General features: G+C 41.8%; 2 protein-coding genes across 4 annotated transcripts; one reads left to right on the top strand and one right to left on the bottom strand.

The window, feature by feature from the left end:
* The first annotated feature begins 57,281 nt into the window (after window positions 1-57,281).
* On the top strand, window positions 57,282-97,505 carry grin3a (glutamate receptor, ionotropic, N-methyl-D-aspartate 3A). Its single transcript, XM_068574871.1, has 10 exons — window positions 57,282-58,093; window positions 65,933-66,663; window positions 77,007-77,676; window positions 78,739-79,122; window positions 79,624-79,769; window positions 82,914-83,029; window positions 84,285-84,436; window positions 88,434-88,595; window positions 88,931-89,001; window positions 95,546-97,505. Exons 1-10 carry the CDS (start codon window positions 57,335-57,337, stop codon window positions 96,081-96,083), a joined length of 3,729 nt encoding a protein of 1,242 aa, XP_068430972.1. The 5' UTR covers window positions 57,282-57,334; the 3' UTR covers window positions 96,084-97,505.
* A 1,591-nt stretch (window positions 97,506-99,096) lies between these two features.
* On the bottom strand, window positions 99,097-143,520 carry plppr1 (phospholipid phosphatase related 1). Of its 3 annotated transcripts, XM_068574345.1 has the most exons (9): window positions 143,234-143,520; window positions 136,255-136,344; window positions 127,823-127,932; window positions 116,119-116,307; window positions 109,323-109,455; window positions 106,712-106,962; window positions 105,520-105,696; window positions 101,048-101,179; window positions 99,097-100,547 (listed from the first exon to the last, which is right to left on the bottom strand). In XM_068574345.1, the coding sequence occupies exons 3-9, from the start codon at window positions 127,880-127,882 to the stop codon at window positions 100,515-100,517; spliced, it is 975 nt and encodes a 324-aa protein (XP_068430446.1). In that variant the 5' UTR covers window positions 127,883-127,932; window positions 136,255-136,344; window positions 143,234-143,520; the 3' UTR covers window positions 99,097-100,514. The 3 variants fall into 3 exon arrangements, with proteins under 3 accessions (XP_068430446.1, XP_068430445.1, XP_068430447.1); XM_068574344.1 differs by lacking the exon at window positions 136,255-136,344; XM_068574346.1 differs by lacking the exons at window positions 99,097-100,547; window positions 136,255-136,344 and adding an exon at window positions 100,554-100,782.
* Window positions 143,521-144,179: the final 659 nt, after the last annotated feature.

The following is a 144,179-nucleotide window of genomic DNA, read 5'->3' as shown; positions in this document are numbered from 1 at the left end:
ATACTAGAATGAATCGACATTGTCTTCATAATAAAGACATATTTTCTGCAGGTAATCTCTAACACAAGAACATACATGATGTGTTTGTCCTTGCAGCATGTTATCTGCAACATTGTGATGAGACTAGTTCAGTTATGAGTCCCGGGGGGACCACTTTGGGCAATTATTGCCTCTTTTTCTCATTTTTTGAAGATAAAGGACAAGCTGTAACTTTATCACACACTGCCAAAAGCTTTATTTGAGCTGCACGTCGAAAAAACATTCATATTTTATCTTACCGAAGGAGCACTTCCTCAAAACATCTGCTGAGTCCTGAACAAACAGTCCAACTCTCACTCTGATGCCAAACAAAGCAGAATTTGATTTTAGTGTCAAACTTTACTCACTCACTCTCTCTCTCACACACACGCACACACACACACACACACACACACACACACACACACACACACACACACACACACACACACACACACACACACACACACATGCCTATAACAGCTGCTAGTGCTAAGACTGCAGTAGTAAATTGCCACATCATAAATCTGTTGTTTCTACTAGTGGGCTCCATGCTCTGCAGCTCACATCTATCACTACAGTCATCTAACACATACACACACACACACACACACAACAAAAAACAACACAAAACCCAAACATGCAGGCAAACCGAACCAGACTGCAAATGAAATAACGTGTGCGTTTGCATCACACTTACAGTGCAGACAGTACCATAGATGTGTGTCCCTGCATGTTGAGCTGTGTGCTGCACAGACCAACCGTTCACGCTGTAATAAACTAAATGTCAACATTTTAACTGGTCACTATCAAGCATCACTGGCTTTATCGATGATGCTGCTGATATCCATAAATTTAAGGAAAGGCTTTTCCCTAATGTGAATGTTTAGTCTGTTTCACGAGCCACTTTAAGGCTCCATTATGCATTTTTTTTAATATCAACACTAAATCAATTGCCTTTCTGTAATTAGACAGAGATGTGATCCACCACTCTTGGCCTCTTTGCAGCTTTCAGCAGTTTTCAGCATCTCTTTGGTTTTACACTTGGGATTACATGCACACTGGTTCCCTTTGGCACGGCTTTACCACTGGGCATCCCATTGCTTCCACGATGTGGTTGATGTTGGGACTAAAAAAAAACAATAATGGAACAAACTTGCCTTGCTTACGCAACCAAAACACTTAGCTAGGGTTGGTAAATACATTATGGTTGCACTTAAAATCAGGACTCACGCATAGGCTAACGGGTGCATTGTGCGTCAGTGTCAGAGACTTAAGAGAGAGAAGGGCTGGCTTAGCTGCTGGCAAAACAACAAGACTGTCAAAGGCAATTGTTTGCTTCCAGAGTAATATGTAATGCTTAAGTCCTGCTCTGTCTTGCACGTTAAACCCATGGATTCTCGCTAACAGTGTTTCTCTTGCTCTGCGAAAATTTATATTCACTGCAATTTCTGACATTTCTAAGGATCGCCAATTACTATGGAAGTAGAGATGCACTGGGATTGAGGTACAGAAGCACACTTACACTAGTAGTTTACATTCCAATTAAACAATGATTAGGAATTTAATCTCTTCAGTATTTCCCTGCAAACTAGCAATCTTGATGTGCTTTGTGCCAGATAAACAAGCCAGTTGGCTCACTGGATGAGTCCAGTTACAAGCTATCACAGTCATTAAAGGGGTTGAATGGGAAGTTCAGAGTTACTCATCAATACACATTTTCTGCATCCATTGTGTTAAACAAACCCGACATCTATTGTTGTTTTCACCCAGTTTGCATCTTCTCCATCCCTGTCTTTTGCTGGAGCATCACAATATACAGTTTATTCGCGTATTATTATTGATTTGAGGAATAGTGTGAAGCCATTGGCAGGAATGTGAATCAAGTCACCAATGTGAACTCAAAACCTCATGTGCGTACACAAGATAAACAAAACTGGAACACCTTCATAGAAAAACAACTCCATAGCACTTTAAAATACTGCCTGTTTATTTTGAATTAAATCTGGATCCTGCTGCATATCATTTCAAAAACTAGAAGTCTTAATATTGGACTCAACTCAGGATGTAAAGTTATATTTTACAGAAGCTTGTGCTGCTAAATGTATCTTTTCAAAAATAAATATCCAAATGTAACACAGATGAACAGTAATGCTCCACCAGTCTATTGCATGTGTGTGCTTCTGTGCACGTTTATGTGGTTACCGATTGCCCTATTGATTAGTTTACAAAAGCTGCATGCTCAGGGATTGTGGTTTATTTGCGCATAAGTCTTCCCTCCCGTACCGTTTCTCTCACTTAGAATATGGATCGGGAGGAGGAAAAGAGAGACTGCAAGAGAGAATGGTAGTGAAAGGAGATGGAAAAGAGAAATAGGAAATACAAAAAAAAAAAAAAAAAAAATGTCGCTCCTGAACAAGGGCCAGATGTAGAATTAAAATTCCCAGTTTTCTAGTTTGGTATGCTGAACGCATCGTGGATCACTCATCACTATCCAAATGTCTTGGCACTAGGGCAGCGCTCTCTCCCTCTCGCTCCCGCCCGTCTTTGATGCCAGCTGAGCTGGAGAAAAGGATGGGACCTGGGGAGGGGGTTGGAGGGGGAACCGCACAGTGCAGATGTTGAAAGTGTGAAGTAGAGCTGACATGCCGGGCGCAAAAACATTTCACAGGTTTAACCCTGTGGGCTCGCGTGGAGGAGGAGATTGTTGTGCGAAAGCTTGCACAACAGGAATTGGCGCATTACTCTGCAGATGAGCGGTGAGACACACGCAGACTCATCAGTCAAAAGCTTTCAAGCTTGTGAGGTGATTTGGGCTTTCGGCTTATATCAACTTGAAAGCCTACAGAGACAGAACAGGCATATTGGAGTGGGACATGCTGGCACAACACATAGATCACCTGCTTATTTCTTATTTTCATTGAACTGTCACTTTAAAAAATATATATATATACTTTATTTAAAAAATTGAATGAAGATACATTTCAGGGGCTTTATAACAAAACAACTTCATACTGAAATCCTATATTATCTCCGTTAAGGGTGCCATTTAGGATGTGTGGAAATAAAGCCACAAGTTTCCCAACTGCATTCCGGGGAAAAATATCCTGAGGACTATTTTAGCGATTTCCCAAGTTAAGAATCCTAAATTAGGATGGCATAGAGCTTGTCCTGGATTCTAAATACCAGCCAGAAATGGCAGCAGCGCTGTTAATAGGTCTCTATTGCAATGACGTGCAAAACCTAAGATGAAAGGCTACTCAAACTGCATGATAATGCTTTAAATGTCCTGGAGCATTTATTAATAGGTAAATATAAACAGTCAAGGGGATTTAATTCTGAATTTGATCGGCACGCTACATCCACATAAGGGAGAAGCTTACAAAGTGGCATGGGACTCAGCCAGAATCTTAAAATTAAGTTAAGATAAAATCAAGTTTGGATTCTGTTCTGTAATGAGGCCCCAACACAACATATTTAGTACAGAAACATGACAAATGTGTGTTAATATGTGCATGGACAGTCTGTGAGAGCGAGTACACTGCATGGTGCGCATCACTCGAATGTCTGTGTTAATCATGTGGGTTCTAAGCAGCATCTAATTCATGCTCCGAGGCACTCAAATCTCTTAAAGTCACCATAGACGACATGACCGCAGTTGTCATGACACACTGTGCTACTTAGACAATGAATTGATAAGGAAAATGCATCTATTTGCACAGTAAATATTCCATTATTAACAGACTTCCTACATTGTGGCAGTTTGTGTAGTTTGTCAAATTACATCGCTGCACAATAACCCTGTATTTAAATATTGAGGCTATGTTTTGAATGCTGATCCATTCCTGCGTCATGTGTATTGTCAGTTATTAGTTTAAATTGTATTCTGCATGAGCCCGATGGCTTTTAAAAAACGAGCGCAGCTATTATTTTTCCACATGTACCCAACAAAGCTTGGACTCCAAATAAATCCACAGAAAAACCTGAGCACACACACACACACACACACACACACACACACACACACACACACACACACACACACACACACACACACACACACACACACACTGTAAATGTGTGTGTTGCTTTAGTTTATCTTGAGCCACTGGTGCTTTGAGGGCAGGAAAGATGTTCAATTTGCTCAACTACAGCCTGAGAATAACACAGCACATTGTGAGCAAGGCATATCACTGAACACATTTCCTAATCAGTGTAAGAATAAAAAAAAAAATACAAACTCACAAAAGGAGTGAATGGTTTACAATGGGTTTAGTTTTCCAGAGGAATCGTTCAACAGCTCGGCGGAGCTCAACGGTGCTAATCGGCATGACAAGAGACAAGATAAGATGGCATCTCCTGCTTGCCTGACAGCTATATTATAACCCTGTTAGAGAAAGCTAGTGTTGTGGCACTCACAACCCGGCAGAGTCCAGAAGATGATGATGTTCTGTGTGTGTGTGTGTGTGTGTGTGTGTGTGTGTGTGCCCGTATGCGTTTGGGCATGTTTTAAATAAGTCAGGCAGAGATAACACGACGACAAGGACATTTAAAGAAAGAATTAGAGAGAAGGGGAGAGGTATTTATCAAAGGACACATACACCTGTTCATGTTCAGTCTACCACAGTTGATTTTTCTGACAGGCAGGAATTTCAATTAGCACACAGGGGAATGCAACTATTGGTAAAACAATCCAATTATTGTTTGGAGCAGATGTTCCTTCTAGAAAACAATACGCAGTCAGAGATTGTTTAGTCATTAGCGATGTGGCCTCTGGAGCAACAACAATGTGCGGTTAAAGTGAATGTCCCTAAATCCCTGCACACTTCCAGCCCAAGTTTCTCATTTCTGACTGCTGGTCTATGTGTCATACTTTATTTATTTTTTTCTCTTTTGGGTTTGTGTCTGTAAAAAAAATAAAAATAAATACAATATGATGCTGAAATATGAGTCACCACTGGTGTATCATGCCATACGTCCACCTCTGAAACCTTATGTACAGACTCGTGCATTTCATTAATATGGATTCATTCCAACATGCTCTCTCGCCAATGTCTATTTATATTCTATAATATTAAAAATATGTTTTGCACAAAATAAAAGTTGGACGTGTCGGATTTAAAACCTTTTTTTTTAATACATACTTGTTTCTATTTTATTATTATTATTATTATTTGGATAACGCAAGGGCTCAAAAGTGCTTTCCAGTCAGGAGACAATTGTTTTGTTTTCACTGAGAAATGCATTAACATTGTGTTTTTGTTAGCTCTTTCTTTTTTAACCTTGCCAGTCAGTCGCAACTTCTGTTTTCATTCCATTTAAATCATTTCAGTTCAGACAGAAGCTGCGGTAGTGGTTCCTAAAAGTGGCTCACTATGATCAAAGAAAGATGTCAACTTAATAATTGCTATTTCTGTCGGTCGATAAGCAACCTCGACAGCTGTGTTTATCTCATTCCACAGGTTTTGCTGTTTGATCAAAAGGAACAACTCAGAGGTCTAGAACCGAGCTCGAGACTAAAATGACAAGATAATGTTCGTGGAAGTGAAATGTGATCTGAATGCCTTTACAATTAGGGCATTTCATTTTTACATACCCCAAAAATGTTCTGTTTTGTGGAGTTTTCTAGGATCATTTCGCAGTGTTCAGAGAGTTGAGATTGGACGGCACATATAAATGCATGATATGCTGAACCCTGAGGGTGAACACCCAAAGTCTGAGGACAAAAAAGTCTACGACTGTGAGAATATGAGTATTTTTCAGAAAGTTAAAATGGCTGGTTGAGGCTCAACTAGTCTGAAGAAGGGTTCGGTTATCAATCCGTGATGAATGTGTGTTAATGACTGCGCCGTCTGTATTTGACCTGCCTGTCTCTTGTCAGACACACACACACAAACAAACAACAGTGCACCCAGAGACAATCACACACACACACACTACCATGGTCACAGCGAGAAACAATCTATCTCCACCCCTCTCGGATGTTCTGAGGAAGTGATCAGGAACCCATTTGTCCACCTTGGTTCCCTTCGGGCCTTCTAATTGCTTGACGTGGATTTCAACAGGATTCCCCTCATGGAGCAACTCCGACTCTGATTGGTTCGAGGGTCCTGGAGGGCGCGCTGGAACGTAGGGGGTTCAGGTGTCATCATTATCGGGAAGAGAAAAAGGGGACGGGAGCCAGAGCTGGTTTCCACTCACGCACGGAGACTGATGGCTCTCATGGGATCACATTACACAGAGGGAAGCAGAGAAGCAGCGTGTGATGTCACGCTGCAGGAGAAACGGCCATTAGTGATGAGACAAGTTATGCTCGTTTCCGTTTGTCCGTATGCACTGAATTGTTCCTTCTTCCTCTTTTTCCACTGTTGAACTGCAGCCTTTTGTGAGGACTGAGCTTTTTTTTTTTTTAAATGAAGGCATTTTGCCACATCTTCTTGAGGGTCAACACCTAAAGTTAACTAGGGTTAAGGTTGGAAATGGAGATGAGGTTCGGCAAATAATGAGATTGTCAATGTCAGGGAAAGCTGCTCAGGAATGTGTCGTGTCACTTAAAAAAATTCTGAAAATGTGTGTTTGCCTGCGCGCATGTACAATATGAGCGTGATTGTGATCACCAATCTCAGAATCCATCCGCTATCTGCCTGTTGACAGATACGTCTCTTGGGGTCAAAGAAGCAATGTCTCTGGGGCTCTGCTTTAGTCTGTGAATATCTTTGCCAGGACTTAATTTCCATTGTCCAGCTCATTGTTTTAGACTCCGATTGACAACTTGAGATGTGGGACTGGAGTTGGAGGCGACGTGTCCGACCAGATTGTATCACACAAAGCCAGTTTACAAGCTAATTTTAAGCCAATTAATAACTAAATTGCTGTCGGAGGACAGCCTGTGGCTTCTGAGATAGTATTTCGGCCAATGATTAGTCAACACCACTCGAACTACAAACGGAAACCAGAACATTTCAGATACCAAAATCTTGTCCATTGCATCCAATTCTGTTTATAGAAATGAGTAAATACTGCATTCGTGTGTATAGTTCTGCAACTTCCGGTTCATGTGTGTTTCCACAAAGTGTGTGTGTGTGTGTGTGTTTTTACCGCTGACTTTTCTGTGTGTTATGGCGGCTGCACAGAAGACTATTTAAAGGAACAGTGTGCAGCCTTTAGATTAATCCATTGACAGCAATGAAATATTATATGAAGAGGAATGTTTTCTTCGGTGTATGATCACCTGCGAATAATAGTTGCTGTGTGTCAATGCGTCACTGCTCATGTGTTTATGATATGAAAACCTGTGCATGTGTAGACGTCTGCATCTGTCTCTGCGTTTACAAATGTGTCCTCACACTGCGGTGTATATGTGTCTTTGCGAGTGTGAATGTCTGCATGTTTATTTTAGTTTGTAGGCATGTCCGTGTGTGTGTGTGTGTGTGTGTGTGTGTGTGTGTGTGCGCGCATCTCAGGACCCCAAGTGGCAGGTCCGCTGTCACAGTGATACAAGTTGACAGCAGGGTCTTCTTCAGTCAGCTCACTGGAGCTCAGCCAAAAATCTGCGCTCTTCCTCAGTGCTTCTTCCTCCATGCTCTCTCTATCTCTTTATCTCTCTCTCTCTCCCGTATGACCCTCCTGTAAACCTCTCTCTTCCTCCTGTGGCTCAATCTCTTCCCCTCTCATTTGAATGGACTTTCTTCCACCCTTTGCTCGCTCCCTCTTTTAACCTTTCATTTACCTTTTGGAAAGGTATTCTATTCGATAATGAGAGTCTAAACGCAGGAGGAAGAACAGTGTTTTGTTTCAGTTTTCTACCTCCGCCACATATAGTGTCAAGACATCAAAAGGCAGTTTCATCAAAGCTGATACTTGAAAGCGCCTAAACTCGGGAATATCGCAACAAGTCTTTGGAAACACAGTCAAATGGCACAAAAATTCTGGAGATCAATCCTGCCAAATGCTGCATGAGTAAATATGGGATGGACGGTTCAGACAGTTCAGTTTTGTCGGGTGAATGCAATTATAAAATACATCGTGGTAATATACGCTATAAGAATAAACTAAAATAGAATGGACAGATATGTTATGTGTGATTGTCATTTGTGCAACCATGCTCCCCCTCCACTACTTTATTTGGACAATAAAACCAAAGTGAGCATATGCATAATGTTGCTTATAATCCCTCATGGCTCTCTGTCTGCAAAATACAACACAAGCCGCAGTAGATCAAAGCTCAAGTCAGGCTGCACACTGTGATGGATTTTTGCCTTAATTTTGATTTATGAATACATTTGACCAACCTGGGGGTTATTATTATAAAAATAATCCGTATATAATCCACGGTCTGACCACTCTTGCTCATTGGACCTATTTACAGCCATGTGGCAGCTCATCTCATCAGAGCGTTGTGTCTTCTGTGACAAAATATGACGCTTTCCCTGTGGTTAGTCCCAATAGAAGGCTCAATGTTTTCTACATTGGCAAAGCTTGTAATATGAAACACAAACTTTGAATTGTCATTTACCTGCCATGAGCTAAGGAGAGAGATTTACTTGTTTGAAAATTGCCAAATCAGCTTGTGATTCACTTTGACCTCCACACACATTGACATTGCGATTGACATGTTTATAATCACATCCTCTAAGGACATTTAGACATGTGTTTTTTTTTTCCAGCGCGTGTCAGGTAATTGTGTTAGATTCATATTCCCGTGGGATGTGGGTGGTAAAATATGAGCCATGTCCCACTGTAACAGTCACTCTTCCTGAGGGTATTCAAGTCATGCAGCCTCAAATTGCATGGCATGGGAATAGACGGCTCATTCCCAGGACACTCCGTTGGATGGTCATGTGACTCACACCGCCAGAAGGCCGGGTAATTACGTGTATGCATGTGGACTCAGACAGCCAATAGCCTTGACAGAATAACCTGTAGCTGACATTGCAACAACACATTTGATGAGCTTGCAGGGTCCCAATCGGGTAATGACGTTTCTTTTGAGCTCCTTTATATGTGTTCACAGGACTGTATGTCACCGGAGATGAGTTTATATCCATCAGAGCAGCACATTTCCAGTACATCTAAAATGGCAACGTGTCATGTGAATGGTATTACGGTTGTCACAGAAATAATCAATCAAATCTCTTTTTATTTTGTCCAACGTAAATCTGACCTTCTGATGGAGCCCCTGTAAATGTATTTATAAACAAGTTATTTATCGCACCTGGCTGTCATTTTTGATATCACATATCATATATGTATAGCAAATATCACAAGCCAATAAAAATATACAAATATATTGGCATTCATGTCACTGTCGGCCTGTGCGCAGCAACAGAATAGGATTCCACGCTGCCTCTTTCATTTTGTTCATTTAGAGTTTGGGGCACTTGTGCTGAGGCAGTGAACTTCGGTAATGCAACCTACCGCTTTGTTGTGCAACCCCACTTCCTGATATTGATTGGTCCAATCAAAATGATTAACTAAGAGATGGAGATGGCGTGTGCGAGGAGTGAGGGATGATCGGGAGGGCAAACAAAAGCAAATTAAGGAAGGGAAGATGGTGATGGATGAGGAGAATCAAAGGAGGAGAAAAGGAGTGGTGATCGGAGAGGAGGAAGATGTCGATGCAAGGGAAGGACGGGAGGATGGATGTCAAATGGGACATTATGGGACTGAGAGGAGAGTGAATCAGACTTAATTTAAGCTAGACTGAAGAGAAGAGAGAACGAAAACACAGGATTCTTCTGAATCATCATTTGTTATCCTCCTCTCAGCTTAATGGCTCTATTTCTGTCAGTTTGTGTGGGAAAAATGCCCAAAATTAACACTTTGAAGCAAACATTTGAATAATAACCAATAGTATTTATAGTGTCAGGGGGTTGCTATAGTAGCTAGAGTTTAAGTGCATAGCTTTTGAGTCTATGATGTTCAATACAAATAAAGGGATTTTCTTAAGACTCAAGGATGAACTATTTTGATTTTGAAGGTCACTATGACCTCACAAGACAGTTGTGGCCATAACCCAAGCATCATTGCACGAATAATGACAAGTTCCCATAAATGCTAACATGCTAATGTATACGATTTACTACGTTTATCATCTTCGTGCAAACATAACACTAAACTGTCGGACTGCTGGAACTAATTTGATTAGTTTTGCAGGTAACCAAAGGATTAGTCAATCAACCCGATGACGCTGCTCGAGGAAAGGTTTAGGGCAGACTTAAGTCATTAATTCAATTCAGTTTATTTTGTATAGCGCAAAATCACTAATATAAATCCGTCTCGGGGGGCTTTACAATCTGTACACATACAACATCTCTGTCCCGGGACCTCACACCGGATCAGGAAAAACTCCCCAAAAAAACAGAAAAAAAAACGTTTCATAGGAAAAAACAAAAAAGGGAAGAAACCTTCGGGAGACATTACAAGTCATCCTGAGGGGAACATGATCATGCTAACTGCCAAATAGTCGTCAAGATATTTAACTCGACACCACAAGTGTAAACGTCATGTTGGAGCTAAGTCAAAGGTCACGGCATCAACAAATTGAAGTTGTCATGTGAAGACCATAATTCTCTGTAATGAAAATAAATAAAAAAATGCTGTTCAATCGCTAAATTAGATGTTGTGGTATTTCAGTAGTTAAGGGGAATTTTGACCTGGTCAAAAGTCAGAAAGATGCACAAGCACATAAGGATTCATCCTTTGGGGAACACGATTGTCTGCACAACATGTAAGTTGCAGTCCATTCGATATTTGTTGAGATATTTCAGTCTGAACCGACCAATCCAACAACATCTCCATTCTTAGAGCCATGCTGCTAGCATAGCTAACCGTATATTGTGTATGTATTTTAAGGTGTTGTTTTTTTTCACACTCATTCAAATATAGGGAACACATGTTTCCACATGCCATTTTTACTCATAATGAAAAATGCCAGAAATCCCCCACCAGGTAAGACTCTTTGTTCTGCATATTGGGTCTAAATCCATTGTGTGTGGGTCTGTGTGTGTGTGTGTGTGTGTGTGTGTGTGTGTCAGTGATTTACCTCGGGGCAGTAAATCAACCTGCATATGTCTGCCGTTATGACAGAAGTTTATCAGTTGACAGCAGATACAGGGAGAGACAGAATGACAGATACAGAACTGTGGGTGACGGAGTGTGTGTGTACACTTCTCTAAAAACTTCAGTTTCTGACACGCATGTATTTATACAGTGAAGAGGAGTCACAGACAAGCACACCAAAAACACAATTTGTAAATATACACCATTTCAGTTCCCAGTTGTGCCCCAAAGGGTGTACGTCCATGGGATTTGAGGTGCAATGCAATGATGATGCATTTGCTTTGCAATTATATTCTATTAACTACAACTTAGAATAACACAATTGCTGAGTTATTCCCCGAGCTACGCTATGCTACATGTTTTAATATCTCAGCTAATATGCACTGCACCTTCTTTTGAAGTTATTAAAGTGGCCTCTTTATTCTTATTCAAATGTCCCCGTGGCTGCATGACACATCACACAATAGACATATTAGCAGCCAGTTGCAGTAAATGGAAGAAAAAAACAAACATGTAAACGCATTGCCTGCTCCCAGCTGAAGAACACCTTGTAAAACAGTATGTAATAGTGATTAAGTGTAGCTAAAAAGAACAAAATCCAGTGTGTAAACATCAAGTCAAGCATTTAATGCAATGCGCGATTAAATCGAAGCCAAGTGTACTCTGATGCCGCCTGCTGAAGTGGCAGAAAGGAGATTAAGTGTCGAGAACTTAAATGCATGCACAGTCACAAACGCACACAAGCTCCGGCACTGTTTCTTGTGGGTACAATTTTTCCGATGAGCCAAAATGCTCAATAAATATAGCTGACGAGAATTCCGGACCTGATAACCCCTCACCTCTCGAGGTGAGTAATATGAATATGAGTGCATACAAAGAGCTTGTATTTTTTTAGATACATTATTCATCACAAACAGTGTCATACTCTGGGAAATTCTGGGTGAGGCATTGATTATTTATATTGAAAGTGATGACTCGCACACATACACTGGACCCCAACAGGGGATTATGGAAATCCTGAAAATTGCCGTTTTTTTTCCTCAAAATGTTCTGATTAGTCTTTAAAAACGTGGCTATGTCGAGAATGCATATCTAGAAGAGTCATTTATTAAATGTGAGTCTTACGAGATGAAATAGAAAAAAATAAAAGTGAATTGGTTGATATATGGAAGTCACCATCCCAGACAAAGCACTTACTGGGAGAGCATAAAGCTGTCTCTGTGAACTGAAAAATGTGTTTTTTAAACAGTTTGCCTCTTGGTTCATGAAACTAAGAATTGCAAAATCAGAATGTTGATTCATCAGTAAAAGAGCCGCCTCGCCATGCCAGAGCATTGTGGTGACGAGAACGTAATAGCCGGACAAATGTCCCGTTGGACCAAAAGCTCATTGGTTTGACAGCCTGTTGTCCCAAAAAACAAACGCCCATAATAATCAGAACGTACAGATGATGCATTCTGCATCATAATTATCCACATGCTTCTGTTTGTTGGAGGGAGAGCTTGTATGTTTAGAGCTATAGCCCGTTTGTCTTCAGGGTAAAAAGAGAAAGCCCATTTGTTTCGGTCCAAACTGAAATGTTTCAGACTATTGGAGTAATGGACCTTTGGAACAACATGTAGTCCCTTGCTTTACTTAGCACACTGGTTATTCTATGTCTGAGGCGCGTGTGTGTGTGTGTGTGTGTGTGTGTGTGTGTGTGTGTGTTCGTTTAGGGCAGTGAACTCCATTACTTTTCTCCTGCTGTGAACCACATGGGCCTGATGTGTCATACCTCGCCTGTGCTTGACGAGCGGGCTGCCTCTCTCTGACACTGTCTGATGGTCAGTTTGACAACACACACATGAAAGCACACACTTACACACACACACACACACACACACACGCACACACACGATAAAAACATAAATATCCCGATAAAAACACTCACAAATGAAATGTAAGAAGAAAAGGACCTACAAGGGATTTCTGTAAACACGCACACATGGTACAGTATATATTGTACAGCTTACTTGGTGCACAGCATGGCATGTGGTTAAGACAAACAACTCTCTGAAGTTTAAACTATTTCCTAAAACGAGACGGAAATAAAGACACCCACGCAGAGCACACCGAAGCCTTTACCAGCAGAAAGGCTGTTATGTCAATCACATGAACTCTGTCTATCTACATGATGTGTGTGTCATCTTTTTCACCCTCAGGGACAAACAAAGGATTCTGTCATTAATCCCACAAATACTGCATTACGTGAAGTTACATTAAATAATAAAAATAATTGCAACAATAGATGTTGAGAGCAAGAGGAGAGAAGACAAAAATTGCAATTGAGAGAAGAAAAAAAAAAAAGTGTAAAAAAAAATCTTGCAGTTGTAGCACTTAGGCAGACAGAAACTCTCACAGAATTCTAAATTTTTTTTGCTTCAGGCAACTCACAAAACTCCCTCCATGCTCCCTCCTCACGGCAATGACGACAGGATTTTCCTGGAGTGGATAAAAGGAAGGCTGACTGTCTCGTTGGCATGAATCATCCAGTGCATCCCAACCTGATACTTCACTCCATCGGCCAACTTCCATCCCACAGGTCACAGGTGCGGCAGTGTTTGCACGTTGCGTGTTTGCGCCCCGATTCTCGATGAAGTTGTGAATTCATGCCCATGTGTTTGTTTTCATTTTAATCTCTTATCATCAACTAATAGCGGCGACAGTTTGGAAAACGACGCCGTCTGCGTTGCAGGGAAAACACTTTGAGGCTTTATTTTTTTTTCTCCACTAAATTGAAACGTGGCCCAGAATACCGTTTTGTGTTGTCGACAAATATTGGCTCGGTCTGCGTGCCGCCACGCCAAGATTGTGACAAATGTGTCAGATGAAGAGGGAGATTAGGTGGCCTAGAGGGAATGCCTGAGGGTCATGTTTTATACATCGTGTCTATTCTGTCCAGATGAGAGCAGGAGCAACAAAGTACATGTTGGAAAAGATGTCGTTTTGAGTACACCTGCGAGTCAACGGAGCATTCCCCGATCAACAAATATGAATTTAAAAAAGGATCTGAAGCGCCAGGATGGAGTCACACACTTTTTTTTTCTTCTTTTTGTGTTAGGGTCGGCACCTACCCTAAAAAAAAATGTTTCTCTCAGTTATATCAAATATTACCCCTCAGGTAACACAACAATCTTTTATTCATATAAATCTCTTGAGGTTCATTTTAACATTTTTTTTCATCCACACAAAAAATATAAAACATACAACAATATTTTCATAGATAAGGAAGCCTAACAATGTAACCAAGACATTAGAAACAAATTGGATCATAGATAACTGTTTGTGTGTTTTAGATAATTTAGTGTATCATAGATACTTGTTTGTAGTGGGTTTCACAGCTGATTTAAGACATGGGTCAAAACCGACGCGTTAACACAAGAGATGCTAACAGAAAGCTAACACAAGAGGGAGGTCCATTTCAGCAGGGTCAAACACAACATGTGAACATACGTCTCTGAATGTTCCCACTGATGGTAAAACATCCATCGCTGCACAACACACACACACACACACAGAGACAGGCAAGCTCTGTTGAAAGTCTGCGTTCCACCTGCAGCGTCCGCAGCTTAAATATGTTAGCGCGCTCTGACTGTAGAGAGCACCGCGTAGCAAGCACAAGTCCCATGGGTCAGACAGGAAGGTTAAACAGGCCGAGAGGAAGAGGAAAGGACGGAGGTCACCGCAGCTTATCTTCTTTTCTGTAATTCTGTCTGCTGCCCTCGGGCTTAATAAGAGAGCACACACACACACACACCTGCACATACATGTGCACACACTCCAGGCCATGATGATCACCCGTGAGGACACTCTGTAAATTGGCGTGAGGAACTTATCTCGTAGCTGCGTTCCCCCAAAAACCAGCAGGAGCGGATGTTCCTCTATACGATTAGAAAACCTATTCTGCATGTTTCTCTTCCCGCTTTCATTGGTTCCCCGCGTGTCCGTCGTGTCTGTGAGCTGCTGCAAATCCACCCTCTGCCTCTTCGTATCTCACTCAATTTACATGGTGCTTACAGAAGTCGGACGTGTGGGAAACTGTGTAGGTCATCGGTCGCGTTTGTGGCGACTGTCAATGACGTCAGTGTCCCGTGTGAATTTGACATGGGAACCCATGAGAACAAGCTGCCAAATTGATGTGACGGTAAGCATGCCTGCTGCCTTGGCAGCCCCTCGGAATATTTGGGCGATAGGTCACAATGTCTCCTGTGAGCACTTTAAGCGTCGATAGCACTTCTTTAGCATTAACAGTACCAACTTTTTCCCCTCTGTGATGAGTCAGTGGTGCATGTTGATCAAGTGGTTGTCAAGCTGTCACTGCGGATTTACTTTGTCTGCATCGGAATTGTTGTTGTCTTTTCACCAGCTTAAACAAACCAAAATGAGGAAACATGTTGATTCTGATGGCGTGAGCGCTCTTTCCGTCTTTATGCAGCTTTAGTGTCTCCTATTTCGCCTCTCTTTCTGTTGTACCGGCTTCTTTTCTCTGTGATAAATCTTTCCTGCAAACAGTCTCTCTCTCTCTCACCTGCAGCATCGGTATGCTTTGCAACAACAGGTTAGGTGCTAATGTGGATTTCTTGATTTATATAATCTCCTCCTTACATAATCTTACCGAGGCGCAGACAGACACACCTACACGACTGTCTGCTGCTTCGCTGCCTCTGTTTTCTGTTTACAGCAGCCGTTACATGGAGTTTGAACAGAATGCAAAGATGAAACTCTCCAAGCGGGCGGGTGGTTTGGAGCATCGGGGACATCTCTTGGCAGTTTACTTTGTTTTATAGAAGTTTATTCTTTTATTGTTGAAAGGCAACACAGCACTCTGACATTTCATCTTCATTCCGCCTGTTTAATTTTCCTTCAACTCCAATTCAAAGACAACATTTTTCTTGTAATTTGTGTAACAATGTGTCGTTAAAAAGAAAGAAAGACAAAAGGCTGGCAAAAAAACAACGACCTTTATTGATGCAAAGGGGCATTACGAGGTTACTCAATCTCAGCAGGCCAAAAGGACTGGACTGCTGGAAAAGACAGTATGTGGTGACTTTTAGTTTTTTTCAAGCAAATGTGTTCTGAGTAGCAACAGCTTTTATTCAGCCGATAATAGTATTAAAAAAAAAGAAGTATTTTCTTCACTGAGCTGTTTGCTTCCTTGACTCCGCCCACTGATGCGTCGCTCAGCCAATCAAACCATTACAGTGTGTCTGCCTCTGGAGTAGCTCTGTGCACAAGCCTGTTTATGTAACCACAAATATTGTTTTTTTTATCAGAAAATGATGACCAGAATCCAGGAAACAAGTTTCCCCTCCTCCATCAGCCCATTCATGTGCCGTCTTGTGTGTCTCACGGTAATCCTCCAACACGGGCTGCAACCATTTTGAAAACAGAGTGTAAAAGACAAATTCACATTGAACAGCTGTGCCTGTGTAGAGTGTCCTGCCATGCAGTTGCATTGGTGCTTTTAACGATGCGTAAACGTAAGAAAATCGGATTATATATGAAAAAAAAAAAAAAATCCCGAAGGATTTAACGTCCATGAATAGAATATGACATTTTCCATCACATTATACAAGTACATGTTCAGCACTAGAGTTTTCAAGACACCTGGAGACCGGATGCTCAAAACATTTGCATACATTTTCAGCAACATACGCGATCACAGTTCAGTGCATCTTTAAATCATCATTAAGCTTTTTTTCCCCGTCTCTAATATGTTTGATAGTGATAATGTCCATAAGCAAACAAGTCCGGGTGATCTGGTGCCATAGTTGTTGTTTTTTTTCCGGGGGTTGGGATTATACAGGAATTCATCCTTATTAGCTTAACAAAAATGCCTGAAAGGGGATTTATTGAGACGTGGCATTCCAGGAACTTGAGTGGATCCCACTCTGTCATTATCATCTCCCAAGAACCATTTTCATCATCACTCACTGTTATAAGATGTGTATGTTTTTGTCACTGAAGAATCAAGGTAGATGTTTGAGCTGTGAATCGCAATGGGATGTGAATGATCCTAACTCCATTGGTAGCTGTGAGCATGCAGTAATCCCCACACTGCAAAATGATTAAGTGAACCAAAAATCAATCCCAAAGGTCACTGCCGAGTCAGGCCAACTGGGAAGACGCATTTGAGATTTGAAATATTGGGTGCCAAAAAGACGTGTACTGCGTCCATAAGATCAACATAAACCACTTTAAGTTTTAAAGTAGCATGTGGAGTTTCCATTAGCTTTATGTTGCAGGAGTTACGTTGGTGTTTTTTCATCGTTCTGCTTGTAGCTTGCAGAACCTTCATTGTTGACATTTTAATGAAGTGTTTGAGCTTGTGGGGAAATTGAATTCCACTTCATGCCTTTCTTTCTTCAAATTAGTAGAATAACCTTCTCACCGGTGAGCAAGCTTCTTGACACACACTCACAGGCACACACGAAAATATGCAAAGGGTCCTGACAAGAGTTCCTTACATCCACTTAAACCACACGAAAAGAAAGTCCTTTCAGGCATCTCAAGAGTAGGTTCATTTTTTTCAAGGTTTCACAAATGCAGTTAGAACAACGTCACACTTCCATAGGCCTGCATACTTTTTTTAAAATGCATGCATCACATATAATGTACTCACAAATCGTTATATGCAATGTTTAAAAATTTGTATCAGTGATAATATCGTGGAAAATAACAACTCGCTAATACAAATCAGATGGGACTTCCAGAACAAACGTTATTTTTTCCCCTTCCTGCATTAGATATTCCTTTATTAGTCCCACAGTTGGGACATTTACAATATACATATCATATAGTATGCATATGAGTGTAACTGTATTACATGTGGGATACAGTATGTTTACATTACCGATCTTGCAGTGTGCCTACAGGGCATGAGGGTCAGCTCTGACTGGTATGAATAATGCTTTATAGTCACATATGCGTTGCCTCGAGCCAAACTGTGCACTTTTACGATCTAAAGTGATATGAATGATGACTTGCAAATCAAGTTTGAATGAATTAGAACACTTCACATACATATTTTACGGCGGATTGCACGATAGAAAATATGTATACAAGGCATTTTGAGTGACGCTGGTTCACTCAAGACTTTTATTGAATTTGACACTACAGGAAGTTGCTTCAAGTTGCCAATTTGTCACCCGTTGTCGGTAACGACTATTACTGCAATGCATCAGTCAGAGCCGCCATCACCATATGACTGCGTGGTTGATGTGATGTTAATCTTCATGATTAGCAGCCTCTAGTATTGCCAATTATCTTACACACACACACACACACGCACACACACACACACACACACACACACACCAGCCTTAAGCTCCTTCATGCAAATTCAAGTTCATTCACACAGAGATGACAAAAGGGCATATGTGACTTTCTCATCACATCTGCTCCAGTCTTAATCGTGACAGACAGACTCTCTCTCTCACTCACACACACACACACACACACACACACACACACACACACACACACACACACACACACACACACACACACACACACACAGAGTTATAACTCAGTCGCTTGGCTTTGACAACCTTGGCATGGTGGGATATTATTGACGTAAATTCCAACTTGAAAGGACCAGGATGTTTTTAATAGTTTCCAATCTTTAAAGTGGCAATAGACCAAATTTTGCTTTAACTTATCATTATGAAGTGGATGTTGATTGCACAATATAATGGCTGTAGAATAATGACGGCGTCTGTGTTTGAATTGGCTTTTTATAAGTCTTACTTTCACTATGCAATTATGTCTGCTCCAAGTCACAGTCTCCCAGGACAATAAAGGCCCCATTTATGATACAAAAGGAAGAGGATAGTGCTTGAGTTGTGCCTACACTTCCAGTATGAAGGCAATAAAATAACATGAAACGAGAAATTCTGACAACAACATATTCTTCCACAATAAAAGCCCTTGACAAACATAGCATTACTGCTTACCAGGAAGCAGTAGGCAAAAGGTAACTCTAGCAAATAGCTTCCAGCAGCTGTCGCAGAACTGGCGGACATTTGTCAACTGGAGCAAGGTTAAAAAGAACCTAGTTGACGGTTGAATAAAGGTGAAGAGGTAGGTGAAGCCTTTCCAATATGCTAGATAAGTCAGTATGAAAATCAACCGACGTATTGACAAAGTGTTTTACTCTGCCTTCAACATGGTACTGAGATTTGATTTTCTCGTTTCAAATAGGGTACTTAGGCTATTGGTATAGCAGCCTGCAAACAACCCCAAGCCCTAAGCTGAAGAGGTTTAGCTATTACATCCAAAATGATCATAATAGTGACAATCAAGTAAACAGCATATTTGTTATCTCACACAGCCAAATTGACTGTAGCACCACGTCCGTACGTACGATCCAACTCACAGTTTGAGACCCACGCTTTTACTCTCACCCATAAGACATTACTGAAATGTATCTCTGCCACCCACTCAACAATGATCACCTGGAGACAGGCTTATGTTTCAACAGGGATTTCTACGCCGTCACCAACATGCTTCGGGGTTTGCGGCATGGCTTTGAGCAGGGGCAAACCATTTCAGACCATATCAGATATCAAAACCTTTTGCCTTGTTTCAAATCATCAGAGCGTCTAAGCGCCCCCAAAATACCACGTTAACAATTCATTGGTACGGGACATTTGTATGTGCCATCTGCTTCGATGAATAAAATGAAATAGCGCTGCAATAATTTCAACAACACAGCTTGTTTTAAACATCCTAATTGCATAAATTTCAATTATTGGCAAAACTCGACATTGATTTTCAAGCTGTACAGAAACCAACTTTCCAAAAGAAACAGGGACTCAAATGAGTTCAGTTTTAAAAGGTCTATTGTCATACTTTATGATGACAATATGGCTCGCAGGCTGGATTCCCAACAAACACAACAAGTAAACACAATAGATATCATATGGGCACAAGTCCAATGATAAGTACGAACAGTGTTTCTTCTTTTACTCTTCATATTTTAAAACACAGCTGGAGTTCTGCGGCTACACAGAGAGCACCACAAGTATTGTAGACATTTCACAGAGGATGTAAGACTCTGTGGAATATCCCTAATATACGTCTGACCTTAAAAATGCACACGCAGACACATACTCAAAGTGCAGAAACATGCATGAAGACAATGTGTACAGTATTAAACATGCAAACACAGCCAGTCTGAAGGTCTTGCATTGGACATTGAGATGAAATATGAGTTGAACGTGTGTTTGTCCTGTAAAAAAGGTGGAATGCACCACAAAGATAGCAGAGAGCAGTAAACCACAAAGATAACAGAGTGCAGTACCAAGCATACACGAAGAACACACAACCGCAGAGTTGCTTGTAAAAAATAAAAATGTGTACATGCGGTTGCCGTCACACATGCACAAGAACAAGCTACGGCAGTTTCCTGAATCTCATCTGGGGGGCCGGGGGGGAGGGTCGTCATACACGTCATAAATTTATCTCGGTAAAGAAGTTTTAAGAGCTGTGCCCAATAAAAGTCTATGATTCATGAAAGGGGTCAAGTAAATCCCACGGAGGCGAGTCAGGTGGCCCGTAAAACTGCAATACAGTACACAGTCTCATTTTTCTTCTCCGCTCCAGTCATCCTGAGAGTCAATCCTATCCCATTCTTTGCTAATGTTATCCTTTCTGTCTTTGTTTCGGTCCCACCACCCTGATTCTACATTTTGACATCTTAGACGTATTTTGAATTCTCTTTGATGACTTATTAATGAATAGAATGTCAAAATTACCCTCCACAAATGTCATAATCCAAATAAATTTGCAGTGTTAAAATTGAGAAAAAGCACAACGTGTTGCTCCTTCTTATTTCAAACAAGTCACGACTCTCTCGCCTCGTCGTTCCCTTTTCCTCCCTTATTCCTGTTGCCATGCGATAGAGCAGGAAAACAATTTAGCCTCCTGACCCAGCGAGTAAAACGGTTTAAAATGGATTATTTTAACCTTACATTCTTGTTTCTCTTTTATCTCTTCATCCCCCCCTCCCCCTTCCTCTACCTCCACCTCCGCCCGTCTTACTTCCCTCAATCCGTCTCCAGTCAAAGCAAAAAGGGCTGTTTAAAATTGTTATAGTGCAACATCGCGATTACCTCCGGCCCACCTCGTTCTATTATCTTCCCGTTCTTTTGCTCCACTCTCTGCCCCCCCGTTACTTGACTGAGACATCTTTCATCTGCCAGCAGTAATCAGGTCAAACTCAGGAGAAGATGAGAGAAACCTTTTTTTTTTTTGAATTGTACCATTCGCTTTCCCCCTTTGTTCCCTCCCAGGTGGGACTCAGTTTGTTATTTTGACTGTGTTCCCTTGTTGATCCTCTTGCTTCCTTTATCTTCTCTACACAGTTTGGATTTCCCTCCTCCTTTGTTTTTACCATGTGCATGTATACATAAAATGACCCTAAATCAGTCTCCTCCTCTTCCCTGTCATTCCTCACATCTAATCTCTGTCGCCGTCTTCCCACATAGTAACCGCTCAGGAAATAGCTGCCTTCAGTGAATGCTGTGTGCAAACATTGAGGCGTTCACATTGGAACAGCACGTATTGAGGATTATTACCTTGACTGTAACCACGCACTCCATTAGAGTATATGGCAAAGAAGAAAAAGCATGTCCATAGTGTGTCACACAATACAGTTAATACGTGATTCTCCTCAGAGTTCATGATAATAACTTTGATCCACTGACTTTTCATCAGCTGTACTTTATGTTTAGTAATAGTTGCCAAATATTTTCACGACACAAGATACAATACAAAGCCGGAGTGCTGAGGGAAAGTGCCATTTCATAATGTCCTGTAGGTGTCATTGCGAGTGACCCTCCTTGATATTACAAATGCAATTTACAGTCAGGCACGACTGTGACATTTCATGGCTATTCCCCCCATAACTGTTGAGATATTTCATTCAAAATGTATGAACCGAAATCTGGCGTTATTGGAAAAGTTACCAGATTGTATTTTCTGTGTTCACAAAGTATACTGTGTTTGTTTGACCCTCACACCGACAAGTGCAGGAGATCATTGGTCCCATTGACTGTAAGACATTTCCATCATCACATTCATGAACCTGAGTTGCTCTGTGTGTAAATCTAGAGATCAAAAAGTGAGGTAGTAGTTTGGTGTTAGTAGGAGATTGGACTGAATAAATTAGCGCTGCATAATTTTGCCAAATTAGTCCGCAAATTATCACATTTACTCTCCTATCTTTTCTCTCACTTGGTCTGGTGCCTCCTCCAGGAATACATCCATTTAAACTTATCAGCAGTTACTCCCTTATTTCAACCTTGTATGTCTTTCTTCCTGCTATTTTTTTCTCCCCTTTCACCTCTCCGTCTTTCCTCCCATTAATAATCAGTTTACCAATTCATCCGACGGTGTAAGAGTGTTTAATGTTTCATCACTACTCGTTTTCAACGTCCTTAACCTCCCATCCTCCCTCCATCCATGTCTTAATACTGGTATGTTCACCGGAAATCTCCTTATTTCGAGGAGCCACATCCATTCTCTTTCTACTTAATATTCATTCATATTTCCATTTCCACCAGCAGTTTAAACTGTTGAGCAGATGGGATAAGGCTGTTACATGTTTTATGACGTGCCCTTTTTTCCTAAGTTTCATCACCTCCTTTATTGCCCTGCGTCCATCAACCTTTACATACTAACCCTCGCAGATGTGCACATACAAATATTAATAGAGCAGGGTAATTAGCTTGAACTCGTAAGGTAAACTTTTAATACCATATCTTCCCACATTGTTGTCATCGTTGCATCCTTTCCCTGCTGCTCGTCCATTCCAATTGGACCACAATGACCTTCTTCCCACTGCCTCCTCGCCCTCCCTTTTTCCGCTACCATGCCATCCATTCCTCCTCCTCCCCTACCTCCTCCTCCTCCTCTTCCTCCTCCTCCTCCGTACTAATAGTGCCGAACAATCAGTTTAGAGTCTTGAGTGGTGATCAGTGGAACAGTTTAAGGTTTATTGTCCATCGCCATTAATCTGGTCGATATGGGTCAGCGTGGAGATGAAGCTGATAGCTGTGAGTCAGGACTGAGTCCAAATCAATAAAACTCTAAACTTTATTATGCCTATAAAACGCATGCGTACACACAGAGGCGGATTCACACCCACCGTTGCTCCAAAGAAAAAACTGATGTCCACTTCCAAAGATAGAACTACAACTCACTTCCACCAAAAAAGCAGACGCACGCACACAAAAACATCAACAAAAGTGTCACGCATCCCAAATCCCTATATATGGACAGATGATTGACATTCATAAAATGCATAGAAGCATGCATAAACACACACACACACTTACTGGCAGTTGTGCTCATCCATCTGTCTTTCAAACAAACATCTTGGAGACAGCCTGACAACAGACAATGTCTCTATTCAGCTACAGAGTTGTGTTTATTTGTATGCACGAGTTTACACATGTTCACTTGGAAGCGGTTTCAGGATTCAGCAAGAGAGTACAGCTGCTGGTGGGCTGAGATGTTGGAGAACACGGATAATGGGGAGAGAGGTAAAGGAGGGCAGAGGAGGTGTCAGATGGTCTGGAGGTGATATAAACACTATTAAAACAAGTTCTTTTTTGGGGGGTTGATCCAAAGTCGGTTGATCGAAGTTTCTTATAAAGCTGGCTCTGCTTTACTGTGACTATCTACTTTCTTTCCACCCTGGGAACAATTACTCCCTGCTCGCGCTTCCCATCTTAATCTAGTTGTTACTGTCCTTCTGCGATTCTATCTTTTTGTCCGTCTCTCTTTTTTCTCCCTCGATCTACCTTCCATTTCCCCCCCCCCCCCCCCCTATTACTTTGGCTTTGTTGGCTTTTGTGTATCTCCCGTCACCCTGTGATTTAGTCTGGTCACATAACAGCCTCTCAGTGTCTGGCCGACTGCTCGGTATTCAATGCAACGCATACTTTTTCGACGTGATGAGTGCTACGGAATATAACTGAAAAACATTGTGTGTGTTTACATTTGTGGAGTCCGAGAGAGAGAGTGTGTGTGTGTGTGTGTGTGTGTGTGTGTGTGTGTTTACAGTGTGACGAGTGATGTAGTGCATGGAGTCAGAGAGATGCATGACCAGACACTTCTGTTATGACAGCTAGCAATGAAAAAAACACTTCTCGGCAAGCACCCGCTATTGACATCACCTTCTTTCGCCATCCATTCCCGTGTCAAGCAGCACATTACTCACGCTGAACACACAGCGAGAGAGTAGGGTGGCATGGTGGCGCTAAGGACAATGATTAAGGCAGCAGTTCTAAACCCTTTTGGCTTGTGACATTTCACTTTAAATGTGATGTGTTCGATCTATTTAGGAATATGCTGAATGTTTACTCCGGTTTCCTGACTGGGAATTGGTATTTCACTCTCCGTTCAGTTTCTAAAAGCTTTTGAAAAAACAAAATAAGAGTGAGTTGGAGAAAGCAGTTGATATGGAGTTTGATATGGCCTTTTAAAATGCATTAGGTAAACTCATTTTCACAAACCCATGAGAGCAAATTGAAATGTCATCATAATGTGACCTACGTTATTGCATGTAGTGGTCTGCTTGACAATATTTGTGGTCATCAGATGTTGTATTGTTCTCTCTTCATTGTTCTCACCTCATCTTTCCATGAAAATCAAAGCAATGGCGGTGTGTTCAAATAATTAAACAACCTATGTGTTCATTATTTTGACAACTGTTGGTGTGCCATGTAAGAAAAGAAGAATCAGCTTGATACAAAACATACAGGCGGGTCAGAGTGCTGGGTGGCTGATCAAAGTCTTTTTTTTGATCATTTTATTTGATCATTTTAGTATGATGACAGCTTATATCAGGTATAAATGCTCATGTTGTTGCATTATTTGAAGCACACTTTAAGCTGTTACTATTCTGTATTTATTTCCAGTATCCATCTGCTCTGTGAAACTGCAATAAACACAAAGTGCAGCAGAAGCTGACGGGAATATCATTAGTTGTGCAGGTGTTAGTTATAAACTAAAGTCCTGGACAAATTAAAATAATTAACCAAATAATGGCGTTAGATGAAAGGTCAAAGGTAATAATTCATCCTGAGAGGAACAAGAATTTCTTTCCCAAATTTAATGACAAATACACTCGTTAGATATTTCACTAAAAGGGAAACACGTCAACTTGCTGGTAGGGCCTGAGGTAAAGTCAGAATACGACCAAAGTTAGTCGTCTTCAACCTTTGGAGATCACGCATGTCTGAACACAATTCCGTGGAAATCCCCACATTGGGTGTTGCACCGACATGATTCAAGCCAACAAGCGTATTGGTCACACACTCATTGATCAAGTCCACCGAGCCAGGTTAGCTGTTAAAACAACCACAGACAATGTGTCGATCATATTTCTCCCACAGATATAGTTCATTAAATTATCTATGCCCACTGTCTGAGATCAGTTAACATGTAGCCCGTCATTGCACACAAGGATTTAACTCAACGTTCCAGCTAACATGCCCCAAGTAAAGCTTCATCAGGTCTCATGCTCCAAAACAAGCAAGTACAGAAATAAAAGATAACACACACACACACACACACACACACACACACACACAGAGCACCAATGTCATCAAAGCGGATTAGTCACACATGGCAAAGAAAGACTGGAGTGATGGAAGATTGGGAGAGAAAAGCATGGGAAAGAGAAGGGGGGGAGGGGGGGGGGGGGCATGAAATGGAGATAAAGATGGCAGAGAGAGTAGAAACCGAGACACGGAAGACAGATTAGGAAAGAGTGGCCTGCTGGTTGACCTTGTGTTTGTTTGAAAAACAGAGAAATTCAGCAAGGAGAAAAACACGATCAGGGGCATCACCCATATCTGAGGTTCCCTCTGTGACACAGAAAGTGTGAATGAGAAAAAATATGGTTGCAACAGCATCTTCTTTAACTCTCACCTTTGTGTCTGCACACACATACTCATACATGCCTGTATTACTAGGAGTTTTGTTCTCCCCAGATTATTTATGCAAATATGCATACACACACACACACACACACACACACACACACACACACACACACACACACACACACACAGTGTAAACTCAATGTCAAACACCCACAACCCTATCTATATGTACAGGAGCACACATTGCTATCATGTTGTCTGTAGTCCTGCACATTCATTGCATTCGATAGTTAATCTATATGGTTTAATGACCCAGGGCTACTGAGGACTGTGATAATGTACCAAATCTGTACAATCTTTAGAATAGACAATATCATGTGGAGAGGATTAATTGAGGGCAAAGCACAGGCGGCAGGCGACCTTTGGTTCTGAAAAGACAAGCAACTGTAGAAGTGCCTTGAACTTGCATTATTTCTAATGGCCATCAGGGGGCGACTCCTCTGGTTGCAGAAAGAAGTGTAATTGTATAGAAGTTCATGAGAAACGTACCCTACTTCTCACTGGATTTATTACCTCAGTAAAAGGTGTAAACAACATGTTTTCTTTAATACATCATTTTTAAAACTTGGGATTGACGGTTTGATACCACTGCATTGTACCATTTAGGGGCCGTCTGTGATTTTGCCTTACAACTTTAATCCTTTCACAGTGGGTTTTCTGTTTGCAAAAGTTAAATTGTACCATTTGCCGCCGACAAAGACTTATTCAGCGTTGGATTTAGCTCCACCCTTTCGTGTCGCTTGCATAAAAACAAGATGGCGACGGCCAAAATCTTGAGCCTAAAAGGACCGTAGTCCAGAAACCAGTGCGAGAAAGAAAAAAAAGCCACTCAAGAATCCGCACACATTTGTTGTCTCAAATTCATACACTTTCTCTACATCTAACCAACAAACCTTCACCAATGAGCAAATAAATACAATCCTTCCTTCAAACACACTCTGAACTGTGTGCACGCAGCCGCCCGGACACATTCCCCTTGCGGGCGGGCAGGATGAATGGCTCAGCTGTCTCGTATTGACAGCAGGATTGATGAGGTCTGATTCCCCGGTGGCTCATTTGACCACAGTCAGAATAGACCTCTTCTCGACGGTTCACTGACTCACTGAGTGTGAGTGAGAGAGAGAGAATATGTTAAGTGATGTATTGCAGGTCTCTGGTTTGATCAGCATTAATTTGGAGGAACGCAGTGAGACAGAGGAAGGGAGGGAGTGGAAAAGAAAAGCGGAAACATTTTGGAGGAATTCCGAATAGGAAAGAAGTATTTGTGTTCGTCAAATCACTTACACTGCATGTGTTTTATGCCACTGTATGTATATTGTATGAATACACCTTTAATATAGCTAAGACAATTTAAAGACATGGCAATTGAGGAAAAGCTTATTCATGTGTCAACTGTGTCTCCTAGAAATTGTTCTCACCTTGTCCACTCAGTCAAAGCTGCATTGTAAACGTTCACAACTGCTTCCTCAACACTGACAATTTCAACAGCTGTGTTTGCTTTTTTCCCCATCACTTATTCATAGAAGTAAAAAAAATGAATTGACCTCGAGTTTATTACTGTAAGAAAATCACATAACAATGATGTTCAACGACAATCAATGTCACGTAACTAATAATCCTATTACTGTTAACAGTAGCAATAAGCACAAGGGCAATGCTCATTTGCGTTAATGCGATATTACAACAATGAATGCACTGCTCCTCGAGAAAAAGAATATGTAATTGATAGAACGGTCTCCAGTGGTTTGTTGCATATTTAAAACGCCTTCTGTTAGCTTTAGCTGAAAGACTGCAGTGCTGAGATCAGCGTGCATCTCCACAGGCATGCTACATGTTTTACAAATGATGTTTTATCTTTTAATGCTTAATTAATTGTTATAAATGTGCCTATGGACCTGTCTGTACCCGAGTGCCACATGTATGTATGTATGTATGTATGTATGTATGTATACTTGCGATGTATGTAAATGTGTGAGAAAGAGATACGTTACACGTTGGCTCTTCGCTCGTTCACTTTGACGCTCCAAGAACAAGGGACGAGTGTGAGAACAGAATGTTCTAAACACATGTGCACACCTGATGTAGCTGCCTGTCACAATGGATAATGCTTAGGAATGTTTGTAGCCAGTGTTTTGTTTATGCTTGATAACACTGTCAGGAAAAAAAGGGACATATGTTTCATCAAAGTCAACAGTTTATCAGTGAATAAGTGTGTTGCAGCAAAAGAAATGAAGACACTTTTAAAACAACCATGACATTGTACAGTAGTTCAGCCTCATGTAGGGGTCCATACTAAATATGTCCATGAATGTCAAATGCATAAAACATTTCACATATAAAATGTCCATATGGCTTCTCATGCAATTGCGATCCATTTATCTCACCAATCAATTTCTTCTCTTTTTTCCATCCCCTCTTTTCTCTGCTCTGTCCCTTTTCAAGAGCATTACGTGACATTTCCAAAATTAGGATGCGACAACCCTCCTCTCTCAGCTTTGTGGGTTGCCTCCTCAGTCCCATACCACACCTGCCATCACACTTTTTATTTTACGGATCCATTACTGAATAAACATTCGCTATGTGGAGCACGGCCTTTGTTGGTAAATTAGACAAGTGAGATGAGTTTTGTGGTGTTTAAAATAGCCTGTTTACACCAACACAGGGGTTTATTGGGGTTTAATTATACGTAGATACGCTCTGAATATCTGGTGGTTAAACTCATCACAGTAAATCGCGTAAAAAAATGATCCGCGGGGTTTCAATAGGACTAGATGACGGAAAAGACACTCTCCTAAAGCTTAGTGCAAAAGACTGAGGAGAGGGAATCTGGGATAGGAGTACTGACCGTGGCAGATTGTTTTTTATTGACTTTTCCACAGCTTGTAATTGTATATAGCGCCATGTTCTCAGCTCTTATCCAACTTTGACATGGACTCAAATATTGGCTGTTGGCTGGTGGGATTTTTTTTAACAACGGGACCCTGGCTAGTGCACTTTCATCCTCTGCTGCATCACCACAGGGCAGCTCCCCTCCGCACCATCTTGTTTGTTAATATTTGCCAAATTAAGACTCCGGGGCAAATTCCAAAATGTGGCTTTTGAGACTACTAAACCTGTAGAAATAAGATAAATAAAGATAATAGAAGTGTGTGATTCTCAAAGCACTCCCAAAGGGTGAAATGCCCCCCTAACTGCGCAGCCAAGCCAATAGCGTGTTGCTCCTATGCACATGCTAATTCGGTATTATGGATCAATTTGGTGCTAAATGAACCCCTTTCTAGTCAAAAAAGCCTTAGTGCAAAGATCAGCGCCACGAGACGCATGCAGGTACAAGTATTAGGGTGTTCAGACAGTTGGAGGTAACTGAAGCCCATTCATATGGGGTGTCATTCTCAGACTGTCATGTCATTACGGCAGCATTATGATTGAGTGAAATATATTTTAATTTGTCATCTGCTTCAACTCATCTTTTAATTAAATGATATTATATCGGAAATAAGGTTTCTCTCTGTCACATTTAAATGGAGGAATGCTTCTGCGCATCAGTCAGTTCCTGTAAATTGCAGTGCAGCAGTAGAAGTAGTAGTTTAGTTGTTTCTCTTGGCATGAAGGCAACATTGTACAAAAAGCTGCAAACCTTCAGGGGTAGAATATATTTAGCGAATTGGACCTTAAGACGAGGCAGATACCGGTTGCAAGTGATGTGCATTCATACCGCAATCAGTGGCCACAAGTGTGACTCTGCCCTTCAGTGTACAGTATATTAACAAGGAGATACTGCAAGTGTGCTTGATGGTGATGACTTTAGTCATGGCACAGTCATTAATTTGACTCTACATTATTCTAACCTTTTTCCTCGTATTCATGTCGAAAAAAAACATTGCTTTTCTTTTGATGGCTGCTTTTCTCTAAATGCTATCGCATGGCTCTGTTGACCTCTATGTATGCGTTGTAAAGCTTACCTATATTCTCTGCACGGACTGTGTTTATCACTCAAAGTGCAGGAGGTGGCACAGGCTCTCTTGTGTGTGACCAACAGATTTCCATGACCAGAGCACCTGCAGCACTGTTGTAAAAGTGGTTGGATTAGGAGGATTAAATTATCAGTGGGTGTGATAGCAGCTGGCATCAATCAAGGCCAATCAGATCAACTGCTCTCAAGCCTTTTAAATGCAGTGCACACCATTTGCTGTTGTGGACCGACAGCTTTGTAATGGAGAGGCCAGTCCAGCCCAGGTTCCCTTATGAGGGAACCAGCTGCATACAGTAAATTAAAAAAGGCACCCTGTGGAGGGGTTTTGTTTTGCTTTCGGAAACTAAATTGTTTACATCCACGATCAAAATATATTGAATATATCCTTGAGGCCGAGTTGATCTTTTGTTGGCCTTCCTCACATTTGCAAGGCGGATATTTGGAAGAAGTCCACTTTTGCTTGCGAGCAGTCTTCTTCTTACGAGCCTTTTGTTTTTGCTTATTTTGTTAAGTTTGACAATGTCAACTGGCAAAACATGGAGCATCTCTTTAATTAATATGAACACTAAATGCCTTTAGATTTAGTAAGACTGGAAAATACTCTTAACTAAACAGAGAGAAGACACAATAGTCAAAATGAAAAGCAGACCCTTTGAAATCCACTTTAAACGCATAAGATATGAAAGTGTAAAAGTTCAAGTGACTAAGACACCTGTTGGGTATGCTGCAATCCTGGCTGATGGCTTGGGGAATAAAAGAGTTCTTGGCTCTACTTGTTTGATTTTATTTTTGCAGTAGTCTCTCTTTCAAGGGCAAAGTTGCTGCTATGGCAATTGGAATAAAATGCAGGGATACTATCCACCGTGACGTTTTTTTTCTAGTTTTTGTATGATGAGTTTGCTACGCATGCTAGTGGATGTTTCTGTCTTCTGGATATGTTGTTGCAGCCTGTTGTTACCAAACACACAAGACACAATTGATATAATCTTCTGAGCATACCTAAAAGTACTTATGTGGCCTCAAAAAAAGTGTTTTGTTTAAACTAGCAAAGTATTACCTTAACATAATTGTTGAAATGGTGGCAGCAATTGTATCACATTCAGCTCTTCTGTGCTCAAAAGATAGGACAGGAGCTCTGAACGGTTAGCTTTGAATCCAGTTGCAAATTCCTGCTCTGATGCTCCGCTTCCATGTTTTCGGTGTGTCTTGTTTGAAAGACAGCGATTTTTAGTTTTTAATCGAGTTAGAGCAAGGAGTTGGAGAAGGGCTTACCGAGATTCTAACTCAGGATTCAACCCCTCAAGCGTAAGGTCAACAGCTTGTTGGTGTGTTTACCAATACATTGAACTAACAGTAAAATTAAAGACTGTTTACTTTTATTAAGTGTGCATGTCACAAACCCGTTTGCTTAAGGGTAAAAGCACCATTAAACTTAACTGGGAAGGAAACAAATCAGTAGACCACATCGCAGCATCTGTAGGCGCAAAGGGGGTTGTGTAAGAATAATTGCACAAGATGCTTCAAAGTGAAATTTAATTTTGAAACTGGTCACTTTTTTTTTTCTTCCATGAACGCTCCTTTATCAAATACTCCTCACATTTTAGTACGTTATGCCAAGGGACTGGAAAGAAATATGAAAAAAAGTGCTTGCAGTGGAATCATCCCTCTGCAGCACAAATCATTGCACTTGATCTCCACGACCCGACATTGCATTCTGTGTACCTGTTACATATACAAAAAAAATGGGAAAAGCCAGGCATGCTTTTAAAATGACTATTTTATCATAAAAGAGAATCAAAAACAAGTCAAAATGATTCATCCAATAGACATGCAAGTAATTGAACATTATACACAAAACACAAACATCTTGATTTGTATCTGCACCTTCCTGTGCATGCCTCTGTGTTTGCCTGCAGAGTGTGTGCGTGTGTGTGTTTTTACATTGGGCGTAGGTGAACTCAGGGTGCACCTCTATTCTGCTGATAGAAGAGCTTGCGCTCGGCATGGTTGGAAGGGGGTCACATCCCACCTGACTTGAGCTTGATTACACAGCCTTCTGGTACAAAAAACACACCGGTTAACAGGGCTGGCTTATGACCTTATAAGATGTAAGGTCACTTATCTCAGTTTGTTGGACCTTAGCCAATAAATTAGAACACATCACTTTTTAAAAAGAGGCCCAAACATAAAAAAAACAAACAAAGAAAAGAAAAATGGTTTCACATTGTAACATCTACAATATCCACAGATATTTTAGTGTAAAAAAACAGACTTGGATGTACTGCGGGATCCCACAGAGACGAGGAAACCATATTACCATCATCATGTTATTCATGTAAACGTTAATATTCATGACAATCTACCTTCACCACATGTCCGTTCACATTGATATTCCGTCCACGAGTCAACCTTGCCTGCAGAAGTTGACATTACACTAAAGAGAGCTACCAGTAACTAATGAAGGACTTAGACGGCGTCTCACCATAGATTAGAGCCAAGGGTAACTAGAAAGGACACATGGTGATGACATCAAACGGCTTCCTCGGGTCCCTCTGGCTCCCTGTCCCCAATCGTCTAGCACACGCACACGCAGGAAAATGCATGGACACATGCAGGAAGTAGCTTTTGCTACGTAGTGTAAACTCAGTTACAATCTGTGTACACCACAAACTGTACGTGGTTCTAAAAGTATGTTCTACATCTTGACTGTTTCTCCGTCCAACTTTCTCTGCCGGTCTATCACTTTCATTCGCACTCAAGCTGACAGTCTCTGATGTAATCTAATGTAACATTTGATCCCAGAGCCTTTGGATGAATATGCAAGCTAATAATAGGATAACCAATGCACTCCCGAAACAATTTATTTAAGTGTGGTTCGCACCGGGAAAAAGATACACCAGTACTGCAACAGAGTGATACCTCCTTGACATTCTTGTGAGGCGCAAAGTTGAGTTTTGCGTAGTTGAATTATAAGTGAGAAGGCAAGGGAAAACATTCTGTCTAAGATTAGATCTTATGTTGACTCAATTGACGATAAAGAGGTTTTATTCCATTACTGAATGTACAGAAGAGTGGGAATCCGGTAATGAAATGTCATTGTGTAATTATATATATATATATACACACACCTCAATGGAGTCTCGACGCTGGAGGTAGTGAGAAGGCAGTGCAGACGACTGGGGTGTCCCGGAAGCAGGAGCAGCAGTGGGGAGACAGTTTTCTAAAGTGGAAGCAGGATACAGTAATAATGGCTCCTATGACTCAGCGGGAGATCTGAATCTCTTGTTAAATGTCAAGATATAAAATGGCAGCACGGAAAAGAAATACACAAAAAACAAGGTTACAACATGTGAAACTCTGTCTGAAACTAGTGTGTGTGTGTGTTTAGTTGTTTCTACTTGTAATGTTGAATCTGTCCATTATTAATCTTAAAGTGTATTACTTAAGCCCTTGCTTTTGAGAAGAAAAAAAATCGACTCAATAAATAACACAATTTCAGAAACATATTTTTTTGTATTGACTCCTGACTGAAAACCAAACCTCTTCAAAGCAGTTTATACTCCAGTGCACAATTACATGTGCACAAAACTGGATTGTGTAATAAACCAGATGTGAACCAATCGTTTCTCCAGAGAGGAATATTGACATTGGAGGATTCTGCCAGACAAGTCACTTTATTTGCCCCTATTCTGTTCTATTTAACGTCCAATGCCAACATTTCTGATATGATTGCCTCATGTATCTATAATTGCCAACAACATTTTAAGGTAAAGATAATAGCATGGTTGTGGCTCATGAAGTATTGTTTAAGTCAAAGAAATACATTTTCTACAGTTGGATGTAGATTTTTCTGAGGTTTAACTCTGCGAATAAAGTAATCAACTTATCAAGTTGTGCCCAATTTGAATAATTTTAAAAACAACTCGGAGACTAACCCTAACCCTAACCCAAACCAAGACAGCAAACTTCTTTTAATCTTGACAAAGCCTAAAAATAGGGATACACTCCTTTTTGGTTCTTACATTTCATTGAAAAAGCCATTGACATGATTTCTACTGGCCATTATTTGCGACAACTGCATTTTCTACAGCCAGATAACATGGCCACACACCAAGAACATCAGCCTCTCAAGTGGCCGTGTTTTATATCCACAATTAATAAGGGCTACTAAAAGCAGTGCTTTCTCCACACTGTGTGGTTTCTAATAAAAGCTGACACTGAACACAGGCTTGCCAACTTTTTTGGCTCTTTTCCACAGCACACACATGCTGATAGAGCTGACACATCCTTAGATATATGGGCTGTCCCTTCCTAACCTCCCATAGCGCTAAAGAGGCAAAATAAAGCTATTTTCACGTCATAAAGCCAGCTGTGCTACTGTGGCTGATGCCATTTATCTCAGTGACTTAATGTAAAACCATCAGTGCTCCTGATATAATTTGTAAGAAAGGGTAAACCTAATGATAAAATAAGACGATTAATCAAAAGCAAAGACTTACTTAGCACAGTGTTTGGGTTTCTTCAGCTCTGGTCATTATGTGTGGACTCAGCAGTGGACCGGAAAACATAAAAAAAAAAGTTGAATTAGAAAAGCTGAGTTTAAAAAAAAAAAAAAAAGGGAGCTACAGTAGAAGTTCAAAAAGATCCAGAAGGGCAGTTGGTTGGGGCACAGAGAGAGAGAGAGAGAGAGAGAGAGAGAGACCCTTGAGTGTAGAAATGCTGAGTGAGGAGACAGAGGTGTAGACCGAAACATAGCCAGACAGAAACATGCAGACGCAGTGAAACTAGGGACAGAGGGAGTCAGACAGGGAGACAGATGCTGCAGGACAGAAAAAGCCGGCGGAGGCCCCGGTGGATTCAGCGTGTCAACTGAGTTGTAATTATCATCTCACGGTGGACAGTCCAGGGTGGAACAATGATGGCAGGGAGAGGAAGAGAAGGGAGAAGGAATGTGGCACTGAGGTAGGACATGAGGAGTCTCGAAGGATTAAGATCTGTCTGGGATGTGAATATGCAAGGTTATCACCGCACCGAGGCGTTCACATGCACGGACTAGGATACTTTCATCTCTTAAGCGTATTACATTGCATGCGACAATACATTAAGTCAGTGGCTGTCACGTGTCACACTAATGGTCTGTTAGATGTTGGTCACGTATCATCATGGACGACATAATCTGGACTCAATAAGATTTGTTTTCATCAAATGCTGTGTCCACAATCGGACCGGGCAAAGTAATGGTATATTCCACGTAAACAGCAGGGAGGACTTTTGGCAGGACTACAGTTCCCAGTAGGGCATTATAAGGTTGTACAGGAGCTAGTGGGTTTATTAAAACGAGTTAACATCTCTTGAAAGGAAAGAAAGTTGCCTCGAACTTAATACGCTGGCACACTATGCCAAAAGAAAGCAATTGGAACAGATGGCTGCCAGGGTGAACGGGGATGGTGGCAATTCTTCCACTTCCTTTCTCCAGCCTGATGCAATGCATTTCATTTACACAACTGCCACTCATTCATACCACTCAGCAGTGAGGGTGTAGCCTGTGGAGCAGAAGTTCCCACCATGTGGAACTTTACCTCAGTTAAATGGAGAAAGCGAATTTAAATCGCTGACCCTTAAAAAAAAAATGGGGCACGAGTGTTTGTGAGACGTTAAGCTCCCTTGGTTGGAACAGGAAGAATATTCTATTCCAGCGCTGGTGTTTTTATCTTGCTGATATCAGAGTGATAATATTGACAGCTTCTTGTGATTGCACCAACAGCAGCACCCTCCCGTGTTTGATTGCCAATTAGGAACACACAAGCTCGGGGAAAGCAAGAAGCATCACACACACCTGCAAAACATCTTGGTGTGTGTGATTGGATTCCACCAACATGATATTGATCCCTTGTGCAAATCTGTTTCTAAAGTTGATGTTGACCGTTAATTAAGAACTGTTGAGCAGTTCCAGACCTATGAGCATACTGCTAATGTGACTCTAAATATGAAAAGGCAAAACAAGATTTTTTGATTTTTTTTTTTTTTTGCAATGGTCAAGACAAAATGCTAAGTTCCACAGATGGGTTGATTCATGCATCACCTCTCTATTTGAATACAATGTAATAAAAAAGGATCAGCTTTGAGTCCATTGTGTGCTCCACTAATACAACAAAATCTAGACATTTATCTCACTGGTGACCTTTGACCTTTAAAAAAATTTCAACTTTAATTTTAACATTTTTTTTGAACGACATTGACACAAATGAGATTTAGGTCCGCTATCTGAGGAGAGACATTGTTTAGTGACACATTCAAAACCTGTAAAACAAGGTCAAAACTGTTTAATTTCCAACATTTTAAACGTGTTGACTGTAGTCAAGCGTGGCTTTTTTCCGGCAATTCTGATCTAAAAATGATTTAAAGGTATTTACATGTTAATGTTATTCAGTTTGAGAAGAATCTAGCAGATATTTGTTCAACTGATAACATTCAAGTATCCCCCCTTTTTCTTTTCAACCCTTCTTTGATCCTTCCATTATCTGCTTATCTGATTTTCATTTCTCTATTTCTCCTCTGTCCTGCTATATCACTTCATCTGACCCTCCTTTTCATCAGATGAACAATCTGAGAGTATCTATCTTAAGTGCCACTCCCCATATCCATTGCCCCTCCATCCTCTCACTTCTCTCCACCTCTTCTCTCATCGTTTTATTGCTCTGCAGAAGTGCTGTAACTTTTTCTTTTTTCTGGCCTCTTTTCATAGTGAGTTTTACTGCAGTTTTTGGATGCTCGAATAAAACGCACCATCAACTTGAAGAGCTACAGTAAACTACCCGACACTCCCCAGCAGACGCACAGCACTTGATAGAAACCACGTTACGACCACCATAAATATATCCAAAGTCATTCCCAAAGGCCGCGGCAAATCAAGTCATATCTGAGACAGATAAACTGTCCGCAAGCATTATAAAAGAGATGATTTTCTTGTATGGTACTATATGTGCATTCAGCTGGGTATTGTAATGCAAGTCAAATAAATAAACGGTACCAAACTATGAACAGGATTAAGGGCAATGAGTGTGTTTGTTTGACTTTGTCCTTGACTTTATTGTCTGGATTTATATGGCAGGATATCCCTCGCTTGGTATGAAGTCACTATTTGGCCTGAGAGCTGGATTTGGTCCAAGTGTATTTCTATGTGGAAGAGAAACTCTCCATTGGCACCAATGAGCTGAAATTTATTAGCCCTTTCGAAAAAACCAAACATTAAGGAGTGTGGCAAATAGGCGATGATGACAAAACAGTTTGGAATTATCTTAACATCATTCTTTTAAAAATGTTAAAGAAAATTATTTCACAATTGTGATGAAAGTATACCTTCATTATAACACTTTTGTAAAGGTCATTCTGTACATGCTGTCCTGGCTTATACTGTAGACAGGCACAGGCTGAATATCAATTACTGTCAGTATCACAGAGAGAGACCTCCAAGCTACACTTGCCAGCTTTAAAATATGCTTCAGGCCAAGTCCTGAACCAGCTCCATTGCTCAAACGTTCCAGAGGATTCCTATCAACAGTGGGGAACCCAACTCTTTTCCAAATATGTCCTTGGTGAATTAGAGGTGTTCTTTGGACTACAGCATCACAGGAAAAGACAGTTCCAGCATTTAGTAAATGAATCTAATTAAAGAACCTGTTCCTCCTAACATGGTTTGTTCTCTCTGATATGCAGTGCCACAGTCAAATAATACATGGAGTGAATGTCGAGTGCTCCAGTAGAACTTTTGGTGTGTGAGTGGGTCCTTTTTTGTTTTTAACCCCGCTGATGTGTTTTGTGCTGGTGCTGCTTTCATGTACGGCAGGAACACTCCCAAAGACTGTGAGTGGCAGTGACTGCAACTTCTGTGTGTGACGCTCTTGGTCTGCCAGCAAGCTGTCAAGCATCCAGAGTCTCAAATGTTGCTTCCATTGTTTGAGTTTCTTCAGCAACACATTCTCACTTCCAACACCTCAAATGGCATTGCATAATCAGTGGCCTTATACGCTTCAAATTATTAAGCTCTATAGGTACCAATCTGGTGCCAGTTTTGGAATAGTCAGGGACGGCGCATTATTTTCCACTCAATACAGGCATACAATATGTTTTGAAAGTTACCCACTTGCAGTTGCAGGGAGGCTTGTGCCAAACTTAAACCTTTTAACTGACTCAGAATTGAATGCCTCATACATTTTCTGAAGGTCTGAACCTTTCTGAACGCCTGAGAAAGGTCAAAGTTGAAATAAGATTCACTCAAGGGAGATATTGCTCATCTTCAAGCTAACTTTTACAGTGAAGTGTATTGTTAAGTCAAAGAAGCAGACAGACTTTGAAAAGCCAAAGTGGTGCACAGTGACAAGATGACCTGAGTGCCACAGAGTTTCCTGTTTTTAAAAAAGATTACACGATAGTCTTCAAGAAATAAAAAGTATTAATGTTCAGGGAGCCATGTATGAGTTCATAGTTGATGGAATGCACTGCTGAGGCTGACGTAATCCTGACGATGTAGCCATGAAAAACCCACGATGGTTGCATCAACAGTATGAAGTGTTGACTGCATGGAGGATGTTTATTATATTTGTAACTAGTTTTTTTATTTTGTTGGGCTGCCATGCAGAGTACACATTGTTCTCTATTTCACATACCAACAGCAAACAAATAAATCAAGATAAAACATATTCATCATACTTGAGTGCACTTTATTCTGGCACAAAATCAATGTTGTCTCATTCTGGTCACATAACCCAAGGTGACAGACAGTGTTGAATAGGATGCCGTTAACTGTGAAAGTGTAATTTTGTACAATATAAAAATGTATTAAACATTACTACCGGAAACACAACACGTCTCCTGTGCTTTGTTTGAGGCAGTTTATTTTACTTTCATTGTTTAAATTGGTCCATTGGTTGGAACATTTTTCTGCACACACCTTTACAATAGGCCTAATGGGAGCATTAGGCTATATTTAAAATCCAATGTGGCTCCATTATTCTCGACCACTCATTTTGAGGACAGCCACTGGAAATTGATCTGAGGAATGAATTGCTCATTGGCCTTTTATAGGTCATATTATCTGCAAATATTGGGCAAGCATCTTCAATTGTGTTCATGTAGCCTATGTTATTCCCATGTTGGTTTTTGTGCCAAATTTCTTCATACGCTTAAACAAGCAGCTGATTTAAATATTTATTTTGAATGGATGACATTATAACTCGTCACAGTGGGAATGGAACAGCTGTGAATAATTGGATAAGTGATGGCCGAATTCCAGCTGCTTTGATATTCGGGATCCTGGCTCACTGTCCCTCTCCCCAGAACACTTGAGCGTCGTTAGTGTTATTTATTCGTAACACCTGTGCTTGTCCTACAATGACGAGTTAAACATATGTGCTGTGAAATCAGACCTGTGGTCACCTCGCTCTGTGACGCAGGTGTTGATCATCTGCTCGTTAAGAGACATTGGAAACAGGTGTGCGTCGTCAGGTCTGCTGCTCTCTCGTGGCCCTCCAACTAAATTATTATGTCAATAGATTCATCTTTCATTCTGTGACTTTTTGAATGCTTTAATCAGTCCAGCTCACCCCTCAAGTTACCTGTGTTCCACTTAAGTGAAGCGGAGTGGATACATATCCAGACACTATAGTCATAGGATATTGTATACATATTTTCTTCCGTCCAGTCTCAAGTCAAACTCACGATTTGTGGTTTGACTCTTTAATTTTTTGGGGGGGAAAAAAAAAAATGTTAGTATGTCATGATATCCCTTCAAGTGTATCGTCGAGTTTAACAGCTCCAGTCTGTCCCGAGAGGAAAATAAGCAAGAAAGTCTAATAAGATGACATTATTTTTTGACCATCTTGCCTGCTGAAACACACACATGCAGATAGAGATGCACAAAGACATTTGAATCCTTGAATTTAGTGATACTTATTAAATGTATATCTTGACTTTACTCTTCCTATAAACCTCATAATTTCCCCTGCAGCTATCTTCATTAAGACATTATATAACACAAAGTGTTGGGTGCACTTTTGAAAGCTACAAGGCAGGATGGGCATGTTTACATATCACCATGTATGTCTAACTCTTTTTTTTTTTCACCATGGACCGGTCACTCAATGACACATTATCAGTTAATCTTGTCTGAAGGACAGAAGGTTAACGCGTACATTATTGCTCAATATTGATTTACGTTACCCAAAGTCAATGTGTCAAAGAGAGTAATAGGCACATTTGTTTTAAATTGGTCCAGTACTGAGGGAAAATCCTGTAACCAGCTGCCACAAAACATTTGGGAGGGTAATTGAAACTCTTTCCAAAATGTTGTCAGTCACAACAATACTGCCAGCCTGGCATAAAACAAGCACTTTCAGTGGGCGTAGATTATGCCAGTTTGCCACGATGGGATTGCATTACAACAGTACTGGACCAATTTCAGAATGTGTTGTCCCTGTTTGTTAAACACAAAGCATGGGAACATACAGTCCAGGTTAAAAAATATCAACGTTATCCTTTAACGTGCATGTGCGTGTCATAAGAAGGCAAAATGGGTAGACGTCTTTGTTAAGAAAATTAAATTTGTAAGATATAAATGGTCACCATTTCTGCCCTTACAGATTCCCCTTTCACACATGTATTACATGTTAACAGTGTAAATGCATTTCACATGTACTAAAGCAAATTATATTTAATACATTCTTTAAAAACTGTCATTTTAATGAAGTTTGGTTTAAATCTAAGATTGATATCTTAAACACTGCAAAAACTCAAAATGAATCAGCGCTGACTACTTTGTGTTGAGTAGCAGTACTCGAATGATCAGAACATTGCATTTGTCAAAAATAAGGGTTTAACTTCTCCTGGGCCAATCAATGCTAAAAGGTACTCAAAGGTGCTTTGGCAAAAGGCTTTCACAAAAATGATTTATACTTTCAGAAACTTCATAAAATCCTATTTGAAAAGCAGAGTGGCTCCATCCATTGCCATGATGGCAGCTGGATAATGGAGGGAATGGGGGTGAGCAGGTTGGAGAATAAGGAGTTCGACACAAATAGATGCCAGGCAGAAGATGGAAAGGTAAAAGAACAGACCGAGCAACACGTGTTGCATGAAATTTAAAAGAAAAAAGAAAAAAAAGTGTGGCGTTATCACGGTGCTTCAGCCTCACCAGATATAATGTAGCAGTACAGTAACAGGCAGTATGATGGAAACCTCATTTGCATTGAATGAGAGGCCTCGGCCAAACCCTGCTGGCTGGACACAGATCCAGATGAGGGGAAGCAGCAAACGAACAATAAAATCAGTCACTTTTCCTTCTTTTTTCTTTTCTGTCTCAGACTTTATTGTTTCTGTGTCATTATCTGTTCTCTATTTCCTCCTTTTTGTCTCACTGGTTGACGGAGATCTAATGGCGCTCTCACAAAGTGGTGTCTTTAATTGTCTGGGTATTAAAGTCTTGCATGAAGTAGCTGCCGATGTACCAGCGCCAAATTTAGACTTTTATTCATGCAGGAAGAGATGAAGGGAAGTCTGAGGGGTAGAATGAGACAGAAACCTTACAACCTGATTGAAAAGTTAACGGGGGGCTTCTGAACAACAAGCACAAATGCAATCCAATAGCTCAATAAATATAAAGCGGAGCATACACTGCGGAAGAGTGGGAGAATTTTCTGGAGTCTGATTTAATATTTTGATTTAGAAAAGCTTGATTTTTATTTGTTTTTTTTCCCCTTAAAACTTAGAAGCCAAATTATATTAAGCCATCCTCTCCCAATGACTGCTGCAATGCAGTTTGACATTCATGACTCTGTGTGTGTGTGTGTGTGTGTGTGTGAGAGAGAGAGAGAGAGAGAGAGAGAGAGAGAGAGAGAGAGAGAGAGAGAGAGAGAGAGAGAGAGAGAGAGAGAGAGAGAGACCTCCCCCTGTTGATTTGACAGAGGGATTCATACATTCACCAAATCTTTAGCTTTTGACAGTGCTATGTTTGAATGTAAAACTGCAGCCATGTTATTATTAGCATTTCTAAGATTATTGCACGGTTATATTAATCAATTAAATTAGGATACATTTATGGTTAGGGATAAGGGTTAAGCCTAACCCTTGGTAACCAAAATGACCATCCTGGCCTAACTCCTGGCCTAAAGTGTCAAATACAAACGTTTAGTCAGTGGCCCTCTGGTACTAATGCACCGAGCATTAACTTTAATGTAAACCCACCCCCGTCATTATTAGATGCTCAAAACAACTGATTTAGTATAATGAACAATGCAAAGAGGACTTAGTTTTAGTCCCTTAAATCGTGTGTGTTTTGTTAACCACTTAGCTCATGGGAATTGTTAGTCACGTGACTACTTTTGTTTATCATTCACATTCACATGTTCTTAAACATAACTAAGTGGTTATGTTGCCTGATACTTAACTTCCTGTGAAGACTGAAGTTTATTTTGAAAAGACCCTATTCATGTAACAAGTGGAAACTGACAAACTGATACAAGAATGGTAACTAAAGCATCGTAATTTGAATCTTAGGGGTCTGAAGGTTATTTGATAAGTAGTGCGAGTGAGAATGCACTGAAAGACCAGTGTCAAAAACATGCATTTGAACATGAGTAACCGTAATGGTAGTTACCCAAAACAGTTTTCTACTAAGAGAAGACAGATTCGTACAGAGCGAGAAGGGACGCCTGACTGCCAATCAGAAAAGGGTGACGGGCTGATGGTTCCAATGCCTTTGCATTAAGAAAGCTAAACTAAAAAATATTGTTACATCAAGGACCCAGCAAGGTTAATTTAGCTCAAAACAGAGCAGAATATGGTTCCAGAGTGAAAAAGAGCTGGGAGCTTATCAAAATATTGTCATTCCTGCCTGAGCTCTCTGAGGGTTGTCTTTTATGTTATGAATCAACAGGCGTCCAACGCAAATGAAAAGGAGAGGGAGTGTGGCAGAGAGAAATTGGACAGGAGAGAGAAATGCATGGTAGAGGAGGAAATAAGCAATGTACATGTTGAAGTTAAACTGTGTATACCGCATTTATCATATTGAGAGGCAGGAAGGGGAGCAATGTCAAATAAAAGTCATCGGCAGGTCTGTTGAAGAGCAACATTCTCACCCATGTGAATCCTTAAGGAACTCATGTGTTGTAACATTTTAAACATCTCACATATGTTTTAATAGCTTTTCTCTCCTTTTCAGGTATGTCCATTCATTTGATAGAATAAAACGCTGAATGTATCAGCCTCCAGTGTTCACATAACTATGCTCACATTATTTTTGATCAATGAGACCGTTGCTCATTACCTGATGAACATCTGTAAAGGGTTGGTTATGGTGGAGATCCTGCTAATGTTGGTGTTTATATTGGGTAATTTGGAAATGGGAATAGCAATATAAGCATGGCAAACTCTCTCTCTCTCTCTCTCTCTCTCTCTCTCTCTCTCTCTCTCTCCCTCCCTCCCTATTCTCATGGAGATTAGTCTGTATTGTTATGTATTCAACAAAACCAGTATTTCACAGCATATACGGGAATGAGTGACTGAATGAATGTGTAATGTTCTTGACTGTTCTTTGAAATTAGCACATATCATTTAAGAGAACTAACAAGATGTGAAATCTGCAATGGATTACGCTGCCAACGAGTGCTCGTAATTTAAACTGTTGAAATGATGGATGAGGACCATCAATGGGAATTTAAACCAAACACACACACACACACACACACACATTCCTGCATGCAACGATATCGACACAACTCACAAGAAGCTCGACAGAGAATCAGGACCCTGATATAGACAATTTACATAAAGACAATTTAAATCAGCTTACCCCGACACACGCACACACACAACTCTGGCTGGTGGTTAATTGCTGCCTCATTAAGTCCCTGTAAGTTTGTGATGACTCTATTACTGAAATAGACACAGCAGGGCAATCAAAGAGTGACAGAGTGGAGACAGAAAATGAACCCTTCTTCCTTCTCCTCCTCCTCTGCGATGGACTGTTCTTCATTGTGGACGGCTGGATGGATGACAAATGGCATAAGTACACTCACATAGGGGACAGAAGCTGAGCAAAAGAGGGAGGTGCAAATGGTGCGAGGATGAAGTAAGGGCCGATTTATGATGGGGGGGGGGAGGGTATACAGTAGAAGATAGTAATGGACAGTAAAAGAGAAATGCCAGCATAAATTCCCGAAGATGGGCCGAGACGGACAGCCGAAGTGACGGACAGAAATAGGGAACGGGGATTCAAAAAAGAAAGCAGCGGTAAGAGAGTAGCAGATCATTCCAGGCCAGCTTGTCCTGTAATACCTCTGCAAGGGAGCCCCCCTGCCGGGCCAGTAATCCCCTGTCTCTACAAAACCAGAAAATAGAGCAAAGTTTGAGGAATGAACTAAATGCTGACTCCAGTGCCGCTTCGAAAATAAGAGGGTCCCCCAAAAAAATATTGGATTATTTATCTGATTTCACAGAGAGACGGGGCCGATACTGAGGGTTTTTGTTCCGTGAACATTGCACAGTCTGACCTGCTTACCTGCATTGTGTTTGACTTTTCCCAGCCAAAGCTGTGCGCGTCAGTGCTGTTAGGAACTAAAAAAACCTACTCGGCAGTGTGGACACATTTACTGCACACACCTTGCAATTCCAACAACTGCTCGCTCATATCACACATGCCTGTTGCATTCATAAAGGGAATTAATATTCAAGGCAATACCTGAAGCACAATGTTGAACACAGACTGGAACAACGGGCTCCCTAAATAGAGGTGGTGACCTGATTAGATTCTGGAGCAGCTTTTTACATAATTTTAATTATTAATTAGAGGAAAAAAACTAATTTGTTGGTACCACTGTAACTTCTAATTGTTTTAGGAGACAGACTGTGTGACGACATCTTGACATTCTTATTTGTGAATTCCCAATTTGCATAACATGTTACATTCAGTGCAGTACATCATCATTATGGTGTGACATTTGGTGGCTCAAGGGCCTCTTGTCCACTTTTCCGCGTGCTGCGGATGTCCTTTCCTTTGTAAAGCATCTGCTTCTCAACACAAAGGATTACAGTAAGGTGGAGGTGAGGTCATGGCTGAATGTGTGGCTCAGGTGCTCTGGCTCAAGTGGACGGTTGAAGATCGGAGGTCTCTTCATGCCACATTATGGAAGATATATATTGTATTATGTATTTTTGAATTCTTTCAAAATGGCCTCAAATATGTGTTGAGGCTTTTCGCTGGCCTCAGGCTGAAGAGAAAGACAGGTGTCACATGACAAGATGGAATCAACAGACCGCTGCAGCTAAACTTTGTTTTTCTCCAAATGCCCAGAAAGCTTTTTTTTTTTTTTTTGTCTTCCTGTATTTAATCTTTTATGGCTTTTATGGCTTGGGGGAATCTGCTGCTCGGAGTCGGAGTGATAATTGCTCGCTGCCTTTTGAGAGCAGAATCACTTTGCATCATGATATTTCCTCCATTGACAATTTCGTAGTATTGCATTTGTTCTGATTATGAGATGCTATAAGTAAAAAATATAGGAAATTAAGGATTTGTCTTGATAGAGTATTAAGTAACCCATAGCCACATGATTCTACATTATCTATGCATTGTAAGGGATTAATATTCACACCTCACTCACTTGGTGAACTTACTGTGAGTCCGACCTTTTGCTTATATCTAAAGACTGACAACGACTGATCACATATTGTTCATACTCCTCTGACCATGAAATGACCTCTCATGCAAATGTCAATGAGTGATTCTTTCCCATCACAATTGTTTTGCCACACCGTAGAATAAATGCTGATTATTATTTTGTATTCTTTAACATTTACCATGCCCCCAAGGACTTTAGTTGGAATAAACTCTGCTGGAAAGTGCACTCCTCATAAGAGAGATGGTGATGTTTACTGTATGCATAGAGTATTCCGGGTTGCTGCCGGCTATTTCTTATTGGGGTGGAAGGATAACATCGCGGTAAAGTACAAATATTGTCTTTCAGTGCAGTATAACACAGTTAAAGTAATGACTCCAAAAAGGTCAGAGATAAGAGATCTGCTTGAAATGTATTTGGGGCATTCAAGGACGCTCCGATTCGACGTGACCGAAGATACGAGAGCTACGTTATTGGAAAATGAAACTGGGAGGACAAACAATTGGTGCACATAAAAAGGAAAGTTGAATTGTTTGTTCCATGCATGCGGTTTGACACAATGTTGACAGCAACAATAATATTTAGTTATTGAAGCAACCGCTTTACGGCTGGAAATCTGTGTATATTCAAGCACTATTGTAAAGAAACACTGTGACCTGTTTTTCCTGTAGACTCCTAAAAAGTGCTGGAAACACAGCGAGGCATAATTCAATGGACTGTGTGTTCACCGCTCACCGGATTGCTGCCGTCTGTATGTTATTTGTTAAACTTAATTTACCCCAGTGCATATTTCAGCATAAAGAGGGGTTTAGAAGCTCAACCTGCTGACTGACACTTGAGCAGCTCGGTTGACCTCGTCCCGTCGTTCCTCGCACGTTGAACCAAGTTTAGCACAGTTAAAAAGCTGGATTCATGATTGTAGTTTTCCACTCAGACTTCTGGAGGTCATAGCATCAGTAGAGGTCACGGCTGTGTCTTTATTATGCTGTCAACCAAAAGGTTTGAGCGCAAAACTTCCAACACTGCAATACAAAAAAAAACAAAAACTAATCTCAAGTAACATAAATGTCTGGTTTAGCGTCATGTTGTATCATTTTTTTAATCTGATTAAGCTTCTTATCAGCTTGCAATGTTAACAAGGTCAATTGTGGTATGTTTTGTGAAAGCAAAGTCATCCAAAACAATATGCAAATACGTCTGCCCATAATTATTAGTTCTCATGATATTCTATCGGTTACTCTGACCCTGACCTCAAAGAGGTAATTGCTAAAATGTTGTGTTTTTCTATGCATATTAACAGTATTTCAGATAAATTTTGAAATGCGTGCAAACACATCTCCATGATGGATCCGTCTCTAAATTATAGTTTGGCTGAGTTATGTGCCAGGTTTGCCTTGCATCATGTTCATGTGGCATGCTTCACCCACATGTGCTTCATTAGAATGAAGTCATTTAGCAGCTTTCACAGCTTACATGCAGCTTATCAGCCAAAAGCTCCATCCTGTTGTTTACTTCATCGTTTGGATTCCGGGAGCAACAACAAACAAAATATCTATTTATTTTCTGTTAACCATGTGCCTGAGTGACTGGATTTTCAGCTCACAGTCATTCATACAGGTGCCTCAGATGGCGGCGAAAATACAATAACACAGTGGGGGTGAGGAGGTGTAATGTTCGAACCAGTCAAATCTCTGTGTGTGTGTGTGTGTGTGTGTGTGGGTGTGTGCGCGCGCGCGCATCTCTTTTTGGTGAAAATGACTCAGTAATGAGAACTTGGGATACAACAATTGACTTTGCTCTCCTTGATTCAAGGGCAGAGGCGTTGCTCTCCAGCACATAGTGTGCAAAGTAGTTTTTGGCAATGCACAGTGCTGGGCTGCTGGAGAAAGAAAAAAACAGCATGTGACTGATATCTGGTAAAGTTTAGGAGTTGAATAATACACAGAAAATCCGGCTCAAGGTCAGGAGGTCTACACAGTTTCCAAACTATGCGTTGTCTTTGGTGATCTGTTCTTTGGTGTGGTTTTTTAAATTTTTTTTATATACATGCATGTTCTACAACAAAGTTTGACACCCATCTCCTGAAAACGATGTTCCTCTACAACAAAACTGCATTGTGAAATACCTCTATTTTTTTCGGGGAGTACATTTTTTCGTGGAGTACAGACGTCCTTATAAGGAGGCAAAGTGATGGACGTCTCAAAAGATGTACGGCTACAAGAGACTAATGTTGCCTAAAGCTAAGTATTATTGTTCCGAGGTTTTTTTTTGTTCAGTTTTGTAACAATTTTGTAAATATGTTGAGCCAAACTGTGACTTGGTTAGTTGTTTAGTCAAACTTTTTTCCTAAAACTAACAGAGTAGTTGTTGTTTTTTTGCCCGAACTTAACAAAGAACGTATATTCACGTCAAACAGTTTAATACTGCGAACATAACCGAGGAGGAATAATTTCCCTGGAAACTTCATTAACGGTGCAGTTTCGATGTATGTGTTGGTAAACATCTCAAACACTTGTGGTGTCTCCGAGTTTACCCACCAATTAAATATTTCTGGGTATGGGTCCACACGCTCAGACAGCTGTGTTGGTTTTAGCTGATGGGATAGTGCTTATTGTCAAGGACAGTCTGTCTGGATAAACATTCTCTCATTATCAACAGAAAGCAATGAGGAAGTGTGTGCTGGTCACATTCAACTGCTCTCTTGCACATAAACACTGCTACATGCTGGTAGAACATATGGAAGTGTCAATGGCTCTGCCACTTATGTGTACAAGTAAGCTGCTGGAAGTGGTGACGTTTAAGTTTAACTCTTACCTATTAGGCCAGATCTATCATATGTTTTGTACAAATTTATATCATTTTATTGTGTTAAGTAAACAGATTTGAGTTTGTTTATTGTTATTGTAACGATCACCTATTTCATTTTATTTGAGTTGTATGATGTGATACTACTTCATGTGATTTCAGGCTGTTTACTATTAATGTTGCTATTCCAGTTTATTTTTTTTATGTTGGTTGATAATATATATATCACATCAGACAGTAAAAAAAAAGTTACCGCCAGGAAATAAAAATGTATTGACAATAAATATTGCTGTTTATACATTATTAAGATTTGAAACCAGGCAAATAAATGTACCACTTTTACTAAACAGGTCTTTAGTTGAAAGTAAACTTTTTAAAGTGCCTCGATTAGGCTCAGTTTTAATCATTTTAGTGAGGAGAAAAATACACATTATCAGCGGCTTTAAATATGTTAGAACTTCATTATAAAACTACAGGAGTCTGTAATCTTCATCAAATATGAAGGAGCTGTACCGGTTTCCTTTGCCCAGCTCCGTGTTTGAGCGAGAATTATTTGCCTTCTGCGCTCCGCCTGAAACACAGAGAGCTGCAGCCGCTGTCGGCTTCAACCGTTCTAAAATCTCCCGTGTCATCCGCTGTGTAGATCCCCCCCTCCTTTTGGCAGCGCAGCGAAGGGATTGACACCTGCATATCTCCAGGCCGTGATCCGGCCCTATGCGCGTATACCTGCCGGCCATAATGTGCCCAAACCCATCAGCTTGTGCTCTGTATCCTGACACCTCTTTTTCAGACGGGCTCAAGCCTTCTGCGCCTGCCATTGATGTACTGACCTTCCCCACTTTTGTCAGCGGTACTCTGACTCTTAAGCATGCTTTTTCGACACCCCACATCTTCTTTCAAAAGTAAGGATAGTATGTCCTCCCCAATGGCAACTCTTCACTTTCGCCTTCAGAAAAACTGCTGAACCCTGCTTATCTTTGCAACCAATTCAGTATATATATATATATATATTTGTTCTGGCTGGCTTCATTAAAGTGTTTATATGATAAATATAGAATGAAAGCAGCTATGACAACATCCATTCACCAAAATCAAAGAAAAGTTGAAACACTGTATTCATTTATTGTATGGTAAATTACCCCCCCCCCCCTCTATGGCGTGTACAGTATTCTTGGGCGTTTCAAGCGGAGCGCTGTGCCGGCTCGCTTACCACCCCTCCAGTACGACCGTCTGTCATGACAAGCGATCCATCATCTTCGCCAGGCAACATCACCTCCGAGGTTCACCGTGGCTCTCCGACGGGCTCCGTCCTCAATTTGCCTCTCCACGCACCCACTTTGTGAAGTACAGATGCCGTTTATCTCCTTCCAAAAAGCCATGCACATGATTAGCACTTGTGCATCTCATTTCATACAACAAAAAAAAAAAGTATATCAAGTGCAAAAACTCTTCACATGTTTGAGGGCCGACATGAAACAGAGCGAGCGAATGTTGAGCACTTCTTTGATTACTTGTCTTTACATCTTTCGTCACAGTTCTCTGCCAGATGAAGGTTTACCGATACGTCACTCTTGAATGAAGTGTGTTCGAGGCATCAACAGTGTGCGTGATTCATTGCGATCCAAGACACGTCGTATGAAGCCCTCACTTTGAGAAAGTCTTTGCGGCGCATAAGAACATTTCTACTCCATTCTCCGTTTCAAAGTTTTCATTGTATGAATGCAACCTTCGTAACAATGCGTTATATCACACAATGTGCAAAAGTGAGGTGAAGTTAGACAACATCTCAGACAGGCGTGGCTCACACGTTCTCTTACACCGTGGCATTAAGAGAACATGTGAACATGTGGCGTTACAATGCATCCCAACGGTGGTCATCATATTATTATGTGGGTTCCCGGCGGCCAACTTTAGCATTTTGCTCATACGAGGAGCTTTGCCCTTTTTCTAATAGGCAGTGACGTGCTACTGATCGCCGTGGAGCAAACGTCAGCATGAGATTAGCCTCAGAAGGGATGATGGCTTCTGGCCTGTGTGTCAATATTAGCATTCTCTTGTCTTTGCCGGTGTCATCTGCCGGATAAATGAAAATGCACATGAGCCGGTGTAATAAGCATCTCGCTGAGATGAGTGAGTGGTATTGATTATGTGTTGCTGATGTTTGCAGAAGCAATTACATAACACAGTGTGGATCATGATGTGGCATTTCGGACGAGACTGCAGATTTTCAACGCTTTGCGCGAATCCATTGAAAATGATTTTCTAGCCGTTTAACACGGCAGATTAACCATTTATCACCCGAAGAACACCAACGAAGCCTCTAGAAGTGTTGGTGCTGATGCCATGACAATGTCAAAAAAGAAACTTTTTTTTTTTAAATTATAGTGGCGTGCGTACATAAACACACACATACCCCAAAAATGAGAGATACAGAAGTAGAATATAACTATTTCCCGCTCACATTTTCACAAGCAGAGTAACTGAACATAAACTATAGCAACACACCATCCTGAATGTCGCAAACTTAACTTTCATTCGTAAAATGCATCTAGCGAGGGATATAAAAATGTATATTTTTATAATTCGGAGAGCACTTTGGAGTCCTTCGAGTCATATTTATGGTTTATGTTAATATTTATGGTTGAATAGTGTTATAAACATGTAAAATGAACGTAGACGCTCTTGTAAGGCCAGGCTTTGCAGGGTTTTTTTTTGTCACATCAGTGGCTTTGGTATCGATTCATGCGAGTACGGGGACTTTAAGGGTGAGAAAGAGCTCCTGATTTTTGGAGGCACCTGGGGTTTATAAGGTTTCAACTTCCCTCAAACGTCTGCCTGCTGAATGTGATGTCTTTTAAAATGAAAACTGAAAACACCACAATTCATTACTGTTGCTTGAGAATAGATTTTCTTTGAAACTTCTCATCATACCTTCGAAGATCTGTGGCCAACATTGTGTCATCCGACCTTATAACAGGTTCTGACATACACAGATGATAATTGGAAGGACAATGGGGGAGAGTGTAAAGGTCGATGCAACAGGAAATGTAATGTAAATAAGACCAGGCACGGGAGACGACCTGGTCTTTGTGAGCTGTCCTTTGGGCGGGCGGCTGAAAACAAGGCTATTGTTCTCCTCTGCCGATTTTTGAGTTTTGTAATCTGGGGCAACGGTCCAAAGAGGGACTGACAGAGACTGTCTGTCTGAGAGATAAAACAGGGCTTTGGAGTGAAGGACTGTTGCAGTTCAATGTTGACTAGTGTAGAAAGCAGAAAAAATACTATAGCAGTAAAAAATAAAAAAACACTTTGCTTTACTCCCTTGCTCTTTATTTGGGATCTGTGCATGCCTCACGTGTGTTTTCTCTCTCTGCTGCTATCCCCAACTCGTATTTTTGAAATGCGCTCGCTGCCCATCTTGTCATACTCTTCTTAACACAAATAGGAGCACATGACCCGACAAACGACTCACTCGAAACTCGCAAGGTTATTTAGGAAAACTGGATCCCAATCATCCCAACATGTCATTTTTTATGACAGGCCTGTTCCTTACAGTCTTCAGATTCAACTGAACCCCCCCCCCACCCTCCCCCTAACTGCATAGAACTGCAGTCATTGTTGTATGACTGCATGCGTGTTCAAGCTTGCACATTTAGAGCGGTATGTAGTTCCATGCCTTTTAGTAATCGGTAAGCTGGACTGGATGATTGAGACCGTGAAGGTCGTTTATAGCGCTGATTTTATACAGAAGCACAACCGAGATCATTTTGATGTCAATATTTCAGTTTTCTTCTCAATTTGTTTTATACTTTTCCTGCGCGACTATCAAGAGCCATATCATGTATACGAAGCTATTAGTGGCTGAGATTTGATTGTGAATTATACCCTGAGAAAATAGCTTATTGGGTCTTTGTGATTGGTGCTGCCTGAGGAGTAATACATGCTCACATGTTGAATGCACTCCTTAAAAAATATATCTATGGTCCTTTCATCCGAAAAAGCAGCATACTGTAACAGTTTGAGTTTTTAATGATGAATGAGAGAAAAACAAAAGCAATGTTTAAGGACAATGCTTCATTAAAATGCATCATGAAAAAATATGTGTTATAAAAAGCAAGTATGTTTTGGCTGGAACGCTTGTCTTACCATGTTGGACTGTTCCAGTGTATCTAATTCATTTTACTATTCTGTTTTCTTCTTTCCTTTCTGACAACAGTTGCGAGTGAAGGAGCGTGAATCCCAATCTTGAAATTGTTTGCTCGAATGCACTGCAAAAGTGTGATTTCTACTGAACATACTTCAATACTTATGAACGCATGCCTAAATATTGATTTTTTTTTTGTTTGTTTCTCGCCAAACAACAACAATCCTTACTTGGCTTTCTAACAGCGACTGCTTCGCTTGACTAAGTCCCTTCATTTGAGACCCACAAGGGATGAAAACTGCAAAGAAGAAAAGTGTGTGGGTATCATGCATAACAAGACATTTGTGACAAGGTTCTTGCAAAATAAGACCCGTCAATACTGAGATTAGAGGGGGGCGGGAACATTTATGAAACAAAAAGTAACTGTATATGTTATTGCAACAGCTTGAGATGATGATATAGAGTCTATAGACTGATGATGAGGGGGTTAACTAATCATGAGAAGTTTGTACCAACGCAAACTTAAATAAAACAAATATGGACTTCTGCATACAGCTTTCTCAAAACTCTATGACGACAGTTTTCTAACAGTTTTCGTAAAAGTTTTTGTCACAAATTACTGAAGCATGTTAATAAAGATTAAGCATTCCGATATGGTTATGTATAAATTAACACTGTGTTGCAAGCTTTTTCTCTCGTTAGATGACCGTTTTAGAATTAATAAAAAAAAAGTAGCTTGTATTTTTTGTATGTAAATCTATATGTATGCGGCAAGGCTTTGTGTCTGTGTTGGTGCATTTAGACCAGTGAGATCAGGTGTGTGTCTCGTAGCTGCCGTGGTCTAACCTTGATTCTTCATCTCTGTTTTTTAGTGTGTGTGTGTGTGTGTGTGTGTGTATGTGTGTGTGTGTGAGACCTTCAGGTTCCATCTGTTCACACACCTTGCCGCTGGAAAGGGAATTGAACCATGGAGGAATGTGTTTGTCAGGTGTAAGGGTCAGAGAAGTCTGCAGCATCACTATGGAGCAGGCAGACCAACTGAGAGACGTGCAGGGGGACAGGGAAGGAGGCAGGGAGGCCGAGCGATTACGCAATGATGCTGACGGAGGAAGAGGAGAGACAGGTGAAGGAAAGAGTCAGCAAATAAGACAACCAAAGCAGACACGCGGGGACCAGGATGAATATGCAATTTGACAAGAGGTCAAACTGATTTTCAGACGGGGACAAAAGAGAGTGCAGTGTGATAGGTGTTCCAACCAGGCGAGTGGACGGCACCTGAAATCAGATGAGGCTGCGAGCAGGAAGACGGGAGGCTGCTGGCGGGTACCAGCGAAGACGGGCAAAGTTAGATGAAGATATTGCAAGTGGACGGACAGAGAGACGGCAGCCAAAAAGGAGATCAAGAAAGTAAAAAAACAGTGAAGAGGCAGTGCTGGGAAAACAATGGAATGAATGTTTTTAGGTTACGTTTTGATCATGCTTTGATTGACTTTTATATACACAAATGGGCACCTCTTAAGTGACAGAGCCAATGTTTCTCCATTAGTTTATTAGTTTATTAACTGGATCCCCATTAACTGACACCTAAGCGGCCACAAATCTTCCGAGGGTCAAAGACAACGGCATATATTTTCCCCAAGGGACTTTACGGAAATTTGTTAATTCGTCCACACAGACGGGCTAAAGATCACACCGCAAATATCAAATCATCAGATAATTACGGTTGGAAAATGTCCGCCGCTTACTAATTCTGAAGGAGAAAGAGAAGGAGCTTTCTGCAAACCACCAGCAATATATTTATGTTTAACACCAAGCTGCTTTTGGTTTTACAGAAAGTAATACATGTGCTACATGTCTGTATTACTGTGGCAGAACAAACCATAAAGTTACAATGAAGAACATAGTGAAGATGCTGGTGTAGTGTTGTTGTAATGCTCCATCACTGTGAACTAAGAAGTTCATGTACTGGTATTAAAAAACTTTTTTTTTTAATAAGTCGTATTGAATCTTCCATTTTAGAGGAGATTGTATGGAAGAAAATAAAGCTTTGATCCAGAAACAGACGTGTTGGGATGTTTATTTGGCAACCTGTTTTATGTTTCATAAGAGCACCCTTATGACCTGTGGAGCACACCAATGCCGTCTTTTGATGTAATTGTTTGATCATGTTTTAGTATTGTAAGTTACAGAAGGGAAGGCTGAAATAAAACCACTCTCTCAAAAAAAAAAAAAATCTGGCAAACCTTCCTTCTGCAAAAGTAAAAACGACTATTGACTGCATACACCAGCCCCCATAAATGTTCATCTCTTTAATGTGCAGTGGCCAATGGGAAGACAGCTAGGCTGGGACAGTGGCAATACATTTTAAGAGGTGTGAACTTCCTTCACCTCAATTCAAATGGCGGAAGTAATCTTCAACATTTGGATGATTAAACTGTCTTTACATAAAGAGCTAGAATGAGAATTAACAGTCTGATTCTGAAGCCTTTTTGGATGCCCTGTGCAGCGGCTGCCTGATATCCTGTTGCTCCACGCAGGGCAAAATCTAAATGTAATGGCAAAAAAACAACAACAAAAAATTGTTTTTTTTTTGGTTCAACCACAACTATGATGCTCCTTTCAAATAGTCACTCCTAACTATTACCTTGAATCCTTCGCTCAATGCAATTTTCTCCTTTTTCCACCCTTTGTAAAACACTTCCTTTTTTTTAAAAGCGGATGCAGCCGCTCTTCACTTCTTCTTGTCCTTTCTTAACAGCTCTTCACTTCCCCTCCAAAGCTGCTCATCTAGCTCCTCACCCCTCTCTCTCTTTCACCCTCCCTTTAATCTCCCCATTTCAATTTATATCTCTGCATCCTATGCTCCTCTCGTCTCCTCTTCATCTATATCTCCCACAGGTCCCCTCTGGTCACCACTTCCTCCTCCTCCTCCTCCTCTTCCCTTTCTTCCTTCCCTGTCAAAATCTCCTCTCTCTGTATCTCTCCCTTTTCCTTTCAGCCCCATCCTTTTGAGGTCATGCAGTATCAGATCGATCTGGGTCATTGATCTTGCAATATCCGAGTAGGCGTGCCTCTCATTTCAAGACAGACCATTAGCCAATCATTAATCTAGATTATACCATTAACCAATCATTAGTATGGGTCCCATTTAAACGGGGGCTGCTGGCTGGGTCAACGGTGACCACTGACCTGTGGGCAGCACCAAGAGACAGTTAAACATGTGATCCCTCAGCAGCTGCTATGACCTAAGTGGGTGTCTTTAGATATGATTAAATTAAACAAGCTCATTAAGAGCAGGCAGCGGTCTGGTTTTGTTTAAACTGACTAAGCATGAGTGCGTACACACACACACACACACACAGACAGACACACACACACACACACACACACACACACAGCCACTGCAGGCCATGACTCCAATACAATCTCACAATTGCTCCTATAACAGCTAATCAATGTGTTGCGCAATGTAAGTATTGTCTTGACGTGTTGAGATCATTAGAAGATGAACACGTGCACATTGTTTATGGACCTAAATCATACGGGTTCCTCCGTGCTCACGAAGGACTCTTCTGAAACCACACTGTGACATGTGGTGAGCTTGAAAACAGCAACAGCGTAGACATTTTGGCATTTGCAGTATAATCTGCTGCGACAAAAAAAAAAAAAAAAAAACTGGGCGCATGTGTTGAAAACAGTTTTAGCATTTAAGATTGACTCCAGGTTGAGTTGAAGACAGACCTATTTTGCCACAGTGCACCTTGGAGCAATGCAGCTGCTGATCACATGAGTACCTGCACAACCTTATAAGTGCAACATTTTGTACATGTTAGATTGGGAAGCATGCCTGTGTTGAGACTGAAACGGAAGTCTATTCATCCACCCATTAACTCATTCATCATCATAACCCCCGCATGCTGTTGGAGGGGATGGGGTGAGGGGGGGGGGGGTAAAGTGAGCACCGGGTTAAATCTCATTGGAACGTGCGCAGTTAAATCCGCGGTCTCGTGCCGTAGGTCTCGCCGGTACAAGTGTTGGTACAGAGGTTGACTCGAGCCAAGCAGCGCGCGCGCGCGCTCTGGGAAGCTTTCAGGGTGTTTACTGAAACAAGGGCAGGAGAAAAAAAAAGAAGAGAAAACCTTGTTTTTCTTTTGTTTCATCTCAAGTACCGGGACGAAGTGAATGTCACTCCTGCGCTCTGGATGATAATGGCATCATTTTCCTTCGAAGACATCCAGCCATCTGATGGATCCCACTGTTTTGGAACGTGTTTGATGCGCATTCACCGTGTGTTTCGACACTGGGCTTGGCGTCACATTTTCTCTGCCACTGGAATATGTGGAAATGTTTCCGTTTGATTCCGCGACCGGTTCACTTGTCAGAAAGCTTGAAGGATGAAAATCTTTTGAGATGAAAAAAAGCACTTTTGGGGATCGTTTTTCGCTTGAGCGCGGCTCGTGCCTGATCTCGCGCCTCAGCAGCCTGTTGTCTGTGTCCGTGGAGGAACGCACAACTTTGCCGCGAGCTGGAGCCGGAGTTGGGGCTGCAGCGGCGGGTCTGAGCGCCGCACGAGGGCCACACGCAGGGGGCCAGGAGGGGGACCAGCTGAGCGGCCCCGGTGTTCCGCCATTCTGTGGTTGGACGGGGAATCCGGTGCAGCTGTGGAGCGCGTATGATGAAGACGGTGGTGATGATGATAAGGATGAATGGCCCGGCAGCTCGAGCAGGCACCGGGCTCTTGTGTTTACTGCTGTGCGCGCTAGTCTTCCTCCCGCCGCGCGCTCACTCTCACCCGCAGCCGTGCCAGGTGCTGAAACGGATCGGCCACACGGTTCGGGTCGGGGCTCTGCACGTTCAGCCCCGGTCGCTTTCCACCACCGCCGCCGGCAGCGGTTCTGAGAACTGGGACACCGATCGAGGTGTTATTGGGAGCGGGGAGCCGCGGATGGAGTTGGAAAAGCAGATTGAAACAAGTGCCGGTGCGCCTGGATACGGAAGCCTCCGGGCTAGAGGCTCTGTGAATAACCAGCGGGGAGCCAGCAGGAGTAGGAGCCAGGCACGGCAGCGGGAGGAGACCACCTCGAGGGAGAACCGCGTGTTCGCGCCGCGGGACTCGATCCTGCTCGCGGTCGAGGCTGTCAACGGGGCCGGCTTGCTGCCATACAATTTATCCTTGGAGCTTGTCATGGCCGTCGGGTCCGGACTCGGCGAGCTGCCCGCGTTTTCCAGCTCCTCCGCGGGCAGCCCCGAGGGCGAAGACCCGCTGTCCTTCCTGGAGAGCGTGTGTCACACCGTGGTCGTGCAGGGGGTTTCCGCCATGATCTCCTTTCCACGGAACCGGGACGAGTTCGTCAAGCTGGAGTTCGTCTCGCTTGCGCTCCAGGTGCCAGTAGTCAGCGTTGTGCAGAGGGAGTTTGCGCGCCACAGTGAGGTAAAAAAAAATAAAGAAAAGTTATTCATCTGAACTGCTGTTAACTGTTGATTCCTGCACTTGGGCATGCAGCTGCGGTGGCTGCTGCAGATGTTACGTATGATAACGCATTGCCTGGGAAAGCCAGTGACGTGCAACAACTGACTGTATTGAGCACAACGTAGTTTACACATGGATAGATTCATCTCAGTTTTAAGACGTGAGCAAAATTAGTTTGTGTGGATGTGTGTGGCCCAAAGGCTGGAGGAAGCACCATTTCACCCTCCTGGTGTTTCCCCTCTCCTCCTCCTCCTCCTCCTCCTCCTCCTAGGTGTTCTTTCAGAAGAATGACATCACGTTTTCTTTGCTTCTCCCTTCTTGTTCAGTGTTTATTTCACCACTCTTGGTAAAAATGGCCCACATTATGTAACATTGTGGGCCCAACTTGTGATCTGAACCAACGTTCTTGATCTCCACATAAAGCATCAAATTAGGGACTCTGAGAAAAGCTGCAGTTGTTTCAAACTGAGCCAAAATGAACGAGCTTGGAGGGAACACAGCAGGCGCTGTCCATGGTGCTGAAATACACAACAACAACAAACCAAAGAGCGCAGGGTGTCTCTTTTCAGAACGCGGGGAGAGTGGATTCTCTCTTCTTTTATAAAATAGGTTTCCTGTCAAACAATTAAAATGAAATGATTGAAGGCGGCGTGCACCCAGCAGCATGCCCTGAGGTATGAATGCACAAATACCACATTTTGCTGCAATTCAGAGAGAGAGAGAGAGAGAGAGAGAGAGAGAGAGAGAGAGAGAGAGAGAGAGAGAGAGAGAGAGAGAGAGAGAGAGAGAGAGCAAAAAAAAGTGATACATTGCCCTTTCTTAATCCAAACACATGCCACTACCATGCATTATATTAAGATGTAAAGTCCGCTGATACTTGGCAGGAAAACCTCTTTGACTAAAGCTATTTTGAACGAGGAAGGATCTTAATCAAGTATTTCATTATTGTTCAATTTAAGTTGATAATTGTGGATGGGTGAAACTTATAAACAAGCAACAATCATGCAATAACTCCATTTGCTATGCATACGATGAAACACTTGTGTAATGTAATGTACAAACTGTGGCATTTTTGAGATAAGTGGAGTTTGTAGGCAGCAATATTCACACATGGCTACTTTTGGAAGGCACTGACAACACCAGTCCTGTATAACTGTTCCAAAATGAAGGAACATTTTTGTCTCTGACCCCTTTCAGGTCGAGCGTTTAGGTTAAGCGACTACAACTACTTTGGTTTCGGTTTGGTAAAGGCTCGCCTTCATGTTTGATGAAAAATCAACCATGGCGGTTCGTGAAACTATTGTGCCAAACACTCTAATTGATGATTATCTGTGGAGTTTGCAGCTGGAATGAGAGCGAGAGGAAATTAGCTTAAAGTGTAAACACTCTAAATTAATCACCGGGATGGTTGATCAATGGGAATTCTCTGGAATAGACACCTGCAGAGAGAGAGAGAGAGAGAGAGAGAGAGACAGAGAGAGAGAGAGAGAGAGAGAGAGAGAGAGTGTGTGTGTGTGTGTGACTATCTCTCACAAGTACAACATACAGTCACAAACAGAAAATGATTTAATGTAACTATACACCGTAAACCTATTTAATTAGGTGGCGACAACAGGGTAGTTATTGCATATAAATGAGCATGGTGTAGCTGTGTGTGTGTGTGTGTGTGTGTGTGTGTGTGTGTGTGCGTGTGCGTGTGTGTGTGTGTGTGTACATGTGTGTGTTTTTACTTAACACGCACAACCATCTTGGGATGGGCAAAGAGTCTCATTGTTTTTATTACACACACACACACACACACACACACACACACACACACACACACACACACACTACTTTAGCTCAGTAGGTGGCAAGTGTCCCAGAACCCTTCAGTCTAACTAATGGTTAGTGTGTGTGTGTGTGTGTGTGTGTGTGTGTGTGTGTGTGTGTGTGTGTGTGTGTGTGTGTGAGTGTGTGTGTGTGTGTGTCTGTCTGTTTCCAAGGTATTATCTCATTTCCTGCTCTGTGCACAAGGAAGCATTACGCTGGAACAGTAAGCAGGTGTTCAAAGTCCAAACTGGTTCTTGGAAGTGAAACAGCAGGTACAGATACAGCAGTCGCACTAACAGATACAGATTGAGTGTGTGATGGATGAATAGATGGATGCTTGGCAGTGGCGGGCCTTCAGGGCCTTTTCTGAAGGCCTAAACAGAATCACAAACTTATATATATATTGTATAATTATAATAATTATTTTTTTAATAATTCAAAAGTTATACATATATATATATTTATAATGTAATTGTTTTTCACAATTTCATAATTATTTTCCCCACTAGCTAATTTTCTCATTGCACAATCTCCTGGCGTGTCTGTTTGTTTGCTCAGGTCAGTAGCGTGGCGTGCCTGATAGCTGGTTATAGCTCATCCAATTGGATTTCACCTTTTGTTTCTCTATGCAAGAATAATATGAGCTAGCATTATGGACGTTGTGATTTGTCACAGGGCCCGTGTGACCATTAGCATGCGCTGTGATTGGTCAGTTAAGATAGAATCTCAAACCTAGAATCTCAGGATTTACTGATGACCCCTTTCCCACAGAGGGTTATGTTCGTCTTGTGAGTGACACGCTGGTTGTGTTACATATTTTTACATTTACAGTCATATTTAATCATAACCATACGCCACGATCAGCTGTTAAACTAAACAGCTGCGTAGGTACCAAATCCACAGCCCGCCACTGATGGTTGGATAAAAATGTACTTGAAATAAACAAGCAAACAGAGATTGAACTCCAGACGCTTGTGTGACTTTTGGAGAGACGGCTTAACTCCCTTCTGACTCAATCTCGTTTTGCTGTTAAATCCCAGTTGAAGGCTGACAGCAATATTACCAAAACTGAGTTTTTAAATCATGAAAACTATTTGAATGTCTGAAGAGGACCTCATTTGTGTTTGTTTGGGGACATTGTCTGGCCTTTGCCTCATGTTCTGCCCCTTAAGGTTAAACAAAGTTCACTGTCAAAAAGTTTCTGATACATTGAACCTGTGAGCAACCCTTGACACAGTATGCTGGCCACATTATGTTACGTAAGTGTCAAAATGATGAGGCTGCATGAGAATATGCAGCTTATGGACCAAAATATGAAGTGCACCTCAGGGCAAAGGGACTAGGTGAGTTGGGAGTTGAGGCTTTGGAAGCAGCAAAGGGTTGAGAATTTAGCATATAAAAAGAGAGCAGGGACTGAGAAACTCCCTGGGAAAGACCCGTTGTCTCTAATAGGAGGACCTCTTTTTCAAGTGGAAATCTATCCCATGAGACAACCCTCGCGCTTGTGTGAAGTGAAGATGAAGCATCTTCATAAGAAAACCTGCTGCTTAATCTAATTATGTACAAACGTATGCTCTTAGCATTGAGAAGAAAAAAAAATGGTCGCAGATATAACCATTCTGTTGATGGTCATATGTACAGAATGTTTTGACGGTGGTAACAAACAACTACTTTGAGATGCAAAGGTACAGTATGGATAGAAGGTCAGTCCAGAATAAAGCAGGTATCCAAAACGCCCTCATGCTGAGGCAGACTCCAAAACGAAAAACGCAAGGTGTAATTACGTCTTACTCAAAGAGAGACGGCTGGAAAGCTTAACAAGGAAGTACAAAGACAAACTGGCAAGAGACAAGGAGATTAAATGCACACTGAAGGGAGAATAATACCGTGGGATCAGGTGAAAACATTCAGGGCGTGGCAGACAACCACACAAAAAGAAAGAACGAACACAAAGGCGTGCATTCAAATAGTCTGCAAGGAAAGGGGTGACTAATGAAAAAAAGAAATCTACCAAGAGTGAAACTTGAAAACAAAGGAAGAAATAAACAAGAAGCCTGGCAGATTATGCCATATGTGGAATGCAGCGTAAAGCAACTACGTCCATGAGGTGCAAGCCGTGTTGACGATTCAACTATCTGCACAACCTTTAAACTAGCATGCTCAGCTTTTGCAGACGTTATCAGACAGCTGTTGTTGATATGTTGTTGCAATTATTAGTCCTGCATTTAGTCGTGTTGGTTTCAGGTCACAAATGTACGTGGTGAGGAGTTGCTATGATTAGAATACGTACACTTTTAGCGTAGCAATCACTCAATCGTTTGGTTCCATACAGGACATGAAGGCTATGTTGTATAATTTGACCCGTACACTACCACTCCCACTGGGACTGGATATTGTTTAAAAAGTCACAATACCGGTGCTGTTGGTTATCAGAATGGGCCCCTTGTTATTAAGTTAGGCTGGGAAAATAGCATTGGGTTGGTGGATGAAATTAGATTTGATATAAGTTGTATTCATTCCTCGCTTGCGATTACGGAGGACCTTCTTACCGTGACGTCATCATCATTGACATTGGCATGGCAAATTGTGTATTTGGTTGTAGAACTTAACTCTTTGTGGGTTGAAAGATGCTACTCATCTCAGCTGTGTGTTTTGTCCCGCTGCTTGCCCGCATCAGTATTTAGACACTGAGGGCCACTTCCCCAGCGCTGGTTATTTGACTCCCTTATTGGTTTTAAAAATAAGTGAAGTGGTCCATGTTCATTGCGTCTAAATAACACTGGCAGTGACAAGTGGAGGCCGTTGGGTTGGGCCGTAAGGAGGATTTTCTGTGAATTAGTGACAACAAACAGCTGCAATATATATTTTGTTAATTTAATTTTGTTGTAATTACTGCAAAACTGTTTAAATTGTTGTGTTAACTTCTGCGATCTTGTTTAAAAAAAAACGAAGCAGAAACCCATTTTAATCAATTTTCACACTTTCTCCTCAATGAATCATCTAATCAAGGAAAGATCAATACCGAGCCATTACTAGTTTATTTGATTTGCCCACTGGCGCATGATTCTGCCAGTCCCTGCAGTTTTACCACAAAGCAAGACAAGCAAGTTTCATTTCAAATACAAAAATAACAGAAACTGTATTTGGACTGTGGTGTGATGTCATTTGGAAAAAAAAAAAAGAAAAGATTTCTAAAGAGAGAAGAGTGATGAAAGAGAGCAGAGTGACAACAAAGCTGGGATTTCCCAGTCCGTCGAATACAGCAGATTTTAGTATTTATGTTTGAGAGCAGACAGCCGCACTTCCTGGCAAATTTCTGCCTGTTTATTTACATGAGGAACAAAGAGGGGGTTACAGATTCATGGTGATCACAGTGCAGAAGTGCTGCAGCTGAGAATAAACCCTCCAATCCTCCCGGGGAATGAGAGGAGGTGAGAGTCTGATGCCTTGTGGACTGCATTACCATTTCTTTTCCTGAACTAGGACTTCTAAAACAGAAATCAAACATACAGTAGCGCTTCTTCTGTTGCAGCATTACTCATATGTATATGCAATACGCAGATGAATAATGATTAGCCTATTTGCATGTCCTTTGGGTAATGTGATTCATGAAATTAAGGAAATTAACCAATGGATTAATCTAATGGACTTTTAGTGCAAGGCTTGTGGAAAAGTTGTAGAGTAAATTAAACGAGAGAAGCTGAGGGCATTTTAAGTGTGTGTCGTTATGCAAAATGCATTGATTACCTGCGTGACTGGTATGTTGGGTACACTATTAGCCAAGGTACACTGAAGCAGACCTGGCAGCCTATCACAGGAGCGACTGTGTCAACTCTGAAACGTATCCGCTCTGATCTTCTGGCTCACTGTAATCCTGTAAGTGCAAAGCACTGCATGTGTAGAGTGCAGTAGGTTTGCACTGGTCTGATCATAATGGCACTGAGGGAGCCAGCGGACCCATTCAGTGGTTTTGCATGCAGCCAATTACCGACAAAGCTTACATATTCATCCTGATGTATTACTGTCAACTATGTTCTGTAGCATATAACATTTCTTTTGAGTAAAATTACCAAGCTTTAAAAAAACAAAATGTTTTGTTTGTTAAAGTGAGCTATGAGCGCTTGACTTTGTCTAGTCAGCTTTATTTAACTTTTTTTTTTTGTTTGTCCATTTGTGTGTTTCCGGCCACCTAATTAATAATCGCAGTGCAAAATTCCCATGTCAAGGATGACTGCCGGAGATGTGCCGACACGTTCAGCAGCAGCTGATCAGGTCTTACCACTCAAAAATGATAAGTGGGCCATGAGCAGTTTGATTAATGAAAGTGTGCTATGATCAAAGCAGAGACATTTGCCAACAATCAACACTACGATGTTGATGGATAGTGACTTACTGAACTTAGAGAAGAGTATTCCCACCACTTTGCAGAAAATAATGTATTTTGCTGGTCATCTGCTGCTACGGATACCCGATCGCATTACTTGTTTTTATAGGCAAAAGACGAACATTGAACTGTATGTTAGTTATTATGCAATACTGTGAGACACCTTTGTAAATCCACAGTAAATTGACAACAGTTATAATAGTTTAACAGGTTCTGCGATGCAGGGGCTTGTGCAGGTGCATTGAAGGTGAACATTACTACGAGGATACTCAAATGTCTAATTCAGAAGTTCTTAATGGTGATTAAACATAGTGAAATGAAGCAAAAGCAACTGAGTCTGGGAGGTGGGAAATCTATGAAGTTTATACTGAATAGTGTGGCAAATGTTTATAAGCAATGTAGTGGGAAAAAAATAACTTGATCTTATTCTGCCTGTATGGTCCTTAAATAGAATATATTTTTATTCTCTTCTGAAGCTTAAAACAATACTGACTGATTATTTTCCAGACTATAACTCCAAGCAAGCACTTTTACGTAACGACTAACTAAAGTTTGCATCCATTTTTATTTCAGAAACCCAATTTATTGTATTCTTTGATCTCTATCTTTGGGGAAGATGCTGCAGAAAGAAACACGGCATAATCAAGCTTCTGATTTCTGTATATTTCTTAAGCATTTAGCCAGGATGGTTTTCACCACCGCGAGGAGACCACACTTGTTTCATAACTGGTACACGTGTAAATCACACACCATTGCTGTGGTCCATAGATCTGTCCAGTCTCATCAATCAACTTATGAATTTCATGAATTGCAAAGCAAAGGTGGGAATTAAATCACATGGAATGGACCAAACCCAGTATCGAAAAGGCCCAGTTGAGTTTCTTCAGGTTTTTAGATGTTACTTAAAATACATATAGAATGCTCCTGAAATAGATGTTGTGTATGTCTTATGATGTGAATAATGATATTCATATGAGCAGGTAAGTGGAGGCTGAAAACTGTTATATCCCGCTGAATGTGTTTGTTCTCCAGGAACAAATTGAATTCTTAGGCAGAAAGAAACTATGCAGTTGGATTTTAAACCTTTCTGTCTTTCTTTCTTTCCTTTTTTTCTTCTATTCTCCGCTCCAATACATCTGTTTCAACTTCCTGGTGCCCCATAATACCCCTCCCGCTCTTCCTTAATGTTACACCTCACCTCCACCACCATCCTTCCATTGTTCTCGTTACGCCTTTTCTCCATTGCATTTCTGCCTTTCTACTTTCTCGTAATACCCTTCATTCCAAAAAACATCCTCAAATGTCTTTCTCTTATCTCTCTGCTCTCTATGAAACCCAACTGACCCTAATCAACCCTCTGTCCTCACATCTCTACTTGTTAATCACTCCCATCACCCTCACATTTCCATCCCCTTCATGTCCTTCTGTTTATTTCTTTAACGGCCCCTTGTCTCTATCCCTTCCCTCCAATCCCATGTGCTTCATGTCTCTTCAATTCTTTTTTCAATCTCTTAAATCGCTTGCCTTGTACGTTCCTTCCCTTCTTTTTTCTTTCCCAAACCACTTGTCCATTCACCCGTTACCCTTTTACAATCTCCCCACAGAATCCCCTCCATTTCCAACTGGCGATGCGGACCGTGGAGGCCCCGCCCTCCCGTCTCCTCTCTACCCTGCTGATGATGAACGGCTGGTGGGACATCAGTATTTTGCTCTGTCAGGAATGGGACATTAGCGAGTTCCTCGTCCTCATCAACAACAACACCCGCTTCCACTTGGGCACTCTTGTCAATCTGACGTCTAGCACCTCAACTTTGTCATCGTCCTCATCTCCATCTTTACACTCAGGAGTGGCAACAGGAGCCGAGGCGTCTTCGTCGTCGTCTTTGCCTTACTTCTCCCCCTCTGCCTCATCCACTGCTTCTCCGTCCACCTCCTCCGCCAAATTAGACCAGCAGCAAGCTCTCATGCGGCAACTGGAGGCCCTGAGAGAACCGTCGTCCACAAGGATAGTGGTGACATTTGGGTGCGAGATCCGCGAAGTGCGGCGTCTGTGGACGCTGGCCAGTCGGATGACGCTCCCGGAGTTTCACTGGGTTTTGGGGGACAGCCAAAATGTGGCCGAGCTGAGAACAGAGGGGCTGCCACTGGGGCTACTGGCACACGGGGTCATGGAGTCTCCTTCTCTGGATCACTTCGTCCACGACTCATTGGAGCTGGTCGCGCGGGCTGTGGGCAGTGCAGCCCAAGAGAATCCTGCTCTGGCACTCATACCTGGGACTACTAACTGTATGGATATACAAAAGAAGAACAGCAGCTCAGGGGAGTACTTGTCAAGGTAGGGAATCATGTGGATACTTTAAGTCTTTTTTTTTTGCACCTACACATTCACATAAAATCAAATGCACTTCCTTTTTTATTGCCCCCAAAGTGGCAAACTACCACATATAAGTGTATGATCATCCAGTTGTTCAACCACGTCTAGTGCAACACTGATGCCCGAATTCTCTTTAGGTGCTTCCCCAGGGTGCTTCCCAGTGTACGCCTTCATGCTCCCCGGCAAATAGAGCAATACAAGGATCAGGCGTTGTGAGCTACTTGCTAACCTTTTCTGTCTGCTTTGAGGAGTTGGCAAGGAAACACACAGTGAGTTTTTAGAGCAATTGTGCTGAAAACAGCTGCCGGCCGCATTCAAAATCCTGAGTCGTCTCCACCCAACGGCCCTCATTCTACTTCCCACCCCTCGGGCCCCTTCTCTCCACGGTGTTGTTCATGGATGTGATTCAGCTTTTTGTCTCTACATTGTCTTAGTTTTGGTTCAAATACTTCTCTCACATCCTGCATATGTTTTGCTCACAGTCTAGCAACGTCTATCTGGCATTCGCCACAGGAGCATTGATACAAACAGCTACGAAGGTGGATGCATGCAAGTAGGCAGCCTATGTTAACGGACTCTGTATACAGTCAATAATTGCAGCAGTGTGTTAAATGGCAAGGTGCGAGGACTGTGTATCACATGCTGCCTGTCTTTTGATACCAAATCAATCCGGTGTGTTTGATTTATATGGTTTTAAATACAAGTAGACATTTATCCACAGTCATGTGAGGGCTCATATTGTAGAGGATAGGTACACGTTAGACTGGAAGTCATTCCCCCTCTTGTTTCCCCTTTTTAAACTCGTCTGACAAACTGAACCCAATCTAGCAAGTGGGTCACATTCAAGTCAACTGTCAGTCATTCAAGTGGGGAGCATGATAACTTTCAATTTTTGCAAGGTATCGTATCTTCTCTTATAAAACATGAACCCACGTGTCTCATTCCCATCAGAGGAGGATTTTGTCTGTCTGCTGTGTGGATTGGTTGGAGGAACACAAAGTGTTTTTTTTCAGAGCCTTTTCACTGTAGTCAGCAGCTGGCCACAAAAACCTGGGTCATCTTCACCCAACAGCCCTCGCGGTGCATTGTGGAAGAATTTACTTAGTACACATTGCGCAGACATTTAATCATACTTCATCTGCTGCGTTCACAACGGAAATGCGTATTCATGCTCATTTGCAAAGGCGCATGCATGCACAATCTTGCAGCACATTTTAACACACACGATATGCACTCAATAGCTGCAGCAGCGTGGTGAAATGATAAAGTGTGATGATTTGCATTTAGAAGCAACGTCGTAATCTGCAGCTGGGCCACTTTACTTTATAGTGCTACAGTAAGAGACGTGCGGTGAAGAGTGTGTGATCACACACCAGTGCATTACCATGAGAGTCTGACCTTTGCTACTGAGATTCGGCTCAAAACATCCGAATCAGCAGAATGATCTCACCAGGATGAGAAGTGTTTGAACGTGATGAGCCTGTGGAAGCTGGAGGAGATTTCTGATTGTGTTTTTCTTTGGTTCGTTTTCAGCTGTTGAACAGGGTTTATTAACCTGCCAGTGTTTTACATATCACAGAACAAAGAACAAGTGTTACAGAACCTTTTACCAGGTTTATTAGAGCCCTATCGCTGACCCTGTGAAGGCAAGGGATTTACCCGAAGAGGTTTCATTTCTCAAACGTCGGCTAATCCAAGGTGTTCTACACGCCTGAGATTTGGAGAAGTCATCTATATGATTGGTTCAAGGAACGCTGTATGAATTAGATGGTCATTCATACTATACTGTACTGCGACCAGCTGGAGATGCTGGAGAAAAGGAAATGATGCAGGTTTGGAGGTTACCTGCAAAGATTAAAAAGGCTGTTTTCTACTCAAATGGTATTCCTTTTTTTGGTAATTCAGTTTTTGCAGAGTAGTGGGATTGTTTGGACCGCCCCATCGCATTGATGCTGGAGGGTTTCATACATGTTGACATGTATTTTCTTTTGCAATTTCCGTATGTCTCTCCAGAAAGATTGGCGATGAATTGGATCAGTGTTGTGATCATCATCTATTACCATTAGCTTCTGTTGCGCAGTCTAACAATTGCATAGATTTCCTTTTTTTATGAACTTTAATCTGACTGTGGAGGCAGTGCGGTTTAGTTGTCAGATATAATGATCTGTTGTCTGTATTTGTTTACAGCCTGATCTCATTCCCCTCGACGCCTGATATTGACACACTAGGCCTTTTACTTACCTTTTTTTTTTAAACTATTTCATCTAAGTCTACTGTTTTACACTGAGCACAAGCCATACATGTTTCATTACGTCACGGTATGCACACAATGACTGAGGGCAATTTGAGTGTGTGTGGAGAGGTTGGAGTTGACTGTCCTCAAGTTCTGCAGAGGGAGAGCCTGATATTTTCACATGAAAGTTGCTATTTATTTTGAAAGCAATTTTGACTTATTTTTTGCTTCAGGGCTGACATTAGACACTGGAGAGGTGCTCTGGTGCATTAATGTTTGATATCATTCGAGAATAATGCCATCTTTATGAAGTCTGGGTTCAGCTTGGATCTGGACATCAGATAGTATGCATATGATAAGACCTTTGAAAGGTCTCGCAAATCCCCACGTTCCTATGTTGTATTTTCTACGATAATAAAGCTTAAAACATTGATTTAGTTTAACACAATGCAATTGCATTCGTGATGTCAGGGCTCCCGTTTCAGTTGTTTAAAAAAAACATGCATTTATGGTTCTGTCTCGACAGATTGTGTCAACGCTAGCCTCACTAAAGGTGGGAATCAAAGATTAACTCACAAAAACAATACTATTATGAATGAATAAATACTTCATTAACAAAAATAAAAATAGTTGGGATACAAGATACAGTGCAGAGTCTGTTGTCAAAAGAGAGTCAAAGTCTCTTGGTGCCACCGGCTCCAACGCTTCTCCCCAGGCAGACAATGGCAAAGTACAGGGCACTGGCCACAACCGACAGGTAGAACATCTCCAGCATCTTGCTGCACACAGTGAAGGATCGAAGCTTCCTTAAGGAAGAGTGGACTGATCCCCTTCTTGTACACAGCGTTGATGTTGGCCTTACAGATCAGTCGGCTGTCGATGGAGACACCGAGGTACCTGTACTCCTCGACCATGTCCGCGTCCTCTCCCAGAACATTCAGAGGTCGTGGAGACGTCACCTTCCTCCTGAAGTCCACCACTAGCCATCTGGTCTTGGCCACGTTCAGAATGGTGATATATTGCCCATGATAATGATCAAAATTAAAACCATTTATTGCCATGTATGTTGTCACTTACAAGGAAAAAACGTTGTTTAAAAAGTTAGGCATCCATTTCAAGCATTAATCATTGTTCAGTTTGAAAAAAATGTATTCGCAAATATTATAAGCGAGCGTGTGAACAGATTTTCCACCATTACTGACAGCCGGCCGGAGCCACAACAGGTGTGAAGACCAAAAACAGGGCCCCTTTGGACTCATGTGAACCAGTGGCTGGACTAACGCTTGACATCGTCTCATTAACCGAATCACCAGGACGACAATGAGAAGAATTCCAGTCTGTGTGTTGGGTTTGAGTGCAAGCAGGTGTGCTTTAGAGCGAAAGAGGCGAGCATGCTGTGTGGATTCTGTTACGGGTCATAGCTGCTGCATGGTTGTTGTGTGAGAGAGAGGCCTTATTGTCAACGATATAGGCCTTGGTGATGTGTGCAAAGCTTGTAGTTTATATCCTACGTAATTGCCTTGGCTTGCATCCATGAAACTGTGAACACTGCGCATTGAGTCTGTGTATGACTTCAGCACAACACTGGCGCACTCGGTACGGAGACCCCCCCTCCACCTCTCCGCTGGGTATTTTTGCACGCTGAACAAGCCCTAATTAATTTGTGCAATGCTGACATCACAAGAGCACAAAGATGGATGACAAGCTGTAGAGCAAAAGCATAAATGCAATACCTTTTGGTCAGATACTTAAACAGATGTTTTCCTCCAGGCTATGTGAATAAAACAGGTGAGCAGGTGACATACAAGGGACTTCCACGTGGATGGTGGATATATGATGGATGAGGAGGTTACTTAGGGATATCAAATTCAAGCAAAGAGTAATTTGAGGTCAAATAAGGGTGTGACTTTCCTCATTAATCAAGATGCACGAGGCCATGCTGCTATTTGAAAAAGACTCCTGTCGGATCAGGGAAAAGAGAAGCATGTGAACCCCGTAACAAACAGATCGTAGGCTGGCTATATGTACAATTTGTACCACAGCTGGTGTTTTTGGTGAGATCATTTTTTTTTAAACTATTTTTCCAAAGAAAGTGAAACATTTTAATTTAGGAGTAAAACTGTGTCCGAAACAACAGGATTACAAACCTCGCCAGTATGAAAATATATTGGGTGTAGCTTAAATAACATGATGATGGACGGATGTTTGTGTGTATGTATGTCAGTATGTGTGTCGGTATACATATGTGTGTGTATGAATATGTATGTACATAAGCTGGTATTGCTTCTGGGAAAGGAGAGGTAATCTGACCGCTGTGGTATCATGATTGCGAATGTAATGTTGTATGAATGTACATAAATTCGTATAACTCCCATCGGAAAATGGTTTTGAAGTAATCCTGGCAATTATTTCATTTGAGAATCATGGCGACAATACATTTTCTTCTACATGATTTGAATATTTATAGAGTAAAAATACTGATATGAATAATGTATGGTATGAAGAAATAATGAAACTAAATTAATCTGATAATGTCGGAAAGATTACCATTCCATTTTGATAAATCCAATATTTGATTATTCTGTATTTAAAATGGGGTTAATCAGTTATTACTGGCATTCCTGCTCGACTAATTGATTTATTTATTATTATTTTCAATCCCATTTCTCTCTCCATTTGCTTTCTCAGGCTTCTGTCAGGATGTACCATAGATACACTCTTATTGTCAAACCCTTAGATATGTATTATCAGTAGTAGTAGTAGTAGTAGTAGTAGTAGTAGTAGTAGTAGTAGTAACAGTAGTAGTAGTAGTAGTAGAAGTAGTGTTGTCTTTGTTGTTACTGTTAATAACAATACTAATAATAGCAGTCATTGCTTTTTTCCAAGAGCTACTTTTTGGTCCTTAATTCAGTTGGACCTGAAGTAAAAATGATGATGTCACTTACCATTGTATTCATAATGCAAAAACTTGTTCTTCTCATCCGTGTCCCTGAGAAATTATGATTAAATTCTACAACTATACCAACCAATATATGTCCTACTTTTCAAAAGAAATGTAGACATACTATGTGTTACGCAATAAGAATAAAAGAGAGAGATCAAATATAGATAGTTATGCTCTCTAGATAATGAATACAATCTGTAGCCTAATCATTTCCTCTCATTCCCAACATTACAATTTGCACACATAATATTGCATGTAATCTGGGAACCCATCGGTTATATGTTTCATGATGGATGAGCTTCTGGGCAAGAGGATATATTTCAGGGGATTCTGATGTCGCCACAAGACATCCGAGGCCAAACATTCCTTTTCCAGTTGCTGCTCATTGTGTAGCAACTTGTTGAGAGACCATGATTACAACTGGATTGGAGCAGCTAGTTTCCAAACAAACTTTAAACCTACAAAAAAAAATCAAAATGATTGTCAGAGATTGCATTTCCACCTTTGTGTTCCACCTCTTTTGTGCTCCACCTGGACTGTTAACTTGCAAACAAATCACAGTTTGAATGTAAAACTCGACGATAAACAGAAATGACAATGCTTCAGGGACCAACGTCTTGTCTCGTTGGCGACAGATTATGAATGCATAATCATTTTGATTGAGCATGAAAAGCTCCTAAGGACTGAAAAACATTAAGATTATCACATTGTTGATGCATTCCAACATTTATACCAGATGAAGAGCGCTGTGCAGATGTCTTTTTTATGGTATAATTGAGATATTTCTATTAAAAGGGAAGAGACCAACTGTGTAGGAGCCTACGAGAGGCATCGATAAGGTTGGTCCACTCCACTGAGAAGGTGAGGGAGGAGAGTTACTGGGTAGGCGACAACATATCTGATAAGAAAACAGGGGAGAAAAAGAAGTGTGCAGAAAAAGAAAGAGACGGACAAAAATAACCCCTGGAGATGCCGATACAGATAAACTGCAGCGCCGAAAGCTCTGTGTTATAACAGATAAGATATTGCCTGGATAAATAACAGCAGCTTATCGTATTCATTTTTCTCCCCACCAGAGACAGTCCTTCATGATAAAACACATTGAAAGTAATGCATGGCCACCAAAGCCAAGCAGAGAACCCTGATGTGCCCACCAGCTGAGCTGTGAAAATATAGAAAATGATATAGAAAGAATGTCCGCTTTGAGGTTTGCATTCTCTGAACCAATGCAAGTAAAACACGTTCTATTTGCTTCAGGGAAGGATTGGTGTAACAAGCAGGGATGCTCCTTTTATGCTTCAGAACGTTCTGCGGCACAAACATGTATCCTCTGGTGTTAAGAACAAGATGTTTTGACACTAACTTGGAAAGCATGTTTAATGTTGTTGATTGATATTTTGCAAGTGATGTAAGATATGAAAATGTTCGTGAACCTCCATGCTTCTGTTTTGTTGTCGTTGCTCACTCTCCTTCATGGCCACTGATGTGAACAGGAGCACTACTCCGTGGTTGTACCCTTCCTCATGCTCAGGATCTTTTTTTTTTTCCGGTGATTCACGAGGAAGGAAGACGAGGCGGGCATGACATCAAGTTAGTGTCGCTGGGTTATAGATGTGATTCACCTAGACGTCACTTCTCGACTCCTCTGCTTCAAATGACACCGTTTTTGCGTTCATGGAGTGGAAACGAATCATGTCGCATTGTATAAAAAGTTTTTTATTGGAGCGGAGGCGGTGCGGTAGCGGTTCCGAGTGTAGAGGGAGTCAGTGTCTCGTGTAACGGTCATCGAATTTGAAAAGAGGTCCCTGAAAATGTACCCAACATGCACCTGTCCTTGCATGAATCATCTGCTCGCTGGACTAAATCTTTTTGATTGAAGTACTTGAATGCTATACAGCTCTGTTTACACTTCAAGTCTCGGAGTTGAATTCTGATTCCTTGCTTGGATCTGGGTTGTTTTCTTTGGATGTTTTTGATTCATTTTGCCTGTTTCTGGAGCAATGGCTGCTATTTTTGGACGGAGATGATGCACAGTCAGAGCCAGTTGTGGTTGGATCGTGATGTGAATGTATTCACTGAAACATATTTCATCCCAAATTTCTGAAAGTCTAGGGATACTTTTAACTCTATCTACTTTAAACATATGTCAGCGCTTCCCCACAACATCAAAGAGTGACAAAAGTCACACACACACACTCTGTTATGACTGTTCCGACTGAGGTCGCATTGAGGCTTTAATTATTAAAGTGGTCAAAATCAGATTCAGTGTGTGTGTGCATGGCAAGTACAATAGATTTAGACCGTGGTCATTTCAGCGTGATCGTGTCAACGTGCTTGTGTTTTATCCTGTCTTGTGGTGTCCTGTGCTGTGACCAACATGCTATGGTCTCTGGGGTTTGTCATGGAATGAATGTACAGAAAAAGACAGTGCTGGAATGGACAGTGGATTGACTTGTTTGTGGCAGAACACACGTCCAAACATGTTCTCCCACTCGCCCCCGAGTGGCTCTAATACTTAAATTAGTTTGGGTTAGAGCTTCTACACCACCGCTATGGTTCGGAGAACACTATACATACAAAATGGTATTCTTTAAAAAGGCACTTCATGGCTCAGTTTAATGTCAACTTATGTTCACCTAAACACACTGGTGCTCCTACGCTTCACACTATGAATCTCTAAGTAACCCTTTAGCGTGAGTCTTGTGTCAAGGACAGTGTTTCATGCACAGGTTTTATGTTTTAAATACATTTCTGTATTCACGGTAAGTTAGGTAAATGGGAAACAAAATCATTTTCGGAGATTGATAGGGATTGACGTTTACTTGACTGACGACCAACGTCACAAAATATCTAGTTTTACTGTCTTGCGCTGGAAAAGAACAGATGTCTCCTGGACAACAATCATGTACAAGTACATAAGTGTTAATGTGATAATATTATGGTAACAGTAATAGTTCTTCAACAAGCGCAGCCAATTCGAGTGAAGCCCGGTTGTAATGAGCACCCTGGAGTTCTGCTTATGTGAGTGGAGCGGCAAGATTTCTATTCATGCATGGAGGAAAATGGTCCATCAAATCTCTTAAAAGAGAAATACTCAGGAGGGGAAAAACCACTTGACATTCATACAGGTTGGCACGATTCATGAGTGAAAGAAAAGCATCTTTGACTTTCCAAGAAGCAGCTTTATGCTGAACTAAGAACTGTGAAACTCAGCTCCCTTCACACGACTCCACTCTGCTGACATACCTGCTCGTATTAGTCTGTAACGTCACCTTCCACAAGTGGAACGCAGTAAAACCGTATTGATGTCTTGACTGAACACAAAATCCTAACGACCATAATATTTGCCCTTTTAACACGCAACACCCTCTGCAATGCCAGGAATGTGCAAGAGCGTGTCACTTTTATTAAATACAACGAGGAAAAAAACAGTCGCCAGGTAGTTTAACAGCTACAAGCTGCAGTGAAGACACTGACCTTCAGACGGACTAGTTGAGCTGTCAGGTTGACTTAATACCGGTTAAAGATGTATGAAAGTAGACAAGGTGGCGGAAAGGGGATTTCTTTCCTTTTTTTTACAATGAGCAAGGTAAAGGTCATGTCTTTCACACCATTACCACCTGGAGGCATATCAAAGTGGTGCGCACCGCCTTGCACAGAACGGATGCCCACATTCTTTCCAAACATATCCATTACAGTGTGTGTGTGTGTGTGTGTGTGTGTGTGTGTGTGTGTGTGTGTGTGTGTGTGTGTGTGTGTGTGTGTGTGTGTCCGTCTGCTCCAATATCTGACACTCTCAGACAGCCAGTAGCATGGCTCAGTGAGAGAGATGGTGTGATCACTGGACCATGGTTTGCCTTATCCTGTCACACACACACACACACACACACACACACACACACACACACACACACACACACACACACACACTATAGACAGTCACTGAGGCCACCTAGATAATACACCTCTCTGGTGCTGGTGTTACACTATTAAATTTGATTTTTGTATGAACTAACCAAGGGTAAAATGTAATTGTACATTTAAGCCTGTAAATCCTGCAGCTACAGAAATCCTCGAAAAAAGTGTTTTTCTTACTGACAATTGTACTAAAACAGCAAGCCAGCAGAAAACTTATTTAGCAACTGGGCATCTTCCAGTTAACTTGACTTGCGAGCGTGAAGAAGATATGTTGTAAACATTGATACAAAGACCAAATTGTTTTAATCAAAAATGTCTACCACTATTGAGGGTCATTACGTTGCAGATTTTGTCAACCATTGTATCCTTGCTGTGGTTCTTTATTCCTCTTTAATGAAACTGTCTTGCAGAAAATGTTGCCTTGCTCATTTGGTTAAACATCTGTAATGACAAGTATCGAGTCAGATCTTTTTTAACAATGTCACACAGTCCTCATTGGTAAATTATCAAGGAACTGAAAGAGGTTTCCAAGGTTAAAGCTTGACTTATGTTGACGTAAGTCAACATAGTTGTTTTTTTTTAAATCCAACTACTCATCATGGGACATTTGAACCAACTTGTTCCAAAAGTGAGAAATGTGGTGTGTTGATAGCATCAACAAAGCCTAACGTGAACCACAATGTCAGTAGTGATTTTCATTCTGATTATACATGTGTAATTACAGCAAAATATATTGCAGGTTTTTAGGATCACTATGTGTATTTTTTTCTGCCACTATTCTTTTTGGAAAAAATGCCTTTGCTCAAGGGCTGGAAAGATGGCTAAAGTTGCTTCAATGTGATGTCCCTACTTTTCTCTACTAAAATCTATTGAAAGTTATAACATTTAACTCTTTAATTGAATTGGAAGAGCAAAGATGAAACAAACACTCATCAACTACTTATGTGTAGGTAAGATGAAGGCAATAACCTGGCTTCCCTTTGCACTGTCCATGGCACTGAAAGCTTTAAATGCAGTCTCACCATACGAGGAAAGACACACTACTGTTTATATCTATAGGCCAATTTAAACTTTGAAAAGACTAAACATTATCTTTCCTCTAACTCCTCTGCTATCATCTTCCCTGCTCATCCTCCACGTCTATCCTCCCTTTATCTCCCCCTTTTCCCCGGTCATGTATTTTCTTCTTTCTCCCCTCATCCCCCTTAGATTTCTATCCAACACATCTTTTGAGGGCCAGACCGGTTTAATATCCAAAGACGCTCACAGCCAGAATGTCATCTCAGAGGCCCATCACTACATCTGGTCCCTCCAGCTGGACCCTTTAGGCCAGCCAACCTGGACCCGCCTGGGACGCTGGCGCAAGGGGAAAGTTCTGATGGACCGCAGGGCTTGGCCAAGCCATCCGGGATCTGGGGCCGGAGGAGACTGGCGCCGGTCTACACGGCTGCACATGCGGGTGGTGACCCTGGTGGAGCACCCGTTTGTATTCACCCGAGAGGTGGACGGGGACGGGATGTGTCCCGCGGGCCAGCTGTGCCTCGACCCGCTCACCAATGAATCTTCGGTTTTGAAAGGATTTTTCAAGAACCTCGCGGGACGTAACAGTTCTGTTCCCACGGAACTAAAGAAGTGCTGTTATGGTTACTGCGTTGACCTGCTGGAGAAGCTGGCAGAGGACATGGGCTTCACTTTCGACCTCTATATCGTAGGCGACGGGAAGTACGGGGGCTTCAAGAATGGTCGCTGGACAGGATTGGTGGGGGATCTGCTCACTGGCGCAGCCCACCTGGCCGTGACATCTTTCAGCATTAATTCGGCCAGAAGCCAAGTCATTGACTTCACCTCGCCCTTCTTCTCCACCAGCTTGGGAATTCTGGTGAGTACTGCTCCCATTCCCGTTCTACTCATTTCAGACAGGATGTTCTCTTTTTCCTTTGCACTTTTTTTATTTATTTATCTCACTTCTGTTACTCTTTGGCCCATGCTTCTCCACTCTCTGTCAATGACCTTACCTCAACCCTCTCCGATTGGTATGCTGGTGGTCAGTATCAATATAGCAGAGTTTTATTACTGCCAGGCGCAGGTTATTGGATTCTAATGCACTTCGCCGTATAGGTCTGGGCTGCAGAGGGTGCAGCTTTGTGTGGTGACCCTATTACTACAATTACTATAGCTAGTCTCAGATGCTGACAGAAAGATGCCACTACAATGAAATATGTTCTTTTTATATATAGAAAATGTCTTCTCTACTATCAATGTGTTTTCTCATTTCATTCTCCTGAACACAAGTGTCCCATACAGCACCTTTACAAGTTGATTTCCAGCTAATGTTTCAGTTACTAGCTTAAATTGGTGAGACAAGGTCATGTTTAAACGTTTAATGTCTGATGAGCAATTAACCGGACATTTAAACCCCACATGGACGTTCCGTTTCCAGTCTTACTCATCATCATGACCAACACCTTTTCACTCCTAATTTGTTGAATACTCACGCTTGGTCCGTTGCCCTAAGCTTCAAACTATAAGCTTCAAACCAGTCACATGACTGGTAACGCTTGATTAACTGAAGTTTACTTTTAGTTGCGCGATGGACACAGCTGTCTCCTTGATGAAAGTCCTTTTTTTGTTTGCCCCATTCACCTCCCCACCCAGCCTATGGACTATCTCGCTCTTCCTACTGGGTCAGTTGCTCTGGGCATCTTATCGTGAGGAGGGTGTGTTTACATTGCCGTTTAGTTGAGCGCTCGGTGTGTCGGTATCAGGCGCTGTGGACACTGACTGCTAGGCGCTGGCATTTGACGAGTTGAGAGTGAAACCTGTTTGTCATGTCATATCAGAAATAAGCGACACTTTGCATTACATTAAGACATCAATATATTTATTTTCTATTATAATTTTCTGTGTGAGGGCTTTTCTAATCCTGTTCCCTTCCGGCCAGGTTCGTACTCGCGACACAGCTGCACCTATCGGTGCCTTCATGTGGCCTCTCCATTGGTCCATGTGGCTCGGCATCTTCGTCTCCCTCCACGTCACCGCTGTCTTCCTCACCCTGTATGAGTGGCACAGCCCGTTTGGTATGACGCCTCGAGGACGCAACCGCGACCGGGTGTTCTCCTTCTCCTCGGCGCTCAACGTGTGCTACGCCATTCTCTTCGGGAGAACGGTGGCCATCAAGCCGCCAAAGTGCTGGACGGGCCGCCTGCTGATGAACCTCTGGGCAATCTTCTGTCTGTTCTGTCTGTCCACATACACTGCTAATCTAGCGGCCGTCATGGTCGGGGAGAAGACCTACGAACAACTGTCAGGGATACATGACCCAAAGGTCAGAAATGTGCAACACTGCAAATAGCTTTAATGTGTTTGTTCATGTTCAGGCTATCGTGGACCTTCTCTTTCAAAATGTCCCTGATGCACATTTGAGGAAACTGCAGACTGCATTGGGTTGCTTTTTCTGACTTTTAGAAGAGCTGTTCTTGTGAAGAGTGCAGTCCTTAAACTTTAAGTCAGCAAATAGACTATTTAATTAAACCACTTACCTTTGTTAGAGCAATCATCATATGCTAATTCAGGTTTTTGGTCAACGCACCAGATCTATGATTCACAATGCAGGGACATTGAGATTCATAAAAGAGAAGAAAAGAAACAATCAGCATTCCAAAAGTTTCACAAGCTTTCCTGCATCTGAGATTTTTTTCTTTTTTTAATCCAATTGAAGAAGACAGAAGCAGCAGACTACAGTGAATCATATCAATATTATTAATTATTTATGCTTTTTGAAGACGTTCTGAGGCCAACATCTAGTTTCATTTATTCTTGCTTGCAGTTACACCATCCCTCTCAGGGATTCCGATTCGCCACAGTGAAAGAAAGCAGCGCCGAGGACTACCTCAAGAAGAGTTTCCCTGAGATGCACGAGTACATGAGGAGATACAACGTCCCGGCTACCCCAGATGGCATACGTCATCTCAAGTAAGACAACTAGTCGTCACTGTCGTCTGATATTTAGTAACTATCCAACCAGGTATATCTTGCTGTCATCATTCCCAAATCAACTTACACACCTGGGGATGGGAGAAATGGGTGTTGCGTGTCCAACGATAGTCAAAATTCGCTCCACAACAAACTTGCCTGTTTGCATTCAGACCTCACCCTCCTCTTTCCTCTGCCATTGCTGTCATCATAAGCTGCTTCGACATTCAACTGGCATCCCTGTGGAGCAAAGCAGAATATAGTGAGTGGAGGCAGCTGAATACAAGGCCCAGGCTGTGCAGGACACAATTTGAATGGATGAAACAAGATTTTTTTTTTTCTTCTTCTTCTTACTGAGCTTGTAAAATGCTGATTAGCGGGTTCAAGGGGAAATGTCATCTTTAGAAAATTACAACTGGGGAACGAGACAGCAAACGAGTGTGCCGCAGTGCAACTTTGAATACTCTGAGCATGGGGTTCACTCCCGAATTGACCGGGCATTACTTATCATTTGCATAATCATATAGTATGCCACATCACGTTGTTGTGCCATTCATCTGCCGTGTACTGCATTGACAGACTAAGCCCCATGCGGAGATTAAACTCAACATCCATGAATTGGTCCAAATAAAACTGGATGTTGGGCTTTGCCATGCTTGTATACGCAGAACAAGTGTTGAAGGTGCTGTTCAGGTTGAAGTTCTTGCATAGATCAAGAAAACAAAGGCTGCAAATCTGTTCTAGTGACTAAACCATCGTTTATTTTTTGGAATGAAGACACTTTTTTAAATTTAATACGACCATATCTTTTTATCATAGTGTATATTTTGCCTTTTATTATAGGAGCGGCTCAGTCTTTCCCTCTGTCCTTCCATTGCCATTTCCCAATCATCCACCAGACGCCCGTGGACTTTCCTCATCACCTGACTGTCCCGGCCATCTACACACCTGTTCCCACTTGTCCTCATCAGCCCTGCAGCTACCGCCCCGTCCTGCTCGCACACCTGTTTCCACTTGCCCTAATCAGTGCCCTCACCACTGTGACAAGTAGATGCAACCTCTGATGACTAAAACCACATTGCTTGTGGAAGTGTCCTGAACTGTGGATGTCTATTTAGAGTTACCTCCCTAGTTCTCCTGTGCGCCAATGGTCTTTCAGCTCGATGAGCATTATCCGTCAACTGGAATTGAAACAAGCAACAACTGCTATACTTGCGGCCTGTCTGCTACATAATTAGAGCATTCTGAGAAAGTGCACTGAATGGAGCATTATCAGACTGCAGAATACTGCCTTGTGCTATTTTGGCTCGCTTATTAAAGTGGCAGAGGACTTGGACATGCTGTTTTATATGCCGGGACACAGTCTCGCATAACACACGAAACATTTTGGAAAGCTCTTTTGCATGCGTTACGATGTGATGTCAAAGCTGTTGCCTGATCTACCTCAGAGATCCAAAATGAATGGAACTGCTGCGTCACATCACTCTGTGTTAAGCAAAGCCACGCTGCAGAAATGTGCCCTGTCACACGTGCAGGTTTCTACCATCCAAATGCAAATACATCATTTCTTTAAGCTTTACTGCAGGAAGATGATGAAGGCGGTATCTTTTACCTATAGCCATCGCACTGGCTAGGTAACTGCTGGATGTCTCGGTAGTGCTCTGATCATAAAATACATACAATGCAGTGCTATGCAGTCCTATAGTTGAAATACCAAGGACTTAAGCTGCAACCTCATTCCACCTGTAATAATGAACAGCCAGCTTGTGGGTGGAAGATAGTATGTATAGGATTTCAAACGCTATCCCCGATAACAAGCATAAAACAAAAAGAATATCTAAAAAAAAAAAAAAAAAAGGTTTTGCAGCATTTCGATCCCAGTAGGCTGAACCTGTCAGTAAAGAATTGATTCGTAAAAGCCTTGCTGCTGCGAATTAATATCTCAACTGTGTATAACAGACTTGGAGCGAGGAATCTAAGTAAATTGGCAGAAACTGGAAGACAGGCAGTTATTTTACTAGAATGCGGCCAGTAAAAGTGTTGGAAAAACCACTAACAAAAGAGGCTTTGTTGAATCATTGACATCCCATGTTCAGTGATTGTGGTACACGTACATGCTTTTTTTATGCTTGTCCTTTTCACCTTCAACCAATTCTTTATTGCACACAAAAAGACACCCCTACTAGTGTCTCTATTTATTAAACTTAGCACTATAAAATGAAGTGAAAAAACAGAATAAACTTCTCACATTCTTTACACTTGTGCTGTGATGTCACAGGTGTGACATGAGGACACAAAAAAAGAGAAAATTAGCCTCAGAGTATCAGAGCTGGAGTAAGATGACAAAGTAGGGTTCTTTTTAAGTTTGCGTCTCAAGAGTTTTTTTAAAGGTTGATTTTCCAGAGGGTTGTTTTAAAATGTCAATCCCAGAAAGTCCCAGAAGATGTGAGATTTGTTTTAACGCTACGGTTCCATCTGTCACCACAATGAATTTGTGACTGACTACGGATGAGTCCAGGTCCATCTATCTGGTTGTTTGTCCAGCGATCCGTCAAAAACATTCCAAATGCCACTGATCAGATTGTTAAAAAGCTGAAGGGCAAAATCCAGGTCAACACTCTTATCTGTAGTTGAATGACTCAGTGCTTGCTAGTGTGCAACGAAAAGTTTAATTGGTACAGCATAGTTGAACAGGGTGATAATTTCAACTAATAGATAGACCCATGAAAGTTCCTCAGTTTATTACTCGCATTGAAGCAATTATTTTGTTTGTGTCGCAAGTTTTCTGAAATGAAATGCTTAAATATGCAGATGGGGCATGAATACTAACGTTTGGTGAATGTAGGTCAAATCTACAGATGCAAATGTACATGTTTGCTTTGGATGTTTTCTTTCCACTAATCTGAATGGAGATATTTTGTGGACAGCATCGTGAAAAAAGCCTATAATCTCAAAATGGACCAGTGCATGAAAAACAATGTTTTTTTTCACCTGTATTGTCACAATCTAAGCATTTAAACTGAGCCCTCTCTATTTCCGTCAGGAACCCGTCATTGCACAAAATACACTCAAAGCATGACATATTGTTGCTACATCTGCTCTTGCATTGCACTTCCAATGTAGCTCCTTGCTGTGTGTTTACAGGGCTGACCCTCAGAGACTGGATGCATTCATCATGGACAAAGCTCTGCTGGACTACGAGGTCTCCATAGATGCGGACTGTAAAACACTAACAGTGGGGAAACCTTTTGCTATAGAAGGTAACACAAATAACTTCCTTATTCAGGGTTGAAATAAGTTTTTATTTTGTGCTCTAATACTATTAGTAATTACCTGATACGAATGTTGTCCGTAACCTAATCCAAGGATCACAATAATAAAGTAACTTGATTACCGACGTTACTCCAAATAAATACAGAAATAATGCTGCTATTCGTTTATTTCTAAGGCACAACAAAATCCTGCCTTGATGAACTGGAAAGTGTGCAAACCATTTTGCTTTGCTATAACTTTTACTCTACTATAATTTTTTTTTTTCCTTTTTCTGCTTTACATCACAAATGATGGCAAAATGTTCAACCAGTGAAAGCATGTGTTTTCACTAACTTTAGAGGCTATCGTGTTGTAAAGTTTGCCCATGTGTGCCAACATGTATGGTAGGTTAGGCCTGTCATTCGTAATTTGGAAGTGTATTTTCAAATTGTAAACTGTAAACTCAATTTTACTAATGTATCGGTCAACACAGTGTGTATTTTTTTCTTGTAACTCTGACGGAAAACCTATGAATATGTGGGGCTTTCCCATCTTTTTCATTTCGGTAGATTGATAAAGAACATGTTCTGATTTTAAATTAGTCATTTGTCAGTACGAGAAAACGTTACAGATACAAGTAACCCGGATTGAGGCATCAGTATCGTCCTGAATGACTGCAGACAAACTGACCATGAGCATTTCAGAAAAGCCCAGAACTCAACTATCAATGACTCAACCTTTGCACATCGGTTAATCATCTTGCTTTCAACAGCTTAGGTCGTCTACCGTCTCCTGTTAATCTCTGGTCCACTTAGCAAGCTCCTTCCTCCCACTGTGAAGACGTTCCCATGGTGCTCGCTTCCATTACAGGCCACCACAGTCCCAGATTCCAGTGTTGTTGTTAATTACTTAATGCACCCTTAAGCTTCGAGGATACAATACAAATCAATCAGTGTACTTTCTACCGAGGCGAGCTACTTCTGCAATTGGCTGTTACTGAATTCATCACACTTTGCTGGCATGCAAAGACATTCAGAGATTGACTCACAGCGTTGATACCTGGTGTGTTTTAGAGTGATGATGGTGCTTTGCGATAAGCCCTAGTAAAACAAAAAAAGGACTCCCTCCTGTCAGATCAGTTCTTCTAACCCTTACTCTGTGGAAGAATATAATGACAACGCATGGAGACAAAGTTCAAATATTTTTTACGGCTGCGACGGGAATAATTGTCGTGTGTGTGTCCGTGTGTGTGTCCTTTGTCAGGCTATGGCATCGGCCTCCCTCAGAACTCTCCACTCACCTCCAACATCTCAGAGCTTGTTAGTCAGTACAAGTCCGATGGCTTCATGGACATGCTGCATGACAAATGGTACAAGGTCGTGCCCTGCGGGAAGCGCAGCTTTGCTGTGACGGAGGTAGGAACCGAACCGTCTTTTCTATTCAACAGCAGCAAATGTATTGTTTGGTATGGTGACATTTAAGTACATATGGATTTTTACTTATTTGTATCTTTCTATCTCCACACATGTATAATGCTAAAAAAAAAATCAAGGTTGTGTTTCAGTTGCTGTCATAACTTTAACTCCCTGATAAGCATTCCAAAGACAAAAAACCTTAAAGCTACCCTCATCAATATGCATATATGAACATAGAATCAAATGACTATTTATAATGTGAAAAGGGTCACTGAAAATGTAGAAACTCTTCAGTTTCCCTCAGCTACACAGAGTTTTACAGTTTTATAAGCTTATAGCTTTTGTTTGATTTCCAATTCTCAGCCAGCCCTGTGTCCTAAAAAAATCTGGTGCCATACAAAAAAAACTGCATTGTAAAATGTGTTTTGAAGGAAACACATTTTGTAGTGGATTAAGTAAGGACGGCTCTTCGGAAACTGTTTGCGCTTTGCCACAACAACTTTATGAGGAGATAACACGTCAGTGTTGTGTTTACAGCGAGTGCTGCTGCCCCAAGAGTAAAATAAACTATGTACCAAATGACACCCTGCAGAAAAGGGCCCTGTTCCCTTATCATAACACTTGAAATAAAAGAAGAAAAAAAACTGTCTTTAACTCTCTGGAATTGATCACAGGTTATTTCCACAATTTATTTGTAGCTTTCTTGTCACTTTCTTTCTGTCACTACCCAGAACTTCTTTCCTTCATATCCTAATGTTCCCGGCTGTCAGAATACCAAGCCTGCACTGCCTCCACAACCTCCATGTACAGTAATGGCTCCTCGCTAATTCAGAGGCCGGCCCCTGATCCTCAACCTGCTAACCGAGCCGTGTCCCCATAACTTCACCCCCAAACTGCCCAGGCCCCTCGGCCCATTCTGTTCTGCTATTACCGAGCACTCGGCTCTGTTAGCAGCCCCTCCGTCTGTCCACCCAGCTGTGACTTTTGGAATCCCCAAAAGAAGCTCCTCGCTGGGTGTGCTGACTGCACACTGCCTATTATCCAGCGTGAATTAAAAACTAATTTACCCCATCTTCCTCTTGTGTTTGTACTCTGCTTTGTTAAATTATATGTTTGTCTCGCGCGCAAAGGCATACGACACTCTCTCTGGTTGCTCGTTATGAAGTCTGATAAAGCAGCACTTGTGGTGTGTGCTGTTGAACGACAGCATTACCCAAAACATCACTGTATCTCATAGCAGAGGCAGCACACTGCAGTGCAACAGATTCAGTGTCTCTGAAGTGAACCGTTTCCCACTGCGTAACAGCTAGACGTGAAACAGATGCTATCTTCGACTGCAGACATTTAAATTGCTCCGGGTACATTTCATTTTGCAGCATCATGCCTCCACCTGCCTCCGCCGGCCGACGAGAAAGCTGCTTGACCAGTATTTCCGCTGTTAAATAAGTGACATAGGATATGTATAATTAAATTGAATCAACCTGTGTCGCATGCGTCGGTAAAGTTACAATTTGCTGTCAAAAACAACACTGGACAACATCTAGAGGGAAATTCATGTGAAAGAGGCAATATGAATTACTGACAGGGCTGGCTCAGTTTAGTCTCTCTCAGCATTTCTTTTCTTTTTTTTGCAATCTATTATTCCGATGAATGGCTACTACACCACAAACGGCGAGCCTGGGATTCTGAAGAGATGAAAAATCTGATGGATTGGCTTCAGGGAAGGGCAGCCAAACTCTCTGGCACCCGTCCAGCTCCCTGTCACCCCGATGAAGTTGATCCCATTTGAAGCAATAAAATCAATACCAATAAATGGCATATTATTCAATTACCTGACATTAAGACGGCCAAACTTAACATCACCCGGAAATAAATTGTGATCAAAGGGAGGGAAACTGTGAGCGTTATGTGTTTTATTGAAGTTATTCATCGATTTTTGCACCTAATTTATGCAACTAACCGGTGCAATTTCTAAGTGGAGTTGGGGATTATAACATCACTATGAAAAATCATTGTTCCATATAGTTGCATGCGGTGAAAAGACACGGGGACTGTGTGTTGCCAAAACTTGGGCAAAGGGGGCTTAAATGTGCTGATGGAAGCCAATAACTGTGAGGAATGTTGGAGCGGGTTGATGAACAATACCTTACACTGCTTTTCACACACTGCAGCTCAGTATTAGATTAATCTCATGTATCCTCAGTGAGCTTGTCTTGCTGTTAAAGGATAATGCCGCTCTATTATTTTGTTGTAAATGTCTACTCCAGCAGTCAGATGTGACACTGACTACTGTCTGCATTGCCTGACTTCCTCGGAATCATCGGCTCCCGCTCCCAATTGACAATACAGCCAGCTCGCCAAGTCACAATATTGCAATGACGAATTTAATCCATCATACTTTTTTTTCTCTTTTTTTTTTTTTTTTTTTAACCAGCGTGACTTTATAATGCAATCACTGCAGCCGCTGCTGTATCACAAGCTGCACCATACTCAGCAGTAAAAAAGATTCAGAGAACGTACTTCTGCCGGAACTGCAACACGCGCTTAATTAAGAAAAGTGTGATATCCCAATAGGAGATGCCACACTTGCAGGCCCAGGATGCATTTCTAAGAGGCTTCTCTCTGGTGACGCATTCCAAATAGCATGAGTGCCAATTACGATGTGAGGGGGAAACGTTTGATATCCCAGTAAGACGATGCGAGGGGTTTTCTCAGGAGCAGGATTTTAGGAAAATCAGGACAAATCCAACAATGAATCTACTGCTGTGTTTTTCCAGGACAGGTGACTAAGGGGAGATTATATCTTAATCCAGATGTCCATTTAAAAAAAAAGAAGAAGGCAAAGCTGAGTTCAGTATTGTATGCAGGCATTGCAACCGTCACTTTAGTGACTTTGTAATGCTGTTGCATGTTCAGTTATCACTTCCCCCACCACCTCGTGGTGTTGTTTACTTCGGCAACTGGAGTTGAAAGCAAACCGGAGCAATATTCTCCTCTCGCTCATTTTGGTGGCAGTGTTTTAAAGTCAAGTTATGGGAAAAATAATTCATGATGCATTACTTTTGGCAATGCAGCGTTTTGTCTATGCGAGCTGTTTTTAATGGAATTTTTTCAAAAGAATGGTAGCCAATAGCTCCTGGGAGGTTGGCCAAACCTGCTGTAATGGAGACAGTATAGGATATATATACTTCAGACTGTGGTGAATACATCAACGGGTTCACACATTTGATGTGAAATTACAATAATGCTATTATCAAAGTGTTAGCCGGGGAAACAGTTTTGAGAACACAAAATGTCGCTATAGTGCCACGACCGCTCCTGAATGCAACATCTGCGTCCATGAGAAAAAGATGTTTACACGTACACACACACACACATGCAGTTTGAGCAATTTTCTCAATTCTCCCAATTTTCTCAATTATTTGTTGTATTGCAATATAAACAGAAAACAAGTAAAAAGGTGGTAGCTGACAAATAGCAACATGAAACAAAAATGAAAATATGTTCACTTAGTGGCCATTACAAGTTAGCATCATGATTAATCACTAGTGTTTTGTATTATATGTCCTGCATACGACACATACACAGGCATTTTAAGATAAAGGATTTGATCAATAATCAAAATAATCAATGTTCAAAAGGGACAGATTTGTTCTAACTCTCAATTTCAAAGTTCTATTTGAGGTGCTATAACATGTTTAAATTATGTAATGTTCCAAAAACACATTGCTTTTAACCCTCTGTCTGAAACACTAGAAATGAATAAAGCTAAATGTGACATGCAAAGCATCCTTTCAGTAGCAAACAACTGTTTGCTATGTAAACGGTGAATATCCCGAGTCATTGTACTGCCCGGAGAGAATGTTTCAGACAACCACTCCTCCATCAGAAGCGCCAGCTTTGTATCCCTGATCTCTTTTTATCCGCGTCTCCTTCCACCTCCTTTCCACCCCTCGACTCCCCCCCCCCTCTGTCCCCAACCTCTTTGTCTCTCCAGACGCTGCAGATGGGCATAAAGCATTTCTCCGGCCTGTTTGTGATGCTCTGTGTGGGTGTGGCCTTATCCCTGCTGACCACAGTGGCGGAACACATTGTGTTCAAGCTGGTGATCCCGAGGGTCAAGGAGCCACGCTTCAGATACTGGCTGCACACAAGTCAGGTACTGAACTCGCACGTAAAGACACTCTTGTGGAATACTCGGAAGCTCCCTTTCGAATCATGAGTTGGAAAGGAACCACATTTCAATCGCTAGAAGAAGAATTATTTTCTTTTTTTAAATGGGTGAAAGTCGCTGTTACAGAATGTAAAAAATGTGTTCCTCTACTTTAAAAGTATATGCAGCAAAGTGTTCTTTATAGTCTATTTCATGTGTATTTTGAGGTGATATATTTTCTTATTATCCTTTTTTCTCACGAACACACATAAAAAACACACAACAGGATAATCGCAGAACAACTGATGCATGTGACAGTTAATGTGTTGCTTGTTTTGCAGAGATTACACCGGGCCCTCAACTCAGTCTTCATTGATGACAAACTGCCGACTGTTACCAAGCCTGAGAAGAGGTAATGTCCCCATCATTGGAGGCTGCGTTTAACACAATTCCAGTTCAATTGAATGAATCCATCGCTGAAATATATTGAAAATAATAATGACATTTTTTTCGGGGGTGGGGGGGAGACCCATCCCCAAGGGATTGAACTGAATATGAACCGAGCCCAGCCGTGGTGTGATTATTTATGACCCATTTAGTACATTTAGTTTTGACTGAGGGGGCAAGGAGACATCAGAAACCGGTTTGCCACTGACAGTTGCCGGGTCATCCTTCAATCACGAGGTTTTATCCTCACCGCCTTCTGTTCGCACGTGTCCTTGACGGAAGACCGCTGCTCCTAATGCTCATGATGGGTCGAAGGCAGAGGTTGAATTTGCTGTTTTAGAGCTACGAGACCAGTGATGTGACCGAAGCCCCTATTCAAAGCAGTTTAGAACCGAGCCAGACTGGTGCCGTTGAACCACTTCTTCACTTCCAACAAGCATAAAAACTGTTTTCTTGATTATTTAACCAAACATATGTTTTATACTGAAATAAATGTGTGTATTTTTACTCCGAAGAGAGTGGTATCAAACCACTGCATACTATACAAAATGTACCAAGTGCAATGTATTTTCCCCCCACTATAACATGACTACATTACAGACTGCACAAAGAGCATGCTGGATTCAGGGGTATCACGAGAATATATCACTTATATGACTCCACATGTTGCAACCTTTTTTAAGCACAAAGGCAATTTTCCAAACTTCAACAGCACATTTGCTAAATAATGAGGCTGAGAAAAAGTGACATCAATTAACATCCAAGTGGCAGTTAAGGGACACATTATTAATCAGAAACTAAATGAATTGTCAGTCTGTTGGAAGCTAATTATCAGAAAGTGAAATTGAGGAAATAAGCTCACGCCGACGTCACAGAGTATTGTTTGGCTCAGTGGGTGAGAGAGGGAGATTTAGTACATCATGACAGCTTCTTTTTGGTCAGTTTCAATGTCTTTTCAAATGTTTTGCACTGTTGCGATTTGGGCGTGATGTGGGTTTATTTGACTAATCTGGACAGCCATTCTGACAGCACTGCAGTGTGTGTGTGTGTGTGTGTCATAGTGTCGTCTCTTTTTGTTCACATTTGGTCACTGCACACATTGCCATGTCACTTGGGAGCTTACTTAAGGCAAGCAAAGTGGGAAATGCCAAACTCTTTTCCATGCCCTCAAGCTTTTGCTGAGCAAAAGACTTCCATTTCCTCTTTTTCTGTCCGATTCTGCTGTACTTCACACCTATCCCTACTTAGCAACACGCACGGAGGGTACTCTCAGGTGGAGCACTCCAAGTGGGGATTAAATACACATAATAATTATGGAGCCAAGGCCATGTGAGGGATGCTTGTGGTAATGAGGATAGATTACCTGCTGCATAATCAGGCTCATTCCATCAAGTTATTCTGCATCGTGCCTGCACCCTGTCTAAAAGTCAGAAGTTATTACCGTCATTTTGTCAGCGTCCTGCAGGAACACGGTCTGTCATAAATGTCTGTTTTGCAAGCACCGTACGGATCATCTTCCGATTCAATCCGTACGAGATGATGTGCCGTGAATGGCTGTAGCTGGGGGTCGGTCACATGAAAATGCATGTGCTGCATATGCACCTGTTTCATCGGTATAATACGGAGGTATTGTGACCATGAGGAGCATATGGGTGAAGATTACATTGGCTTAAAACGACTACTTAGGATGGAACCATAACGTAATTAATTTCCTACCTACGCTAACAAGGAAAAAGCCTAAAGGCATCAGACAAGTGTCTGAGAGGATGAGAAGTGGTGTGTCTAATACCACAAAACACTCTCCGATGTCCAATTAACAGCTTGTGATATTGTATCAAACCCGACGTTAAGGTCATGAAGCTTTATAGAAAAGACCTTTTAACCGACACTAAAACTAGATCATGTCTCACTTCTAAGTTTCGTTACAGTTCAGCTGCTGTACTCTCTTTCATTGAAATGAATGTGGGATCGTTGCTCCCACTGTTTACACTGAAACGTAATATTTAAGTTGTCGCTTAAGTTCAATTTCACTTCAATTTCACTTCAATTTAGCTGATGGCCTTCGGTCCATCTTCAAATACGTCTGTTTTTATTTTGGTGTTTTCGTGACCTAACATATTCAAAGCCACGTCTGTGTTGATTTGGAAATGGTTTGTATTGTGCTCGTGATTTCGCACTTCTGAGGGCACTTACAATTTCTCCCATGGCTCGACATCTCCGTGCCATCAGAGCAACTCTGCAGTGCCGAAATAATTGGGCCGGGATGTGGCTACCTCGTGTCAGTCCTGCTGTGTAATGCTTGTATCGCGCACCATCACCCCAATTTTGAAAGAATTGCAATCACAACATTTAAGGACTACCGTCTCCTCCAAGTAGACTTAATTTGGCATTCACATGTTCACCCTCCACAGGGAGAAGGGAGGTAGGGAGGAGGGGGGGGGGCTGTACTGACCTGCTGGTGGGGAATTTGATATTTTGTTCAAGGACACTTCAGCAGGGCGCATGTCTTTCTGCTGCACCTGTGTCCTGCTCGTTGAAGGACAGCATCCTTCGTCACTGTGCTACCAGCTGACAGATATCTGTACCGACAGATGTTCTGGGAAATACTGATCAGTGGTGAAATATTCCGTCCTAATTCCACAGCGTACAGAACTGCTGCAGGAAAACACACGAGCTATCCTCTTCAGAAGCTGCTGCACTGGTTGACGGGAGGCAAAAAAAAAAGTTGTTTGTAGCCTTGGATTCTGTATGTGTGTCCAACAACTCTGGAGCTCTCCAGTAGGTCGCAAGGACATGTGTAAAACCACAGCTCAAGGAGAAAATCAACTTGGATGAAAACCGTAAATGAAATACTGGACACATTCTAATGAGTAAGAGCGACCAGATATCTCTGGGAATGGAGGAATGGGAGAACTTGAAATGATGTGGAGGAGGAGGAGGAGGAGGAGGGATCTGGCCTCTCTGAAGAAAAGGAGCAGCACACAGCAGTGTGCTGAGCTACTCTAGCAGAAAACTAAATGATCTCTGTGTAAATGATGAAGAAAAAGTTCTGACTTTCAGTGTTCAGGCGCCTCGGCTTCAACATATACACACGATTTTAATCAAAGAGCTCTATTGGCTGTCGAGTTCGAAATGGTGACGGCCTCCTTATTATCTGTTAAACACACTATGGCAGCACTGTGTTGTGCACAGTTCCCCTTCGGACCTTGAGATCATTATTTCTTGTTGGAAAATCTACCAATTATCTACTACTTCCTTTTCAAGTTCAAGTCGTTTCTGGTGAAACGATGTGAGCTCAGTCTCACGGTATCATTCATATCATAGAAGCTCCAATTCCATGTATTAGAGTCACATGGACGACGACATGTTCAGGAAATCAAATACAGGGCAGGATGGAAGACACACAACCAGGAAAAAGGCTTTTTAGTTAGGACTTAGAGGTTCTAGTATTAATAAGAATAATAAGAATCCTTTTCATTTGCGTTTCCCTTTTCAGAGTAGCCACAAAGTGCTTCCAAATAGACTAAATCAAACATGAATACAAAGAAAACAATGAACGCAAAGCAAAAGAAACATGAAAAAATATAAGATGTATTAAAGAAGCATAACCAGGGACATGTGTGAGGTCATCAGACGGCTGCGATTACCTGAAGACTTCCGGCTATGTTAACCACATTGCTAAATATTCTCTCTCCTATTGCAGCTATGATGCAAGCACATGGTGCCTTCTTGTCAAAAGGTGCACACATCACTTTGAGCTCAGGTTCCTTTTTATATTCTAACATCCTCATCCTTTAGCTTAAGGTCTCTTTTGAAGTCAGGTGTATCTCATTATATTCTACTTGTCACTTTATTTTATTACTCATGAAAACACCTTTGATTCAAAGAGTTCTTCAGTTAGCCTTCATTTCATATTAAGTGAATATCACATCTCTGCTCCTTAAATGAAATCATGGTTACTTCTCAGCTTGCAGATGTGGTCCAAAATGTTTAAAAAGTGTATTTTTGACTGGGAAGAGAACTTATATGACACTTAACTGGTCTTTTACATTTATTGACTTGTGTTCTCATTTAGAAAGCAAAGAGTGATCTTAGGTGCTTCCAAATATGCTTTCAGTATATGTTCATAAATAGTCTATTTATAAATTGCCAAACTTCTACCATATAAATAATGCTACAATTGTTTGTTTCTACCTTTGATATGATTATAATCTTGCGATAAAATGCTTTAAACTTTCCTTGTTTAATTTGTTTAAATAAGAAGTCACAATGTGACCTCTGACCACTTGTGTAGCAATTAACTCACCAAAACATTGTTAATAAAAAAGGAAATCCTGTAAAGAGGATGATGTGCAAACCAAAAGATACATATTTCCATAATAACTACATATTTGAAGTTATCTGGACAGATGCTAGTTCTGCCTCCAGCTAAACATTTAAATTTGGTGGTGAAGCATAAAAGCAAGGACACAAACTGGTATTTTCTCTCAACCCAACATGACTCCAGCCTTGTGCAATATCCAATTACGGAGTGCAGATACCGCTTTCTTTCTGCCTTCTTCCTGTCGAGCCTGACGATGTTGCAGGTGTTTTTCATGGCCAGTCCAATCAAAGGAATTTATATGTAACCAAGGACAACCATGGCTGGCTGTTTTTATAAGCTCCTGGAACTTTAAAGCCTCAATGAAATAGCATTGAGATCAAATTTTCTCTTTTCAGTTTGATGTTTTCTTGAGACATGTGACATTTGTGACATGTGTTTAAGCCACGATGCAGCGTGACATAAATGATGTTGCATCAAACTGACGCCTCACGCCTCCAAGGCATGGTACTGCTGCTGGTTAGCTAAAAGAGGAGGTGGACCTTCAGGCTGTGTGGAAGAGACTTCATTGTAGAGGCTGTAAGGAAGAGACTTTATTGTAGAGGCTGTATGGAGGAGACTTCATTGTAGAGGCTGTATGGAAGAGACTTTATTGTAGAGGCTGTATGGAAGAGGCTTTATTGTAGAGGCTGTATGGAAGAGACTTTATTGTAGAGGCTGTATGGAAGAGACTTCTTTGTAGAGGCTGTATGGAAGAGGCTTTATTGTAGAGGCTGTATGGAAGAGGCTTTATTGTAGAGGCTGTATGGAAGAGACTTCATTGTAGAGGTTGTATGGAAGAGGCTTTATTGTAGAGGCTGTATGGAAGAGGCTTTATTGTAGAGGCTGTAGAGAAGAGACCGTGTGGAAGAAGCTGTATGGAAGACACTTTATTGTAGATGCTGTATGGAAGAGGCTTTATTGTAGATGCTGTATGGAAGAGACTGTGTGGAAGAGGCTGTATGGAAGACACTTTATTGTAGAGGCTGTATGGAAGAGGCTTTATTGTAGAGGCTGTAGAGAAGAGACTGTGTGGAAGAGACTTTATTGCAGAGGTTGTGTAGAAGAGGCTTTGTGGAAGAGGCTGCATGAAAGAGGCTGCATGAAAGAGGCTGTGAGAAGGCATTCGTGGATTATTGGGGTCGATCCACTGATTAATACACAGGGAGGGGACTGTATTAATACAAAATCACCAATCATATGCACTTCCAAATGGTGAATTAATACTATTATTAATACATATTATGTGTATGCCACTTGAAATTGTACTCAATGCACTTTCCATGGTAAAAACAGAAACAAGAAAAGCAATATAAATATAATACAATGCAGATAAATTACATTTATCATTGAACCTATTCAGATTATGTTAAGCAGAAATGCCTGGGATTCAGATTTAAACAAGACTAAAGCATTGTTTATACCCACGCGAGACACGGTGACGCAGGCCTCCCAAACACCAAGGGGTGTACAACTAAATATTCTGTAAAGAAGCTAAACGTCAACGTCGAAACCGACAATGCAGAGGAGGAATTTAAATTACCGGCAGCTGTAAACTCATATAAAATATGTATGGTCATTCTTTATTACCTTTAAAATTATTCAAAAATTTTGGAACAACAAATATAGTATATGGTTAAATATCCTGTTCAGTATTTGATAGGCCTGCAAGATATTTTTTCTGAAATGGAGATTCCAAACATCTCCTGTTTTTAAAGCATTTTTTAAAAAATACAGAGACATAACATGGGAGGCATATTAAAAATGCATTCATTGTTTTACCTCTTACCATAATAGGACATTTTTTTGGGAGACCCTTTGTCCTGTGCTCTTGGCAAGCATCCACAGTGCCGTATTCTTCTCAGAATCTCGACGTGAGCCTCTTACACAATAATCTCTTAATAGTCTGGAACTTTCCCATACAGCAGTTTCGCAAAAATCTGTCTTCACTTAATATTTGTTATCAAGATCTTGAATGTGCAGCCGCAAATAGGTGTCAGCGTCATCTGTGTGTCTTGAGGAGAGTGATACAATCTGAGCCTCATAGGATTCAGCCTGGATAGATGGCATCAGATGATACACAATCTCCCACATTGGAAATCTTTGATAAACAACCTGATATTTCTCGATGTATCTGTTTTATCTGCAGGTGCAATGAGGGAAACAACCAGTCAGCGTCTTGGAATCCTGCAGAGTCCTCTCACTGCAACAGGCGCAGAGTCCTTCCACAAGAGATGCAGAATGACCTGGAGCGCCGATCCTCCCAGGACCTTCCATCACCACCATCCCCATCTTCCCTGCCTCATCCTCACTCTCTTCCCCTCATGGAGAAACACCCGCCCATCGTGACCAACTCAAACGGTCGCACTGACCTGTTAGGGCGAGGGTTGGGCCAAGTCCTGGGCCCGGGCCAGGGGTGCTCCGGGCAGGGGCTAGCACGCTTAGGGGTTGGCGGCCCACTGGTGCAGGAGCTGTCCGAACTGGAGGGTCAAATCCTCGTAATCAAACAGCAGTTGCAGACAGCTATGAGGAGGAAGCGAGAGCTAGAACAGTACCAATCAGAAAACCATCAAGCAAACCAGACTGCATCCAGTCAGCCCACTACGCACCAGTCCAACCAGTTTGTTCAGTATACCCAGTCCCACCAGCAGACTAACCAACACAAAAACACACTCCCGGAGTACTGAAGTTTTTCTGGTTAGACGTGGGACGTGTTTTCAGAACCTCCTGTCTCGGCGAAGGAAAAGAATGGGTTTTGGAGCTGGAATCTTCAATGTTTTTTTGGAGTTGAATCCTCCGGTAGGTTCAGGAGTTCCCCTCAACGTTGGACTGAAACGTTCTCCAGGGAACCGATCCTGCTCTATAACTCCGGTAGAACATTTCCTGACAACTAGGAATGGGAGATTTCCTCAGATGAGAGGCATTGGACAAAGGTGAACCAGGGACCCTGAACCAAATCTGTTCTCACTCGCTCGTTTCTGACAATGAGGCGGTGTGCAAACCTTCCTCTTCCTAACCTCCCTTCCACCATTTTATTCACTTCTCTTATTCCTTAATTATTTATTTATAAAATTATTTATTTGACATTATTGTCCATTCCTCCTCTCCTTCTTCTTGCCCCCCTCTTCCCTTTCCCTCGGTGCCTCGTCTCCTCAATGGTACAGATGTGCTTGCCATGATGAAAACCTTCAGCATAGCTATGAAGACTGGTACTTAAGCTTCATGAGCAAATTCACCTGAGTCGTATGTTGAGATTCTTTGAGAGTGTAAATGACCTGAAGTTCAGTTGTTAAGGCATTGTGCTGAAACCTTCTATCTTTGAGAGGAATGAAAAGAATTACACCTGCTTATGATTGGTTGATTTTTACCCTGGATGGCCAAAGGTTTCTGGCCGTTGACGATGCCTTGTGGCTTAGGCCATGTTTTTTTGGTGCGTCTTTTTTAGGGTTGGTGGCGCAGTTGTTAAGCGTAAAGAACAGATAAAAAGATATAAAGCTTCAGCAAAACACCTCTATATTCTTCAAGAAATCTGGTTGGCGTCTTGTGGTGGACCATTGGACAAGACCTTATTTTAGGGATCACTGTATAATGTTGCCCTGCACTTCACCGATGCATTTCTATTTCCTTAAAGAAAGCTGCACCTACGAGTCATCGGTTAACTTGTCGTAGTTTGACTCGTGGTCTGGATGTTTTTTGTCTTCATATTAGATTTGCAGGAAAACATACAATGGTAATAAATCCAGGAGTCTTCAGCCTTTTCAATCAGGGACCCAAAAACAATACCTTTTTACACACCTTTTTGGGATCATACCGCTCGTCTTGCAATCTCTGGACACAACAAACACAGAACTACCATTCAGTACAAGACCATGGTCGAATAGTAAATGTAAACATGAACATAGACCACTTGTCAAACTCTGACATTTTATATTGAATATGCTGATCAGTCACAACTGACCACACTGAAACAGTCCCTCTGTGACAAGACATATTTTCTTGCGTCTTCTGTTTGCATTTGGATGTGTTCTGTTATTAAAAACGTACCTCTCCTCTTTGCACTTAACTTAATTGAAACAGTTTTGTCAAACTACCTTACACATCATTATAAAATGTCCAATACATATTAAAAAAAAGTACAATGTACGATAAAAGGTCTTTTTGCATTGTGCATAATTACATGTAAGTAAATAAGCCTCCATAATCTAGAAACTGTTTCAATTGTCCATTATACCATTTTCTTCAGTTACTTTAGGGTTGTGCTTTTCACACAATAAGTAAATACTGGACAGAACAATGGCTGCCATCCAGGGCCAACCAATCTGCTGGAGAATATGCATATATAATGTTTCCAAGTCGGCCATTGAGATTCACCTCTAGATGCTCATTTCATCCCATCTAAATTGTTTCCATTATGGTTTAAAAAACTCCCTGCAGCCACACACATAACCAACCTTTTGCTTCTCGCCTTGTAACGATATTTGGTCAGTGCACTATTTCTCACACATATTGCTAGGGGACAGCAATTTGGGCAAGAAGGCATACTCCGAATAGCCAAGGATGACATTTTAAAAACACACAGCACGGTCAGATACTGCCACACACACACACGCACACACACACACACACACACACACACACAAACACACACACAACTGCTATCTATTTAGCCAGTGTGTCTGCAGGGTAAGCGCAGGCTGTCACAGCTGAAATGAATACCTGACAGAGCAAAAGAGCAAGTGCACTGGCTGAGCCGTCAGCTCCCTTTGTGTGTCTCTGTGTGTACGCCTCGCTTAGCGGTGACATAAACATCAGTGCCGTCGCTGCAGTCGTAACCGGATGAATCAACAGAAAACCTAAATAAGATCCTGGTTTTAGCATATCCAAGCTCACTCCCAATACTTGTCTGAGTCGCATGTGTGATTTTGGACAGGTGTGTGGTGTGGTGTGAAAAGAAACATGCATTGACTTTTGGGGGGGGGCCTGTCTTTACATTGTTTTTCTGAAACGCATTCCCATCATGTCCTCAGAGGCAATAATATGAGGCATCAAGCGTTCCCTTTGAAATCACACACACACACACACACGCACACACACACACACACACAATAAATGTCAGCTGTTTTTTTTGTTCAAGAAGAACCCCGAAGGTGTTCTAGTCCTACCAGAAAGTCTCAATTTTGATAAACTCATCACATGCTTGATTACATACCTGAGGAGCATTTTAAGTATGAATGTGTCCCCGCCTGAACTGAGCCTCCTGGTACGCATCCACCTCTCTACTTTGTACTGCCCACAGCACACACTCCATGTACCCTCCAGATATATAGAGGTAGGGTCACACACTTCCACCCTGAGAATATGCCACTCAGCAAACAGAAACACGGATACACAGTGCTTGTAAATGATGTGAATGGGGCTATACCTTTAGGCTGTAAATGAGCCATGCTTTAGGTTTGATTTGATCAGCAGAAGATTTACTGTCTGCAAATAAAAAGTATGGAAAACAAATGTCTAAATATTCAAACAAAGAGGGAGACATGTTTTGTACTTAGAGGTAACTCTGGTAAGACTGATGGCGTCCTACTCCCTGCCTCAATAGTTTTGTATGTAACTTTGAAATTGGAATGTAGGCCATGATTCATTTATGACAGGCAAAAGACACCACTTTCATTTCAGTACTCTGACACGCAAGGAAAAAGACCAGAGAACACATTGTTGCTACTGACTATTTAATTTGTGGTCAAACGAAGAAGAAAAAATATATGTAGCATTTCAAATGAAACACTTGTTTTGTTCTTAAAGTAAAAAAACGTTTATAATCACAATGATAATGAGTATAATTGAAATCATGAATATCTATAAAACATCTTGACCTCTCTCTTCATGCTAGGCGTATCTTCCAATGGGAAATGGAGTCACAACATTGCATCACAATCCACTGGTGGGTCGGGGGGAGGTGCCTCGAGGAGGAAAAGTGAAGCAGGAGTCATTCTGGTTTCCAAAGAAAAAAGGGCTAGCCGGGCCTTACGTGAGTCACTCAGCCACTCCGAAGAGCATTTCAGTCTTTTTTTCTCTTTCTTTCCATGTACTTCAAGAGGACGTCTTGGACTGCGATTTCAGGTTAAATATAATTGCACAGTGAAATCTTCAGGTGGATCTGGCACAGGCTAGCCCCACTGGACCTCGCTGTAGAAACACATCCTGTTGACGTCACAGTGAATCAGGAAATTGGGGTGAAACGCGCTCATAGTGTGAAATCAAACGTATTTAATATTCTTTGTGGCTCATAGCATGGCACCACAAGGGCCAAACCCCATTTTCTGAATCAGAGGATGTCAGCGACTCTTCCTTGTCATTTCCTCCATAGGGGAGAGGGTTCATTCCCCAAAACACCTAAACTGATACCAAAACATATCCAGGTTTACACAGCAGGCAACAGGTCCAAATGGATCATAATAGTCATACAGATTGACAAAAATCTTTACAAAATATGACCTGACACGGTCAATTAATGTACAGAGAGAGATAATAAAAAGAAGGTTTCTGTCTTTTTTTTTCCTGTACAAATGACAAACATCACAGAACGACAACATCAATATGTTTTCCATAGCACATTTTTCAGACTGAGAGGAATAGATGTGGTGATCGACAAGGCAAGTCACCTGACAGGATGTGATGTAAAACAGGGTGAGTCAGCTGACAGGAAGTGCGCAGGTTTAACACCATCAGGATAGGCTACAGCACTCGCTCATACAAAATGTACAAAACACCGTCCTCTAACTACAAACAGCGCACCATGAAGGGAAAATAATGTCCCATGTTTCAAATGGTTCCAAATATCTGGAAAAACAATCTGTGCTTAATTTGCCTTGTGATTCTTTTTTTCTTTCTTTTTTTTTGCCACTGATGCAATAGATGTGCCTTGGCAGGTTGAATTGAGCATAGCCCAACTAGATGAGAACCGTTAGAAACATAGTGTATTTTGTCCCTCAGGTGAATTAAACAGATATATCAGCAATGTTTTTTGTTAAGCATTCAGAGCCACGTGGCATGCGTCCTCGTCATTGTGTCTGGAAGTGCTGTGGAGACGCAAACGTGACCCGGTGCTGCCCCCTTAGTCATGTGACCTCCGTCATCGATGCCGAGTGGTTCTGAAAATGGACGTGGTGGGAGGAGGGGGGGATGGAGACAGGGGTAGAAGGACCGACAGAGATCCGAAAAGGAAGTAGGCAGGAGAGGGAAAAGGCGTGGAAATGGAGAAGTAGAATAAATAACTGTCAAACAGTGTCACGAGTGCTCTTTGTGAGGTTGTGTGCGTTTGGAAAGGAGGACAGGGGTGTAGTGCAAAATGTCATGCCTCTATGTTCTTCTGAACATGTGTCATTGCTTTGTGTGGAAAGAAAGAAAGAAAGAAAGAAAGAAAGAAAGAAAGAGAGAGAGAAAGAAAGAAAACACGGTCAACCAAATATGTGACTGCCCCTTTCTCCATGAGAATTCTGGGAAATTACAAAACATTGCAGTAGGCTAAATTCTGAAGGCGAGGTTGTTGTAAGCTCACAGTCTTGAGGGAGCTCTGCCAATTAATTGGGAAGCATAATGTGCATCATAGAGATTAAGTTTTTGGGAATCCAGGTTAAGTGTTTTCAGGTACCTGTGCGCTGAGGGTCTCCAGAGGGCTCTCTACACGGGGGAAAGTCATCAGAGGCAGACCACGGTAGTCTTCAGTTTTCTGTTTGGCTGCTGCACTGTGGACGCCTTTGAAGTTGTTCACAACACATATACCCTGTAAGGTGTGAGGACAGTTAAACATTAACGGCAAGGCAAAGTACTAGTGACACAGGCTGATGTGGAAATGAAACGTCAAGGGAATGGGAAAGGTAGCTCCTGCTATGACATTCTGACGACGTGTCTGGTGTTATGGCTTTTAACTAAACCAGGCTGGGTTATTTGAGATAAAGTTGAATTAATCCATGACAAAGTTTTCATTTAAATTTAGCCACATTATTTTTTTTTTCCTGCCTTTAATCCCTGAAAACTGTCCGAATACATATTTATTTGAAAAATCATTGGGATGTTGTACAAGACAAGAGTCTTCAGCCATGGGAGCAGCTCTGTGAGAATGTACTTTGAGCATTTGTCTTGAGCTAGATGCACAATGGCAACGCTACTGTAGGTATATATATATATATATATATATATATATATATATATATATATATATATATATATATATATATATATATATATATATAATATGCTAAAAAAAGCGGTCAACTGAGGCTGATGGAATGTAATTTGTCTTGCAGGAATGTAGTCATCAATCAAAGACTTGGGTGAAAAAAAAAAAGTTCAAAGCCCACCAAACAGATCACAATTCAGCCTGAGGGGAAATGAAAGTGTGTACCAAATCCATCCAGCAGTTGTTGACACTCAAACCCACAAAAGTCAATTTGCTGGTGGCGCCGGAGGAAAAGTCAGGGGATCGCCTGGGAAGCATGAATGTCTGTACAAAAATACTTGCCTATCCATCAAATAGTTGCTGACATATTTTAGTCCATATGAATGTGGTGGACCGCCAGACTGACGTTGCCAACCCTAGAGCCATGCCGCTAGCAGGGCTAAAGCGCATGCCCTGATGCAGACGTCTTGCACTAAATAATGTGAACAGTCGCACGGCACTGCAGGCTGCCTGCTCATATAACCAGTCTCTAGTCTGGTCCCTCAAGACACATCATAACTTTCTATCATCAGACATAGTGTTATTTAACATCTGCAACAGAGGAATCTGCAGACCCAAGACGATGCAGCACGAGAGTCACACCCTTGTTGAAAAAGAACGTCACCTAATAAACTATATTAAAATCCCATTATATAAAACCGTCTGCCAACCCCAGTGCCACTGCGATTTTAGGACCTAATTAAAAGTAATTAACAGCACCCATGACTTTTTTTGGAGCGGTGTGACCTTTTTTTTGTTGCTTTTCGCTTCGGAAACAGCTACCGCTGTAATATAAAGTTTATATGGGTGTAAAGGCTCTATCAAACGCTGTATGAGTCACCAAAATGTAACCATTATGTAATGCAGTCAAAGGAGATGCTCCGGGTGTTTCTCTGTGGCATGAACTGACGACCTGTTTTATGGAAAATTCATATCTACAGTCACTTTTAAATTCTTTTTTTTTTTTTTTAGAAGGGTAGAGGGTTGCCAGAACCTTTTTAACAGTATAAAAACCACCAAGGTTGCTACATGTCTTTACTCCTCGATGGACTGGTTAATCAAAGAAGGCAGCCCGAGGGGGAGTCCGCCCCCGGGCCGACCGTTGCCCTCAGGCTGTGGCAAAGGAGAAAATGAAGCGGGGCGACTCACTGCCGGAAGATGCTCAAGGCTCCCGTGTGTGTGGCAGTTCATGGACAGGGCTTTCCCTAGCGCTCCTAAGCTAAGCAAATGAATCACAGCTGCTGGGCGAGAATCTAAGGGAGCGAGACTGCGGCATCACCGTTTCATAAAAATCATATGAATACTTCCCAAAAAAAATGTACGTCACAGTGAATCTAAGTTTGATTAGGTTAAATCATGGGCAAGTCAAAAGTACACCCCTTTGCGCTCAACTCCACACTGACACTTCCTGTTGTTTTCATATGACTGTTCTGAAGTGACTTCCTGCTTGTTTCAAATACAATTCAGTTTAGCGTCCACTATCTTTTTTTTCTCTCAACTGGAGCGCATCAGAGTTGACCGGGGCAGACTGCTCTCCTTTCTATTTCCTCGTCGGCCATGCTGAGACAGGCCAAACACTGCTCCATCAGACCTGGCAGGCAGTCAGCATGTGCCTCTGCTTGCTCTTGGATCAAGTGGACACCTCGGTCTCCAACATCCTCCTGGAGCCCAACGACCAAGTGCTTAGCGCTGATCCCTCAATGTGCTGGCAGAGGACAAATCTCTTGCCACACCAACGGCAGCTGTTTGAGTCCATTCAGATCTCCTCGCTGTCAGCACTGATAGCAGGGGGGAGGGGGGTGGGGGGGGAGTTGAGCTATACCTGCTTTCTATTCTCCTTGTACCAATTAATTTTCCTCAAGATAGCAGTCCATCACATCGCCTCAGTTTTCAGATGACAAGAACTTGATAATCTTCATCAGGACCATTAGGTCGATGTGTAGGGGAGAGGCTGCCGTCCTCCGTTTGCTGATAAGCTGTAAATGAGCAGGTTTAAAACTGCTGAGGGGATGATTTCTTGTGTCCGTCTCTCCCTGGAGACCACTGACTCGATTTTTATAGATCACTCATTGAAAGCTAATATCCTTTATTCGATGTCGTGGGTTGCTGCGTGGCTCATCCTCCTCGTGGTCCAAGGACAAACTAAGACGAGCGCAAGGATGATTGTGAAACCATCTATTCAGGCTAAAATCATTTGAACATCGTCGGTGGCCCTAATCTGCCTCACAAGCGCTCATCCTTGGAACAAACCCACAGTATTTGAACACCTCCTCGTTGGGCTGTCTGTAAAGCTCACTGCTGTCTGTTTCCTGTCTTATTTGGGAAGTGAACTCCTCACCTGTCATTGCCAGCTGTACGTGCCTGTCTGTTCACATCACTAACCCTTTCATACTCTCAAAATATCATCTTTGCATCTGCATTCATGTGTTCTTAACATTTATGTTAAGCTCATCCATAACATATAACAATCATGTCACAAATGCACTGAGTTCCATATAAGTTATCAAGTTACAGAGATGTTGAGGAAGGTTTTGTCCATATCTTTTTTGTACATCATTGTCGAGAGCATCTAGGTGCAACACAATACAAACATTCATATTTAATGTCACAAAGCAAAAAACAATAGCATGCTGTATATGCTCTCAGAATATAAAATGTTAGCCGTCGCTCTATGAATGACAACGTCTGCCTCTCAGTTGCTCACCTCACCAAATTGGTTCACGCTGAAATATCAAAGCCTTGTTGTAAAATGTAGTGAAGACATTCATGGTTCTCACACAATGAACCCCTGTTTTGTTTGAGGCTGACATTTAGTAGCTTTAAATGCAATGTCTGTACAATAGCTAAAAGAACTACCATGTAATGCAAGTTCACTAATATTGGGGATCTCTTGACGTTCTCTTTTCCTATCGCATCACCAGATCAACATTCTCTGTGAAGCTCGGAGACCCGGTGGCAGGTCACATCTAGTGGAGCCCCGGACACTTTTAAATTCACCTTTTTATTTTTTGTTTCCCTTCTTCTTCCGTTCACCTGCATGGGCTTTCCGCTTCAATCTAAAAAAAAACAACCTGTAACCTCAACTCTGCATTTCAAAAACTTGCATGACATCAGATGCTGACGAAGTGATTTTACTGTTCCGTGGAAGCAAGGTTGTTTGACACCTTGATTTAATATTAAAGAGAGCGGGACAGGGGCGCTCAGGTTGAGGTTCCCTCCATCACCTCCGAATTAAACACACCCACTATATCAAACTACTGCTTCCCTCGACCTTCTTCTCACTTTTGGTCCTTGTGACTTCCACTACTCTTCTTCACTGGGCTCCTTCAAAGCCGGAGCGATCCATCGCAGTGGAAACCCAGTCTTTCCTCTCCTTTCTGCTCTTCTCCTTTTTCCCCCAATCAACCAGTGCATCCTTCCTCTTTTCTCTCTCCAACTCACCTGTGTCTGAACCTCCTTCAAGCTCGGTATAAACCATGCTTCATCCTCTCCCTCTATCACCTCTTCACAAACTGCTCTTTTCATCTCCTTTACCAAATTAGTGTTTAGCACGTGGCTGCATTGACACACAGCTAACTTTTGCATCCTATGTTGCCTTCATGAAACTTGAGTAAATGCTACTCTTCATCAATAGTAATTAATACAAAACTAAATATGTTGCGTGTAAGATTTTAAGACATACATTTGCATAGAACTTAATATAAAATTGGCACCAAAACCATGTTACAGGCTTTGCGAAGAGGTGCAGCCAGAATAATCATTTAATTACTGGTTTGGGTCAGTTCCAAAATGAAGTTGAAAATTTGAAAATAAGTCATGACCAGAATCCACCTCGGTATACTCATCTCCCCTCTTCTCCTCTACTCCCTCGCTCCCCAAACATGTCACTCTTCCATCGTCCTCACCAGAAACAGAGCAATGGCCGATCCCAGTATAAATCCGGCCACTACGTCCGAACAGTGGTTTCGGTACTCTGAGACTCGGTTGAGGCCGGTGAGGAAGGCCGAGCAGAGCGTGCCCAGACAGAGCACAGGCTTGGCCAGGCGGCTGGACTTGGTCTTGATGGTGCTGGTGATGTACATCTGGACAGGAGGACACAAGGGAGAATAAATCAGACCATGGACTGTGGGAATAAAAGCATATTATATTTTCTTCACTGTGTCTTTCTCTTTCTTTGGGTAGACAAAAACCAGAGGAAATCTCGTGAAGAGCAACTGGAGGTGTTCCCACAGAAATGGAATCAAATATTCTACAATTTTGTGAGAGCACAAAGCCTCCAATGCTGTTAAAGAAAGATGTCAAAAACTTACATCATATGAGTGAAATACCTCTCCCAAACAAAGTTTTTTTTCACAGAGAATAAAAGATTACAAGATTAACCTAATATAGGAATCTCTAAATGTGAGTGAAAGCTGTGAGGAGGCTGTCAGCATTTAAAAACACACTGTCTTCCTACATATGTTCTCACTCCTTGAACCTTTACCTCCTCCCACGCCAGACTGTGCGTATCAAATCCTCTTTTCATCAATAACCTGTCCTTGTATTCCTCTTTTTTTCCGGCTGATAAAATCTGCACCTCTTCTCTCTCTTTCACTTTGCAGCAGCTGAGCCCCTCCGTCACTCTCATATCAAACTGCCGCTCTTCAAATAGCCCTTCAAAAAGCCATTCTTTGTGTGTTCCTGCAGCCAATTTTCTAAAAATGTCTGAACCCACCCTATACGCTTATATGAAACGTATGACACACTTTCCAGAAACATTAAGTCCCTCCTTGCCAATTCCTCCATCAAAGACAGATGTGCCATGTAGAACCTTATTACACCAATTAGTGCCTCTTACTCTGAGACTTTTTAAATTACAAATCAAGTGTATAACTTAAATTAATTTAAAAAAAATCTATTCATCTCCGATTGCTTGGAAATCAGTGTGTAAAATCATTGCATTCAGTCCCAATTGAGTAACGTTAGAGCCTCAAGTTCACTTGAAAACAATGAATTTTAATGAAATGTGTATTTTAATTCAGCAGCTTTGAATTCTCCACAATTAACACAATCAACAGTAAACATCACCACAGTGCTCAGTAAGTCCGTTCTTCTCACCGTCAGGTAAACAGCAGAGTACACGCTCAGCGAAGCTTCCTTGGATGGGAACGACCGGCGAGCGTTCTCCACGACAACGGGGTTCCCGGTGCAGAGGTTGCCGTTGACGATGAACTGGTGGTTAAAGCGGCACTCGGTGCCGGTGTAGTTGGGCTTGCAGACGGACAGGAAGTAGGGCGAGAGGCCTCCGGTCACCACCTGGCCCGCGTTGACGAAGATGTCGGTGGCAAACAGACCGAACGCAAACACACCTGGGGCACACAGACACACGGTGCGACGTCACGGCACATCAACACAAAGCTTTGAAAGCGTCGCTCAGGCCCCACCCTTAAATCATGGTGCCCAGTACAGGCGCACAAACAAACTGAAACCCCAACTGTCATGAGGCAGCGCTAAACTCCAGGATATCTGAGGTTAATACTATTCCCTGAAAAAAGCCGGACTCTAATAAAGTTAATACAGAAGGAAAGAAGAGTGGACAACAGGCAGGGAACACAATATAAACAAAACAAAAGCATCTATTATGAATGATTGCACTGACACTTTCAGCCCACCGACCCTAACCAATGCCTGCGTCTGCATTCCTTTTGCTGTGAAATATGACTGCTTATTATCTGGCCTGCTTAGCCATGAAATTACTCTGCTTTGTATTCTCATCTGGGATGGAGGGGTGGAGGGGGGGGCTGCAGCGGGCTGAGGTGGGGGGAGTGGTAGGGTTCGGTTGCCAGTGAGGGGTACAGGGACACGATTGTGTGAAGGGCATCATTGAGGGGAAATAGAGAAGGGGAATTAGGGTGAGAGCAGAGGAGATGGGAGGGAGCAGGAGAGCGGGACACTAACAGCCCCAGTGATCCTACAAATTTGAGAGATTGCTCGGGAGCAGACGGAAATATAAATCACGCCGACGAACGCGACTGAATCTCTGATGAGTTTTTTGTTTTTTTTTATAAACTGAAGGGATATTATTAAAAGAATGAACAATGTGGTTCTGATTACGCCACTTAAGTCCAGCAGATGACCTCATTTACTGGAATGGGTAGAAAAGAGTCTGTCAGTTTGTCAAGCTTTGTGGAAAAGTGGCTGTGAAAAGTTCAATTCAAAAGGTTGTGGTCGGGTGTCTTTTAGAGCAGTGACACAGCAGTGTGGGGATTTTTTTTTTTTTCAGCAAACAATCCAACACGTTTACATTTTATTTCGTTTCAGTGGCTGATGTAGTTTTAGAGAAACTGAAGTAAATGCATCAAAGCTGGAATCCAAATTGGCTATTTTCAATTACTGAATTTCGTTCAGTTTGGCCAGTTTGCTGTTATTGAATTGAAAATCCGTGACCAGCAAATTCACCGACCTAAGTTTAAGATTAAATCAAAGCAGGTCCCAACCACGGTGACACCAAACGCACAACATGACCAGTTCTAAATAAGCCTCACATCTTCTCCCCGTGTCAGGTTGCCTGACTTCCTCCCACAGTCCAAGACATACAGGTTGTATTAATTAGGGGACGTGTCATCCTTGGATGTCGCTAACATCCATTTCATGTCGCTAACTGTAGCCCTTGGATCATTTAAGCTAAGGCTATTGCCTGCTGAATACACTTCAGGGCTCACACACCCTGCAGCTTCATCTTGACACGCATCATCCCTTAAGACCACGGTCCCACTTCCGAGCATCACTGCCTCCAAAAAGCAGCAAATGTATCACAGTAGCTCCACTGCTGGCATGTGCTTCAGGCATGTGCGTTGTACTTTTACAACCTGCTGCTCTACAAACGTTCAAGTTTCTGCATACATTCTCCTGTTTACACGTTTGGTTGGTGGAAGCTTCAGTCATCCTCACTCTGGCCGACAACGTTAAGCTCGTCTTCTAAACTTTCTTATTTTACCCTTCACTATGCATTGACCTTTGACACTACATAAAATCGGTGAGCACAGCTTGAGAGAACTACCTTAGGTAGTTACCGTGCTTTTCTCGTAAACCAATCAGAGCAGACTGGCCTTTTTTTGGTTGGAGGGCTCGGGAGAGTTTCAGACAGAGGGTGAGAATACAGGTGTAAGCAGACAGTATGAGAGAAATATTATCTTTTTTTTTCACATTAAAGCATGTAAATATGTTGTTGTAGAACCTAAAACAGTATTAAACCGAAAATGAGCATTTTGTATCCCGTTTAAACACCAAAATCCTTTAGCCCTGACTCGTCAGGTTTATGGGTCAAATGTTTTGCTTTTTGGATTAGAGCTTCCCTCTCAGGTGACTGAATAGCACATACACCTGTCAGCTTAGCCATGATACACAGGATGTGGCCTCCTGGTTAAAAGCTTACTGGATCACTGGAAGCAACAGAAGCATGTCCGATGGTTCAGATGTGTGTTTTAATGAGCTGTTAACCGAACAAACTGAACTTACACAGTTTTGTAATACATGCTAAACAGCAGAACAGTGACTGAATCCACATTAAAAGTAGACGTTCTGATTCGGCGCCCTCCGTGTACATGTGAGGGGACTTCGTATGACATGTTGGACATGGTGACGTAGTGAGTTTCTGAGTTGTCGGTCACTGCCTGGAACCATCCACACGAGGAGCAGTTTGGGCGATTTGGCATGAAAACGTCCTTACCGATGAAGCGGATGATGCGGCGGATGAGGGGGTTGAGGTAACAACAGTCTCCTGTCACGATGGTTTTCTCCTGGGCCAGGAGAGCTTCCCTCGTCGACTTCATCACATACATGGACACCTCTCCGATGAAAATCTGCACACGCACGCAAACAAGGAAGAAAAGAAAACATTGAGTTAAGCATCCCATTACCGGGTAGGGGGACATTTTGCCCCTGTCTGTCCTGTATACATCAACCACTGTGTCTTACTGCAGCCTTTCTTCAGGCCCATTATAGTGTGGACATTACATCAGGTCTAATGGAAAAACTGCTGCCGGACACACAAAATGAGACTCATTGCCAGCTGTCTCCAGTGTGTGTGTTTATGAGCGGGAGTGTGTACACACCCAGATGTGTGTACGCATCTGGGTTTGGTCTGTGTCTGTGTATGTGTGTGTGTGTGTGTGTGTGTTCATAAAAGAGTTTGTTTTGAGCCCCAAGATAGGTAAAAAAAAAAAAAAAAGAAGAAAAATCATGTGTTTTTCTCCGTCCCTCGTGAATGCGTCCACATGTTCTTGTGAATGCAGTTCTAATATATTTCTTTCTTTGTGTCTACAAGCAACATGAGCGGTTGATTTTGTGACGTTGGGAAACTAAAAAAGAAGAAGCAGAAGAAGAAGAAAGAGGGACTGACAGCAGACACATGAAAAAGTCTATGAATGATTTACAGCTCTGCACTGGATTCAGTCCTGTCTGGGTTTGTCAGCACAAAGAAGGCTGAATTAAAGTTTTCAAACACTTTTCTTGCATTAGATGATGATTGACATAAAGTATGCAAATACAAAATAGAAAAATAAAAAAATTGGATGCATATTGACCCAAAAACATCGGCTTCGTAAGCAAAATAGCCAAAAAAAAAACATGCCTTTATATATTCAAACTGACTGTGACTGTGAAGGGCAGGGAACTAGTGTCATGAGGTTTCATTATGGCTGAGCAGTGGCTGTGACAAGGCAAAATGCATTTGTGCACAAGCCAACACAGGAGATGATCTAATTTCACTTCAGGCTCCAAACCTTGTGTAGCTGCTTTAAATAGAGACACCTCAGGTGGTTAGGGTAACACATTTAACTCATAGATGTAACTTACATTAACCCACTTCTTTTTTATTCAGTCTGTAAACACTTAAATATGTTGGATGTTTTCTCTCAACAAGTCTGAAAGAAGCAGCAAAATAGCCCAAACTCTGAAAATTGACCAGAGAAAATGTATGTGTGTCGCCAAATATTCATGAAGTTCCAAAATGATCATAAGCCCTTTAAGTAAGAAAATCAAAGTGAACAAATGACATTGTTTGACACTTGTTTTAAGAATGCATATGCAAAGATATCTACGTTATAATATGTCTTAAATGTGCTCAGATTACTTTTATCTCCAGTTAAGTTACTGTCAAACATGTAAAATAACTTTATCTAAATCAGTTCATTTCCATCCAGTGATTCCCTCATACTAAATTAGAACATTTTTAAGCAACAAGTAATTTCCTTGAAGTATTGATCGTCTCGTTTCAACTCATGTAACCCCCCACTCTTATTTCAAATAAATGACATGACAACTGAACTGATTAATCTCCAAATAACTTGGCATCCAACTGAAAGTGTGTGATGTCTGAGCAGAAAATGAATAGGTTCAAACAAATCCAATTCTCTGGAGTAATTTCTCTGAAATGAAACAAAATGAACCAACTTCTGGTTCATCAGCTGTCTTAATTCATTACTAACCCATCCACGAGTATTACAGATTTATGGGAGCTCAGGTCAGCAATAACCTTGAAAGTCCATAAAAGTCAGTACCTGTGAAACTACACTTAGTGCCCGCAGTGTTGAGGAATACATTTTATATTTCACCTTATCCACATTTTTAATCACTGACATATTAAATGTGACAACTGTCCCCTGTGAAAAACCATAAATCATTCATGCTCCGGTTTGTTCAATCATACTAATCCAATCCTTTTCTTTTTAATAATCATCATGTCGCCTAAAGCTGCAGAGAACTTTTCTTAAATGTTACAATAAAGTGTTAATTATATCTAATAATCTCTTCAAATTGGGACAAAAACTAATCTTAGTGCTTTAAATTTGAGTTTCTTTGGAAATATGTAATACAAAACAAATATAATAACTAGCCCTCGGAAAAAATCTGTCAAAAAGAGAAACTTGCAAACCACCACCAAATTATTGATGGGCTAAGTTAGCGACTAGTCGGAAATCTTAGTGGAACATTTAGCAGCAAAAACAAACAGCCAGATATTTCCCCTCAGGAGTCATAGGAGACCAAAAAAACTGAACTAAAATGAGAGTGAATATTGGACACTCCCTGGGAAGCCAGAAATATGACACCGAATAAATGCTAATTTTGCATCATGTCTCAAGTGTAAATAGGCAATGGTTTGCTCACATTCACATTAACACGTTCACTTTATAGGGTGATAATATATAAAGCTGCTGTGTTTACAGCTTGTTATGCTTCCCTGAAGTAGAGGGGGAAAAAATCCATTAATGCTCCTTTAACGTCTTCTTAACGTGCTGATTATTGTCAGTATTGGCATCGAGACACACATAAAAGGGAGCGGAATTATCCGTTACACGTCCTCAACTTCAACGCAGTCCGTTTCTGACATCTGGGCACCTTTAGAGTTTAACTAGAGAAACCTCATGGTGGTTACCGCTCGCTGCCTTTCATTAGTCAGCCAATGGTTTCTGTTGGATCCACAATTGGCGGATGACAACAACAGCATGCTTTCATTGAGTAGAGGGTAAAGGACCAAGTTTTATGAAGCCTGTCCATGGACGAGCGAGTTTATAGTGCGACGCATCAAAACGACCCCTCTAACCTCTACAGCCTCCCATTGGTCCGGCCATGTGGAACATTCTGTATAAATTACTGCCTCCCTGCTAATTGGCCCACATCCCTGTCATCATTAATTCTGATTGGCTGCCCCGCTGGTTTATGCCGCATGTGACAACAGAGCGATATACAGTGTGTGACACAGCTTCAGCACCTGACACAGCACTCTCAAAAAGGGCACAATTAAAAAGTTTGGGATAGCATGCAGATGGGTAAAGAGACAAGGTCATTAACTATAGGCCAATGAGAATGATGGAAACATGGGAAATGACCAGCACTGTAAAACAAAAGTTGAACAGCTGACACAGCACTGAGGAGGTGTGCGCGATCAGGGACAAACAGGATACAAGAGGAAAGGATTTATCTTATTAGTTTTTAATGAGTTTAACAAAAAATACTCACAAAAAAAGTATATTGCGTAAGCGTAGGAGCCAAAAATAACATGACAACACTGATATATGACAAACAAAGAGTAATGGGAACCAACTTGTACACTGATGTTGCTTGTCATAAACATCAGCCTGTAATCATATTTTCTTTTTCTCTGAAGTAATCAGTGCAGAAGAGTCTGTCAAAACTACCGTCTTCTGGATTTTAAACCAATTTATTTATATATATATATCTTTGCGAGGACCAGTGAGTTTTAGACAACAGTGACAGTAACAGTAACAGTGAGGACATTGTGGGCGGTCCTCACTTCTTCAAAAGGCCTCTTTGAGGGGTTCAGACTTGGTTTTAAAGTAGATTAAAGAATGTAAGTATTGGGGTTATGCATTCACTTGTAATGGTTAAGGTTAGGATAAAGGGCAAGGGAATGCATTACGACAGTGAGTCTTCTCACAAAGATAGAAGTACAGGGATATGGTTGAGGGGGTTGGGTCGCCGAGTGTGTGTGCACACAGGTGTGTAACACTGATGCCTCCGCACAACAATTAGCTGCAAAAAGAGAATGCAAGCTGAAGGGTGTGTTTTACCTGCGTAATATACGTCCTGGTAATTCACGTTTGGCATCAGCCTAACATACCGGTAACCACAGTCGAAGTTTAGAGCCCGAGAGCGAAGAACAAAGTGTCCCAGATAATAAACACAGAATAGAGGGAGACACAACGAGGCAGCAGAACGGTAATATCTCATTACAAATAAATGGGTGGCGTGTGTCCAGGAAGCAGACATCTTTTACAGTCACATCCCAGATTGAGTGCCTCTTGAAATCGTAATAGAAAAAGGAAGATGTCTGTTTGGAAAGGAACCTGGGAGACATACAGAACACTACTAAAAGCCCTTTTACGGAACTCTACAGTGCTAAACTGAATTTTAGATGAGTGGCGCTCGAGAAAGACTGGCGTGTTTCACACACTACAGTCTGTAACGCCATCAAGATATTAAGGCATGCTCCAGTATGCGTTAATATCTTGATGTTAGAGGATGAAGAAGTCGGCTATAAAAACACATTCTCAAGAAATGCTATTAATGAATTATTCAAATGCTGCAAATATGTGCACTTAATAGACAAAAAAGATTACATAATGCATTTAACATTTACTAGATTGTAAGAGTACACAATTTGCACAGTAAGGAAACAAAAGGAAAGAATGGTTGGCTCACACAGTTCACAAAAGCAAAATGTTGAAGTAAAAATAGTAAAGAGAGTTGGCAACTACTTTAAAGTTTTGTGAACAACAGTAAGACGAGGTAAATAAGGGGTAAAAAACTGCTTTCACCAGCTCAAAATGCAAATTAATACAAATGATTATCTAATTGCTGCACACTTACAGCTTTAAAATATTGTATTTTCTTTTTGACACCTGTCTTCCACCTGAACCAAAGTCAAGGCCGAAGTTGATTATTATTCTTCAACACATTGTATCTGTACTCAACATTTTAGCATTGCGCCATCCTCAAACTCACCGAGGGCCTGCGTCTGACCATAAAGCGTCGGCTCCTTCTATGTTCTGGGGATTGACTTGTCTTTTTCTCCGTGTGTGGCCGGAGAAAATGAATTCCAACTTGCATAAACATGCAAACAGTCATTAGGAGGTGCTCATAAAATCCTTGACACTCGTTTAATAATGGAGGGCGCCAGGGGCCCAGAGACATATGGTGCGGTCTGGTGTGCTGTGTTGGAGTCAAAAAAACGTGGCGCTAGACTGCCACCTTGTGGCCGCAAGTTGCCATTCCTCATTTGAATCAGCAGTGCACACGCAGCCTTTGCCCTACATTCATCCACAACTGTCCCCACAGCTTTACATCAGCCTAATAGTTTTATTTGTTTATGCTCATTCAGTGATCAGAAAAAATATTTCCAGCAGATTCTTTCTACACAAGATATTCGCCATTACACACAGGTGTAATTAATAACGCTAATGAGGGCCGCACTCATGCTCGCCGACTGCTACGCTTTGAAGACAGAGCCATCGTTAACGGTATTAATTACACCTGTGCTTCTCCTGCCACGGCAGGTACAAACACCTGCTGGGAAAAAGACCCATCCATGTGTTTAGCGACGCCTCGAGTGCACCCCCCAAAATCCAAACCACAGCACTGTACAGTGTGTGCCACGTACCGATTGGCATCGTACACCGTATAAGCAGTAAATGTTATTTTTTGTATTTTTTCATCCAACACTCCCCTTGTTTTATATTAACAATACATTTTACAATATTTGCAAAGTGGGAAACTGCAACTTTGGCCACTGACAGTTACATGTTACAAAGCGGCGGCAACGAGTCTTTATGTACCTTTTCTGCTGGAGCTGCTTCCACGATCTATTTGAACTATCCCAGTTCCTCCGTTTTCTTTGGGCGTCGCATTGTGGGAGAATATCGTTCATCAACGTCACACTCAGAAAAAAATCAGCCGTAATCTAGTGATACACGACCCGGACATTGTGGAACAGAACCTGACGTTCCGAAACCCAGACATTCAGGAATGGAACCCGGATATTACGCAATGTCAGGGTTCCATTTCGGAATGGAAACCGGATATTATGCAATGTCAGGGTTCCGTTCTGGAATGGAACCCTGACATTCCGGAACAGAACCTGACATACTAAAAATGTGGTTAGAATCAAAGCATTTATATTAAGCAACAGCCGTGAGAGGATGGACTGGCATGAGTTTCATTACACTTATAGGCAGTAAGTCAACCGTTCTCCATGTTGCTGTTGAAGAAGTTTCCCCAGAGCACGTGTGTCCCCCTTCCATTCAGCACAACTGAAGGAACAAGTGAATGAATGGTTGCAACATCACACAACATGAAATCCACTCCCCTTCGACGACCGGAAGCTACTCCGTGGCCTGGGTGACTGTGAGTCTCCGCGGAAAACACGGTTTAAGAAATTGCATCACAGTCCGGGGAAAATATGTGTCGTCACGTCACGACTTGTACACTTCACCGGTTGATCCAGCCGAACGAGCGGGTAACAAGTTTGGGTGTTCAGAGGAACAGAGAGCCAGAAGTTCAGTCTCTGAAATTGTCACTGAACCTCTCTGCTGACCCATGAAAAGATTTGAAAACAGTCTTCAGTCAGACAGGTCGACATTTTCTCCCAGCTATATAGAGAGAAAGTGGTTTCCGACAACTGCAGTAGGTTAAAAGAAGATGCATCTATTGGAATCGGCACAGATGTCCTCCTTATTTAATATCTAATTCAACACTGCTCATCCGTAACAGTCACAACAGAAGGTCATTAGGCCACACTGCAGGTTAGCAGCATATGTTTGAAGACTTGCAACATACTTTTTTTTAAGGTTGAAAAAGGAGGAAAAAAGGAAAAATAATAGCTTTCAAAAGAGAAAAGCCGTAAGCAGTGAACAAATGGTTGCTCTGCGCCGAGAAAAACGTTTAAACGCAGATGACGGTTTTAAACACCGCGGCGACATACAAATAAAAAAAGGGTTTTTACTCACTATCGTGGTGGGAGCAGCAGCCACCACACAGTAGAGGATGAGAGGGGGGATGAAGCCGGACTCCTCTGTGCCGGGGTACGGCTTCATCAGCTCGGCGTCGTTGCAGAAGAAGCCCTGCACGTGCACGCTGAACAGGTCCGTGCACTCCATGTAGTAGGCCAACAACACCGTGCCGGACATGATGACGAGCTGGAAGAAAAACATGTCGGAGTGGGAGAGGGCGAGAGCGTAGAGAAAGTTAAAGAAGAGGAGGAGGAGAAGAAGAACGAGAAGGGGCAAAGGCGGACTTGTTAGTTGTATATCCAGCGCACTGAAGACTGCCCTTCCTTGATTCACTTTTCAGTGGTTCAATGAGTTGTGTTGTGGCTGATCCCTGAATAGCGCTTCACTCTCAGCTGTGACGTGTCTAACATGGTTTTAATGCAAAACAACCGCATAAATCCTCTAAAAAAAACATCTATTTTCCAGTCTCTCTCGCTCTCTCTCCATCTCATGCTAACTCCTCGCGTACAAGCCCCTCACTTACCACCTCCTCTCCTCCCTCACCCCCTCATCCTTTTATCCCTCTAACATCATCTTTTGTCTCTGGCCTCTTTTCGCTCTCTTTCCAAAATCAGCTGCGGGCAATATTTTTTTATATATATTTTTTTTATATATATATATATATATATTCTTCGTCACTGATAAGGAAACCAACAGTGGAATATGTAAGACATTGCACAGCAAGGCGTTTAATGTGGTTTCTTAAAATCAGCTGCATTTGTGTCATTCAGCCAATTATCTTTTGATACTGCCGCCAACCTGCTGGCACTATGTGCTCTGGTTTTTATATCAAAGGAGAGTGATGACGTGCTTGCACATATTTTAAAGCTCAATAGAAGCAATGTCCCACAACATCACCGAACTGGGAAGAGTGTCTTCGTCGGGGAAGGTACTGCCAGCACATGTAGACATTAGTCATGTGAAAGGTAACATTAGAGCTACTCAGCTCCCTATGATCACAAAGGAAAATGTGAACAAATTGATGAGATGCTTTATAGATCCCATATGAATCAATAAAGTATTAGATCGTGACAAGTAGATGAGACATCACAAGTGATCATGTCTGACCACTCTCTCATTTTTCTACTGGAAAAACTGCAATCTTCCAAGTGTGTTTAGTTATTAAGATGTCATATAGACGTGATAATAGTGTTGTGAATGGTCCCTGATTCTTTTCAAATTGTGGTAAAGCCAGCCATTTGTAATACTTCTCCTCAACACTAGGTGGCACAATGCTGCCGCTGAAGAATGAGTGTCGCCTCAACGCACAGTCGGTTGAACTATGATTAATGAACTACTCGTCATCTTCAGCCAATCGTGAAAACACTGCATGCAACTGGAGTCGAGGTCTAAAGTTACACATTTCATTGATCTTATTTCGCTATGAGTCAAGATAGTACAAGATGTCTGCAGTTTCCCAGTGATTCACAAAAGAAATGAAACAAGCAACTCACTCTGGGTCCGATAAAGGAATAGCGCTTTGAGATCCAATTTTAAAAAAACACATTTTTAATTGTTTTTTTCCAGCTGTGAATCCATAACATGGTCACCTATTTGTGTCTGTAGCTGCGCTGTCAGCTGTGTACTTTGAATATCAGCAGTGGTTGCTGCTGACATTAAGTGAATGTTACATATCAGGGAATAAATCAGAGCTAACAGTATTTACTACATATTTAATGTTGTACCAGTTTCAGTCTTGCCTAAATGTGCAGAACATGCTGTGCCAATTTACAAAACAAATCCAATCTAGAGTGTAAAGTTTAACATTTTTGACATGTTGAACCACTGATAAAAAGAAAAGTGTGATCCCACACCAGTGATCCTGGGTAACGAAGACCACATACATCCTATCACGAGGTAGTATTAGTATGTCAAGGAATACTAGTACTATTACTAGTCCTGCGCTAAAATGCAAGTACATATTTTGCAGCATGTATTAAACCACTCATTGCTCTCCTCAGTATGACCATAAAAGTAAAAACAAGCTTGAGATGTTTTCACTGAATCTCAACAACAGATCCTGTACAATCAAATCACTTATTCAGACCTAATTGTATACACAGTAAAATACAGTGTGAGCCAGACTGAACAATATGGCCATTGCGGTTCAGACAGTGAGGGCAAGAAAGCGACTGTGTGCAGAGAACTGTTGGCAAATGTGGTCTTGTGACAGATGGCCATGGCGAGATGTCCAGGTGTGTGGCTCTGTGTGTGGTTTCTGCCAACTTTATAAACAACACTCAGCTAATTAGTTGTATTTTTGCTTGCTCCTCTTATTAGTAAAGCGTGTTGCATTTTTACACAATTCACATACATCAACGACAACTCGCATGAGGAGCCGTGACATTTTATACATCACGGTTACACTCGTCGATGAACAGAAGAGTTCAGTTTCTCAAACGTCCAAAAACAGTCGTCCTGCTTTTCCATCTCAATACATTATTGATGATCGATTTACTTGGATTTAATTGCGCAGTTCTTTACCGAGCCCTGATTTAAAAAAAAATTAAAAACAAATGAAGAACGATAAGAAGTGGTGACATGAAGCAGCGACATGGGACCTTGCACACAATAACAAAAAAGGCAATAAAGAAGCTGGAGCGGAGCACTTTAACTTACTTGCTCTAAGTTCACTGACCTCGTCGGAGGGATTTAAGGGGAAAGTGATGGCAATGCGCAGGAGTATACAGCATGGACTGTTTTCTGAAATGAATCTTATTTCAAGCTTACTTCCTTGCTCAAACCCAGGGAATGCTTCTAATTTGGCTTCATCAGAAACATTTCAAAAACACTCGTTCAACAGTTACAAAAGAAGAGGAACACCTCTGTGTGGGTTGGTCGATTTTACAAAATGCAAACGAATATAAGAGAGTAGATCACTGAGCCCGAAGATGACAGCAGCCAACTGACGAACAGCACCATCTTTTGGCGTCTCTTTGTTACTGTAACTCATATGTTAGAAGAAAAACATATTTAGTCTTGATTAGATACTGTACTATTGTTAAATTCAGAACCATATCGCAGTTTCATTCACTATATGTAGTATTAGAAGGCCAGATTATCAGCTGACGATGAAGAGCTCATGATAAAGCCATAAAGACGTCATGTGTGCCTGTGTTCATTGATAAACATACGTGTTTAAGATGGGAGCGTTTTGCTCATTCTCTTGAGCAGTCTAGAATATGCCATCTGTCTATCACGTTGTACTTGTGACTCTGCTCCTTCCCTGCAACGAATACATCTCCTGATTAATGATCTTACCACCAGATGTCGAGTAAATTGTTCTTTCACCCTACCAGAAGCCTCGGTCAACAATAGCTAGCATTCAGTGTTGCAGAAGCCGCTGTGAAACCCAGTTTTCCAAAGTCACCAGATATGTCTCTTAAGATGGATGAGGGTGGAGGAGCAGAGTTTGGTGACAGCATTTTGCATTTTTCACTGAGACGGTGGTATTATTGCAATGGTATTTTGTGTATGTAGCAAGTGGTCTATAAAAGCTGAACATACCCATAACTGCAGGCTAAAAATGGCGCCTTCCACAACAATTGCTTTTCATAATATTTGGCTGCAGATACAATTAGGGTTTAACTCGGGACTTTGATATTATTGATTTGAAACGTAGCAAAAGTCCAGGTTGCTTACGTTTCTGTCTTCAGACTGGCGAGAACTGCATAAGGACTTCTACCGAACCAAGTCAGTGTCCAAAGGTGGATACTGTGAAGGGACCAGCCACAGCCAACGGGTTGTCTCATGGCACATAATATGGCTCTTCCTCTTTCTCTTATTTTCACTTTAGCTACTCCTCAAGCTTCCTTCCTTCCTAACCTCTCCTCTTCCTTTTCATTTTCTCAGCAAGCGCGCTCCTCTGGTTATTTTTGCTGGCTCGTCCTTTTCCTCATGTCTGCTCCTCACCAGCCTCCTCCTCTATCTCTTCCTCATCCTCTTGCTCCTCCTCTAGTTCTCTCTTAAACTCTTCTCCAAGCGTTCCCCTTACCAGTTATCTCGGGTCGGGAGTCCAACGCTGGGCTTTTGTGCTGCTTGATGATCAGAACAAGATCATCCCACGGAAACTACAGACGGTAAGATCCCCTCTCAGAGCCGAGACCTCCACCTTTCCTTGTAAAACATGCCCCACTCGTGCACCCGGCTGATCTCAACCGGCCCCGAGCAGATGAGGGTGATGAACTTCCGGGTCATTATAGAGGAAAGAAGCAAGCAGGGTGGCAGCAGCGTAGGCAAGAGAACTGTCGGACAAATCATCTCCGACTGGTTTCTTGAACATGATAACGAGTTCACTGTACTCGAATGGCCTCCACAGTCACCAGATCTCAATCCAATAGAGCAAATTTGGGATGTGTTGCTTGATGTCTTGCTGGATTCATTTTGCCTCAAATGTGTAATTGTACTACTTCACATTCATCCTCCAGCAATGTGCTGGTGTTTTCAACCAACATTTTGAACTAATTTCGCTTGGGGATGAATAAAGTATGTATCCATCCATTCATCGTTTTAGGATTGAATGCATTTTTTTCATTTCTTGGATACATTTCTGTTAGTTAGTGATTTTCTTGAATATAAACTCTTGGTATTCTTGATTTTCTATTATGTCCATGATCACCAGTACAAATGTACTCTTAATCCCATGACAGACCCAAGAGTATATGCTATGAGGGAAATACAGCCATAATGATTCATGAACTTCTCCAAGAAAGCTGAAGTTTTCTTTATTGGTTTATCAGTGATACTCATCTTCTCCCTGCTACATTCTTTACTGTCCAGTTTACTTTTGTTATTTCCATACATTCTCTGAAAATAAATTAAAAAAATTGCCAGTGACTGTTTGATTGGTAATCTTCCGATTTAATTCTGAAAAATCGCGTGTCAGTGCAACATTTTCATTGAAGCAGCTTGTCGGCACACAGTATCCAGAGAGGGATAATTTCATGAATTAATGTTGTTCCACAAACACGTTCCAGCAGGGTAATCGGCTAACACATAATTCACAGATCTCTGAAAATATGCTAATTCCTGCGCTTGCAGGAACGCCATGTAATACCTTGAGGGGATCACATACCGACGGATGTCAGGTTTACAGGGAAATACCTGAAAAGGGGCTTGAACAGATTAATAAGAGGCGTGCACACTAGAGTACATATGTACTTTGACCTTCACCTCATTTGCTTTTGAAAATAGAGACCAAAGCTTGCCTCAAGCTCAACACACAACAACAACATTTGCCCCACATTTGCTCCCATTCACCAGCCTGGGTTTAGCAGTGCAGCCGGGTGAGGTTGCTGGTTCCAAGCACGGGGCTGCTTGAGAAGATCAAGATGTTTTTGAACCATTTATTCCCTCCTCCATTCATCCCAATCACATTCTTACTTCAGGATCTCTATTAAACTCATATTTCCTCCATCACCCACCCCGCCTCCTGCTTCTCCTCCTCGCTATAAATCATAGAAAGCCGTAAACAAGCAGTCCGCTAGACATCGTGAGAGTCATCGGGCTGTGGCAAATTACCAAAACAGGCCACGGGAGATGAGCAATTTCTGCTTGTTGAGTCTGATCTTACGCTCCTCTTCTCTCGTCTGTCCTGCATCCTGTAGCACTTCAGAGTCAGGGTGTATTACTTCAGTATTTCTATTTTGTGCTCGTTTACGCTTCTATTTCCCCACATTTTGCATAAAAAGATTGTACTTAAACAGCATCACTGACAACCTACTTCACGGTTTATGATTATTAATACAATATAATAAACCGTAGAAGTAGTTTACATTTCCTCTGTGTTAACTAGCTGCAACAATAGTGATACTTACACATGAATACATAAATATTCATGATCCAGTAATATAACATGCATCATTCTAAATGGGTCATTCTGCATAATCATAGAGTTGGACTATTGCGACTTTAAATATATTTGGATGCAAATACTTGTGTACTTCTGCTTCTGCATAATCACACACCAGCACTACTGACATGAAAATAGTGGCGAAAACAGCGTCCTCATCCCTGAAGTCCGGTTGCTATTTCTGTGACTTTTTTTTTTTTCCAAGAGAGAGCTTTTATGTGAGAGTTGTTCACCTTACAAGCGTCCCTTTCTCTGTGAAGCACAACTTGTGGCTGCATTATATTCCCTCCCCAGCCAGCGACATGCTGCATTAGCGGTTTGAAGGGCAGACCGACAAGACTGGCTGCCGTAAAACGGGTCTACAAAGTTACTGCAGCATGCCATTATCCGGCTTCCTTGGAGGGCACAATTCACCTCTTTTACACAGGATTCTGGCAGGGCGCTGTGGTGCAGCCATCCACCTCTGTTGAGTTCCGACATGCTACATTTATCGGGCTAAGTACTGTGTATCACTTTAGAGGAGCAGACAAGAATGTCCCATCCCACCATTTATATAACAATTACCTCCAACAAAGTAAACTTGCAGACTTTCCCAACCTCGCATTTGTTCAATATTTGCATTCTAAAACTGACTAATCTAATAGCTAATGTAATATTAAAGGGGCCCACAGATAATGATCACATAATGCTGCATTTCTCCTCAGCTCTATAGAGCTTAATAAATAACATCTCTTAGCAAATGGTTTGCTCACAGCTTTACTGTTTTGGTTCACATTCTCTGCTCTCAGCAAACTTGTTTTTAGTTGAAAAGAAGGTCTAATAAGCCCACTGTATGCTATCAAACACACATACACCGCATTCAGACAGACAAAGGTAGCAATTAGCGATTAGCTAATTAGGAATAACAGTCCTCTTTAACTTAGTCGGTTATTTATTCTGAGCAGACTGAGTTAGTTAGTTATTTATTCTTATAAGACTTGAGTTAGTGTTTGCTATTCTGACAGCTTAAGAACTACTTTGTAGTCTTACATTGTTATATTAGTAATTAGTAATAATTAAGATTAAAGAATACCCAACCCTCTCCAATGTTCTCTCCTTCAATCCAAAATATTTTGACTGTCAGTCCGACAGCCCATCTCCTCCCTCAGACCCTGAAAACTACCAGGAAAGTGTTACATAAATCCACCCAAGTCCTAGATTTTCATTTCACTGTCATGTTGCGTTAATACACTGGGAGAAAACGACTGACTGACAGAAATGGCATCTTAGTCCGTCTTGTCCAGATTTAGACGGCGCTGCTACACTTCGGTTGTCAGACTCTTGAAGTGACACAGAAGGCAGCCACTTGTTTCTGTTTTGTATCGAATATATTTTCAAAAGCTTGGACATCATGATGAATAACCAGATATTAAATGTAATTATGGGCCTTACATCAAGATACAACAGTTTTTTTTTTAAAGAAAATAACTGAATTAAATAGCTTTGAAATACCAATTCAAGCTGTAACCAATACATTGACCTCTTGATCCAGCGTTATCAATGTGACCATCAAAGTACAGCATCTTGTGCCATTCGGGGTATCTCATATTTCTAAGGCTACTGTGCCCGTTTTTGCAGGTATAAAACATTTGATTAATGCGTAGTGCACATTTGCAGATTAAGTTATTTTTACCCTTAAAGTATCTACTTTTTTCCCACATTTTTCAGTCGGCATGATAGATTAGAAGTAACAGTGATTATACAGTTCTGAAGTGGGTCTCACGATATTTCCAGGCAGCTGTTCCTCTTTGTCCCCCCGTGGGACAAAGAGGCCACAACCCTATTCCCATCAGTTGGATATTGTCCCCTGCATGGTCCTCGTGCTCTCCAGGGGCTTTGCTGTCTGTGGGCGTGTCTTCCAGGAGCTACTCCCTGATCATCTGCATACAAAAGATTGCCTTGTGCTCATGCCGAGGTCTTAAACCATGTCTTCAAGACTATTGACTGTTTGTTCCCTGCACTACCCTTCAATCTTCATTGTCTGTGTGACATCTTGCATTGAAGCTCTACTCTGCTTCTGACTTCTCCACAGTGTCTGATAGTGTTAATGCGAGCTGTGGGAAAAGATATCTGAAATGATTCAAGTCGCATGTGCTTTTAAATTGTATATAAATTACTGTACATTGCATGGGTCCAGACATGAAAGCAGTATAGGTATTTTTGTTTCAAAGATAAGTGGGGGGTCACAGATTAACAATCCCCCTCATTTCAGAAGACAGAATCACCGCTGCACATCTAGCCGTCCTCTCATCCGCCTGCAGGCATTGCAGATTGATTAAGCTGGGGCAGGAAACATGCCGGCAAAGCGAGCAGGTTCACTTAGACTGTGTGTTGTTCTCAAACTAAATTTAACATGCGATTCCCCCAGATAAAAGCCCTTTTTTAGAATCCCCCAAGTGAAAAATCCTATTGCGTCAGTGCAGCCAAGAGAGAGACAGAGCGACTTCAAAGACCATCACTCCCTGCAGTGATTCTTTTTTCTTTCTTTTTTTTTTTTTTGTAAATCATGACAGCCCAGAACATTATTACACCATACTGGAAGATGAGATTGAGCGAGATAAAAGAAATAAATCATCTCTTAGATTGACAGTGGGAATTTTCACAACCGATAGTCAAGACATTAGTTCACTTCCTTCCAGCCCGGTGCGGGCGGTGTTTTGAAAAGATTTCACAAAGCCCTCCATAAGGTTTTGTACACGAAACCTGAGAAGTCTAAGTGGAGAAGAGTGAGCTGAATGAACGCCCCGGGGCTCTGTATTGCATAATCTCATCCAGGGGGAGGCACAGGATATATCTGTTCTCTCCTCATTCTTCACGGCTCACCTCCACAGCTCTTCCTTTAATTAATATCTCGTGGAGTTTGCAACCTTTCGCTTCCTTCCCTCCATTCTACAGTTTTCCTCCCCATCTCCTCTTTCCTTCTCCTCCCTTTTGCACCCTATTGCACTCCATTTTCGGTCCTTCCCATCTTATTTGACTTTTCACTCCCTTTCGCCCCATAGTGCGCGGCCATGGCGAGCGTCAGTGGCAACATTATCACCTCGAGGTTAAGTAACCGAAAAGCAACATGATACACGACTAGATAAACAAATCACCATGAATAAGCATCCTCCCTGTCACGCCGCCTCTGGCACTGGAGCTGCTCCAATCAGGGCGCTTTGTTCCGGCCATGTGACGGCACTGTCCCTCTGCCTTGCTCTGCTCGTGACAGGCAGGGTGAGTAAGAGAAGGAGGGCAAAAATAACAGAGGGAAGGAGGAAACAAAGGAGCGCGGAAAGAGTGAGGGATACCGGGAAGGAGCGATACAGAGGAAGATAAAGAAGGTGAGGGGAGGGACGAGGGACACCACGAGGAATAGGAGAAGATGAGGAGGGTGGGGGTGGGTAGAAAGAGGAAGCTGGTTCAGTGTTCAGTGGAGAGAGGAGGGGCAGTGAGAAATGAGGCTGTGAGGAAGTGACAGAGACATCAAAGAGGGAGAGACAGAGAAAATGGGCAAGGGCTGTGAGACACAGAGGTGGATATGAAGCCTTTTGAGCGCTTGTCGTGAAAATTAAAAGAAAGCTCGCTCCTCAACGGGCTATCACAGTGGAGCACTCCGCCCCATGCTCTGCTGCGACATGGAGGAAACGCACATGGGGTGACGCGAGCATTTGGGGAGATCGCGATAGCGAAACAATTGCTCCGTCGTTGCATTCCCGAAAGTCCAAAAAATTGTGCAAAGAAAATACAGTTTGTGAAGTAATTTTTATGTTGAACCTCACAGGGCAGCGAGACAGCGCTATATATCATAATCTATGAACTTCAGTGGTGTCCTACTGTGCTGTCACTTTACACAATTGATGTACCTATAAGTCATTGTGATCACTTTGAGGATAATACATCATTTAAATGAATAATTAAAGCAGTTATTCATGCAATTTGTGTCTGATGTGAAACATAGTGGAACACACTTTCATCATTACATAAGTGTCTATAAACTATACTGTACTGTGCAACCTAGTGTCTATATGTTCTTTACAGACATATACTGTAAATCTGGATTTCAACCAGATTGAAGCTGTAATCCTGCAATTCAGTATTACGTTACAATAAAGGTATGGATTGAAAAAGAGCTGAAGCAGTAGAGGTCATGATCTCCTGACGTTTAATCTCAAGTGTTGCATAACGTGAGCTGATCATCAAAATCTAATTAGCTGAATATTTCAAAAGGGTGCATTTCGTCAGCTCAGGCAGCCATCATTATTATCATCATCATCAAATTGTGGGTTTTATCACCGCTGAAGTCTGCCATTTCCAGCACAACTGTATAAACATCCACTATATGTACTTTACCACCGAGTTGTTGAACTGGGAATGTTGCCGCCAACATAATAAGCAGTTACCATTAACCCCCCTCAAGTTACACACCCTAATTAAACAAATTGCACAGACGTGACTCGCGATGTCCAACTGAGCATTTCACGCTGAGCTCCAGCCAAGACACTTGAAAGCTGTAAATGAGAAAACTGCTGTACAATGATGACACGGCTGTCCAACAGCAGGACTGTAGAAGATTAAACATTTGGTGAGGAATAGTGTCACAATTTTAGAAAATGAAAAGAAAATTACAGGAGGATGATGCTTGAAATGTGTCTGTGTTTTTTTTTTTGTTTTTTTTTTATGTTAACAGATGCTGTAAAGGGCAATTTCCAACATGCTCCAATTCAAAGTCTGGCTGCGTGGGAGTCAAAGTGACATTTCAATTGACACAAGTGGGATTTCTAATACAGCATTTTCTCTCTGTTCCTATTTGGACAAACAGGAATAAGAATAGACGATGCAACATGATGTTTCTGTTACCATAGTGCATATAGGAGGGTTAGGTGCTCTTTAGCCACTCTGAGAATAGCTCATCCCTTCATGCTGCTAAACTTGCAACGTGTCATAAAACTGATTTTCCCCCGGCTCACCTGCCTGTTATTCTCGGCGCGGTGAGGTGTCGCAGAGTGCAAGTGCAAAGTTACATTCGAAGGTGTCGAGCTGTTATTCGTGTGGAAATGATCTCATGATTGTCGGCACATTTCTGCCATCTCTCCTTGTTCAGCGACACGAAGCCGCTCCATTCAAATTATCGATATCTGACTAATCAATAACTGTGTGTGTCCTGGGATAATTTATCAGATGTGAAAAGAAGTGGGATTCTTCGACACTTAAGTACCGAGGCGAGAAATAGGCAGTAGCCCGTGATGCTGCTCAAAAGGCAGCAAGGTAGAAAGAACATTATGAATCAAAGGGGACATGAAGTCACATTTCACTTATCATGGAGGACACAGTCTGACAATTATATTCATTTAGAGTGTGAAAGAGTCTTATGGTAGGAGGCTGTCAGAAAATGTGACAAAAGGTCAGTCGGGAAGAAAGTGTGAGATAAAAGAGGAGGCGTGAACTCATCTGAGACTGTTATTCGGAATATTTCCTCAGAGAAGCGCATGTGTGAGTATAAAATAGCGAGAAGAGAGAGTAATGGAAGGCGTCCAGAGACATCTCTCTGATTAAGGACTTTCAGCTGACATGGTAATTAAATATGGAGGAGCAGAACAGTTCTCACACACACACACACACACACACAAAATCAGAGCGTAAAGTGTTGGAATGAGTGAAAATCTGTGTGTAATATACCCAAGGAGGTCATTTGCTAATGGTGCTAACTGTCACCCGCATACAAAACATGCACAAACTCATCATGTACATTTCCCCACAAACCAGGATTGCAATTCGCACACAGCCTCTCACCTCCACAAAGATGAAACATGGAATGATGGAGTAGCTGCGCAGGGTGTTGTTGGACGCCATCTTGTCTCCTGTCGGGAGACTTCTCCTCTCGGGATTCACGGCGGCTCACTCTGCAAAGGAAGGGAACATCAAGTGTCAGCGCTCGTTATCTAATAATGAGAGAAATGCAGCAGTGCCGCATTACAGTAGAACCACGTTATGTAAAATGGAGTATTGATGAGAGACACTCTCAACAGGCCGGTCACCTACATCTTGAAAGTCTTTCTTGATTATCATTTAAGTTGAGAGAACTTTTTATAATTCAAACTTTCTGATTGCTTAACGAAGACGAAAGACTGAGGAACAATGGACGAGGTGAGGTTTCAATAATTTGGTCAATAATTTCACTTGGAAAGCTGACTTGGGGAAACACCTGCGGCCTCGCCGACAGTCCTTCAATCCAAATCTGATCCTGGGTCCCAGTAGCAGAGAAGGACGAGCAGAACAGCTCAAATGACCTTTTTTCCTTTGCAAATCCCCTCTTGGTGGATCCTAAGAACTCCCAGAGCAGCTATGAGATCACATCCCTCAGTTGTGTCTTGGGTCTACCCTTGAGTGTCTTTCCAGTCAGACGTGTCCAAGAAAACTCTGAAAGGGAGACGGCCAGGGCGCACGTGCAGGCGTTCCAGGGCTGCAGTCACCAATCACTGTCAATATCAAGTAATGTGTTGTTTTTATGAATCATTTCATCTCCAGATAGTGTTTTTAGAACAATTCCCCAACGCCCAACGTGATGCTTTTAAATTGCTTGATTTGTTTGCAGCAAATCATCAAATCCGATAAACTACAACCAGACCGTCTTTGGAAAGGGACCAGGTGTAAAAGTGATCTTTAGGCAAAGGCTGGCCAATTGCCTGCATGGTGCAGATTTAGACCTACACAAAACATGATTACTAATGACTGCATTGTTAAAAGTAACTTTTCTCTGGCTGTAAAGAAGCAGGAGAGACCGAAGCCTCACAGACAGAACGTATCTCTTCTTCAGCGCCGCTTCTGTCCTCCTGTCTTTGTGTTTTACTGCATTTCATTATGGCTCCTAATTGTCACAAACAATACCATGACATTTCCCCACAGAGATAGCTAGAGAGGGTGTTAGTGATAGTGGGAATCAAATAGAAATAATGAGATAGGATGAAAGGAGAATATTGAAGGAAAAGAAAGAGAAAACTGCCGTGATATATTTGCTTTTCTGGACCTGGACAGAAAAGGCTCAAATGTCTTGCTGCACACTCAAACCATTGCTGTGGACCAACAGGGCAAGCAGTGTCAGTGGGTGTAGATTAGTTGAGTTTTACTAGTGTTGGTTGTTTGAACATAATAAATACAGCGGATACTGGCATTTTCTCTCCACAAAGCTATGACCCCCCGCAGGTATTTAATGTTCATAGATGTGTTGTGGGGCTTTAATCATGCTTAATTCCCCATTAACGGGAAATGTTGCGGCTGATTTGAGCTCCCTCTCTGTCTTCCTACTGTGAAATTCTGACTGATGAAAGGCAGAGAGTGTGGAGTGAAGGATTGTTGTGGAGCCAAGTTGGAGGGAAAAGGAGCATGGAAGCATTTCGTTCTACAATAATTGATCTATTTTTATTTCTTTCTTTCAACAAATTATTTTATTTTTGTTCTAGATAATGAAATGTACGTGAACGCCGGCTTTTCATTTGAACCACTACAGAGACCATTATTAAGCCAGGATTTCAATAGATTTCTGCTCCAATGTTGACAAGACTGCCTTCCCTTTGTTGCATTTTATAGGTAACCATGTGGCAATAAATAGCATAGCAATATTTATATATGCAAAACAATTATGGAGAAACTGTCGTTGGCAATGACAAAGGCTCCCTCCAACAATGCTCATTAATTGTGAATACAATAGAACATAATAACAAAAGTAAAATGAGCTGAAGGAAAGTTAATCTATAGGGATACAATCAAATATGAAACAAATATATGTTTTAAAGTAATATACATTCGTGGTAATCAGTTTTGCAAATAAATGTAAACGGGGACAGTAAACGCAATCTAAAAATGTGTTTTAGTTTGGAGATAAAATAATAGCAAAGCGGCACTAAATCGAAGAGAAATCCAGTCCTAAATAATCAAACAAACAAGGATCACAGCAGCAGTCAGACTCCCACAGAGCTTGAAGGCAAAACCAGTGTAAACATGGGAAATCATGCAGGGAAGTCATGTTCATATGTGTCATATGCATATCATATAAGTAAATGCTAAAACTGTACTTTTTTCTTCAATGTTTTCTGAAAAATAGTATTGGTTATAGGATATATGTATCGTATTTTGGCTAGTAATCCTGTGCATGTAGGCCTATCGTATAAGTGGTCTGTTGCTTTATGGTAACTAAATTAAGACTGTTGCTGCACTCGTTGTAACACACTTCTGCTCCTCATTTAGAGTCAATTTCTATCTAACGGTCAACACTTGGAGAACAAGCAATAGTTTGCGTTTTGGGGAATACACTGATTCACTTTCTTGTCAAGAGTCACTGTTAATGAAAAGATTCGTATTTCTGTCATATCTGTCCATTAATCCAATAATAAGGGTACAGCCAGCAGTGGATTAGCTTATTTTAGTTTAGAGCCACAACTGGAGACTATAGGAAATGGCTACGCTGTTTTGTGTTTGATTCCTAAAAGAATCTCCATGTTAAAATGACTGGCGTAGCCTTTATCCCTTTTGAAGTCGTTATGCTAAGCTAAGCTATCCAGTTTCTAAGCTTCTTGTGGCTGCATTGTGCTGTGGTTTGTTTTAACTTTCACCCTGTAGGATGTGGCTGTTTAATCTAGAGGGACTAGCTCCATAACCTGACGTTGGATACTGACGTTTAAACACTGAACCATTTGCTTGAACACTTTTTCAGCTGCATTGGGATTGAACGTATCTTGAAATCTACAAATATTAAAATATGTCACAAACGACTGTCTAATAAATCAAGAAACAATGTTGGTCTCTCCTGTATGTTCAATCAGACGTTCCACTGACAAAAGCAAACAAGTGAAACTCTCATCCTGATTTGAAAACCAACACTTCAATCACACCGAGTCACTCGACGCAGCCAGACAGGGACTGATTAGACCTTTCAGCATCACTAAGTGCCCGCCCCGATCCATTTAACACAATCTCGTCTAATTAACCCGACATTAGATGGAAACAATCCGACCCTCGGCCTCTCAGCTCCTTTACTGGAAAAAAAACAAAAAAACTGTTTGGTATCTTTTATGTGAAAAACAAATCGGCAGCGTCCATCCGAATGGTACTTAAAACTTTTAAAGCCGGTGTGTGTTTGCCTTAAGGTGACAAAAGCTGCAGATTTAACACTTAATCGTATTTTACCAGCAAAGGATTAGTGCAGATATCAAATCAGTATCCGCTGCGGAGCCGGTAGAATATCACTCATGTGTTCAAGGACACTTCAGCAGGGTGGATAGCTGCCAGGTGAGGCCAAACTGAGGTTTTCCAGTTGATGGATGGTCTCACACTTCACTAAAACTGCAAACACCCACATTAGAAGTATTGCATGCCATGTAAATTTAATTGCTTTCAGTAAATCCATGAAAAAAAAAAAAAGAAATACTCTTCTGCTCGACATCCTTGCGATCCGTCTCAGTGCACATTAACGGTGTAATCGGCCTCCAGTGACTCAGTGACTTTCCAGATTATGTCAGTTGGGGAGGCATCAACTACAGGGAGGAAATTGAGTAGTCATGTTTGTAATGTGGTTTCAAAAAAGCCCCCCAAATTAAATGTAATCACATTTACACACCGTTATACCGCCCGATCCTCCATGATCTGTGGCGTTTTTTGAACGTTTCTGTACTACCACCAACAGGGGTTCAATTATTCAGCATTTCTGCAGCTTGCAGCAATGAACCATGCTTTTGTTAAGCTAGTCAAATGGAAAAAGTTCATGTTGCCAACTATGATTTTTATCTCTTATTTTCCCATAAGCATTGTACACTGAACAGCGGTAATGAGCGAACGATTGTAACAGCAGAGTGTGGGTTGCTCACTGGTTATGTTATATACAATATGATGCGCAATATACCACAAGCAACAATCTATCTATAAAGAAACTATGTTGAAAAGAATAAATTGGTTCTACTAATAAACAGTGTTATGAAAAATGCGATGGAACAGTTCCATGACGTTACCACCTAACCTATGGTACGTTTCAAACAAACTCTTCTGTGTTTGCACATTGGGTTCATTGTATTCATCTGAAAGCTTTCAACTAAATACACACCGCCCAAAAAGATGGATCTGGATCCGTTTCCAAACCGCCTCGCGTTTGGGAGGGTGAAAGCCAACCGGAGCCACCACAGGATCGCGCAGAAGTAGAAGCGGGAAGTCTAACCGGGAATGTCGCAATCATAGTGTACAGCGTGCATCTTAACCACTGGTCCTTCAGACCGCCCAACAGACAAACAGATGTTCCCTCTATCAATAACAAAGTGTTACAGAGGTAAAGAGAAGAGGGATGTGCTTCTGCTTGCTTTGCTATTTCTTAAGTTCTTCATTATAAAAGTCGGAGATCAGCCACACAGATATCTGTCGTATGTCACAAGGGGCCTCTTCATTGTCTATTTGTCCATCACTATTCAAAAGTGAACCATTGGTGTGACAGCGCTCGCAGGCAATCATTTCTACCGCGAGCCCTTTGTGACGTCAGAGAAGATAAATAAGCATATAAGGCACAGTGAAGCGTTGGTTGACTTATTGTCACTCGTCAAATTTGTTATTCCTCTTGACGTGTCCATGTAGCACAGGATGACCGTCAAAACCGTGCAACAAATGACTCCCGCTTTGGTTTATTTTTAGTTATAATATGTAACTCAAAACAGACCAGAAAGAAAGCCACAATGAATTTATATGAATGGACTAACTGAACCAAACTACAGGTCGATGTCGAAAAAATAGAAATATGAATGTACTACCAAGTCTATTATAGTATAATGACACACAGCGATTACATTCTGCATTCATGCAGAAGAAGTACTCCGTCTTTAAACGAGTAGCTGCCTTAAATGATTGGCAAGTATTGTCTTTTTGATGCTAAAAAAACACAACTAAATCTTTTGAGACGTGCTCCAATTTTATTTTTTTTAAAGCAACAAAAAAAACTGTGCAGTCTAAGCTTTTATTGTTTTGCCTTGTTCTGTGGCCGCAGAGGGAAGAGACACACACACACACAAAAAAAAAAAAACAACTGGCAATTTGACAGTGGGGCTGTGAGCTTGATGATTGGACTCGCGGCTCTGTGACAGATGATTCAAATCAGAAAATGTAAGGGGGCCGCACTCTATGTCAAAGAGTTTACACCACATTCCCTTATTTCTCACACAACCAGCACAGCCTCACAGCTCGGCGGAGCCACAGCGCTGAACAATTGGACCTATAGTCACCGCGAAGCCTTAACAAGAGTTCTCTTTGTCTCTCGCCTCGAGACATCGCAGTTTCAAAAGATGTACCACGGATCACAGCCGAGGAGCATTTTTCTTCCAATTCCGAGAGCCGGTTAATTACAGTCGGATGAAAGGTGATCAGATCATCTGCCCAGAGGCGAGCTCATCAAACGAGCAGCCCACAGGCCTTGTCAGGATTCATCAGTCTCTCCTCTCCACTCAGCCCGCCTGGGATGACTTTGTCTAGACGCGAACGCCGTCCTCTCAGAGACGGCAGGAGCTGACTGTGAAATATTGAGCCCGCGATTATCATCTGATTGACCATCTCCTGTTCTTCAGCGTCGTGGTTCTGCCTGACTGCGACTTAAACTGTCACAATGACAGAGTTGGTGATAGAGCTGGGGAAATATGACCCCCAGTCATCACTGGCAGGATGCTGGTGGTGGAGTGGTTCTCTCCTTTATACTTCAACGCAGGAGCCTCGGTTGTCACACTTTTACAAGTTCCACAATTCTAAAGCTGTTCATGTTACGTCCCGATGCAACATATTGGACTATTGGACCAAGCTGGAAGACACTTTGTATGAGAGGAAACTAGAGCGATGAGAGAATTACACGGTGTATTAATTGTCTTCATTTATTGAGTCTGGATTTTTGTATTGGAAATCAATGTAAATAGAATATTTTAGGGTTTTAGTCTCTTGGTTTTTGTTCTTTTTTGGAGGTCCTATCATACAATACATACAAAAATGAATAATATGAAGCAAAACAAAGACATTGAAGTAATGGGAAAGACAAGAACAAACAGACACTTTATGGTCCCAGAGAGGCGGTGAACAAATGTTGGCCAAGCAAAAACATATACAGGATATAGAATATATAGGACATTATGTAGATTAAAGCATAATCTGAAAAAGTTAATTTGTGTATGTTTCAAAAAAGTGAAATGATATTCAGGTTTGTATGTTTGAAGGTAAGTTATTTCAGTCTGAAGGAGCCTTAAACATGGATGTTCTCTTTCCAACTGTTTTCCTGACTGTAGGAATGGAGCAGAAGCGTTGTACACGTAGTACACGTTGTAAAGTGTATTACGCTGCTGGTTATCATGACTACTTATCCCCATAATTACAGCATCTGAAATGAGGCTATTTTGAGATTTCGCCTTTTTTTTTTTTTTTTGCATAGAAAAACAAGGATCATGTTTTGCTGGGACAAACGCCAACTCAGCATGCCAGTCTGTGTCCAATCCTACCCTCCACTGATATGCCTTTTACTTTGACTATCGAGAGTTTGGGGCCATTGAACATGCTCCAGCTGTCACCGGAGGGTTATTTTTTTGGGATTATACGATCCTCAAAGACCATAAATCACCTTTTTTTTAGAATTTCTCCTGAAATCATAACAAAGGAAAAAGGTTTGTGGCCATCAATGGTGTACACATCTCATTTAAAGCACTCTCTCCCTCTCTCTCTCTCTCTCTCTCTCTCTCTCTCTCTCTCTCTCTCTCTCTCTCTCTCTCTCTCTCTCTCTCACGGACACAGAGCTGTCCCACAGCTGCCTGTCCTGCCAATGGAGCAGCTGTGTCGCGCTCGTCAGTTCTCATACTTCCCTTAGGGCTTTCTCGAAAGTGGGGGAGACATTTTTCCCGTGGAAAACAACAATAATGGGTATTCTCTAAAAGCATTTGTTGACAAAGCAGGACAACTTGTGAAAAATGCGCATGCAGTACATTTGCGCTACTTTCTCGAAGAACATCATTCCAAGCGTTGTCAGGTAGTGATGAGCTCGCTCTATCGTGCACATAAAAATGTGTGTTAACATACAATAACATTGTCGTCTTTCTTCTCCCATCTCCCCTCAGAGCTAAACATCAGTGACTCACAGCAGATAGAGCGGAAAGAATGGAAGAGTCAGAGTCAGGGAAGACATGAGAAAGACAAACAGAGGAGGGATACAAAAGACAAAATGAGGGCTTAAATCTAGTTTAAGAAGGTGGTTCATTTGGGGGAGATGAACTCCCTCTTCTGGGACATGCTGCTTGTCATTTTCAGGAGGAATTACAAATAACGGTTTGATGGTTCCTCTTCTTACTGGCAACCCCAGTGTGCGGCGCCTCCAAGTATCACATACCGTTTATGCATAAGCTATATTTAGGGTTCACCATACGTGTGAATTGTACAGACCCATGCTGTTGCTTACTATCAAACTGAACATGCTCACACAGTAACTTGATTGTGTCAAATACTTTACAAACAACATGAAAATCAATTACAAGTGCATGACTGAAGTGCCCTGCGACTTTGTTGACGAAGAAAAACCCAAATTGTTATGTAGAAAATGTGATTTGAACTTGAATTCACTTCCAGCTCTGACGTTTATGAAGCTGTTCAACAACTTTGTTTGCATTCGCGATCAAATCTCATTAACTCGCTGTGTTAACACACAGATGGCGCCGAAGCGAAGCGCTCATTCATTCCCACGGAGACGCCGCAGGTTCAAGCCTTCCAATTGGTCACGCATTCCAACAGACGCATTTAATTGCCAGTGTGTTTGGGTGTGGGAAACCAGGGAGGAATAATGTCCTCGTAGCGAGAAAGATAAGGGAAGAAAATCCAATTTGGAGCAACGGAACCAAAAATATCGTCAGTTTTTTGCATGTTTCCTTCGCAAAACACACCCATATCTCTGATTCGTTAGGGGCCAATCTGCTTTGTGGGTGACGTAGGCGTCGGGTTCAAACAGGGAAGAAGAATATCTGGAATGGGAAAGACAATATTTATGGGTTTGGTACATTGATTTTTCTTTCTTTTTTTCAACTGTCAATCAGAAGTCCGGCAAGTTAGAAGAGCGCAGTGCTAAAAATATTGGTATACTCTTTTCCAAGCTCTCTAACATACACGCTATAAATGTGCTGTGTGTCTTAAACACATTTCATGTTGCTGTTTCTTACAATAATAATGAAAACAGCACAAACCACAATGATGATATCACTTGAATGATTGCCAAGGGAATCCCTTTTTTTGTCCTTCCGGTGGAAAGGTGAACTGGAAAGGCTGAACAATGCCTGGGAACAATATAAAGGACACACGTATGACAAAGAGAGAGACAAGTAAGATGAGATCAGACGCAGAACGTCCTTTTGAGAAAAGAATCCAAACCTCCAAAACTAAGAAGAGAAAAAAGCCTTTCCTTGACTTTACGGTACGTGAGAAAGAGAAGCCGAACATGAAGGTGCAACAGAGACGAGCTGAGGAAATATTGAGCTTGTTTGTTTAGTTGTTTTCCAGATGCAGCCTAAAATATCTTCAAACAAATGTTTGTGATCCGATATTAAGGGTTTGGCTCATATGCTGGCCTGACTTTCACTCTCATTTCTTTTCCCCGATTGGGGGAATTATTTTCTCTGAAGTTCAATTGAGCTCGTAGTCACATCCTTGATGATTTTTACCTAAATGTCATACCTCCAACAGCTCTTTTCTCAATTGTACAAAATGTACCTGTACCTGTATTATCACCTACTTCATTATCATGCACGAACATTCTGCTATTCAATATACAGCTTGGTGACACCTTCACAAGGTGTTTGTGCTTCCTTCTATTTATTACATTTTATAATTTTGCATTTCTTCTCAATGTGGTTGTCTATAGTTACACTTAAAAATACACTTTTCTGGTTGAGTCAAAGCAGTGACTAAATGCCGCAGGAATGGCATTTGTTGCTTTGCATGGCAACAAATGTCATGAAACAACTAAAAGTGCTTCAGGTATATTTGCATATGCATGAATGTAAATTATTCTTACGTTGGGAAAATGCATTTCACAAATCCCCCCAAGGCTTCTGTAGTGTGCGTGGTGTTGTTGTGTGTGTGTGTGTGTGTGTGTCTGGGTTCACGCCACGTGTTCAATGCTGAGTGATGCTGTGCAACTTTTTGTGTCACGCTGCCTCGTAACGTCGGTCTATACTTAGATCAAACGAGCTCTTGATCTCGTGACGCTTCACTTTTCTCAACCCGATAGATTGCTGCAGGAACGACTCCTAAAACCTGGAAATGAGTTAGCATTGTTTGCACCCAACCTTGAAGTCAGTGTGTTTTTTGTACCATGCTGGAAAGAAAGTTTGTGTTCAACACGGGTGTAACAATATAAAACACTTGAGTAAATATCCAACTCGGGAACTTTGAAGCTTTTGTGAGTCTTAAAAATGTTGCTAACAAGTGGGTAAAAGAGACGACAAAAAATCCAACGCACCGTCCTCCTGATCCAGCCGGAGATAAAGAAGTTTCTCCCTGAGGAGATTCCTTAATATTCTTACAATATCACGCTTGTACAGACCCATAATCATCCTTACAATCGTTTCACTCACAAGCACATCTGTGTTTGTACTTTGGTTGTTATGTGACGTGTAGCGATGAACGGAACGGCTCTTATCCTTTTTCTTAATTTCTTGTGACTCCATGTCTCCTGACTTCTTTTAAAGAGCTTCACCAGAACAGCTTTTGAACGGCCATCGAAAGAATACTTATGCAAATATGTCCCCCGCCAAACAACTACTGACAACTTGACAAACCACTAATGCCTTTTGCTTTTGGCTTGTGGGCCTGCCCGGTGATATGCTGACAGTCATCAGAGGCGCTTAACAGCTGGTGAATCCTGCTGCAGTCGCCTCAATCCCATCAAGTCTCACTACTGTTCTGGTACGGATGGAAATGCAAGTTGGCATGTGAAAGCTAATAGACGCGTTAGAGTCTTTTTTAACAAATTCTTTCAAATCGGATCGTTTCTCGCACACTCTCTTTTATTTACTGGGGCAAAGTTACGGTTCAGCTGCCACATTTACAAGTTTGACTCACCAGTACCAAAAATATTCAAACAATATTCAGACGTGCGAGTTTCCAGCTATAATCAAGTACTGTACTTTACAATTTGAAAGTACTTTACTTGAGTATTTAATCCTTGATGCAATTTCATAATTCTACATTTCAGATATAAATATTTTACTTTTTACCACAACATATGAAGTCACTACTGACCCAATGTATTGCTATAAATGTAACCACTGGCTCCCAACCTTTATCGCTGGGTAGTACTTCCAAATAATCAGCGTAGTTGTCCCTTTTCACTACAAAAAGAAACTTACAGAAAGGACTCTTGGATCGAAAACCACTTAGCTACAGTACACTTATATAAGAACAATTCATTTATAATGCTGCACGGACCTTTCCATATTCAAATCACAAATCAAAACTTTGAATGTGTGATTGTGTGCTCTATATTGCTATTGTTTTGATTTGTATTCATTTATTTTGTATTGTATTGCTTTTAGGATGATTTTAAACATGTTTTGTAAAATTCGTAAACTGCTATATCAATTAAATTCATTATCATTCGTATTAGTTATACTTACTGTATGGAGGCTACTTTTACAAAAGTAGGATTTTGAACAAAGTACTTCTATTTGTCCTTTATTCTCCTGGTACTTTTCCTTCAGGAACACATACTTCCTGACCTTTAAAGACACTTGACCGATCTCACAATTCCCCAGGTTCTCCCTGTTATTCCCCTCGAGCATCGCTGCTCTTTCCTCTCACGTCTCCACATGTACAGATCCATAAGGCCACGTGGTTAGCGCAAATGTTCTGGTCAAGTTCAAACGACGTCTTTCCGTTGACTTTGCAAGCAAAAAGGTATCCAAATGCTATCGCGGCACATCTTAAATGTGCTTCACATCCTTAATTTGAAAACACTCGAGGACAAATGACTTCACTCTCGCTCCTTGCGTTGCTTATCAGCGTGATCGCCGCCTGCGTGTCCAGAATAGCTCAGCGGGTCCAGCTCAGCTAACGGGTTCAATAACAAATGAACAGTAAATGAAGTTCGGTCAGGAAGACGATCTCTACACTCCTTTTCATTAATAATCTTTCAATCTAACATCTCCATTTCTCCCTGTGATCACTCGATCAGCCGATTGTGGGCGTTTACCTTAAATGTACCAACCAGATGTTGTACAGTTTCCTTAAGCCAATCCCGTCGGAACTGTCTAACTTTAGGTTCTCCTCTCTGCTCCTGTTAGTTGTCCTTTCAGCTCAAACCAGTTGCGACCCTCCTCCACTCCTGTCGCCTCCAATCAGCATCAGTCATGCGCTTCATTCATCATCGGATTGCGGTGACTCCCTTCTTCACCCCCACCACCAGTGTCTGGACTCCGAGGGGGTTTCTGCCTGATCTGACCTCAGCGTCACTGCCCCTTCATTATCCCGTTTCAGGATGATCCAATCGCCGACAACTTTGCACGATTCAAATGTGATGCGTATGTAGTAAAACAGTGTTGCTCCTGATTGAATATAAATTGCTGTGAGATCTGCCAACGAGGTAAAGGATGAATTGAAAACAAACTCTGGAAAATAGTTTAAATTAAAACGAATAATTCTCCCTTGCATTTTTTAAATGCGATTTGTGTGTCTTGATTTGTTTTTCTTTCCACCCATATGAGGATTATCAAACTCAACTTCCTCCTTAATTGGTCCGTTACCATAAAAACATTTTTTTTTGAAAACACCCAAGCTTCTCAGTCAGCAACATTTGGCTGTAATTTCAAGTATTTCAAGTATTTCTTATTTCCATTCAAACTAATTATACAAACACGAGTCTTCATGCGCCACATCCTGGCATGCTACTAATACTGGCTGTATTTCTGTACTCGAGCCAACAACATACCGCTCTTCCCTTAAGTTAATCAAGCATCCCTTTTAAATATAGATGTTAAGCCACATTAGCTGTTGTTGCGCTTGTATTTAGCTTCTGGCAGATCAGGCAAAAACATTAACTTAGTGTCGCCAGTGTTCCCGTTGTCCTCCGCTCTGACACCATATCGGCTGACTATATCAGCCTCCTTATAGATAAAGGGAGGACCTGCCTCTCGGTCTTCAGAGGCCTTATCTCACCTTAGGGCTCGGCGTTCCCCGGAGACGTCATGGTGACAGATATATTGTCCAATCAGGACACAGCCACTGCTCTATTAGCGCTGCCCCCACATCTTGTGGTAATCAAATACCTGCTATCAATAGAGCGTGGAAAGGGTTTATGTGTGTATGTGTGTGTGTGTGTGCATGTGATCAATAGCCAGTCTCTAGTGTGGGAGTGGAGGAGGAGTTAGATAGCAGACATGAGTTCAGAGGTCAGCGCTTCCTGCTGCTTCACTCCTGGTGTTTTAACAACATACGTACGGCGTCGGTCGGTGTCTCCCTGTGATTATTGGAATTTGTAACACATTTCAGAACAACCCCATGTCAAGATTGTTTTTTTGTTTGTTTTTTTGCCATGCCTTAAGAGCACTGTAGCAGCTCTGTGTGCTCCGAAAAGCAGCAAGAAATAACTGAAACATTTTAGTGTAAATAGCCAGAAGCAATATGCGTATCCAGTTTCCCGGAGCACTCACTCGCTGCTGTTCAGGAGGCATGTTACATTTCACTTGCTTGTGTTGATTCACTGCTCGCGATGTGACGACGTGATCATACACTAGAGCTGAATTCCACTTCACCTGACGGGGAAGCTCTACTCTGTTGCGAGCGACCGTCTCGCCGCCCTTCACTTGTGAACTTCTGATGATAAGAGCATGTGTTCCAGCTTTATTCTAAAAGATGGGATTGCTGGGCCAAAGGTGTCGAAGCCTGAAGCACACAGAACGCACAAAGAGTCCATTTTGAGAACAAAAACTATCGTGTGGAGGGTTTTTTAGACCCAAATGAAGTGTTAAATCCAAACTAACTCTGGAGAGGTGATGACAAATGGGAGTTGTAACAAAACTGTGGCAGCCGAGGAAAGTATTTTATCAACAACAGTGTCCATCGTAATGTTATAAACCAACGTCAGTCTTCAAAAATGTGTACCGACGAACAAATAAAATGTATTTAGTCATCGTTAAACACAACTAGACAAAATCTGAGAATACCATCACACTACGAACATGAAAAGAGTAAAAAACTAAAACTAAATCCTAATAACGTGTCAAAATTGGGACGTAATCATCACAACAACACTACTGATGAATCGAATGAAAACATAAACAATGTGCGCGACAACAACCATGATCAGTTGAGAGAAACGTCAGAGTACCCGATGCTGCTGCTGATGTCACAAGCGACCATCACGACAGTATACGGCATCGCCCAACATGATGATGTCATTGTGACCTCAGCCTGTGTTGCTGCCTGATTGGTCAAAAGTGACAGAACCTTTCAAGGAAAGGCAAATACAGACATCACAAGCCCTACAGCCAAACAAAACCTTCTGTATGAGCGATATGGAATGAGACATGCATCACACGCGCAATTGTGTGCAGTCCCTTGTCTGCAAGAAGCATTTGCATACTCCAACCTTCAACACACACACTGTAGGAACGCACACTAGAACGGCATGCACGGTGGGTTCATGCCAAGGGTTGTCTTGCATTCGGCAGGCCCTGCTAACAGCCAAGGAAAAGGCTCACCTGATGCCCAGCCGCCCGCCATCTGTCTGCTGAATAATACCATTTGCCTGCGACAGTATACTACAGGGACGAGCATGAGCACACATGTGAAATACAAACGCACGCAGCAAAAACGCAGAAATTCACAGGTCCAAATAGCTGGTAAATATGTGCCTCTCTGGGCGGGTGATACTATCTTGCTTGCGGTGCTCAGCCAGGGGACGCGAGGCGGATGCAATACAGGCGGCAACATGCAGACAGGCGGGAAGCATTTAGCAATATATCTCCCCCCACTGAGCATGGAAGCAGAAGGGGGGAAGCATCCAATAATCAGAGCAAGTGACTCAAAATAAGCAGCACTTGTTTGGACAGTAAAGATGGGCAACATTGACTTCTGCTACACGCCGTCGCTGAGGGTCCAGTGTGGTCACTGGTCTGCAGGATTGGATTCATTGTGTTGTTATTCACCCCCAAATTGTGTAAATGTTATTGCTTGAGATGCATTCACAGCCTTATACACACACACAACAATTCAGTTACATATATCCCTCATGCATAGCATCCTCATGTCCAGAGAGCTGCTTAGTGATGGGGACATACTGGACCAAAACATAAATATATCAATATAACAAAAGAGGCCCTTCCTTTGTATCACAAATATGATTTTAACCCTCAGTGTTTGCATTTCCTTCACTGTGGGGGCACCATCAGAAGATGAGTTCCGGCTCTTCTGTTCAGCTCCTCGTATTCAAGCCGCGAAGGCCAAGTCGGCACACGCACAGTGGCGTTTTCTGAATATGATGATCGGAGAAGCAATCAGGAGAGGAGGACGAGGAGGATGAGGATGGCACACGCTGCACTGTGTAATCGCTCCACACCGCTCAACGAGGCGCCTTGAGAAGCATGGGATGTCCGCCTCTCGGTTATCTGAAGAGCATCAACTGCGCCGTGCACGTCTATTGGGGGGCCGCTCGAGGAGGAACAGCCACCCTGTGACGTTGGGGGGGAGAGGGAGGAGGAGAATGGGGGGGGGGGGTCTGAAGACACGTTTGCTCGGCAACCGAGGCGAAACATTTGCACGAATGTGTGTTTTACTGCTTCTAAATGCGCGAGGCGCAGCACATACACAGACATCGGCGAAACGCGTATTTGTAGGGGCGTAAATGAGCCCCGGAGGACGGTCACTGTTGCTGGTGGAGACAGGTGTCTGTCGAAATACCGCGATATCGACCCTTTACAGTCATTTAAACACTATAGTGTCCTCACATTTCACACGGAAAACCGACACAATTTGCATTAGCGAGCCTCGACTCATTTTTTTTTTGTGTTGTTTTTTTTTGTTTTTTTTTTGCATCTGAATAGACCCCCACGTTGGGACTTGATTGAGGTCCGAACTTGCCACAGCAACAGACAATAGCTGCACAGTCCCCCCCCTGCGTTTCCTCTTATTTCTACACACAGCATCTGCGGGCGCACCACGCACACTTACCGCGACGGGATGAAGCGGCGTTCCGGATCAAATGCGAATCCATTAAAAGACAAACGAAAACAACGCGGTGGAGAAAGAGGGCGAAAGGAACCCGCGAGCACTCCCACTACTACTCGTACTACTACTCCATCGGCTCAGCGAAGCCGCCGCTCTCGGTTTGTGATGGGGATCACGCAGCGTGTGGATGCTGTGTCTTGTCGGAGGAGGCGGGGACAAGACGCGCACTCGGGTCCAGCGGAGCGCACTTAATTCTGTGTGGGGAGTGGGACCTTGTGTTACAAGCAAGTCGGCTGTCTGACCCCTGCGTATTCCCAGTCTGCCTGACCCAAAACACCCCCCCCCCCCCCCCTCCCGGTCCTATATGAACACTGCTTCACTTTCCCCCTGAGAGGCTGCTTTTCTTTCTCCTGATTCATATTCATGGCGCTTCACACGGTACAGTTAGACAGGCGGAACACTTTGTGTTGAGGTAGTCGCTGACGTTGACAGGAGTTCTGACGATTCACCGTGGTGCCGTTTTCACTGAGTAGTTTGATTTAAACCAGGGTTTGTTTTTCAATTGAGAGCTTTTTTTTTTTTTTTTTGGCTTACTTTTTATGTTAGGCGAAATATGAGATGTGTTCATTAGAAGCCAAATACATTGTAGGCCACACACATCAAGTCCAAAGATACAATTTTGTAATATGCCATGAAGCAAAATAATCGAAGAAACTCTATTAACTCTTTGAATCAGGTTTGGTTTTTCAATTGAGAGCATTTTATTTTTGGCTTACTTTTTATGTTAGGCGAAATGTGAGATGTGTTTATTAGAAGCCAAATACATTGTAGGCCACAAGTCCAAAGATACAATTTTGTAATATAGAAGAATAATAATAGAAGAAACTCTCGGGTTACTACTGAAATCCCAATCTTAAATTCAAATAAAGAATTTACTCGCAAAGCATTG

Source organism: Clinocottus analis, unplaced genomic scaffold, assembly GCF_023055335.1.
Source record: "Clinocottus analis isolate CAN_PGR_092001 unplaced genomic scaffold, fCliAna1.0.p SCAF_13, whole genome shotgun sequence".
NCBI classification, from domain to species: Eukaryota; Metazoa; Chordata; class Actinopteri; order Perciformes; family Cottidae; genus Clinocottus; species Clinocottus analis.
Note: the sequence above shows the minus strand (reverse complement) of the source record. Positions and strands in the feature narration are given on the sequence as shown.

Coding starts and splice junctions, on each gene's coding strand:
- grin3a (XM_068574871.1), top strand. CDS start 57,335: ATGATGAAGACGGTGGTGATGATGATAAGGATGAATGGCCCGGCAGCT. Junction 58,094..65,932: donor AGTTTGCGCGCCACAGTGAG/GTAAAAAAAAAT, acceptor ATCTCCCCACAG/AATCCCCTCCATTTCCAACT. Junction 79,770..82,913: donor GATGGCATACGTCATCTCAA/GTAAGACAACTA, acceptor GTGTGTTTACAG/GGCTGACCCTCAGAGACTGG.
- plppr1 (XM_068574345.1), bottom strand. CDS start 127,882: ATGGCGTCCAACAACACCCTGCGCAGCTACTCCATCATTCCATGTTTC. Junction 106,963..109,322: donor CCGCATCATCCGCTTCATCG/GTAAGGACGTTT, acceptor TGTGTGCCCCAG/GTGTGTTTGCGTTCGGTCTG. Junction 101,180..105,519: donor CGGCCATTGCTCTGTTTCTG/GTGAGGACGATG, acceptor CACACCTTACAG/GGTATATGTGTTGTGAACAA.